The sequence below is a fragment of the Rosa rugosa genome, chromosome 5 (assembly GCF_958449725.1).
Source record: "Rosa rugosa chromosome 5, drRosRugo1.1, whole genome shotgun sequence".
Classification (NCBI taxonomy): Eukaryota; Viridiplantae; Streptophyta; class Magnoliopsida; order Rosales; family Rosaceae; genus Rosa; species Rosa rugosa.
Genome location: NC_084824.1, coordinates 3,456,226 through 3,566,958, shown reverse-complemented (window position 1 = coordinate 3,566,958; position 110,733 = coordinate 3,456,226). Strand labels below are relative to the sequence as shown.

Genomic DNA, 110,733 nt, shown 5'->3' with positions numbered 1-110,733 from the left:
GCTCTATTATTTTAGGACTTCTTCTGACGAAACTATGATTATGTATCCCTTTTCAAAAAAGAGAAAAAAAAAACTATTATGTACCCAATAATTTGATTTCAGTAAATCCCTCATAAACTTGGGTTAGTCTAAAGATGAAAATGGGGGTATCAATAAATAATCCCTCTCACAAAATAACATATTGATATCGATCCAGCAGCCTAGACCTTCGCTCTGCCTTCTCTCTAGAATCTAGAGAGAGAAAGTAGATCTGAAACCTCTTCTCCCCCTTCTCTCTTGCTGGGAGCTAGATCCATCCGGGTCCAGATCTCCGGTTTGAGGGACGGGGGAGCGCACTCTCTGTCGGGCTTCTAGTCCCAGTGCCCATTGTCTTTGCTTTGAGGCTTGTTTTTCCCATCCCTTCCACAGATTCATCTCCATACCCATGTCGTCTGTTGCCAAAGTTCTCCTCTCTGTCCTCCTCCCATCCCTTCTTTTCTATTTTTTCCTCAACCCATCTCACCTCAATCCAAAAACCCTTCTCTCCTCTGCTAATTGCAGCAAGCTCCACCCCTTCGATGCCGCTAGAAAAACGTCCCCGGGACCGGATCCGTCCTCGAGATTCCACCTTGGGTGCCGGAGTGAAGATTTGCAGCTTCATGGCAGCGAGCATAGGAGAGAAAACGGTGGCGGAACCACTACAACACCCTTCGACGGAGGCGCTGTTCCTTATGGAAATGGCGATGAATTTGTGATCGGTGTTCACCGATTTGGGCTGGGCTCCCTGTTTAGGTTACTGTTTGTTGGGTCTCATGTTTTGGGCCCATCGTTTTATGTAATGTGTTTTATTAAGTTTGTTCCCCTTGTTGTTTTGTCGGTAATAACCTCCAACCGTGTTCTGGTTGGAGGCAGTGGCCTGTGTGCCAGTGGCCTGTGTGCCAGTCATTGCACCTTGTGTGCCTGTTTTGCTCTAGGTAGGCGGCGAGTTCCTTGCACTTGCAAATGGTCGCTGCCTCTTAGTAGCAGAGGGAAATTAAGTGTCACTGGATGTAGTGTCCAGTGGCATTATGATGGGAAAGCTATGCGTATGGTAATTATGCTTTGCTGCAGTCGGGTTGCAGATCAAGTTATCTTTCCGTTGTATCACCGCTGCGTTAATGCAGTTAAAGCAAATAGAGTCGTCAGTAGAGCGCTCTTTGCTAGTTGGTGCTTTGTTGAGTACAAGCATTTAGTAGAGACTCAGGATAGTATTTTAGGATGTTCTACTTATTGTAATCAGGGGTTTAGGCTCAATGTCCCCCCCTTGTATTCGACAGTTTCTTTAATTAAGGCTATCAAGGCTTGAGGGCTGCCGCACCGCCCTTTTCTCAAAAAAAAAATAATAATAATAACATATTGATGTCTCAGTTTGATTTGGTACAGCGGTATGGGGTTTCAGTGTTCTGTGTTCTGTGTTCTGAGTTGCAGTTCAGTGAGGAGTAAGAGCATTTTCTTGTTCTTCCATGGGATCTTCCGGACTTGGTCTTTTGGTTCTTTCATAGTTGGAAAAGGACACGGAACACTGAAATGATAGGAGCATTTTAATGTGGTATTTTAATAGTTAATTCCTCACATTTTGCTTAGTTAATTCCTTAACGAATCGATTTTTAACTCAATTTCTATTTTCTTAGGTACATTGGAGTAAATGATGGTGAAATGAGCATTAGGTCCACACTTACCTATAAATGGTGGAGAAAAATGGAAATGTACTAAAATGTCAATTTTACACATTTTCCTACTCCGGCTAGGAGAAACCAAGCCAAGCAAGGAAGAAGGAGCGGCCGCCGGACCAAATGAACTTCAAATGAGCTGAAACTTTTCAGATCCATTCTAGACAGCCCAAGGATCATTTCTTATGAAGAGTGCAAGAACTTTTGTTGAGTGGAAGGCCTTCAAACAATCAGCCCAATTTTCTACAGAAGCAAAACTGGAAAACTGGACCTGTAAGAGGTCCAGCAGCATTTTCGGCCCAACCACATGGAATAAAAATCTGAAATTTTACCAGGGTGATCTACACTCATAATGGAACATTTTTTATGAAGAGGTCATAGTGAAATTGGGAATGCTTATTGGAGAAATAATTGAAGGAATAAAGGGGCAGAAACTGATCTAAAAAACAGCTCAACATCACATGTTCATGTTTCCTACCCACATGAAGAAAGCTAGATGCTTTTCTCTTTTTCCTTGGATATATTTTTCTGCTCCAATAGATCATCATCACTTCCATACTTCTGCACATTCATGCCTTGCTTTCATTTCATCATTACTCCATCTTTTCCATATTTTACAAACCACTTTCATTATTTTTCTTCCATTTATCATTTCACTCTTCTTTTTCTTCCCTATATAAACACCTTCTCCTCTCACTCTAAATACATTCCTTCATCCATTTCATCTTCTTTGTCTCTCCATTTCCATTCCATTTTTCTCTCCATTCTCTAGTTGCAAAATTCTGCGTTTTCAAGTAAGAAGAAGAAGAAGAAGAAGGAGCCGGGAATATCATATCCTCCATCGTCCACCTTGAAGGCTTGCTTCCAAGATTCAAGATTTCAACGTTTCAAGCACTCCATCTCCATCTCCAACTCACGGTGTAATTCATTCTTTTTCCTTATTTAATTTCGTAGGAATTTGTTTCTAGTCAACAATAACATTAAGGGCAAAGTTTAAGCCCAATTTCTATGTTTGAATAAAAATTGTGATTTCTTTATGTTGATTTTTATGTTGCTTATGTGAGATTGCTTAATTGATTTTGGATTATGGAAAACTTTTATATGTATGTGTTCTTTGATGGCCAACTTAGGATATATGCATGTAATTGGTGCTAGATTTAAGTAGTAAAGGCTTTGGACAAAAGTCGAAATCAATTAAGGAGGATTGCAAATAGATGGACTTTTTCATACTAGGTTGTGCACTTTGGTTGACATCCTTTCTTTGTTCTTCATGCATTGAATGTGTTCTTGATTAGCTAGTTTTCTAGACTATGATTGCATGTTCAATAGGTTTAATTTAGGTGCTTTCACTTAGATTAAATATTCAAGGAAAGTAAAATATGGGAAATCATTTGCTTCGAATGTTTCACATGGTCAACTTATTTCTCATGACATAGATAATCAACTATAGGAATTGTAATTGGATTTCATTCATATGATTGTAGTTTTGATCTTTGTTTCTTGTGTTCCACCCTTGTATATGTGTTTTTACACTTTCTTTATTTCATTTAATTTTAATTCCAATTCTATAATCTCAAAACCCCCCTTTTTATATTAACTTGTATATATTTTTATTCTTTATTTTATTTTTGTACATAATACTTTTTACTTTATTATTTTAATTCTTTATTTGTTTTTGACAATGACAGGTGTACCCTCAATCCCCGGAATAGAACGATCCCTATTTGCTTATACTACTAACGATGTTTTCAGGGTTAAATTATGCGCTTGCTTTGAGCGTATCAATTTTTGGCGCCGTTGCCGGGGATTGAAAAATCACTTGTTTTTGTTTATAATTGTTGTATATAAACTGTTTGATACTTAGTTTAAATTAACTAGGTTGTTTTTTTTTTTGTTTTTTTTTATTGTTGAATACGAGTTTAATTGTGAGTTGTAAATTAAAGAAGGAATAGGTGAAGTCGTGTTTATTAATATTGGCCTAAACCCCTTATTGGTACCTAGTTCAGGTCCCTTAAGGTTGAGGGCGGCCTTTATTAACATTCATTGAACTGTCTAACACACTTAGGACCTTTTACATCCTAGTAAGAATATCCTATGTGAGATGGTGTCTAGGAAGGGGACAACGTTCATGACGGGTTTTTGAATCCAGAAGTGCTTATAAATGGGCTTAGCTCATGCCAAAATGGATTTTTCCTCTCGTGTTCACCCTCCCCTACCTGGCCATTTCAGTAAGGTTGCCCAACGGATGTAGGAGGGACTTTGTGTCTAGACGACTATACTTGGGCCGCACGTCCACTTGATTTACCGCTTGGAATTAGATTTGATATCAATAATGTTTATAACAAAAGAAATACTTGTGCATACTCTTTACGTGTAAATTATTTTGTTGTTTCACACTTTATACTTGTAAAAATACTTTTTACGTTTTATACTCACTTGTATACTTAACTTGTGTCTTATGTACAAAATACTTGTTAATTATACTTGTAGTTTGTAATTCATAGTTACTTGTTTATTTTTTTTTGTATTTCTTTGTTAATATTAAGTTACTAACTTTATTTAATGTAGGTACCGTCTGGCTGCAAGACGTAAAATACAAGCGCTGCTTGGGAGGCAACCCAATTCAGAATATAATCAGATTTGCTTTCTCTTCCCCTTTTACTCCTCCATTTTCTTTTTGTTTTAGTAGTTATTTTCGTAAATTTCATCCCTATATGCTTACTTATTTCATTGCATGCTTTTAATTGATTACATTGAGGATAATGCAATATTTAAGTGTGGGGGAAGGGATTTATATTTTTGCCTTTCATTTTGAATCCTATAAATATTTTTGTCTTTCATTTTGAGTCCTATATTTTTTTAAAAAAAAAATAATAATAATTAAAAAAAAAAATAAATAAAAAAATAAAAATAAAAATAAAATAAAATGCATTCATTCAGTCTTATTAAATTCAGTTTTTTTACAAAAAAAAAAAAAAAAAAAATAATAATAATAATAATAAAAAATAAAAAAAAATAATAAAAAAAAAATAAATAAAAAAAATGCATTCATTCAGTCTTATTAAATTCAGCTATTTACAAAAAAAAAAAAAATAATAATAATAATAATAATAATACTCTATACTAAGCCATGTCTGCATCTCTGTAGGAGTTGAGGCTGAGCTCAAGGGAAATGTGAGAGCCACCGCCATAACCGCTACCTCCCTCGGAAGTAGTCTTCATGATGCCCAAGATGTCCTCACCATGCATGGGGAACAATGGAAGGGTTTCAATCTCCTGGTGATCTCCTCCTCGTTGTTGCAGGGATGTTTGTCCTCCTGTTGTGCCAAAAGAGTTGTACTGGTATTAGTGTTGAAGTGTGAGGAAGAATATGAAACAAAATTTAAATCAAGAAATCCTTCATTACCAGTAGAATCGGTGGAACCAAAGTTGAGATTAATGGATCTACCATCATCAGTAGAACTAGTGGACCCAAAATTGATGTCAATGGATCCACCAGCTGGCCCAAAATTGATGTCGATGGATCCACCAGCACCAGTAGAACCAGTGGACCCAAAATTGAGATCAATGGATCCACCAGTACCAGGAGAACTAGTTCCCATGGGCACTTGAGCAGCCTGATTGCACCTCTTCATCTGCTTCTCTCGAGCCCTGACATTCTGGAACCAAAAATAAATGTTCTTGCCCTCAACATGTCCATACTGGTTCAGCTGGAGACAGATCTCGTGAATATGCTCTGTAGTTGGGCGCTTAACTCCCTTGTCGTAGTAAAGATCCTTGAGGATCCTTATTTGATCTGGAGTAGGAACCCACCTGGCACGGCTTCGCCAGAAATCTGTGTTGGCACTACTCCCGGCTACTTGGTTGTTTCCTCCATCCTCGATTTGTTGCTGGGTTTGTAGCTCCATCAGTTGCAGAGTTCGTGGTTCCATGGTGATGGGTTGAGGGGATGTGAAGATCGAAGAGTAAAGTTGTCAAGTGTTTGAAGGAGTTGTTGTTAAAGGGATTAAGGATGATGATGGTGTGTTGGAGATCTGAAAGTTCAGAGGAAAGATGGGATTGAATCAACTAGATGGGAGAGAAGATCAGAAGAGAAGGATTGAATCGAAGAAGAAATATTTTGAGTTTTGAAAGAAGAGGAAAAGCTGAAGAGTTGGGAGAGAGGGGCTGGAACTCAGGAGAGATTTTCGTTCCTTTGGAGTGAACAGTTGCGCCCTCAGAATGCACCTATTTATAGAGCGAGGTGAGCAGATCTCCACCGTTGGATGGACGATTCCTGTGATTCATTCTACGCGTTGGATTAAAGTCGCCCTGAAACCCGGAAAAGTTGTTGGCGCGTGGAGAGCGTGTAAGGGGACCGAGGGAATCTCGAGGCGCTGTGGCAGACAGCTGTAGCCGAAAGCAGATTTGACTGCCGTAAATCACGGAAGGGATAAGCCGTGACACAAGTGGGCCGTACTTGGGCCTGTCTCGGATCAAGGCATCACTGTAGCTGTGGGTGGAGGCCTGATGGGCCGAGTTTCAGAAACAGTTTTGGACCTGATGGGCTGAGTTTCAGAAACAGTTTTGGACATGATGGGCCGAGTTTCTGAAACAGTTTTGGATGAGTTGGGCTGGGTTTCTGCAACAGTCTTGGATGTTTTGTGCCGAATTGTTGAAACAGTTGAAACAGTTGGTTTAAATAAAAGGATTGGTATGGATAATAACGTGAGCAGCCGTGCTCGAGTGGTTGAGTGTAAAGTTCGTGTACAAGAGGTCTGAGGTTCGAACCTCGCCTCTCGTTTATTTTTATTATGTTCGTTTATGACATAATAAGTATAAAATTTGTACACATTATATTAAGCACAGCTTGTGCTCCAGTGGTTGGGGACAAAGGTTTCGTGTAGCAGGTTAAGGTTTCGAACCTTGCCTCCCCCGTTTTTTTTTATTTATGTCACTCCATCAGAACCCTCCTCCGAAGGCTGAAACCAGCAAGAAGGCTGCCACTCGCCCGCATACCGCTCCTCCAAAGGAGTAAATGGAGGTACAAGTCTAGGCTGAAAGACTTTAAACATTAAGCGCTGCATGGGAGGCAACCCATCTCAACCGTAGCTGTGGAGGAGCCATCAACGCAGATTTGCTCTCTTAAACTCTATCTCCTCTATTACTATTTTCTGATTGTATCTTTGTTATTTGCGTTTTTAGTTTTTGTTTTTAGGTTTTCTTGAGTTAATCATTCCATTCACATGATAATTGTTCATTGCATGCTCTAACTTGTTTAACATTGAGGACAATGTATGATTTAAGTGTGGGGGGAAGGATTAATGCTTGTAGTTAGTTTTTGTCATAAAAAGAAAACAAAACAAAAAAATCGAAAAATGTCAGAAATATAAAAAATTTCGTTGCTTTTGTTTTTGTTTTGAGTCTTAGGATGCCTTTCAACTGTCTGGGATGATTCTATATCTCTGAAATCATGACTAAAAGAGGATCACAACATTGAGATGATTTTAAACATGGTATTCTTTGGTTAATTGAGATATATGAAAAATGTGTGCCTTGTAGTGGATATGGATTGCATGACCTTGGTACAGAATATGAGCATGTTAAGATGAGTTGTGATTCATAAAGCCATGTGAGATAATTGAACCATGTCCCTTTTTCTTGGAGTGAAATGAAAAATATATTCTTAATTTCTTGGCGATGTTTTGATGATCTCATTATTCTTTCATCTTGATTGACTGCTTGCCATAGATTAAGTTTAATGGACTAGAGAATGCTAGAATTCGCTCTTGTGCTTGTTGAGACGTGATATCAATACATGGCCCTGATTCTGGAAGGGATAGAGGTTCTCTAGGAATTACCACCATTGCCAAATAAACTTGTGTCCCCATTTGTGCCCGTCGTGGGACCCCCCTAGATAAGCCCCTTTGAGCCTACTTTGAGCCTTTTCGTTCATCACCCTTAAAATCCTTAACCATGAAGCTTAGTATAGTTACAACCCTACCCTTTGTTCTAAGGACTTAGTGGAGCTATCTTTTGAGACATACTACATGGGTTTGGTGCTAAGGATGAAGATTGAGAAGAGGTGAAAGTTCAAGTGTGGGGATAGACTTGTCCATAAAGAAAAAGATATGTTGAAGCCGTGAAAAATGAAAAGAAAAGAGAAAAATTGTGTACGGCTAAAAAGAAAAAGAAAAAAAAAATATATATATGTTTATGGACTTTCATCCCCCATACTTAGTGATTTTGGAGTTTGCTTTGAATTGAAGGCCCACTACAGAAAAATTTGGCCTTTGTCCATTTCACTAGAGTTCAAGGGAAGTTTATATTGAAGATTGGGCCCAACATGAAGACATTTGGCCCTCTTATATTACCTCTATGGGGAAGTGACGTTTTTGCAATGCCTTGGTGAAATATTTCGAGATCTCTACATTCATATGAGCTCTACTAGGTTTTTAGGACACTTTGATAATCCTTACCTTTCATTTCTTTAAACCTTGAGCCTTAGCCCCATTACAACCTTTGAGAGGACCTTCTTGATCCTTAAGATGGGACAGCCTTTGATGTGGAGATGAGTTACAAGAGTTGAACCTATGGCTTGGGTCCATTCGTGCAAGTAGTTGATATCCTTCATGAGATCTTTTGAAAAAAAAAAAATTATATTCACAAAGTGCTTTTCGTTTCTTATATATGTGAGCTATTTGACTGCCTTAAAATATGTTCTCTCACATATAAATGAGTGATTATAAGCTTTTAAGCATTGCCTTGATCTGAGAGAAGAAAAAGTGGATATACCTTGTGAGGATATGAATCATACTTGTCTGAAGCATGCTAAGCTAAACCCCAATCACCATTATTACAACCAAGTCCTACTTGTGTATGTGTGGATCATATGTTTTAATTAACTCTCGAATGCTTAACATTGATTCTTGGTTGAGTGCTAATCTTGGTGTTGTGAAAGTAAGAGATTTCTGAGACAATATGTTAAAGGGCAATAGAGGTCTTTGTGATGTCAACATCTTGGTCTTTGTCTTTGAATTTACTCTTTTATGTGTGACGTTTTTTTTTTTTCTTTGTGTTTTGCTTTGTGTTTTACGTTTTTGGTTTCTTTGAGTCTTTGTGTTTTTGTTTCCATACTTAGTCATTTTTTTCGTTGGTTTCTTTGTTTTGTGTCATAGTCTTTTTGGTTTGTTAGTTTTTGATTTTGCTAAGGGACTAGCAAAAGCTAAGTGTGGGGGAATTTGATAGGAGCATTTTAATGTGGTATTTTAATAGTTAATTCCTCACATTTTGCTTAGTTAATTCCTTAACGAATCGATTTTTAACTCAATTTCTATTTTCTTAGGTACATTGGAGTAAATGATGGTGAAATGAGCATTAGGTCCACACTTACCTATAAATGGTGGAGAAAAATGGAAATGTACTAAAATGTCAATTTTACACATTTTCCTACTCCGGCTAGGAGAAACCAAGCCAAGCAAGGAAGAAGGAGCGGCCGCCGGACCAAATGAACTTCAAATGAGCTGAAACTTTTCAGATCCATTCTAGACAGCCCAAGGATCATTTCTTATGAAGAGTGCAAGAACTTTTGTTGAGTGGAAGGCCTTCAAACAATCAGCCCAATTTTCTACAGAAGCAAAACTGGAAAACTGGACCTGTAAGAGGTCCAGCAGCATTTTCGGCCCAACCACATGGAATAAAAATCTGAAATTTTACCAGGGTGATCTACACTCATAATGGAACATTTTTTATGAAGAGGTCATAGTGAAATTGGGAATGCTTATTGGAGAAATAATTGAAGGAATAAAGGGGCAGAAACTGATCTAAAAAACAGCTCAACATCACATGTTCATGTTTCCTACCCACATGAAGAAAGCTAGATGCTTTTCTCTTTTTCCTTGGATATATTTTTCTGCTCCAATAGATCATCATCACTTCCATACTTCTGCACATTCATGCCTTGCTTTCATTTCATCATTACTCCATCTTTTCCATATTTTACAAACCACTTTCATTATTTTTCTTCCATTTATCATTTCACTCTTCTTTTTCTTCCCTATATAAACACCTTCTCCTCTCACTCTAAATACATTCCTTCATCCATTTCATCTTCTTTGTCTCTCCATTTCCATTCCATTTTTCTCTCCATTCTCTAGTTGCAAAATTCTGCGTTTTCAAGTAAGAAGAAGAAGAAGAAGAAGGAGCCGGGAATATCATATCCTCCATCGTCCACCTTGAAGGCTTGCTTCCAAGATTCAAGATTTCAACGTTTCAAGCACTCCATCTCCATCTCCAACTCACGGTGTAATTCATTCTTTTTCCTTATTTAATTTCGTAGGAATTTGTTTCTAGTCAACAATAACATTAAGGGCAAAGTTTAAGCCCAATTTCTATGTTTGAATAAAAATTGTGATTTCTTTATGTTGATTTTTATGTTGCTTATGTGAGATTGCTTAATTGATTTTGGATTATGGAAAACTTTTATATGTATGTGTTCTTTGATGGCCAACTTAGGATATATGCATGTAATTGGTGCTAGATTTAAGTAGTAAAGGCTTTGGACAAAAGTCGAAATCAATTAAGGAGGATTGCAAATAGATGGACTTTTTCATACTAGGTTGTGCACTTTGGTTGACATCCTTTCTTTGTTCTTCATGCATTGAATGTGTTCTTGATTAGCTAGTTTTCTAGACTATGATTGCATGTTCAATAGGTTTAATTTAGGTGCTTTCACTTAGATTAAATATTCAAGGAAAGTAAAATATGGGAAATCATTTGCTTCGAATGTTTCACATGGTCAACTTATTTCTCATGACATAGATAATCAACTATAGGAATTGTAATTGGATTTCATTCATATGATTGTAGTTTTGATCTTTGTTTCTTGTGTTCCACCCTTGTATATGTGTTTTTACACTTTCTTTATTTCATTTAATTTTAATTCCAATTCTATAATCTCAAAACCCCCCTTTTTATATTAACTTGTATATATTTTTATTCTTTATTTTATTTTTGTACATAATACTTTTTACTTTATTATTTTAATTCTTTATTTGTTTTTGACAATGACAGGTGTACCCTCAATCCCCGGAATAGAACGATCCCTATTTGCTTATACTACTAACGATGTTTTCAGGGTTAAATTATGCGCTTGCTTTGAGCGTATCATGAAACCCAAAGTGTTTGAGGAAAGGAACACAGAGAACATCTTGATCAATTTGAGGAAAAGAAGATTTCTCCAAAGTGTATCAGACAGATACGAATAAAAAGAGGAAATGGTTGAAATGTGAAAACCAAGTGTAAAATGTAAAAATGGATAGGAGGAGGACATTCTTTCATCTAAAAAATCCAGCAAACCAACTTCGTATTCCAGGGTTTCTGCACAATATCTGCCCCTGTATTCTACAGTTTTATACTTTTATTATTGGTCAAGGGTTGAGACTTGAGAGCAGCACCCTTGAATTCAAAAAAAGAAAAGAAAAAAAAAGCAAACTAACTTTGTTTTTGTAATCACTAATCAGGGATTAGAGGGGGTTAATAATATTTCCTTAAGTCCACGCGGAACGGTTTAACTGGTTTTCAGTTCTGTATATAAGGGACGTAGCGTAACCCAATCCCACATACAAAAATGAAAAAGGCTGACTTCTGTTCTGGACTCGTAGAGGAAAGTTCGTTTTGTCTTAAAAGAGCCTTCGTTTCTTTATCTTCCAGCTGCAAATTAAAACCTCGAGAATCTTACAGACCAAAACTTGTTTGAGACAGTATGAATAAAGAAGAAGCAAAGCATACATCTTTTACTATTCCAATTTCAACGTGATCGTAAGCCATCCTGGGTTCAAACCCAGTTTGAACTTTGAAGCAAGTATCTCTTCTTCTTCTTCATATGATTCCTTAGCTATATTGAGTTAACTTCCATTCTTGTATTAAATAATTTGATGAAAATTATACTCCATTGAGTCTTAGCTAGTAAGTTACAAATAAAATGAAATGGTTTTGGGTTCTTGATGCTGTTACTTTGAACCACTTTGCTTGTTGGTTTTGGCTTGAAGATTACTGTACGATGCTTCTTAATATTCCATTTTCGATTTGTACCTTAAACCTTTTACGAATGAATGTTCTTTTTTGCGATAGATTAACTCTGAAGCTTTTCTCTGATACCGGGTTTTAGTTTTTGACCATTTGAACTTGTTAGTACTTACTATATTGGTTCTGTACAGTTATTTGATTTTTCCTGCCTTCTGATTCTGGAAAATATATCCTGCTCTTTCTTCTTTGTATATACCTGCTCATCTTCGCTGACCTGAACGTAGAGCCCTGTGACTCGACTGATCAGATAATGAAATTAGTAGAGAAATTTTAAGTAACTCATGAGTTTCTTAACAGGATCATCGAGCCATTCGTGGCATCCAATCATGACTACGGATACTACTGTTCTAAGATATTGGTGGAACTGGAGGTTCTTGATCAGTGCAATATTTATATTGTCTAGTATGGTTCTAGCCGCAGTTCTTATATGGAAATATGAAGGCTGCAAAAAATCCAGAAGGGGAAGAAGAGAAAATCAGCGCGAAACAATAGGATCTCTATATGAGGATGAAGCCTGGAGGACATCTTTCAAAGTAATTCATCCCACTTGGCTTCTTGCTTACAGAGTTGTTGTTTTCGTTTTGCTTCTGTCCTTGATAGTTACCAATTTTGTTCTTGATGGAGCTGGCATACTTTACTTCTATACTCAGTAAGATATCTATCTCTGTGTCTTCAAATTTTCTTGAACATGGAAACCTCTTTGACGGGTGGATTATCAGATATATGAAGCTCATTGCATTAATTGTGTTTTTACAAATCTTTATGTGCTGATTGTAGTTTTATTTCTCTTTTGCTCTCAACAGGTGGACATTTTGTTTGGTCACAATCTATTTTGGGGTATGCTTTTCAACTCGTTGCTCTTGAACAGTTGACATTGGCCTAATTGTTACTGTAGTAATGTGTGATTGAATGAAACTGGAATGATTTTTTCTGTTGTGCTTTCAACTACTCAATCAAATGTTAGCGTTAGAAAATGCTTAATAAGATTAATTGGCAGCTAAACAGCTGAAAACACAGAAAAGCCACATATATATATTGATTCAGTGATGAAGTATGACAGTCAATTATAATCCTAACACGCTTATGTTCTGAACTTCATCTTGCAGCTTGGATCTTCACTCTCCATTTATGGATGCTACAAATACCGCAATAGAGTTGGTGAGGATGCAGCTGATCGTGTGAGACATGAAGAACAAGGTAGTACTTATGTTGCTCCAACACTTGGCAAAAATGCAGATACATCCAACTCATCTAAAAGTTTCACTGACGAAGAATGTCCCTCCCACCAAGGCGCTGGTCTAATTGTTTATATCTTTCAAGTCATTTATCAGGTAAGTTTCAGCTGCAGTTCTGAAATATTAAACTAGGACTTTGATTCTTTATAAGTTATGTAGTTTCTGTTGTGATGTGCAGTTCAGTTATTTTAATCTTCATTTTGTCCCCTTTGTTTCGGTGTATAGATGTGTGGGGGCGCTGTGGTGCTCACTGATGTGGTATTTTGGCTCATTCTGTATCCATTTCTAACAAGCAAAGATTACAAACTGGACTTTGTAAGTTTTACTGCCCTTTCAATGGACCTGAATATTCTATACAGCCAAATGTTATGTTCTTGTACCTAGGGTGGAGTTGTTGTTTTGATTGCTAATACTGTATTTGATGAGGCTGCTCACTTTTCAACTGCAGATGATGGCCAGTATGCACTCATTCAATCTTGTTTTCCTCCTTGGTGAGACAACTTTGAATAGCTTGGTAAGTTTGGTTCCTTCTTCATTTTAATGACATTTTCTCTCCAAATGTCCTGATTATTGACTTACATAAGTTTAGTTTTCTCCTCCTTCCAGCGGTTTCCATTGTTTCGAATCTCATATTTTGTGCTATGGACTGGAGTATTCGTGATTTTCCAATGGATAATCCACGCTTGTAAAAACATGTGGTAAAAGTTCATTTGAATTTGTTACATTTCTTTTGGAGATTGAATGTATTCAGCTATTGCTCACAATAACTTCATTTCAGGTGGCCTTATCCATTTCTCGACTTGTCATCCTCATATGCACCCTTATGGTATGTTGTTTACCTCAATCAGTCTGTAATTCTACAAATTGAACTAACACTTTGACAAACAGATAATTGAAAGAATGATTGCCTCAATAGTAAGACTTGTAATGAAGTGCTAGACTTGAACTAGCACTCTAATGTGTTCATGTTTTTCTGCTGCATTTTTTTCATAGCTGTTAGTTTTAGCAATTACAGATGACATGAAAGTAACACCATGACAGAAACTACTTGTTAGGATTTTATTCAGCTCTGTCACCACTCACCATAATACATCATGAACTTTGCAGGTATCTTGGGGTTGGAGTGATGCATATCCCATGCTATGGAATCTTCGCTTTAATTATTTGGATGAAGCAGTGTGGTTCTCAAGATCATTCCCGGAGTCTTTTCAGGGTGAGAGGTGACACGCTGTGTTCATTGAATCACAAGACTTCATACTGTGCCACCAACCCGGCACAATCATTAGATATAAAAGAACCATTAGTGATATCATTTTTTGGCCTAGACATAGGAGAAAAATAATTTGTTTAGGATCCCTATCATTATTAACTGTACATGCATGATCAGTATTCTTTGGAGGCTATAGCATCCCCAGTTACAGATCAATATTCTTCGAAACAAGGTCAACCGTGTTTGTTTGCTTAGAACTTGTAATGAAGCTAACTCGAGGCTCAATCTTAAAACGAGGAAGGGAAAGAAAGCAGTATAACTTAGGACCAAACAGGGTTCCACAATAGTAGACATTCACACAGCTAAAACTAACTTGAACAACCTTTAGTTGATACACATCAAGTTCCTACATACATCCTTTGCCAAATCAACCAGATCGACCTGCACAGCCAGCAACTCGCTGCCTAATTTGAGACCTGGACAGTTATGGTTAAGTTCCTCTAACTATCCGACAAACCATGCCATAATGCAGGCTCATGGCCTTATGCTCTAATCAAGAGCAAGCCCAGACGACTAGGCCATCCTTACAGTAAAAAATCAAAGAGAAGATAGTATAGAATCGAAGAATAATCAAATTTAAACCCCAACACTCAAACGTAGAAACACTGTGGAACCATTACCACGTAACTGGACACTTGGACAGTCTCATCTACTTCTGAACTTCAGTTAGCCGCGGAATTCCAAAGCTAGTGACTTTCTTTGAGTGAACTACGTGACTACGACGTATCATAAAATTTATAAAATAATCTTTCTGGGTAACTTTAGAGCAATGTACTATACCTAACGCGTTGGGGACATGTACAAGACAAGCTTGTCTTTTGAGTACGTTGGGAGTGTTGGCTTCAAGGAATTTTTTTTCAATATCGAGTGTCTGCCATACACTCATTTTGTTAAATATTTTGGATTACTGGATTAGTAATATATTCAATGGTCCAAAATATTTAAAATTTGGTAACATGTTTAGCCCTTAGCCAATTTTTGAATTAAGGGTAATTCCATTGATAAAACTTTTGTCAAGAATGCCATTACATATCCACCCTCTGCCTCACAATGGACAAAATAAGACTTTGTGGTGAAATCACAGTGATTCATAGGATACACCAACTATATTCGAACTTATTGCTTACTTAAAAGCGAGGCTATAAGCTATGAAAAAAAAAAAACATAGCGGAAAGACAAGCAAAACTACACTAATTAGGGCTCATTAAGTAACCTAAACTAACAAGCATAGAGCCCTAAAAAAATAGGGAATTATTTAGCTAAAACAAAAACTAAAAACTAAATATAGAGGCCACAGCCCAAGAGCCCACAGTTTGCCCTAGCCCGAGCCTAACAGCAAGCAGCCAATCGAACGCATGTCGCACTGTGCCAAGCCGCCAACAGTCTAAGATAGCAGCCCCGCCGCTGCCATGAGGAACACCACCACCATCATTACCCGATGCGGTCAACCGGAGCCCTCAGCGAAACCCAATAGGAGAAGACCTGACCTACCAGGATCGATCTCTACCGCACCAACTCACCACCAAACAACTCCGCTGCCTACGCCTCCATCAAAGCTATCACATGTGCGTTGCCCCTCGACCCACCATGTCGTCGTCGATCCCACATGCCACAATGCCCAATAAACCAAGATCCGACAGCGATGTCGTCAAACTCCAAGCAAAGAGACAAACTGAGAACAACTATCAGCAAGCCTTTGACGCCCGTCTGGCAGCAGCCCTAACATCACGCAACCAAGGCTGACATAGATGCCAGGCCACCACCGGACGAGCGTCGTTTGAGTACGCAGGAAGACGCACTAGGGTTTTGGGAGAAAACTTTGAAGAGAGAGAGACAATCAAATGGATATGTATATTCATGGAATTAGTATTAGTTAAATAGTCTTTATTACTAATTAATTATAGCATTAGTAGTTTCTTTAACCAAATATAATTCTTTTTACATGCATTTTACGACAACCACAACATTCTTTTTACATGCATTTTATGACAACCACAACAATTAATGTAAAAATAGATAATCTTTGTTTTAGATGTAGTAACTACTTCATGTACAACTTTTTTTTTTTTTTTTTGACTTTGTCAAGGGGAACCCAAAGGCTTCCTAGGCCCAAGATAAACTCCTTCGGCGCATGTGAAATGCTCCAACTGTGCATTGCAGCACAGTGCCTGCATAGTTGGAGCATTTCACGTACAACTTGTTATTACTTCTTTTTGAACTAATTTACAAATGTTACCACAATGTGTTATCATATAGGTAGACCGTAGACCATTATATTTTGACTAAAAGCACGTATGTCCTCATTGGTGTAATAAAGTTCTCCCTCGCATAATTTAAGTAATATATTGTGTAATTTCCATCATCGAAGTTGTAATTACTTTCAATAGACGTAGGTTACCACAAACTACAACAACTGATGTAAAAACGATAATTTTTATTCTAATTGTAGTAATTACTCCACATACAACCTATGTACTAGTTTATGGACAATTTAACAAGTGTGACATCCAAGTTGTTGTCAGAGTGGTAAATCTTTATGTTTTTATCATTAATAAAATGATTACTTCAATGACCATGCATTTTACCACAATCCACGGCAATTGATGTAAAAAGGGTCATTTTTGTTCTATTTATAGTAATTACTCTACCTAAACTAATGTACTAGTTTATGGACAATTTAACAAGTGTGACAACAAATTGTTACAGTGGTAAATCTTTATGTTTTATCATTAATGAAATGATTACTACAATAACTACACATTTTACCACATGCAACCCACAACAATTGATGTAAAAACGGTAACTTTTGTTATATTTGTAGTAATTACTTCAAAAACTACATCATTTACAAGATTATTAACTATTTTACAATTCCGACAACATTTGTGTTGTGAACATGGTAAAATTAATATTAGACTAAAAGATATGTAAGTACTCAGTATTGTAAGGAGGTTCTCCATTTGATAAAAGTTGTCTAACTATGATATTTACATCTTTGACCACTCAATTATAATAACCACATAAGTGTGGTCATAAATCGTAATTTTAGTTCTACTAGATATAATTTATTATTTTGACAATATTTGTTACATGTTTCTAAACAATATTACATATCAAGAAAGAATGTGTTGTTTGTTATAAAGTAGAGAGAATATGGAGAGAGAATAGTTTGGAGGAAGTAGAAGTATTCTCATTCAGTCTCATTAGCCTCCTTTATATAGAGGTAGGGTTTACATCAAAGTACACAACTAATGAGTATTTACGTGGACAGCCATATAGATAATAATATTTACAACACTCCCCCTTGGATGTCCACCAATGAATGATGATATTGGACGCGCTTATTGTTGCCTCGTTAAAAACCTTGCCAGGTAACAAAAACCCAGTGGGACAAAAATAACCCTGGTCGAAGGACAAAAAGAGCACAACGCGCATATGTCCTAGGTAGCATGCTTCTGGATGCTCCCCCTGATTGTTGCAAGCCTTAAATATGTATGCGATAAGCTACATGTACCATGTATAGTGGTTTGATGTGTCTATCACTGAAGTGAGACCATGTGTGCTTTGCATATAGGGACTCATCTCAAATTTTCATACCTGCAAAGGTTAAGCAATACCAACAAAGCTAGACGATTTTCAATAAGCCTTACCTCATATGATCAGGTTAGAAACAATCTCATATGCTCAAATTCATACACAAAGTAATAGCTAAACAATAGAAAGAAATTGACACATTTAACTTTGTATAGTTTAAAACATTGAAAAATCATCATGGCATACCTAGCCATACACATCAATATCTTTGTGTATTGATATGTCCCATACAGGCTCTTCAAGAGCTCTAAGTAATTCATAACTTCACGAAGTTAAAATATGTTGCAACACAATAATCATAATTCGAATTCGATAGTAGTCTCGTCATAGTACTCATTAAGGCAATTTAGATCTCGTTGACTAGTACGAAATGAGTACATATGAGCTAGCTGTAGACTCTTTGATTCCATGAGTGAGCTTCAAGCTCTTTCAACCTTTCATGGACTTGCATTTGAATCATTCATGTATTTGAATTCCTTGAGGATTGATAAGCAATACGCTTATAATGACACTTTACTTTTGAGATTTTGCTTTTAGCAATGTGTCTTTAAGATCTTCATAATATACGATGACAACGTGCCATAAATCTCTCGTCAATATAACAGCTATATGTAACACTGTATTTATAGAAAATTGTCATTCGTATAAGGGAAGATGTTCACAATCTCATGTCTCTATAAATAGACATTGTGTCATAGTGATTTATCTTCACTTTGTAAATACCCTTTTGTAACTTGTAGGGTTAAAGGTCTAAGTATTTCATCACGTTTCAAATATTCAATTTCATTGGAATTGCCTCTTTCCAATTTGGCCAATAATATACTTTGTCGACATTCATAATGAAACGTGGTATAGCATCAATACAGCCCTTAATGATTTTTGGTAGCTACCAAATGTAAATTATCATCGATGATCAACAATCATAGATCCCACACATTCTTATATGCATGCATTAGCTATAATAAGCTTATTGATATTGGATACCCATGCCACTTCTGGGGCATATATTGTCACTTCTAGGACAATCATCTCTCATAGATGAATTATGTAAAGAATGTGGATCTTGTTACTTATAATCTCCTGTAGAGCGTTATAGGGCTTGTATGAACTTCCCTCTTTGGAAGCTTATAACTTTAGACCTGGTGGATACATTCCACACAAATTCACGCCGTTACTTAAATGACAGTAGTCTTTCCTCCCCCTAACGGCGGAAAGACTGTCTTATTTTGACCATGCTCAAAAGATGTGTTCAAAAATCTATCACTTTCTTTGGAGTGAAGATGCTCATTGGTTGGTGGCGAGCCCAAACCAAGATTTAGGTCAAAACATGCTTTATTCATTAGCATCAACCATATTGATTTATTATTGTATCACTAAGACATCATTTCCTAATGGCATACCTACACCCTCTATATGTGTAGCCATATTAGGAGTTGTGATATTGTTTAATGACATTCTCTTCAGGAGAACCATGTCAATTGGATACACGTGCATCCCACAAATCAAATAGAGTCTACATTGTTTGTATTAATATGGTCGGTCTCAAGGACTTTAACCCAAGCAGATGCATTTGCATTTAGCATATAATTTTGTCACTTTCTTTTATCAATTCACTAGTTTAGATATTTCTCGAAGTCAAAATGAGACGATGGAGATATCTCACACCAATTCATATCGTTCTTCAGGAACAATCTTTCTCCCCCTCATTGCAGGAGGATTGTCTCATTAAAGTGACAACTCGCAAATATGCGGTAAATAAACAATTTGCTTGTGAGTAAGGTTAGCAATCATCAAAACTTGTAAGTGATTCCTCGTGACATGGTAGACAAAAGATGACGCAATCGATCATGCCAAATTGTGTATTTGGTTCAATGAACTTCTGGTTCATGACATTACATATATGCCTCAATTTACTGTGAAAATTCAATACAGTATATATCCAATGGCATAAAGTCTTCTCCAACCATATAGGAAGCAATTAATGCAACAATATTTCAAATTCGGTAACATGATAGTAGCTCATTTAGAGCCATAAATCAAGATCCACAACTCATGATATGAGTGTTACCTTAGCTTGAGTAAACATCAATTGTGAAATATTGACAATTGGAATGGACCAAATTCATTTTGAACTGCTGGCCAGAATGATATACTCAAAATTTCGAGTTAAAGACTATAATCCATAATAATAGAGTAACTTTATCACGTGGAGAACCTCAAGTTCTGCGTCACATATAAATCTGTAGTCATAAAGAGGAGGGACTTCAGGCCCTCATATAATTGGAGATCCAAGAAACTTGAGGTTTCAAATTTTCAATTTATAACAACCTCTTAAGGAACATCAAGTTCCTAGATAATCGGATTCAGAAACATTTAGTTTCAATAAAAACTCAAGAGGTTACAATAAATCTGAGGAATAACACAATAGTGCTTTCAAGTTGCTTATTGTAAGCAAAAGACGTCAGGCATGTGAGATGAATCTCAATGTTCTTATTAGTCAATGCAATTTAATTTGACTAGTGCCATTTTGAAAATGGCTTGATAAAGACTCATATAGTGTGCAATAGACACACGCCCAATTTGTAATTTCCTCATATGTGTGGATGTTAGGACAATATTTATATTGACTCCTGATTTCTCTCTTGCCATGATCCACTTCTGGTGGCATTTCATGGTGTAGCCATGTCAATCGGCTTTCTTGCTATACAATGAGATCCATGAGACGGAGAGGTTATACATTTCTGGTAATATTGGAGGCATAGGATGCAAGAGACAATAATATGTGCTCTTCTGGAGCCATCAATCAGATATGTAAGATCTGAGATGATTGTTATATTATCTTCATGACCATAGCTTAGAAATGAGGGACTTTATATTGTCATCTAGTGAGTATGATCATTGAGGAACTTCAAGTCCTCATGTAATTAAGGATCAAGGAACTACAGGTTCTGATCTCTTTTAATTACAAAATCCACGATCACAAATTTGGGGTATACTCATACTCATTCGTCATAAACCAACGGTTAAATATCTGCTTACTTTTAAATTGGTGTCAAAATAATCCCCTCAAAGCTTCAGGTTTGAGGTTGACCCAGATTAAAATTTTATGATAAATTGTCTATATATTCACTTGAGACTTATGGCTCGAGTCTGCACAATTAGAACTCCAAGTTCTAAGGTGGAGTGAACTTCTTGTACACTTATAAGATAACAATAAGAAAGTTTTAGGTAAGCATAAAAAGAAACGTATCAATTGACATACGAAAATTCACTCGAAACTTCTGGTTCGAATTTTTTATTATTATTAGAACTGCAGGTTCTAATATTTCGTATGCTCAACTTCAAGTTCAAATAAATTTGATGCTCGAAACTTCAGGCTCGAGGTAATTAAAGTGAAGTTTTGATTTCACTTTTTAACTAATTTTCATTTTGTACTCGAAGCTTCAAGTTCGAGTTTTTACTGTTAGAACTTCGGGTTCTACTATGTGGTACTTTGAACTTCTGGTTCAAATAATGTACACTCGAAATTTGGAGGTTCGAGATATCAGACTGTTGGTCCGTATAAAAAAAAAATTACTTTAATGAAAGAAAAGAAATTAATAGAATGCGAGCAAATAAATAAAATAATAATGGAAACTTCTGGTTCCATTAATGAAGAGAATACACAGAACTTCTGGTCTGGTTCATGATAATCTTCTATCTCTCTTCAAATTGCACAAGAACGTAGTATTGTCTTCTGGACAAATTCTCTTTATAAAAAAAAATGTATAGTCAAGAGGCTTCTGGCATTGACTTGGTGTCCATCCTCGAACTACAGCTTCTGGAGGTGGTTTGAACCCCATTATCGAAAAAAAAATTAGAGGAACTTCAGGCCCTCTTATAATTGGGGATTAAGATGAGTTTATATATTCGATTGTATAGCTCTGAGGATCTTATGGCCCTCGTAATTGTATAAACTCTGAAGAGCTTCATGTCACAATTTTCCAATTTACATTTCATATATGACCCTAGAGGAACTTCAGGTCCCCATATGATCAGGGATCAAGCAACGTGCGATTTTGATCATTGTATAATTCTGAGGAACTTCTGGCCCTCGTTAAGCTTTGAGAAATTTCATGTCACAATTTTCTATTATGTAACTCTTGAGGAACTTCAGGCCCTCTGTAATCGAATCAAGAAATAGAGATTTCGATCACTTTTGATTACAAAATTCAGATATATATATTTAATCAATCATAACACAACTGTGAAAATAAAACATACCTGAATTCAATTGACTTACTCTTGCATGTACTGGGGTGATAAAAATAATGCATCAAAGCTTTGTTACCAAAGCTGAGTATACAACATGTAAATATAAAGAGAATCGAAAGCATGACCAATTAACTAGTTACTGGGCATACACATCTTGTCTAGTTGATTAATATATAAAACCCAGTAAACTATAGCTAACAAAATTAGAAGATGGACCCTCAAAATGTTGAAACGTGCACACCCCAGATTCAATAATTAATCGATCGAAGTGGTCTGTGCAACAGTGCAATAAAAAATATTCTATTATGTCAAGAACAAAAATTGGGAGATCAAATAGTGCGACGGCTCTAGAACTGTGAGGGTCACAGTAGATATAGCAATCCAGCAATGGCGACGAGTGAGGAGAAAAAACAATAATACTAAAAAAAACAACCTACTGGGCTCGCCGACCTTCAAGGAGATCGATAATCGGTAATCATGCAGTTTGGGTCTCATCGATTCCACTGGATCAAATTTAAATACCTGCATGTGTTAATCAATAGATAACAACAAATAAGAGAATCCAGTAGCTGAGGAAGCTAGATAGGTAAGAGCAAACGATAAATTGTTTGATTCTATCAATAATCAATTTACTTAAAAAAAAAAGGATTGGATTATAGGGCTGATGATAAATAACAATAAAACAAAACTCATAGATCAAGAGTTATAGTCAAGCAACAACATTGCACCATATGACTCATGGATCATCATAGAGTTAAAAAGGAAAAAAGAAAATATAGAGCAAATCGTGCTGATAACGTGTTATAAAGTAGAGAGAATATGGAGAGAGAATAGTTTGGAGGAAGTAGAAGTATTCTCATTCAGTCTCATTAGCCTCCTTTATATAGAGGTAGGGTTTACATCAAAGTACACAACTAATGAGTATTTACGTGGACAGCCATATAGATAATAATATTTACAACATTGTTAATATAGTAAACTTTATTTTTAAAATGACACATGTCAACATTTAAGTGGGTAATCTGTTAACCAGTTCAATAGATTTCCATTACATTAATTTATTAAAAATAAAAAAAATAAGGGTATGACATACATCAAGGTACCCTAGACGACCCCCCAATTCAAACTGACTTCTTGGGTAGAAGATGTTCTTGAGAATGAAAGTTTCACTGCAACTTGTACTAGTCTACTGCTATTGCCAACGCATTTGTTTGGAATTGGGAGAAAACTACTTGTATGTTAATTAAGCATGGAAAAAATATTTTCCATTCTTTGGATGGATTCAAATTTGCTAAGCACTACTCTTTAAGTGGTGATACCACCACCCAATAAGAAACTGCCATGTCTGATAAATCATACTCATAACTGACCATGGTTAACTTAATTATTAGAAAGAAAAAAAAATTCTTGTTTAATACTTTAATTATTCACTAAATCAACTAATAATAAAAGACAGTAAAATAAAAGATATTATGGCACGTTTACTTACTTGGAATGGAAAATAATCATGAATCGGAGACAACTGGAATGGGAGAAGAAAGGAATCAGTATTGATTCCAAAGGAGTTGATTCTCAACCCATCTCCCCCCTTCGTAATCAAATTCCTGAGTATTCAAGAATCGATTCTTTATAAGGAGCTGAGACCTACACCCATTTCGATTCCTTCATGTGTTAGTAAACGCAGGAATACTTTTATCCGGAATCATTCTGATTCCTTTATGTGTTAGTAAACGTAGGAATAGTTTTACCCCGTAATCATTCCCTCCCATTCCAAGTAAGTAAACGTGTCCTTAATTCTCTCAACTTCTTCATCTGACACTAGCCCAGCAAAGCTGCAAAACCTACAAATTTGGTGAGAAGCCCCGTAATAGAGAATTCCATGCTAATAATTGGTTCCTAGCAGCCTCTTTGGATTCATGCATTCATGGCCATAATAGAGAATTCCATGCTACTAATTGGTCCTCGATCTACAATAATTGCAGATCTTGGCATACAATTAATTGCACTAGTTAGTAGCCTATGATGCATTAATATATACCAGAACAAATGGTTATTCTATATATAAGAAAATTTCTCCACAACAATTAACCAGCTAGTATCAAGAAAAATTCCCCATATTTTGATTTATTTATTGTTAGTAGGTAACTGTCCATCGAATTTATGAATGGCTCTCATTTTTGCGTGATAGCAAATATGTCGAAGCCCCATTTGAGTTTTCAATTTTCAAGCAGTGGGGACCTTGAACTGAGCTGAGCTAGCTAGCTTTGATAACTGAACTCACTTACAGGCACATGGATGAGAGTAAATTAGAGAAGAGGAAGGAGCTAGTAGTTGAATAGGTGATTGTGAATGCTTGAGAGACATTAGGAGGAAGAACAAGTTCAAAAGGCAAAAGTGGAAGCTTCTGATGTGCAATTGGGTTTCCCTGATTGAGGAAAGACCGAAAGAGACAAATTCTAAGATGCCTCTTTTCCTGCTCCAAACACCGTTCTAGAAACATCCGCTTTATTACAGATGGTAAAACTTGCTGCACTTTCACTTTCATGGTCATAGAGATATGAGCAGGGTCAATTAACTGAAGAGAAAACAACACATGAAACCAAATGAGCCTCTACCTAGTCAGTTTTACTTTGCTGCCACTGATTGAACTTAAACATCAGAAGTGGAAGTTCGGGCACAGAAATAATATAGTAATGTAAGAGATTCTGGCTCAGGGGTGTAACTAGCTGTAATTTTGGCTGAATTAATTAGTCTTGGGTAGACTACCCAAGAATTCAAACATTCTGGAACATATACCAGTGAAAGTTAGCACTAGTTTGTTTCCTTAAACAGCAAGGATGAAAGTACCTTTCTTGCTTCACCATATAGCTAAGTAATCATCATCAAATAAAGTTAAATTATATCATTAATCTTCATGACTTAATGACTATCCTCTAGCTTCTATAAATACTCCCTTGTGTAACAGAAGACCACCTATCCTTTGTTCTGCTCTTTCTCTTTCACATTCCTAGTATCACACAAATTCTGAAGTTCAAAGTACTGAAAATGACGACGCTGAACCGTCTCTTTGATCTCCCTGAGCAGATTTGCTATGTCCAGTGTGGTTTCTGCGCCACCATATTACTGGTTATACTCAATATTATTGCTCGACTACTTCTTTACATATTATTTGCATTACAACCGGTTCTTGTGGTCTATGTTTCTTATCCTTAGTATAATTTACTGGCTGATCTATTTGTATATGAAAATGAATGTAGGTGAGTGTGCCATGCAGCAGTTTGTCAAGATTGGTCACAGTCAGATGTGGTCACTGCAGTTGCCTCCTATCAGTCAACATGTTAAAAGCTTCCTTTCTCCCTTTTCATCACTTAGCTTCACTTGGCCAAGACGTCGATCAGGTATACCGTATATATGGTGGCTTATTACTCATTGCTTGATTATCTTTCAATGAAAACCAGCTGGCTACTGCATGATATCAAGTGTTTAATTGTGATCGAGTGCTGGCAGGAAAAAGATCAAGAAATCTGTGTGGAAGAAGTGAAGTATCCCGGGTTGGGCGATTTGCGCAGCCCATCCATGGCGGTTTCTAATAATTCTGAAAATGAAGAGTACACAAACACAATCACACTGAATCACATTGTTAACAAACGTAAGTTAATGAATTAGCTATCTACCTTTAACTGATTCAGTGCAATTAATATTAATATTCAAAGTGACTGGACTAACCAAGGCCTTAATTTATTTTTCGTTCCAAAATAATTGTATTATGTAGCTCCAGAGAAGAGACAACGAGCTCCATCCGCTTATAACCGTTTTATCAAGTAAGATTCAGTCTAAGCTCATAGCTTAATCAATTGGGGAGCATGCAGCTTATATATAGCACATGAGTGTTAATGTGAGTTTATTCATTAATTTTTACAGAGAAGAGATCCAGAGGCTTAAAGCTGAAAATCCAAGCATGACTCACAAGGAAGCCTTCAGTACAGCTGCAAAGAATGTAGGTGTTCCTTTTAGTTTACTCAATCATTTAACTATTTTGATTAGTAAACATAGGAACCGCTGATCTGTATATATCCTCATGTTTTTGATTATGTGATGATCTAGTGGGCACAGTTCCCTCCAGTTCAGTACAAAATAGATGGTCCAGATCATGGAGAGAGCTCTAGCCAACTGATTAGAGAGGATCAAAATGTTACATGGAACTCTGATGTCACTGATCAGGTAACCGCTAAACCCTAGATTATTCAACTTTTTCTTACAAGAATTAGTTAACTTTAAGCTAAATTTATGATAATTAAGGATAGGTTATATACAGAATTACGTGATTATCTGAAAGCGGTGACCAGAGTACCCAACTGGAGATCGATCATGGCCTACAAGAACCCATTTAGCTCATATAAATCTAATTAGTATCTAATGATTGTGAGAACATATGGAAATTTTGAATAGAGATCGATCATGGCCTACAAGAACCCATTTAGCTCATATAAATCTAATTAGTAGCTAATGATTGTGAGAACATATGGAAATTTTGAATATCCCATTAAAGGTTGTCACTTTCTCAATTTGTAGCTCAACTACTAAATTCCAACAATTAATTTTCTGAAATCAGAGTCAATCGATCAGTAGTAGCTAGGCCTAAATGCCTAATTGTAATAATTAATTTAATCCACATCTCATGGTTTTTGGTGTGAAAATTTTCAGGTTCAGGAAGATGGCGGAGTTTTTCGTGAGAGAAAAGCCCCAAGGCAGTCCATATGGGCAAGGACACCAATCGAGTGAAGGCATGCATGACTTGCTTGACCTAATCTGCTATAACAAGAAAGAAAGCTGTCTGTTTCAGTTTTATTGGGGTTGTTTAAGGGTTTGCTATTTTAAGGTTTAGATTCTCTAGGGAATGAGGGTTTTAGTTGCAGATCTACTATAAGTCTCTCTGACTGAAAGAAAAAGACTATCTATCTATATATCAAGAGTGAATGTGTTAATTTTCAAATCAGAACTTTTTTCTAGTTCAACTCTAGCTATTTTCAAGTGAGTGAGATTTTCTCGAGTTCTCCATTTTCCATAGTTGTGACAGATATGGAATATTGCCTCGAGAAGGTGATCGAGTAAATTGGTCACATGCTAGCTAGCACTCTTGTTACAGACATTAATCAATGTGACATTTCAAATTTGGAATGGATTTCTTTAATTTGTCATGGTTCATCTTTACTAAGCTCAACTTATATAATTGCCATTATATCTCAATGATTATTTTGAATGATGCATGTGGTTCAACAAACTCATGAATTAATTAGGGAAATGTGAATCCGGCCAGATTCTAAACACTCGATCTCAGCTGTCTGCCAGGTAAATACAAATGACTCTACTGTCCACGAACTGACGAAAGCAAAAATACTAACTACTACGTACGTTCTTCAGTGGAATTTTACCCACTTTCTCCCTCTAAGGTAAACCATGGACCTTATTTTCAGCTGTAACATATGGTACGTAATCTCTAGCTAGTATTCTAGTTAAATTTCAAAATTAAAGCACCCACGTTCACACACCAAGCACAACGCCTAAATTTTTTAGATTTGTAGCAAAAATTCACTTCCAGTATTTCCTTCCTGAAAATCTTGGCGCATTTTGAATATGGCTTCCTGAAAATCAAAATGTGATTCTCATTAGGCAACAGTGCTACAGTGCTATATATATGTATGGAACTTCGACATTAATTGATCAATGGAACCTGACGTAGTGAAAATCGATTCACATGCATAGCTAAGCTAGGTCAGGATGTTGTACGATAAAAAATTTAATTTCCATTAGATGCATGTGGACGTTAGTATTCAGAGAGAGCTATATATATATACACATGAAGTAAATGAAAATATGTTGGAGTTGGTGTTGGGGTTAGATACACTACATCTAAGAAGTAAATGATATGAGAATCGTATATAATATAGATGATAGAGATGATCGATCAGCTAGCCTAGCTGGCTATGAAGTAGCTAGGGTCTTACTCATTAAAGGCCTGGTGGGAGAAATAGAGTGGAAATATGCTTGAAAGAAGTGCCTATTCTCTTTCTGTAGCTCTCTCCACACTGCGATCACAGACGCACAATTTAAAACGTACGTACTAGTGTAAAGCAATAAGTAATTAAACACAAGGCACAAGAGCTTGTATATACGGAGAGGTAGAAAGAGCAAGCCAGGGAGAGCGAGATTAAAACTGTACCTGTAAGTGTGATGAGTGGGGTAATATTTGCATGCTGTGCTAATGCCTTTATGCATTGGTCACGACTCATGTGAAAGAGTAAGCATTTCTCAATAAGATGTTGAACCTGAATCAATCAATTCATGCGTTAGTAAGCAGTAAAATTAACTATATTTCATTTATATTCAAAGCATGTTTGCAGTTTGCTGTATGTAATATGAGAGAGAGAGAGAGAGAGAGACCAACCATCCTAATGTAGCTGTGGGGGTGGCAATGCAAGCATGGACGCCCCAGGAGATGGTTATGCTGATGCATTTCTCTTGAGATCGAGTACTATTCTAGCTTTGAGTTGATAGGTTCAGACAAAACAAACGAAAGGCATATATATGGATTATAGAAATGACTGGGAAAGAAGAAGAAGAATATTGGGTGGAGAAAAAGGAGAGCAAGAAAACAAAGAACACCCAAAAGTGCAGTATGAGGGAAAGATATTTAGAGGGCTTATATATATAAGGACTGTTATATGTATAAATATGTAATACGACGATGGATCCAGCTTTAGTTGGCAAGATTAGTAAGTATGAATCAATCATGTATTGTTTTGTTATCCACAGATATCCAAGCGAAAGGCCAAAAGTGCACAACAAATCCAAAATGATAGATTCACCTCATCCCCAAAGAGATAAGAGAACCACACCTGAGTACATTTTTATGATGATGATGATGACACATACGAACCCAGCGGTTAAGTTATTCGGTCTTGAATCACCACCACTGAATCTGACCAGGGCCCTATCAAATTAAGCCGGCGGCCATTTGGGTTTCAATTGCTACCTGTTTTTCTGCTTCCCGGTCCTACATTCTTTAGTATGATGGTGAGTCAAATCAGTGTTTATTCTGTAGCTAGCTAAGTGATAGTGGTCCTTGTGATTAAGCAGTAAGCACCATGGTGTACAAAGGCAGACCTCTTGATTAATGCAGAGAGACCCTCGTCTACATTCTCGATGAAATAGACAATATATCATTAGGATGATGGAAATCCTTAGCCATACATAATCATCGCCAACGTCCATTGGGGGTACTTGACACCTTCAAGGGCATAAATTTGTTTAGTGGGCATAAACATCTGCGGTCGAACGATATCTTGGAAAGAATGGTCCATTTGTAAATTGAACAAGAAATTTGTTTAGGCGGAGAACTCAAATTATTTGTTGATTTATAAGAAAATCTACACTATTATTTGAGCACCTTTTTTAAATTGTATGTACTATCACACATGCATACGAGTCTCGTTGATGCTTAAGTAACACTCTGGACGATGATCATATTACTTTTATCAAACGGGACTTCCACCGTCGAGGTCCTTCAATAATCAAATCAACCAAAAGTATATTTCCCTGGTCTAAATATTATGTTAGGGTGTGGTTTCCAATTATGGGTTTGGCTATTCTAGGTGCGTAGCCTTGTGGGCATCAACACTTCAACGCCAGCCCCTCATTGTATTCCACTCAAACTTCCATTTGTTACACAACACAAATAAAATGTCATGGAGAATTGGAGATGCATTTCCGATGTCGATACGGATCAACAAGTCAATCCATTCACATAAAGCCAAAAACTTTCATTAAATATGTAATGAAATGATTAATCAAGATTAACTTGAGCAAACAACCAAAAACAGAAACATCGTCATTGAGTAGAACCATTCCACCTTCATGATTTATTGCCTAATAAACGGCTAAAGCAACCGGCCATGGGTTATCAACAACAAACAAGCATTCTATAACTTGCACATAAAAATACCATTACATATTATTCTATTCATAACAACTGGTCAATACTCATGTTTTGCTTGAAAATCAGCTAAGCTCTGCTTTCTGGGTCACTATTAGCTAGTTGGTGACATTGCTTATGAGTCAGGCCAATGAAGAAAGAATCAAATAACGGTTGAGAAGATTTCACCAAAATATATAACTTATAGCACAAAACATGATGGAAGGCAACACAAAACGCCAGAACTCATGTTAGGTATTCTTACTCCATTCAACTTTATTGAACGATAATGGAGAATGAGTTGAAGAGACATCTTGGCAGGTAAGCTAGAGAAGTTTTAGCCAAGAGTAGCAATGATCCAACTCCAACTACATGCATCAGTTTCAAACTGACTTCACTCCAATCACTAATATTCATCCAACTCCAACTAATCTCTACCATTCCACCCATTTACTCAATGGTTAATACTACCCAGATACTAATAATCATCCATCTCCAACTAATGTCTACCATTCCACACAGCTTTTTTTTTTTTTGAAAAGATACTATTCCACACAGTTGCTTAATAGTTAATACTAACCAGTAGGATTGATAGTTCAACCAAATATAAACAATAACACACGTACGAAGCAAAGCAGAGCTTTACAATAGCAACACACAAGCATTCAGTCTTTCATTCTAATTAAGATGGTCATACATATTCCAACAACATCAACCTGAAGTAGAGTAGGAACCTACATACCACAAGCATATTCTATGAGTATCTCCATCAACCCGAAACATCCTATTAGACCTAATCCAAGCATGACACTAAAGAAGAATACAGCTCCAGTCCAAACAGGACAAAGCATGTACTCACACACTCGGAAAGAAAGTAATAAAACCAACTTCCAGCAGCTTAAGCTAAGCTTCCTCAATTGTTTTCCGACTTCTCCAGAGCTGTAACAAAGGTGCAGTGTCAGTTCCAATAAACCCATCAACCACACTCGGCACAGATTGCAGGTGCGGTATCTGTGTGCGTGGTGTGTGAGGGAAAGAGATAGGACTTACTATTGTAGTTGAGAAGCTTCTCAATGAGATCAACATGAGTCATAAGCATGCGCCTGCAGCAATAACGAACCAACCCCAATGCATCAAGTGCATCTCTGCATTCCAAGGAATTAGAATCAGTAACTAACACCCTCCTTTACAACCAAGTTAAAAACTTTATTCAAAACAAAAGCCTCTACTACTAAAGATTAAACTCCCAAAAAGCGCAAGGTTGTGTGCAGCGTTTAAGAATCAAACAACATTTACACTTGTGCATACAATCATATTGCAATCGACATAACAATACGCCACTTAACAATCTATTCACAACATGACTTGTCTGTCAAAATTAAACACTGAAAAGAAAATCTCTCATCCTAATGTCAATGTAAAGCTCACCCATGTAAGTAAAAGAAAATTACTTTTTGACCTTATTGTGCAATCTAATCTACAACAAAGAATAAGGCAAACACTGCAATAATCAAAAACCCTATTGAATATTAACAAATTGGCTTAAACATCGAGCAACTTACCCTTCTGGGTAATCTGCTTGCAGAAGGTCAAGATAAGTGTCCCATTTGTTTCCAATCACCTAAAATCAAACACAAACAAGTAGCAATTTACTGAAAGATTCGATCTTTTTCGAAGTTATATGCATCCGAATCAGCCCAAAATGTAACAAAATCAGGGTTAGGTTAAGCACCTTTCCGCAGGTGAAGCAACGCACTGGAATTATCATCTTCTTCTTCTTTTGCTGCTGCACAGAGATCAAAGAGTCTTTTTTTTTTTTTTTTTTTTTTTTTGAAAGGAGGTCAAAGAGTCTTTGGGAAGTGGAAAGTGAGGGTTTAGATATGAGGGTTTTGGTTTATATATTGGAGGCCCCGGGTCGGGTTGAAGCTTGTGTGGGCTTGGACCCTTTTTTTCCAGCAGGCCTGTAACTATCAACCAGCGGTCGAATTGGTAAGTTGGAACTAGTTAATTGGTACCTCCGTCCAAATTTTTGTTAAATGTGAATCATGCGTTGATGTATTTTTAAGTATTGTGTGGTTGTTTATTAGGGTTGTGATAGTTGAAGATTGTCAATGGATTTGTTGATCCTTGCAACGGTATACATGAGACTGGTTGGGTTGTTTCCTCTTCAATTGGTACCCAAGGAACTTTTGCATAAGCGCGTGAAATATAGTATGAAGTTTTTTTCTGCTTTGGTGAGTACGTATAACGTTGTAGGACTTTATGGGTTTTTTTTTTTTGGTTACAAAAAGTTCAGGTAAGAGGGAGGCTTCCCTACACTATCAGGATCAGGGTAAACCTACGACCTTAACCCAACTGGCCAGTGTCCCAGCTCAGCCCATTGATATGGAATTTTCTAGATTATCCACCAACAAAGAATAGTTGGCTCTAGCGAGATTCGAACTTGGATGGGGGCTCCAACACAAGACCGTCCTTACCAACTGAACCAACCTTTGTTGGCGACGTTATGAGTTTTGAGTTTGATAACTTTTTATCGTCGTATGTGTTACGATTTGTATTTTTTTCTTTTACAATGATATCAACAGTATGAAAACTAACATATGGCCTAGTCATGACTAGTTTGTCACAACCAACCAATTCCGAGAAACAACTTTAATGGAGCATCAATTCGATACCGAGAGATTGTGGAGATCCGAGAGGGTGCTCCACCCCTCTGTCTTGTGAAGGGACTCAGGTAATTCTAGCTAGTTTTAGGGACTAATTGATGGAGGCCATAAACCCTAGTATGGACACACATGAAATTACTCCTTGATTTTTTCTTATCGTTTTCTTCACAATCAAATAAAAAGCAAGAACCAAATGAATAGAATCACATGTTTTCCGTTTTTAAACAAAATCAAGTTAATTTACACCTAAACATATATAACAACCCTACGTTTCATACCCATCTCTTTTCACCGGAAATACGCCATCAAAAATCGTGTGCGTAATGTTGGGGACGAAAATGAAGGAGTCAAGGTCTCGCGTCGCCGACTCGTGCTTTGTTTTTGAAGAAAAATCAAAGTGGCAATTGCAGGCCAAAGCTAATTAGCTTGCTGGCTTTACTACTCAATGACGTGTTGAACACGTGTGAACTCCATCCAAACACACCTTTTGACGACTCCCACTATATTTGATTATTTGTATAGCGACCTAAGCTACATAATTACTCCAATGCATTATTATCTTAACAAATCATGGGTGAAAGAAACTTCCAGATAAGGAAGAAGAAGAATTCAAATTCAGATATGGCATGCTAGCTAGCTAGGTGTACCTGCCAAACTAATTTACTTTGCAACCAAAGCAATAACTATGGTGTCTGTTGTTTGGCCACCTTGATTTAACTTATTCAATGCTTGTTCTTACGGTATATTTGAAGATGAAATTGTTTTGATTGTTAGGGAGCCGAAAGTTACTGCTAGGAACAAAAGAGGAGAGAGTATCTTTTGAATGCTATAGGGCAGCCGATTTGTTTAGTTTACGTTGGTCATTTGGTGTTTGTCATACACACGCTCTATGCCTACATGAATCAAATTTGGATGACCGTCAATAATCGGTATCCGAATATATTGAATCACACTCATGAGTCGTTTAGTTAAATTTTAGTGGAATATATCTTTGATATTAGGAACATTCTATATACAATGTGAAAGTAATTAACTTTAAATATGTGTATATCACTGATAAAACTCTCCACTCCATACCATCAATATCAATTTCTCATTAACTTTAGTCATCAATTGAGCCAATTAATAGAGAAACGGTGAAGACTATAACTCTCACAAATTAAAAGAAAAAAACATTAATCGAGATAGTGTTACACTGTTCTCTTGGTAGTCTTCTTCTTCTTCTTGGTAGTCTTCTTCTTCGTAAGTTTATTGTTACATTTTTTTGAAATAAGCCTATTGTTACATTATATGAACCCGGTTTGGTTGCTCATATCTCCATTACTCAATGTTTTTAGTTTTTGCACACAACCCTCTTCCAACTCAATTGATCACACAAACCAAAATACACCGTAATCCTGTACGGCGTTGTTGATCCGTTATGTCTCCAATTCCGTGAATGACGGGGTTTGATGGCTCCATCCCCCCTCCTCCTGTCCGTTCCGTTCAGCTCTCACCCGCCAAAAAAAATTACCCGCCAACAAACACTGCGGGTGCGGGGCGGGGCCTACCCGCAGAGAGTGGGGACCCCACAAGGGGATCAGCCATGAGTCATGAAGAGAGGAAGCTCTGAGACTCCACCCCATATTTCCCGCTTTTATATTTAATTCTGACTAATGGGCCTCCGTCTCGCCACCCACTACCCACCCACACCACCACGGCACCACTACTATAATTATTCCCCCACCAAATAATTATTAATCCCAAAACCCAAAAAATAAAAAAACCAAATGCTTGTGACACCAAACCAACGATGGATGTTGTGCTTCGCCGCATGAAATTCTCATGGACGGTTATCTCAACTATATGTATGAAATTTAAAAAGTACAAATTATAATAATTTAAAACTGTACTCTTATTTTTAGCTATCAAATATCTATCACAATCCTTTAAAAACTGTTATTTGAGTGAATCTGCCTCTATGGATGTCTACATAGCGTTCTCTCATTGATTGGTCAGGCGACCTTACAGAAGACCTTGCCCTTGGCTATTAAGTCATGAAAATGACGTTTTGGTAAGTTAGCCTGCATATTGCAAACATTGGGAAATCAAAAAAAAAAAAAAAACATTAAATTGTTAATTGTTGTTATCGTTATTTCCAATCTCAATTAATTGTGGCAATTAAAATTTAGGAATGGCTGTTAGTGAGGACTGGCCTGTTCAGCAGTAGGAAAAAAGGGTAGGTAATTAAGTCTAGTAAATAAGGTAGTAATTTGTGGTGGTACTGGTAGGGAAAGTAAAACAAGGAGGGGGTTTAGGGTAACTGGTAGAAGTCTGTAGAACAGCTCAAACACAAACGTTGAAGCCATTTCAATTTTTTTTTCACCTCCGGTGAAAAAACGAAGAGAAAATGGTTTGCGTAACTACAAGAACTGATGCTTTTCTGCGATGATATGTATTTCTCTCTCTCTCTCTCTCTCTCTCTCTCTCTGTGAAAATGGATGAATAATAATTTTGGGGTTTGGGGCACTCTTCCCTTCCCACTCTCCATTAATAAAAAGCTTCACTCTTTTCTTCTTGGGCTACCCATTTTCCCAGATCGCTCTCTTTCTCTTCTTCTCTCCCAAAGATTGCTTCTTTCTCATCTTTCTTTCCGCTCTGTTATTGGGTCTGCAGCTTGCATATTTCAGTGGTGTTGTTAGATCATTTCGTCAACGATCGGTCTACTGTTCTGATCTAAAAAGCAGTACATTTCGTCAAGGAAAAAGCTTGTTTCTTTGGGTTTTCTGGGTCTGATTTGAGTTGGCGTGGGATTGCAGGATCTGGATTAGCTCCTCGAAACTCAATCGGAGGGGTTTGGGATATTGAGGTAACTTGCTCAATTTGCTATGCTGCACTTGGTTTTGTTCGAAAGTTTTTTTTCCTTTTTTTTCATTGGAAGTTGAATTCATATGGTAAAAGATCTAAAGCTTCGGTTTTTTTTTTGTCTTTGTTGAGATGCTGCATATATTTCTTGTGATCCTGATTTTCGGTATTCAATTATCTCTAAATATGGAAAAAAAAAATGTGTAGTACTTTTTTTTAATGATTACGCAACTTGACATAGCAGCTCTGATTATGAGTTGAGCTTCCTTATATGAATCGATCATAGGCTCTAATTCTGGTATGCGGTGTATCTATTATTGCAGTTCTTGTTGGTAAATGCCATTGATTGATCTGGGGTCTGTGTTTTTTTTTTTTTTTTTTTTGCTGAACTTGGTTCTTCCGATCATGTCTGGAATATTGGTTTGCTTTCCTAATTCCTAAAACATGTATCAGGAGGCCTCAAGCTTGATTCCATGGCCTCCTGGCATGTGTTGTTGATGGCGATGATGATATGGTAGTTACAGATTTTAGATATAGGACGGTATGTGCAGATTATTTCAGATTTATAGGGTATGCAGTGTATTTTCGGTTTACAGCTGAACTGAACTATTGAGACTTGAACGCTTGTGGTGCATATCGGTGATGCTTGTTTTGATCATCAAGAGTTTGAATTTTGGATGCAATTGATGTAGGATTACATGTTGAGCATTCTTATCTTCTTGCAAACTTCTGCACGTGCATTCTAGCATTCTTTTGCAGCGTTTGTTTAGGGTCATATAGTAGACGACAATAAATACCGTTCTGTTCCATTATGGGCAGTTGATCGTAACTTAATGCGTAATTCAACCTGTCAAATTCTTTATGCGTAATTGAAGTTTTGTCTAAATATAAGGAGAGTTATTGTTTTGCTTTGTTTTCTTGTATGATATATTTCGTAAATTATATTGTTTGTGCTTATTCAAAATTAACATGCATTTGACTGGCTGTAGTTTATAACTTTATGATTATCGATATTCCTTGTTCAGGGTTAATCCTGCCCTTGTTATTTTCTACAGTCCTGCATGAAAGCTATGGGTTTCTGAAATGAATCCAGAAGACCTATTGAAGTATTTGTTTAAGCTAGCTTTTTATGTCGTTTCTTGCTTCCGCCTACCCAATTACCACCTCATGTATGTAACGATTTTCAAAAGCATGTCCCACGTTCTGTTTTGACTTGTGAGATTCATTTTTTCATGGTACTTGCTCAAAGATACCAAAAATACTTGAATTCACGTGTGTTGTATGTAACGGTTTTCAAAGGCATATCCCACATTCTGTTTTTGACTTGTGAGATTCATTTTCTCATGGAATGTGCTCAAAGATACTGAAAATACTTGAATTCACATGTGTTGTAAGTAACGATTTTCAAAAGCATATCCCACGTTCTGTTTTGACTTGTGAGAGTCATTTTCTTGTGGTACTTGCTCAAAGATACCGAAAATACTTGAATTCACGTGTGTTGTATGTAACGATTTTCAAAAGCATATCCCACGTTCTGTTTTGACTTGTGAGATTCATTTTCTCGTGGTACTTGCTCAATGATACCAAAAATACATGAATTCACGTGTGTCCTTTTACCTTGGACTAGAAATTTAATTGTAAAAAGCCCTCTTATGGTAAGGGTTGGCCTTACATGCCTTTTAGTAGATTATTTCCTGAATTGGTAAATACCTTACATGCCTTTTAGTAGATTATTTCCTGAATTGGTAAATACTTTTGGTTATTTTTTCAAAAGCGTAAGGTTTTCCACCATTGCCAGCTTGTCTTGATACAGGATTTAAATTTTCCTCTTTGTCCTTTTCAGGGGGAGTCTTGCTTATTTTACCAATACTTGTTCAAAACATAATCCTCGAGGTAGATTAACTTTTCATATAAGATGTTGGGGGGCAACAATGCTAATTCCATGCTACCTGTTTTCGTGGATGAAAATCGCTTCCCCTATCCAACAAATGCCACAAATCAGCTGCAGTTGTTTGGTAATGGTATGGTCCCCTTCCGATGTTGGTGTTACACTGTAATCAAATTTTTTTCTTTTCGGCATCAAAGTTGTCATTCCTAGAAAACTTATTAGTTGGGCTTGTGTCTAAGAAGAATGAGTTCATTCATGTTGCAGTACCAGCTGGATGTAATGTTGATCCTGTAAATTATTTTGGAACTGAGCATATCACTCCCATGCTTCGGCCTAATAAACGAACCAGGGAAATTGAAGATATCTCAAGACAGCAGAAGCTTCAAATTTCTTTGAACTACAATGTCTGTCAAGATGAAGCTGATCGCTCAGCTAGCATTCCAAACCCGAACCATGTATCGACAGGTTTAAGGCTATCGTATGATGATGATGAGCGCAACTCATCTGTTACATCTGCTAGTGGAAGCATGCCAGCAGCACCGTCAATGATTTTATCCCTAGGGGACAATATTAGGACTGAGCTTGATCGGCAGAAGGAAGAATTTGATCAGTACATCAAAATTCAGGTATTTATTCAAAATATTCATAGTTATTAATTTCCCATCTATTGTCTTGTACTCTTGTTTCTTTGTCTCAAACAAGCGAAATCAATAAATGTTTGAATAATCATGCACCAATGTTTTGTGACGGATTTATATGTTAATACAAATAAGGATTTGTCGTTGTCTCTGAAACCTAAAATAATTCCAGTGCAATGTAGAAAATAGAACTCCAAAATCGCCACTTCTCTTCACTATGGAGCATACAATTTGGAAGTTGAATCATCTCACTGCACATTGATAATAAATTTTGACTATATCTGCTGATATGATAATCACATCATTCATTGTCTACAAGTCTACACCTAGTTTAATCATTTGTTACTCAGGTGTGTAGATACCCATTTGAATACTAAACAGTCTAGTCCAATGATTTCCTTATGGTCTTTGAAGGAAGGTAGTGGGTAGTTTATTTCAACTTGTCAAGGCTTTGTGCTGACCTCATAATATAATTCTATTGAGCATTACAATTGAGATTGAATTGTAGTCTGATGTTATGGTGCTGTTATTTGCTTGCTCATCAACAGGAGGAACACTTGGCAAAGGGGGTAAGAGACATGAAGCAGAGACATATGGCTTCTTTCCTTACCGCTATAGAGAAAGGTGTAGGCAAAAAGCTAAGGGAGAAAGACTTGGAAATTGAGACCATGAACCGCAAGAACCGAGAATTGGTCGATAAAATAAGACAGGTAGCTGTCGAAGCCCAGAATTGGCATTACAGAGCAAAGTACAATGAGTCAGTTGTGAATGTGCTGAAGAGCAACCTCCAGCAAGCAATTTCACAGGGTGCTGACCTAGGGAAGGAGGGTTTTGGAGACAGTGAAGTTGATGACGCTGCCTCATACATTGATCCGACTAACTACCTGGCCATTCAAGGTGGGCCTGCAAAGTCCGTATCCAAAAATTACCTAGGGTTGAAGGAGCAAATGGATTGCAGAGCATGCAAAGCATGCCGAGCAAAGGAGGTGTCTATCTTGTTGATGCCTTGTAGGCACCTGTGTTTATGTAAGGACTGTGATGAGTTCATCAGTGTTTGCCCCGTATGCGAGTCAATGAAAACGGCTAGTTTCCAAGTATACTTGTCGTAAATTATTGAAGCTAGCAACTAAAAATGAAAATCATTGGCACTGTTGATATATAACGTGTGTGATTTTGTACTGTTTACTTGAAATCAAAAAATTGTATCCGGTGTATCCTAGTTGTCTTCTTGAAATGAGCTTATGAACAGTTACTTTATTTCCAGTGTGGAGACTTTATCCATATCTTGACTTCTCTGTTCTTCTAACTTATAACACCAATAAGTAAGTAACTTCTGAAACTGCACTAACATTTCACTAGTGCTGCAATTGAAACAAGGCAATGACTTAAAAGCTAGAGTAAAATCTCAAAAATCAAAACAAGTTCCTGCTGCATTTTGTTCTATAGCTTCTGCATAATCTCGTTCACCTCAAGATCTCAGTAGCCATATGATCATCAAGTTTCTTCACTTTTTTTGTTTTGTTTTGAAAGGCAAGTTTCTTCACTTTAATAATGCAAGTATGGACACTCCTCATGGCTCGTAGCAGAAGGTTTCATGTGAAGATGAATAAAGTTGATTTTGTTGTTGGCTTGGATAAAGGAGAACGTCAGAAAGTTGAGTGGTCGAGGCCTTCTTCTTCTCCATATATAATTATATTAGCTGCTGCTGCTGCTGCTGCACATGTCACATGGTTATTATTCTTCAAAACAGAGGCATGCACATTGAGAACAGATCCAGATTCTCACATGGAGATGGTCGATGTGATTACTTGTTTCTTACCACCTGGTGAATCCAATTTAATTCTGATAAAATCAAAATCTGTAAGAGCAAACCAACAAGGAAAGCCCAACAAGCTTCTGTTCAGTAGTGTACATGTAATTCTGATTTGTTGTCTAACATATTAAGCAAGAATTGGGGTCTCAGACTCTCAGCCATACTCCCTTATGTAGGTGGCCCAAAGCTTATGGGGCTTAAGAGAACTCAACTGAATTGAGCTGATTGTATTATTCATCCAGATTTTCAGTTCCCACTTCCCAACCCATCAAATTTCCCTAGTATTACAATTTCTTCATCAATCTCTTCTGGCCACAAGGCACTGGAAGAAATTATGGAGGGGTTGCTAATTATCTAGTACATAGTCGGATAAAGGATCGAAAGAAGCACAGTATTCACAACTGACAACTTCAAGTGAATAATATCACAAGGAACTCAAAAACATAATTTGGATAAATGAAGCAGCACAGTATTCGGTCTTTATCTAGTACCAAACTATTGATTAAACATAATTTTTAGGACTTGTTTTAAGTGACGCAACAGCAACTCAAAAATATAAAACTTTTTTTTATACGATTATTTCAATTTTTCAACTTTGAAAAATCAAAAATCATAGGAAAAAAAAAAATCAAATGCACACACACACACACATATATATAGTGGAATGACTGGCTAGTTCATAACTTCATATTGATATGGATCGAGATTGATAAAGGAGTCGAGGAGTAGTTGGTCAATGATGGTCGAACATGTACTTGTTCGAGTACTTACCAAGTAGGCTAGTACTGCGCACTTGGTGTATGATGCTTCATCAGACATTTGCAGCTAGCTTGTAACCTCTCCGATCATTAGTAAGCAATGTTAAGTAACTGAGTGATCCGCAGCCAAATCAAAGTCTTAATAAGCACTATGCCTGCAGATGAACCACTCCAAAGAGTAGCACACATTTCATAGACAACTTTGCATTAGAAATTCTTCATAAGCTTCCAAGGCTCCAAATATAGGAATCCGAAGATCCATATTACCCAATTAATATTGGTTTAGTTTTCATAGTAAATGTAAAAGTTTCGATGAAAACAGAACTGAGAATGTCTATTAATAAATAGAGGGGTAAAGTCAAAGAATGCAAGATGTAGACTCTCTATTAATGATTTAATGTAACTAGTTATGTGAGCATGGAAAAAATGCACATAAAACCAAGAAATCATATATTTCAATTTCTATTCACACTCACTTTCCCTCTCACACACGCATTGAAATAGATTTGATTATATTAACCAAAGAAAACAGATTGATTATGACTGCGTTTTACTAGTATAAAATCCAATTACCAAGCTTCCTTTAATTACTAATCAGTTTCTAAAGCCTGGTTGTGAATTTGTGATCTTGTTCATCTATTCCAAGTTCCCAAGCCATAAACTTATTTCTGAAAACATCAAAATTAACAGTTTTAACCAGAGTATGTACTAGTTAGCAGGAGTGAAAAGCCAAAGCAAATTCATGTGATACAGAAGCAGCAGCAGTTCCCTATTTCATTTCATATAGTGGAAGACAAATGCAGAACATTTAAGTCAAACGAGGCCAGCCAACCCTATATATAAACAAACTGTATTTGCATCCACCATCATCTTCTTCTTCTTTTTCTTGGGTACTTAAAGGCCACCTTTAATCTGGGATCAAGCTAGTCAAGATTCAGCAGTGTCCACCCATGACAATATTTATTGGATCTCCTATTATATATATTTAAATGCGCACACCAACAAGAAAGTGACTTGCACAAACGATCAAACCCCTCACGTTTAATTTACCTACAAAATTAGATAAACTAGTTTCATTTCCCCTCTTGCCTTGGTTCAATCATTCGATGAAATGTGTGTGAAAGAAATGTTATTCTTTACGTGCTTAAAGTCTGATTCTGATGTGATCATTTTTATACTACAAATATGTGCATGAATATGATCAACACAGATGCATTGTGACTAAACTGATCGAGTCAACTAGAGAGAGCTGCTGTACAGTGTTGACCAAGTGCTAACCTTTGACTCTTACTGGGTTGGTAAGAGCACGTCACAGATACAATACATGTCTGTCTCTTACTGGTGTAGTTGCCCATTTCATATATCTCAAAGATAGAGTCGATCTATTATTGAATTTATGAACACATATTATCCCAAATTAATCCCACACATCCCTTCCAGCCTTGTGTGGCAAATCACATAGCTCATATCGCCAAGTAGCCCTCTGGTTTTGACAAACAAGAAACATGAATATGCAACAACTAAAAGAATCCTACACAGAAGTCATCAAGCATTTAATAAATGATCTTAACACATTTGTTGAAACTCTTATAGCTAAAGTTTTTTTTTTTTGATGACATAGCTAAAGTTATTTTATTAGGATCTTATGATATTGAAGATGTTTTGATTTGAAATGAATTGTACATGGTTATATATTTTCTCATTGGCAAAGATGAATAACAAAATATAAAGTTAAAAACGCCACAACACAAAATCTAATAATTTGAGATGAGTTTAAATGATATGACATAATAAAATTTTCACTTTAAATCTGATTTCTAAAATTTTTTATTCGATACACACACACGATCAGACATCTGTTATTTTTAAACTAGTTGAGTTTATATCATATTCCTCCATCAAGAGATTATATCATATTCCACATAAACGCATATCCATGAAAAAAACAAAACAACCACACTCACTTTCTAATGAGTGAGGAAAATAATAGTCACAATGTGTTTTTGTATTATAAAACGACAAGAGTCCGCATCACTCTCAGTTGCCGTTTTTGGACTCCACAAAGAGGAGACTTGATGATCACAACAACAAGTAGAAAAGATAGACGGCGATGCAGACTGGAAGAGCATCAAGTAGTGGTAGTACGCAAATCACAGGATCCCATCCCGCACCAGAAACCTACAAAACAAGGCTGTGGTTGAATCCCTCTGGTCCAAATTGGTAGGTTGCGCATGTGTTTGTTAGTGTGCTTGTTGCCGCTAAAAATAATCAAAGGGTTTTTGCCCCCACCAACCAAACCCTGTAAATAAAATTCAGAAAAAAATAAAATGGCGTTCTCGTTGTGAAGCTATATATAGACGCGACCCTTGCTGGCTCCAAAGAAATCAGTTAGAATTGCATCTTCCTACCTAACTCCCACAAACCCAACACCAAAACCCAACTCTTCTTTTAAGGTAAGGTTGCATCAAACACTTGAGAATTGAATAAAGTTGGTCTCTTTTGGTAGATTGGTTTTGATTTTGTGGTGCAAATCATAGCAGGTGAGAAATGGCACGCAAGAAGATCCGAGAGTACGACTCCAAGAGGTTGTTGAAGGAACACTTCAAGAGGATCGCTGGCCGTGAATTGCCTCTCAAATCTGCCCAGGTCAGTCTTTGATTCAGATTTTGCTCAAGCATTTTGGATCTTAAAGATTCAAGCTTTGAAAGATTTATGATACATTTGAAGAAATCATGTGGTTAAGTTATTGTGTAAATGGTGGTTACAGAGTACAATGGTTAAAGTAGTTAGATCTAATTTGAGCTCAATAGATTGAGGAGAGTTTTTAGATTGTTAAAGATCAAATCTTTAGCCAATTGTTAGATCACATTTACCCTTATCTGGATTGTTAAAGATCAATGCTTTAGCCAATTGTTAGATCACATATGCGCTTAACTAGGTTGTTAAAGATTTAAGCAATCTGTTTGTGTGATCCCTGTCTAGAAGAAGTATATTTGATGTGTTGCTGAACATGAATTTTTTTGCAAGTTGTAGCTTATTGATTTTTTCCTTTTTCTTTTTTGGTTCGATCTTTAGATTACCGAATCAACTGATTTCAATGAGCTACTTGAGAAGGAGACTTGGCTCTCTACTTCCAAGTTGGTTGTCAAGCCTGACATGTTGTTTGGAAAGCGTGGGAAGAGTGGTTTGGTTGCCTTGAACCTGGATTTCGCTCAAGTCGCCACCTTTGTGAAGGAGCGCCTAGGCAAAGAGGTACTTTAAGTTTCCTATGGCTTCATACATATCGCTCCTTTTGACAATTGGGAGAGTTCCGCTTACATGTTTAATTTCCGATTTACAGGTTGAGATGGGTGGCTGCAAAGGACCCATCACAACATTCATTGTTGAGCCCTTCATTCCCCACAATGAAGAGTTTTACATTAACATCGTCTCAGATAGACTTGGGAATAGCATAAGCTTCTCAGAGTGTGGAGGAATTGACATTGAGGAGAACTGGGATAAGGTATGTTTCGGATGTCATTTTGTTACTGAATATATCTGAAATCCTATAATGCATCTTTATTTGTTCTATTAATAATCTAAAGAACCTGGAAGAGATTTGTAGGAAAGACTTGAAGCTTCTTATTTATAAAAAACTTATACTTTGTACAGGTCAAGACCATATTTGTCCCAACGGGAGCTTCCCTTACACCAGATGTATCTGCTCCACTTGTTGCAACCCTTCCCTTGGAGGTAATACCTTTGTGCTCAATGATATGGTATATTAGTTTTTGTTTATGTCTTTGCAGGAAGTCACTTTTCATGTTTTACACTATAGGTTTCCATCTTTTAATACATCAATGCCCAGTTTACTTCTGACTAGAAAAAAAAAAGTTATTTGATTATGCTTAATTTATTAGTGGCTGGGTGCAATAATATGTTATTCTGTTGATTTCATGTTCATTTGGGCTCATATTGGTAATCATTAACAAATTGTATTCTTAAATCCAGATTAAGAGCGAAATTGAGGAGTTTATCAAGTCCGTATTTGCTCTATTTCAAGGTGTGTTAGAAAGTCTTTGACAATTCCATTTCATGGTACATTTGTAAGAAGAACCTTATTTACAATTAGTATGTTCCAGATCTCGACTTCACTTTTCTGGAGATGAATCCTTTTGCATTGGTTGATGGAAAGCCATATCCTTTGGATATGAGAGGCGAGCTGGATGACACTGCTGCTTTCAAGAACTTCAAAAAGTACAGTTCATTTTCTTTTGTTATATTATTACCTTCCCAGCTCTGTTATTTGGCCAAAGCTATTTAATGCAATCTGATGGCTCTTCTGTTTTAGCGTACCACTTTCAACACCACCTTACATGATATAATTGTTTCAGGTGGGGCAATATTGAATTTCCAATGCCATTTGGAAGAGTTATGAGTTCGACAGAAAAGTTTATTCACGGGCTAGATGAAAAGGTACAAACAGATGCCTTAACTGATAATGATAGTTTCCATGGAAGATTTGAGTTGCATGCATTTTGAAAGAAAGTCATAAGGAAATATCCTTCATATTTCTACACTTCCTTAGTCCATGGTTGTTGTATACAACTTGTGGTCCTGTGATTACCGACTCTCTCCATTAAAGTTTTTACAGAGTCAGTTGATTCCTCTCTTAACTGTAATGTCACGATGGTAACACTGTCACATTTCATTTGATATTATCCATTTAGTATCCCAGCTTTAATCAGGTTCATTTATCATTTGCTTGCAGACAAGTGCATCTTTGAAATTTACAGTTCTGAACCCTAAGGGACGAATTTGGACTATGGTTGCTGGAGGAGGTGCAAGTGTTATTTACGCAGACACGGTGCGGTCATTTAAGATTCAGAAATTTAACTGGATTTGAACCCTGTAACTTATGAACCTTTGGTTTTCCTTGGCATTGATTGCTCACACCCAAAATATCATTCCTTGGTCAGGTTGGTGATCTTGGCTTTGCTAATGAGCTCGGAAACTATGCTGAATATAGTGGAGCACCAAATGAAGAGGAGGTATTGCAGTATGCCAGAGTTGTGATTGATGTAAGAACTCTTCATTTTCACTCTTAGCATTATATTACTATGTCCATGACTCCATGGTAGATTAAAAGGCTGCATTCATATTTGCCACATCTCTATTTTTCGTTGAAGTACAAGAAACATGATTATGCACCTCATACTTTTTGTTCTGTATAAGTAATCTCATTATTTCTACAGTGTGCAACTTCTGATCCTGATGGCCGTAAGAGAGCCCTTGTAATTGGAGGGGGAATTGCTAACTTCACTGATGTAGCTGCAACATTCAATGGCATCATTAGAGCCTTGAAGGAGAAGGTGAGCTAAATCTACCATGCTAAACCCAAAATTTGTATTTGTTTTGTTACTATCTTTTCTAAGTGTGAAAACTGACAATGCCATATTTTGATTAATCAGGAATCAAAGCTTAAAGCTGCTAGGATGCATCTTTATGTCAGGAGAGGAGGTCCCAACTACCAGAGGGGACTTGCAAAAATGAGGGCACTTGCAGAGGAAATTGGCCTCCCTATTGAGGTAACCAATCTTTGAAATCATTACTGAATAAGATTAAGGAAAAGCAAATATGTCGCTGATATATGAAGAGCCTCTGCTGAGAAATATCTGACATCATTTCTTCTGTTTCTTTGTTCTCTTATAGGTCTATGGTCCTGAAGCAACAATGACTGGTATTTGCAAGCAGGCAATTCAGTGCATCAGTGCTGCTGCATGATAATATTGTCTGAAGATTGCTGCTCTCTCTTCTTGCCTATCTCATCTTTTTTTTTTCTGCGGCAAGTGTCAGCTCCATACCTTGTACCAATTTCTTTTGTTAAGCTCTTTGTACCAATTTCATTCTATCAAAAACCTCAGCAAAGTTGATGTAGTTGTATGTGCCAATGAGTAATATGATAGTGGGATGGTACTGTGTGACCTTATTACCATAATAAAAAGTTTAAATTGGTATTCATTTCTCTGGATATCAGGTTCCTTGTTAATACCAGAACCTCCGCAAATTTGAAATGCATAACAGTCCTGAGGAAAAGATCATTATGCCCACACCTTCCGTATACATGAGGTCCTGAATTCGAATCTCTCTCCCCAGTGTCTTTTTCACAAGGGAAAAGGAAAATGCTAATGGCCGATGATAATGGTGAGCTACATATATGCAGCACATCAACCTCCATTGCCCCTTGAATCGTCTTTTATGGATACAGAACCCAAAACAGTGGACAAAGAGTAATCAAGCGAAGTGATCACTTTCGAGATAACTAGTGTATGGCATCAATCCCTGAAAAAGTCTTGAAAGCATGAAGTAACTCAGTTAGACTCTACTCACTCTAGGGCCCTTTTTGTTGGTTTGCTTGGTAGTTTGGTATGAGGCTATGAGCTCTTAGCGGTTGAGACGTTCCATCTTTTATGTGCTTTCTGAAAATTAGATGCTGCAGTATTAGCTGTGGTGGTTGATGAGTTCTCAAAATTACGTCTCTGGTTTTTGTTTTCTTTCAAGGACTGGTTCTTTTTAGTACTGCAAATCTGAGATTGTAAAATATTCCCCTGATTCTAGTAGGAGTTTTTCTGTTTCTTTTTCCAGTCAGTTGGAGGTTTTGAATTATATCATTATATGTATACATAATTGATGAGACATTATACGTACGGAATATGAAACTAAAATTACGACATGGATCGAGGTGGAGGTCATCTCTATTGATCTGGATCTGATCAAGTTATTGTAACTCAGTTTGTATTATTGTGTAACTAATAATTTAGAGAAAATATTTTCGTGTTCGTTGTTAATGACCGAATAGTTTTATAGATGCCCTTCTTTTCCAACAAATGATACCATAACCCGGTGCTCATTGTCCGTGGCATCATGGCGGAGTTGTCATCATCGTCAACACCAATGGTTAAATTGACTTCCTCAAATCATTTGAAAGTCCATAATAAAAGACATCTTTCGTTATTATTACCTTCTCGGCCTTTTAGATTCTCTACTCTCTAATGTTTTATGTTACCGTTGATATAATTGTTTCAGGTGGGGTAATATTGAATTTCCCATGCCATTTGGAAGAGTTATGAGTGTCCTGCAGAAACGATTATTCATGGGCAAGATGAAAAGGTACAAAGAGATTCCTTATCTCATCAATGACAGTTTCCATGGAAGATTTTAGTCGCATGCATTTTATACACTTTCAATAGTCATAACCCTTCATATTTATACAAGCAAAACACCTCCTCTGTCAAAAAGCCTTCCTCTGTTTTTAAATCATAGCTCTGTCCATGACCTACTAGTAATAATCTAGTACAATTTCAATATATATTGGGACGTCGTCGCCGGTCGGGTGATCTTGGTCAAGGATGTGGCTATAGTGGGCACAGCTGGCGGGATGGCTTCCAGTCGATGGTGGCTGTTGCTTCAAAGCTTGTCAATGGCGACGGCGGCAGAGCAGGCGGCACGCCTGCATCGACGGTGTTCAAGACTGTGGTGATTGGGCTGTATCCTCTAGGCCAGGTCCTTGGGCCTTGTTGGGTTGACTTTTATTTTTCTAGTTTTATTTCCTAGTTTTAGCCCCATTTTCTAGTGGTTCTACTGGGTTTTGTCCCCTTCCTAGTTTTTTCGCCTGCATCCAATTGTCGGTTTAATTCTTAGTTTCTCTAATTGTACACTAATTGAGGTCTCTAGGCCACTAAATTTATTATTAAGGAGAGTTAGGTTGTGAGGGTTTGGGTCTTTTTGTTTGCAATGAGGGTTACCTGTCAATTTGCTTGGCTGCTTATGCCAAATATGATTTTGGGTATGAGACAATATTTGATGTACATGTCTTTTGGCCATGAATAAATAATGAAATTTTCTAAAAAAATAAAAAATTGTTCAAGTAAATCCAGAATATGTGTCTGGCTCAAACTCTAGGTTACTTGACCTAGTTGTAATAGGGTTTAGAATTAGAGTTATTCTCGGAAATATTCATAGATATCCGATTAATTGTACGATTATCTTTCCTTGTACAACTCTTATTCTATGTCTTGTAATCCTCTATAGGATTATCAATGAAAGCACGACTCAATTCTCTCCTAATTTTGGTTTTCCTTAAACACGTTATCAGCACGAAGTCCTAACCTTAAAATTCCAAAACCCAAAAACCCTAGCCACCGCCGACGCCTCTGTTGCCCGTAGCCCATGCTAGCCTCGCCACCGCCCGTGCACCCTCGCCACCGCCCGGTAACCAAGATTAAAGTTCGACTGCACGTAACCAAGATTGAAGTTCTACTGCATGTAATCATGATTGAAGCAGCTTCTGCAATCCCGACCAAGGATCGAAAGCTCGTCTGCAATCCTACAACAAGGATCAAAGGCACACTGCAACCCTAAGAGGTATGTTTTACTAAAAGTTCCAGTTTTTGAGTTTTTTCAATTTCTCTTCTTTTCTCGGAGACTTGCAAACGCCCTTCTTCTACCCCCCTTTTCTTCCTCATAGGGGAGACCTAATTAAGCCGAACTGTGGGGGTTCGTGCCCACTCCAAACTTAGAGCTTGTTGAGATCTCCAAACTTAGAGTTTGTAGAGAATTTATGATCGACCACTTACGTCGTTGTTTCGATCTAATCCAATACCTCTTGGAATTGAATTTTTTAGAAGCGATTACGCTCAGAAATTCTTAATTTCTTGAAAGCGACTACACTCAGAACTTTTATATTTTTCGTGGTAGCTTTTCCCGCTCTGAAACTAACCTTTTTTCTTGTTTTCTTTCAGGATAAGTAACTTGAACAAATTGGATTTTGCTCCATTGGGAACAACTGGCTCTGGATATCACAGGTGGGTTAGTGATGTCCGCCAACATCTCAAGACCAATGGAATCCTGGATACGATTCTCGAGTCTAGCCAAGACGTGCTAACTATTGAGTAAGCTCAAGCTTTGGAAGCAAATAGAGCAGCCTTAGAGGCAAATAAGGTGAAAGCCATCATCATAATGACTCGTCATATGGATGATTCGCTCCAGTACGAGTGTATGAATGAAGAAGACCCCAGAAGGCTGTGGGTCTCACTCGAAGAAAGATTTGGCAATGTCCGTGACTCCCTGCTTCCTAACCTAGAAGTGAGATGGCATAGCCTCCGCTTATGTGATTTCAAGTCAGTTCTTGACTACAACTCGGAAGCACTTCGCATTAAATCCTTAATGGAATTCTGTGGTAAAGAGATCACAGATGCGCTGTTGATTGAGAAGACTCTCTCTACCTTCCCCGTCTCTGCATTTATGGTTGCTAAGAACTATCGAATAGATGTTACTACAGGACGAATCACAAGGTTTCATAAGCTTGTTGGAGCTATGAATGTCGCTGAAAAGCATGACAACATACTTGTGAAGAACTATAATTCGAGATCTGTGGAAACAGAGCATATTCCAGAATCCAATTATAGTCGCGCCACTAAGAGGGGGTGCCAAGAGTGAAACCCTAATCTTAGGGATACTACTGGACGTTCTGGTCCATATAATGGCTCTACCTGGGAAGGTAACCGCCAAAATAGGCGAACACGGAACCGAAGAGGTCAACATGGAAAGAGAGAGGGAGGCAACACCTCTGGCCATATTGGTGGCGCCACCAACACTAGGAGCCATCTAAATGACGCTTTCAAAGCGCCTCAATCAATGGAGTCTGAGCGAAGAGATGTATGTTCTCGATGTGGAGTATCCATTCTCTCGAGCGAAACGAAGCATGAATCAAAAGTTGATTCCTGGACTATGTCCATGGTTGATTAAAATGATGCTTTCATATTTGCCGCCCCTCCATTTCCATTTAGTACAAGCAGCCTCAGAAAACACATTCTTATGACTTTTGTTCTATATAAATAGTCTGATTCTTACTACAGTGCGCAACTTCTGATCCTGATGGCCGTAAGAGAGGCCTTGTAATTTGAGGGGGAATTGCTAATTGTACTGATGTAGCGCGCAGCAACAGTGGATCAGTCAATGGCAAAGTAGAGCCTTGACGGAGAGGCCGGATGAGCTGAATCAACTAGGCTAGGCTAAACTCCAAGTTTCTAATCCCCGAAGAAGTCTTGAAGGGTCCAACTTGGGCCTAACGATTTGATCAACTACTTTATTTGAATAACGATATGTACTTCATCACATTGTGTTTGAACTCAAAATAAACTTTTTTGCTCGACAACGGGGCTCGAAGAAATTCGGGTCAATATCCGTGGTCCAAGCTATATATTTCCGACAAGTTCGGAATATGTTTAGAGGCTAAATAAAGCATACTTAGAGGCCAAACAATCTTGAAGCAAATCTGGATATTCATTGATTTACTATTAATTATCAAATATTTGATAATTAAATATGGTGATTTGCTTGATTACCAAGTATTGTGCAAGAGGGAAGATGGCAGCTACATATATGGAGTAGGTTACGTGGCCTAGCCATGCAAGCAATTATGGTTTCCCATGCAATTAAGGTGGAACAAGGGTAGGAATCAATCACTTGATTGCAATCCTCAAGGAATATATATAATCTAGTTATATATATAATTGCTCATGCATGGGTCAATTGAGGTGAATCTCCTTTGTTGCATGAAAAATGCCAACACGTGGCTACCATACTCACATACATATTTGCATGGCAGAAGATCAATTAAGGAAACTATCATCCTTAATTGCATGGAGATATGAATATATTTGCAAGACGTGTATAGCAAACAGTTTGCATCCAAGAAAATTACGTCCAGGTTTCCCAGAAGGTAATTAACCTTGCCTAGAAGATTGCTACGACAGAGTTAATCTATTATTGCCCACGGTAGTTATCAAGACTATTAAGTGTTTTGATTTGATTTAAGGTCAATAACTGTGGCCTAAAATATAGTATTGCATTCCTATTAGGAAGGAGAATCTACAGCAAGCAGCATATATATAGAGGTTAAAGACGATATAGAAGAAAAAAAAACAACTCTCCAATCAATCTCAACGATTATCAAATTAAGCCTCTCCGGAGCAAACCTACTTTCAACCTAGTTGAAAACCAGCGAAGCAAGGGTAACGCCCTCGCAACCCAGTGAAGCTAAAGTCACACTTTAGCAAAACCTGTGCTTTCTCCTACTTCCCGGTGATTGCTCTGCTTAACCTACAACGTTAAGTATCGACTCGGTGACGCAAGAGATCACACCACAAGCCCTTATATATCCGTAAGGCAAGAAGTCCTTTTCCGAAAGGCATAGAAAAGAACCTGGTGACGAGGTTGGTGCTCTCCTCGTCCACAGCGTTTGATTCAAAAGTCAGGTCAAGGGACGCCCCGACGACTGCACCCCACGGTGCTGGCACGCCCGCGCACTCAAAAGAGACTGTTTGCAACCAGACTGGTTTTGGAGCCAAACACATTGTACACAAAGCTTGATGTAATACATTAAGGTCTCGTTTGCTTCGCAAAATTGAGAATTCAGGAAAGGAAAGTCATTATTTTCCTTTATTTGGTAACCACAAACTTCGGAAATAATTTCCTGACAGAGGGGAAAGTAGGGGTGGGGGGAAATCATTCCACTTAGACCCCATGAGATTGATTTTCCCTTCCCATTTCCCAGCATTTATTACAAAAGTTTTGGACAACAATGCCCTCTCTTGCATAAAAAATTGGTGTATTTTTGAATTTTTATGATGTTCTTATTTTAAAATACAAGGGTATTATTGAAACATTAATATATTTTTACTTTCCTTTCCTGCACTAATCAAACACTGGAAAAGAAATCAAATGGTCTTTCATGAATACTTTCCCTGCTTTACCAAACAGATGAAATGAAACCTGATAGAAACTTTAGTTTCCCTTCCCCATGAAAAAGACAAGGGAATTGATTTCCCTTTCGTGAAACAAACGAGGCCTAAGCGTTAACCCATTTACATAAGGCTTTCTTCCCCAAAAATCCGTCGGTGCATGTAAATCACTCACTTATTTTGATGTAGAACTGTGTTCAGGAACATGACACCTTATTGTACCATAATTCTGTACTTGGATAAACTAGCGTCGTAATATATCTTCTCAAGAAGCTAGAAGTTTTTTCTTAGAAATAAGTGAACTTAGCCAGTCGTTAATTAGTAATTAACAAATATGCTTAGAGTTATGACACCAGTATTATCATTTCTTGATAGTTGCTCAATGAAATAATTTTACGATTTCAGGACTAAATGTAACAAACACATTAATTTTGACATGTACATGCAGAACAAAATATGATTCTCCTCAGAATAAGAGAGTCACGGAACCATGCACCTCATTAATTTTAACTAGTACATATATATATAGGGTAAAGCTATGGTATGTTAACATTTCTCATACATCAACTATTTTTACCACTTTAAGGACTCATGTTACCACTTTGAGGACTAATATTACTATTTTGAGGACTCATACGGTAAACTAAGAAAATTTACCACTTTAAGGACTCATGTTACCACTTTGAGGACCAATATTATTATTTTGAGGACTCATGTGGTAACTAAAAAAATTTATTACTTTAAGGACTCATGTTACCACTTTGAGGACTAATATTACTATTTTGATGACTCATTTTACCACTTTTAAGATAATTGTATGCATGTCTTACGTTAATATATCATACCATTATATTTTGGTAGGAAAAAAAAAAAAAAAAAAAACCTCTTTCGTTTGACAATTTGCCTATCATTCTATCAAGGCCGACCTTAATTGTGTTTCCTGATCGAGCAACATGAGCAAATTAACAAAATATATCTGCAGAGCGATGAAAAACTAATTATCGTTATTAATTGTTCGACACAAAAGCAAAAGCACGGAGGATTAATTCTCTACCGGTTTTCTTTGGCGACCTTACTCGATCATGAGAAACAAGGTGGGGTGGATCATGCACTATGATCAAAGATCAACAGCCTCTTATTATATATATTATCGGTTCAACTTGTACAAGTTATACATGCATGATCTATCAGCATCACTCATGCTTGTGATGCCATGCATTTCAATTAATATTATAGAGAGGATTTTGGTAAATGGAGTCGTTGTAATACGGTTGGTGGGCTTTCTGGGTTGATAAACGATAATGCGGGTTTCACCTTTTCCAATCTATTATATGTAATTGTCAAAAAAAAAAAAAAATCTATTATATGTAATTATGTAGACAGGCAACCCCAACTAACTTCTCCATTCAGTTGTAAGTTGTAACTTGTAACTTGTAACGTACAATACAATCAAGAACACTAACAAATAGTTCTCATATATATTTGAAAATATCAATCAGTGGGTGTGACTGTTTATCCTTTAAAGTCTTAACATGGCCGACCAGCAGACCCCATTGCCTACCCAGCTTGAAAAGCCATTAGCGTGGCTACCCACATTCAACAATTCCTTAAGATATTGAAATTTCAAAAGTCGAGCTCATTTAACTTATGCTTAATTTACTATATATGAGCTTCTGCTTAAGAACAGAGCTTGTGATTGTTTAGAAATTAGGCCTTTTCTTTTTACTGCCACAAATTTATTGGCATATTGAAGCAGGTTATCGTAGTGCAGTAATATTATGCACTTAGTATAGTACTTGAGGTATGGTCAATTAGACACTTTAGTACTTAATCTTCAAAAGAGGACAATTTGATATCTAAATTTAGGCTCCGTTTGATAGTTTGGTACTTCTGTTAATTTTTTCAGTTAAATGTAAAGATGAAATTGACATTTATAATATATATTATAAAAATACAAAAACAAAAAAAAAACATGAGTTTGTGGGTCTTCGTCATTTTTTGGGTCATTTGGGAGAAAATGAAATGAATTAATGGTTTTGGGTTATGTTAAAGATGACATAATTGAATTTTATGTTTAAAAAAATTTAGTTGTCGTGATTTGAACACTCACGAGACTACTTTAAGGAGATTAGACATTGTTCGATGGAGTAATCTCGTGGGTGTTTAAATCGTGATTACTATATTTCTTAAACATAAAATTCAATTATTTCACCTTCAACATAACCCATAAGCATTAATTCATACCCATAAAATGATGAAGAACAGCCATCAACCCACAAAACTCGTGTTTTTTATTTTATTTTTATACATATATACTAAATGTCAATTTTATTCTTATATTTAACAGAAAAATTAACAGATCGAAGTACCAAAGTTTCAAACGGAGCCTAAGTTCAGGTATCAAATTGTCCTCTTTTGAAGACTAGGTACCAAAGCGTCCAATTGGACATACCTCAAACACCATAGAAGGAATTTATCCATTTTATTACCAACAAACAAGATTGATATTTTTAATATGTTACGTATAGTTATATATAAAAAAAGTAAAATAAAAAAATTAGTGAATCTCTATTTTCATGCAGTAACATTTTCTACAAAGGATTTGGTGTTGATTGGCAAATGATTGTTGTGCAAGTGTTGATGAAAATCTCTACATTTTTTTTTTTGAAACGGAAAATCTCTACATTTTATTTTGACAAAGTTGTTCTCCATTCTATTCCACATGAAACAGAATCGGTATCTGTTATTTTCGGGTAATTAATCAGGCTCTACCAATCATAAATAACAGATGAAGAATGCTACAATTTGATCCATATGAAGTTGGGAATTAATAGAGTCGAATTAATATGGGGAAGATATCATACAACTATGTGAGGCTGAAATATATGGATGCTTGTCTCACTTGGATCTTATCCTGTTATGAATATTTGATACCCTACCAGTTCCCAATTAACTAGCTAGCCAACCCAACATTAAGACACACATGGATCACAAATAATGCATCTAACTCGATCGATCAGTTACTTGACAGGATATATTTGCTACATAACTTTGTGTTTCAACTATACTTTAGGTGGGTAATAGGTTAATTGGCCACATGGATATATAATGCATTTTCTCCTTAATACACTTGGTTGAACTACTTCTTACCATAGTTTATTCCCATTCAACATTTTATCATACCATACGTTGCTCGATCATCTTTAATGAGTTTTATTTTTTAGAATTTTTCTCTTTATTAATTGTATACATACATATTTGTTTATTATTTAAAAAATATACATATTCTACGTCCAAAAACAAGAAAAGAGTTACACATATCAACCAAATTAAACAGAAAGAAAAGAACACGTACTCGTGATCATTTAGATTGCATTGTTAGACTAGCTAATTAGTAGGTGATTTGGGTTACCTTAGTTGAAGAGTACAGATGGAGGACTGAATTAATCATATACGTTGAAATTGTCCAAAATATACAGAATATTAATCAACAGAACTGGCAGCTCATTGATGTCCAAAACGGCTGCTTGTATTTTAAAACCAGCGCATGCCTGGAAAACACACTTAATAAACACTATTTGAAACGCCCTAATGTCCAAGGCACCCAATCCCACATAGTCGTCTAGCTAGTCAAGGATCGGCCAGGATTTCTTTCTCTTGACTGACTTCAGATCATCGTCTACTCATCATTCCATACCCAATGCATTATAAGATCGACCTATGCCGGGTCTTATACTTCGATTACCCAAAACAAGAAAAACTTCCAAATTTGTAATTTTTTTCAAGCTCGCTATAATACCTAGCTAAGCAGGGTTTAGAGGGGACTTCCGTGATTGCTGCTTTCAATTTTGACAAGTTTTAGTTCAAACTCTTATAATTTTTTTCCCAGTATTAAAAAATGGCTAGTGTATTATAAATGGAAGAAACAGATATCACTGTCAAAGAGATGAAGATCACCTACCGGTTGGTTAATACAAATTAAATATTTCAAATGCAGTTATTTTAACCAAATCTTTTACCAGTTGCATACCCACATCATCATTCATCAATGGATTTCTTTAGAACACAAAAACAAAAATAGAAATTAAATCTCAAAATAAAAAAAGGGGGGGCATGACCGGGATCCCAAAAATCCCATTCACTCCATATCTAATTTCTCCCTGCATAGTCCCTATAAAACCCTCCCGCCACTCACAACCTTATTTCCAACTCAAAACTATCAGACTCTTCTATCTCTCGATCTCTATCTCTCTCTGTTGTTACAGTAATGGCAGTAACGGCGAACCCTAAGCAGAACCAGACCAAGGCGGCGGTTGAAGAAGAAGCACCGCTCTACGGAGACGTCTTGGAGTCCGTGCTATCCAAATTACACCTCATCCATCTCCTATCGGCGTGTCACGTCTCAAAGTCTTGGAACCGCGCCGTTTCGTCTACCCTCCGTTTCTCTAACCGAGTTAAACCCTGGCTCGTCGTCCACAGTCAGACCACCAGGTTCCCCTACGTCGTCTCGGCACGTGCTTACGACCCGGCCTCGCACGTGTGGGTCGACGTCGATCGGAGTCTTCATCATCCTCCGGTCAAGTCCATCTCCACCCTACGCTCCTCTCATTCGACTCTTCTCTACATGCTTTCCCCTTCCAAATTCGCTTTCTCCCTTGACGCGTTGCATCTGGAGTGGAGTCACGCAAACACGCCTCCGCTCGTGTGGCGAACTGACCCGATTGTTGCCGTGGTGGGCCATCGCGTAGTCGTCGCAGGCGGCGCGTGCGACTACGAGGACGACCCGCTGGCCGTGGAAATGTACGATGTCAAAGTTGGCACGTGGGACACGTGCGAGTCCATGCCCGCCATTTTCAAAGACTCTTCGGCGTCCACGTGGCTGTCTGTGGCCGCGGACGAGAGGAGAATGTACGTGACGGAGAAGTGCTCGGCCGTCACGTACTCGTTTGATCCGGAGTCCAAGAAGTGGTTTGGGCCGTACGATCTGTGTCCGAATCCGACGGTGTTTAGCTCCGTGATTGGATTCGTTAACGGCCGTTTGGTTTTGGCGGGAGTTGTGGGAGAGGCGGAGGACGTGAAGGGAGTGAAGTTGTGGGAAGTGGAAGTCAGCGACGACGAGTCGTTGGAGTTGAAAGAGATGATCGGTGACATGCCGGAGACAATGGTGGAGAAGTTGAAGGGCGAGAGCGACTGTAAGCCGTCGTTTTCGATGAGCTATATGGGAGGTCTGGTGTGTTTTCACAACGGTTCCGACCCGAGCGACTTGATCCTCTGCGAGCTTGAGAATGGGGGGTGCAGGTGGACGAGCATAAGGAATGATGCCGTGAACGACGGGACCCGAATGCAGAGGATGGTGGTGACGTATGCCAATCTGGGGTTGCCGGAGTTGCAGAAAGCCGTACAAGTCGGAGCACTGAAAATTCTATGAGCCACTTATCGTGTAGTCCACTTCAGGTGGATTCAATTATCAAGTTCTTAGTGGTTTTTTACTTAATTATGGGATTAATGATGGGTTTTGTGACTGTGACGGGGCATTGTTAAACGTTAATGAAGTGTGTTAAACACTAGATGTGGCCATTTTTTTATTCTATTGCTATTTTGTGCATTACACAGACGTAAATGTGTTGGTGATGGATAAAGACACTGCGAAATTAATTTAACGCAAACTTAATTGAGTGTGATTAACGAATAAATACAAAATGGGGCGGTTAACTGTCGTATTACTATTTGTCCCCTATAAGAATGATCAATGTACTAGATTTTCAAACCAAAGTAGTACAATGTGATATCATTGTACCTCTTTGGATGTTTGTCTCTTTAAGAAGACAGGAATTCAAAACCAGCTAGCTGGTACGTTGGTTGATGAACTTAGCTCATATGGTCGATCTTGATTAGTTTAGGATAAGAAGATATAGAACTAGGGACCCATGTCATTTGAAACTTGAAATGAGGGTTATGTTAGGTTCACAAATCGCAATATGGTATTATGTGGGTGGTCCATCGGCCTCTTAATTATTTCATTTCTTTGGGGGAAACATACCAATGAAGGAGTTTGGCTTATTCCTAAGTGAAAATTAAGTGATTTTACCCTCACTCCTAACTCAGAAAATTTCACTTACAAAGTAAGTACTAAGGTCGCTAAACTAAATTATACAAGTTAAAATTTTATAAAATTATCTTTTTCTATTTGCCTCCAACTTTTATAGAGAAAGAGAAAATAAAATCATCTTGATAGCGCTATTTGGTCTCGACTCATTTCTCGACCTCCCTCGACACTTTGGAATAATTCCAAGTGCATGTATGATAAAGAATTATCTAAGACTCAATTACTTCTGGTGTTAGGAGACTGACTTTGATGGTCTTTAACACTCATTAGTTTTTCTATAACTAGCTAGGTAGGTCGTAGGTGAAGGGAATATAAATATGACATGAGGTGCTCTGAAGTAGACACTCCTTCAATATAAGCCCAATGGGCTCATGGATCGTTAAAAAAACTGAGTGCTTCAGGGGGGGGGGGGGGGGAGATATACAATGGAGTCATAGACATGTGGTGATCATCTTCATGCAATTATGGTAGGGATTGTTCTGAGACCCCAACCATCATTATCGACACATATTGTATTGTCGCGACAAACATCCCTAGATTAGTTGGAAGTTCACATCACAAACTACACGCAAATAAACTAATTATGTAATCGCACAAATTTTATATGTTGTGCAGTATTGAAATTTCAGAATCATGTGTCTTGAGACTAATTACTATTTGATGTATGCTCCACTTAATGAACTAATTTAATAATTCTCGGCCTTAAAAATTTAATACTTGAGAGAACTATGCAACACTTCAAAATAACCGATGGTGAAATTGAGTACGTAGCTTAATTCATTGAGTTTGACAGATGATCCACCGGTGGTCCATTCGTATGTGACTTATCCGAATGTTCTACTGCTCTCAATTATGGACCCAGAACAAAAATCACTTTCATCTCTTTCTCCTTGGTTTACAGATAGGGGTAGGTGGTTGAAGATGCTACTACCTAGCTAGTAGTCTATTACTATTGCATGCCCAAATTCTTTGATCTATCTCATCAGGGATGTGATTGGATTCTTAGTTAATTAAGCAAGTGCATGTTAGGTTAATTAGGACTTTGCTATTTGTTACTGGTCTAGGCATTACCTGCTTCGAGACCACTAGCTAGAAAGTAGAAACTCCACCAAGAAAAATGGATCAGAAATGGAAAAAATCTGGTTATCTACTGGGACTGACTTGGTATCATAATTCAAAGTCTCCTTTTTCTTTCTCTGTTGAAAGCTGAAAACAAAAAAGTTTCAAAAGACATTAAATGATGCTTGTGTGAAATGCCCGGTCAAACTGTTGTTCAAACGATTCCACTCAATACCCTATTTTCAAATCGATTTGCACATTAATTTTCAAGCCCAGAGGGTTTGGTGGAGACCCAAAGAAGGTTTTACGTCTATGTATACATAATAAAGTAAAAACGACTGCATTCACTTATAAGTCATCCGTGTATCAACATTATCCGAAACATTCAGCAGTTAACAGTCTTATTTGAGTCAATCTCTTTCAATCATATTTATATGAAGGTAAATTTTGTTGTAGATGCGCTAGCAAGTTTGGAGAATGACGTAGTTGGACTAACTCCGTTCTTAGTGAGGTCTATAGAGCTCTTTTATTTGATAATGTAAACTTTGATTGTCCAAGAGGCTTCCACATTTAATTTAGTTGTTTTATATATAAAAAAAAAAAAAAATCATTTGTGTATGAAAACGTATACATACCCCTGATTATGTGTCGGGCGTGATCTAACTAATTGGAAATGGAAAACTAGTCAAAACTAATATTATGCTTTGTTCAAGGAAATCATAGATGCAGTGGGTTGGTAAAGTTTTGCCTTAACTTAAAGGGTAAATTTATATAGGTTAATGGGGTAATAAAGTGAGGAATTCATGTTCCCAAAGCGACCAAAATACCCTTGTTGAATTCCAAAGCATGGTCACAAATTATGTTATGAATGACATAGGGAGTGTTAGGTGCATCACTAATAATAGATTAGGGGAATATTCAGTTTTCCCAATGCGACAAAAATGCTCTTGGGTTTAGGGTTATAAAATCAAAACTCACATAGAAAGCTACACCACCTCACGGCATCATCTTTGTTTTATAATAGGGCTCCCATTCTGGGAATCTACATGCTCTTGCTCAATATTTTATCCTACTTTTTCATTATTTAACTATCAGATTGTATGTCCTTTAGATTAACAGTTCTTAAAACAAACATAACTTATGCTGGGTAATAAATCAAGGTCTTCTTGTTGTTGATAAATTAGTTGGCGTTTATTGTGGATATAAGATTATAAGTTATTGATTCTTAATTTATAATTAATAGTATTACCGGGTTACCAATTACCTCGGACTTTTAACTCTTTATCTTTCAATATTTAATTTATTGCTACCCTTAAAAAAAAAAAATTGGACCTGCTCATGAGTTACATTCGTTACATGCAGTTGTTGCGTATTATCTGATAAATTGATGTTTTTAATCTACGCAATCTATAATGATCACATACTAAGCATAATTTAATGTAGCGATTTTTGATTGATACCTGATACCTGGCCCTGAACATCACTTTCAAGCAATACCAACTTGAGACACACATTCCCTTTTATTTTAGGTCCTTTCAAATCTGAAATTAATGCACATTTTAGTATATATTTTAGTCATAAATGTGTGCTTTACAACAATGTTAGACAAACTTCAATATGACACTAAAAACTTTAATAAAAGCCAATCGCATCTCAATCTTATTATAGACATTTTACTAAGCTCGAAAAGAATAACGAAAGCGGACAATTAGACAAATGTATTACAAATTTGATAACTTAAAATCTTCTCTAACGTCTCAAAATAAGAATGTTTTTGTTGTCAATGTATTAATCAACCATTCTTACATGTGGTGTGATATTTTTAGAACATGATGCGATAAAGTGTGTAGTTAATATTTTATGTTGTCTATTATTGTCTACAAAGATTTATCATAACTTTTGAGAATATTCGTCGGGTGGAAATCAAGTGGCACTTCCGGAAATGCCCATGCCAAACCAGAGAAGCAGGATCCGTGGAGTGGGGGTTTTTTGGAGAGATTCCCATGTACACAATACCCAACGAAGAATAAGAGGAGGGAGGGAGGCGGTTTGGTACAAACAACAAACACTTCACATGCCTTTCTCTATCTTCAATATTTCTCTCTATTGGCTGCTGTAGCTGCTTAGCGTGTGAATCTGTAATAACCAAGCCATGCCTATCTCGACTAATCATATCCGTTGATGGGACCATCTCATATTCTCATCATGCTGTTGAGGACTGTTCTATCTCTCAGTCTTTTCATGGCCTCCTGTCCCCAGTTTCATCTTTATTAGCTTTATACCAGAAACATTTCACAATCTCTGCAGCCCTTTTTTTCGTTGGTACTTGTTATTTTCTTTGCTCAGGAAATGAGTGCTGCTACACTACCCTGTTCTTTCATAATAATAAGATTGAACCTCCATAGTTGAAAATCTTGTAAAATTTTGGAACATGAGAGTATCTTACGTCTTATACACTGAGTTAATCTAATGATTAAATTTTGAAGAACTATAAAACACCACCTTCGAAAATTGTGATTCATAAGTTTAGTTCACAGTAGATTTATGTGGTGCATTCCCATTAGTCTGTAGTCTGTACTATAAAAGATTCTCAGTTGTTTGAACTTTGAACTTCAAGTGAAATTTCTTTTGCCTCATTAGGTTAATAACGTTAATGCTTTGAACATATTCTTGCATCACCATACACATTTCTGGCCAAAGTTAAACTCGTTTCCTGTTCCAAGTAGTAGTTTTATCAAGCCAGTGACTCAAAAATGGAATATTACATCTCAACACAATTGAATATTGGTTACATTGCATAAATTCATGAACTTTTCTAATTAAAAAAGGAAGATTTTCCAGTGTTTATATTCAATCCTCTTGGAAGAGTCCAAATATGAGCACAAGTTTTCATATTGGTTAATTTGTTGGATAATACAATAGAGCTACTAGCCTAAACATGAAGCATGATTCTGGAGTATGGATCATGCCCCCCCCCTGCAAAAACTTTTAACAGAATGTGACTATTTTAATTTTGTGTTTGGTTAAAAAAATATGAAAATTCCAGTACAATCCAAGCACGTGACCGCTGCCCCTGTGCAAAGACATCCCATTGTTCTCTCTGATCAGTTCTTTCAGTCCAATCACCCATTTGCTCATACCAAAGCTTCAACCTTTACTCTCTGTTTTTCTTTTTCTTTTTACCCCTCTCAAACAAAACAGAGTTTAAAAATTTAAAAAGACCTGTAATTTTTTACAGGGTGCTGCCTCTCTTGCATCTGTAACTGTGTCCCTCTTTGGCCTTTTGCATTGGCACTTTTCGCGTGTAATTTGGTTCTTTCTGCGTGTGTGTGTCTTTCACTGACCATTTTGCTACTACTTGAATATCAGAGACCATAGTTGGATAATGGTTTGAGTTGAAGAACAACAGCAACTGAGCTCAAACTAGTAACCAACATCATACCCACATGGAATTTGTGGGGATCGCCCAAGACATATAGAAATCTCCCACCCACTGTTTTCAGATCTCTAGGATCTTAGAAATCCGGGGTTTGTTTTCTCGAGGAAATTCTCATCTCTTTGCTACTTGGCTCGGCTCATATACTCCCCATTACTCCCAGTTTTGTTCAAATCATAAGTGGGACTCCGATTTTAGTATCCGGGTATTTGTTTCTGCCTCAAGTTTGTTCAGAAAGTCTCTGACTTTTGTTGGAAGTAATAGCAGAGTTGTTTTGACTCTAAGTCTGAGGCTGCAGTTGTGTCTGGATAAGGCAATATACATTCATGTGGAAGAGAATGGATAGTTGGTTGTGGTGGTTTTGAGTAGTGGCTGCTGGTTTTGATTTTAATGAACAGAGAGAAAAGAGTTTTTATCAATATGGGAACAATCAGTGGTTTCTTGATGTTGTTGTGTAAGGTGGGTTTACTTGTTTTGGTATTGGCAGAGGCTTCTTCTGCAACTCTCTCTCCTACTGGTGTAAATTATGAAGGTGAGTTTCTCTCATGAAATATCAAATACTTGTTCTTTTTTTTTTTTATGTTCTTTTTTTGGTTTCTGAGGAATTTCCTTGTTTGCCTCCTCAATTTGTTGAGTTAATGCTTTCAGAACTACCCACATTATAGCTTTGTCTGTCTTAATTGGGTGCACTGAGGGGCTGAAGCTTTATTTCCCCTTCTCTCTCTTTCTGTTTTAGAATCTGTCAGAGACTAAACTTCATCTTGTTTCTGGAAATGTTCACAGTTGAAGCTTTGGTGGCCATAAAAAGCGATCTAATTGACCCACACAATGTTTTGGAGAACTGGGATAGTAACTCTGTAGATCCTTGTAGCTGGAGGATGGTTACTTGCACACCTGATGGCTATGTATCTGCTCTGTAAGTTCTGCTTTCTATTTTTCTCATAACAAATCTTTCTGGAAGAAAAAACAGAGTAGTTCATTTGTATATGTAAAGAATTCATTTCTAATTGAAGTATTGCTCTTTTCTTTGTATCAGTGGATTGCCTAGCCAGAGTTTGTCTGGTATCTTATCTCCTGCGATTGGAAACCTCAGTAACTTGCAATCTGTGTACGTTACGCTTCCTTTACATTTCTATCTGAATTCTCTTTCAACGCCTTATTGGTCAATCTCGGCATAACTTTGCCTAGGTTTTTTTTTTTTTTTTTTTTTTTTTTTGTGTTATGTGTTCTGTATGTCTTGGGCAAGTCCTGAATTTGAAGGTGATTTCTTGTTGTGCAATGTGTTTCAGTTAATCAATATGTCTGTTTTGCTTTTGTAGGCTGCTTCAAAATAATGCCATTTCAGGTCCCATTCCCGCTTCAATTGGGAATTTGGAAAAGCTTCAGACACTTGATCTCTCCAATAACATTTTCATTGGTGGCATACCAGATTCTTTGGGCAACCTAAAGAACCTGAACTATTTGTGAGTCTCAAGAACTTGATACCAGTTCTGAATGTACAGAACTATTGCACTCAAACTTATTGCTGATTCTTACACATTTCTGTTCTTATTGACCAAGATAGGCGGTTAAATAACAACAGCCTTACAGGATCATGCCCTGAGACTCTGTCCTCGGTTGAAGGTCTCACTCTTGTGTACGTCTTTGCACCCTTGCCCAATGTGTTTTTCTTCTAATGCATACTATATAGGCAAATGTAGGACTAAAACTTAACGTAGTTATTCATCATTTTACGTCAACATTTCTGTAGGGACCTTTCTTTCAACAATCTCAGTGGCTCCTTGCCAAAAGTATCTGCAAGAACTTTCAAGTGAGTTAACTGTCATTTGATGCATCTAGTGCTTATTTCTGTGTATAATTTTGTTGGGTTCCTAACTTTATTTTTTCTTTTCACTTCAGAATTGTTGGTAACCCTTTGATTTGTGGCCTGAAGGCTGCGAACAACTGTTCTGCTGTCTTGCCGGAGCCATTATCTTTCCCACCTGATGCTCTAAACGGTATATATGCATTTTTTTTTTTTTTGTGTCTAGCGGTCTTCTCCATTACACTCTGATGACAAGAGTGTATTGATGTATTTTTGGTTTTCTTCCTAGCTCAATCAGACTCTGGGACGCAACGCCACCACTTGACTGTAGTCTTTGCTGCAAGCTTTGGTGCTGCCTTTGCTGTCATAATAATAATTGGGTTACTTGTTTGGTTAAGATATAGACACAACCAGCAGATATTCTTCGACGTCAATGGTAACATTTCTTATACTTCATATTTCTGTTTATTGTGTCTTCTAATGTCAGTAATTTAGTATCAATTAGTTTTAACAGCTTTTTCAAGGGTGCTTTATTACTGAAGAGTGCAGTTTTGGTAATCTCTAAAATGGAGCAAATTTGAGTGTTTTTGCAACGCCTTTCACCTGGGGAGTTTTTGTGGAGTGTGGTGACTTTAGTTGTTGTAAATGATAATTCAGAAACTTCCAAATCCCTGTGGCCCTATTGATATTACATTATCCAAAATATATCAAAAGCTTTTGCATTATAAACAGTAGGAAATAATTTACAGAAAAAAATTTGTAAGCAGGGGATGGCAAGATGAGGCAATGTGAGATGAGTAATTTATAAATACAATCTGAATCATGAATTAACTATTATTTTTCCCTCTGAAAACATCTGAAGTCATGAAAGTAACTCCTTTGGTAAAAACCTTAATTAGGATTTCAAATTGTAATAGGAGAATGTATTGAATATCTTTTCATGTAAGTAATGATATTATTTTTCCCGACTTATTATTATCCCTGCATTATTAATTTGATGGGTTTTGTTGGCAGATCAATATGACCCTGAAGTATGCTTGGGTCATTTGAAAAGGTATACATTTAAGGAGCTTCGGACAGCAACAGACCATTTTAACTCTAAGAACATTCTTGGAAGAGGTGGCTTTGGGATTGTATTCAAGGGATGTTTGAATGATGGGACTCTGGTGGCGGTTAAGAGGCTGAAGGATTACAACACTGCTGGTGGTGAAATTCAGTTTCAGACAGAAGTTGAGATGATAAGTTTGGCAGTCCATCGGAATCTTCTGAGGCTTTGTGGGTTTTGTTCAACTGAGAATGAAAGACTTCTTGTTTACCCTTATATGCCTAATGGAAGCGTAGCATCTCGACTAAGAGGTTTGATTTTTTCATATAGTTACATCTTAATTGGTTGCTCATTACTTTTTGCTACATCTGATGTTTTGATGCTAATTTGTTTGTATCACTACCTTTAAAAGATGATTACCACTTTGATCATGGGACTGGCGAATGACCACACCAGAAACACTACCCACCTTTACCACTTCTATACTTCTACACACTGTTACTTTACCATTACTAAAAATCACTGATAAATGTTGCGTAGCCACTCCCATAATCTCCTCTCCTTTCCACTTTCCAGCCCTGTACCATATGTTTACCCATGACCATGGGGATCCTTACCTCTAGCAATAAGCAAGCTGCACAGCCATATACCTTTGTTATTCGTTCACACATTGTGATTATAATTCAACTAAAAAAAATCTGGTTATAAGTTATAACTATTAGTGTACTTGTTTGTCTAATTGATTACTAAATCCACTTATCAAAAAAATCCAATAATGGTTAGTTGGTTACTAAAACAAAAGGCTTTTGAACAGTCAATAAGTTCATCACTGGAAAATATGTCTTATGTTGATTTGTTGGGCATCCCATCCACTGATTCCCTATCATTTGCATTCCTGTTATCTGTTCAAGTCAAAAGGAATCTTGTTGCTAACTTGGTAATGTTCAAGCTCTCAGTTATTTGTAATCCTATGAGTAATTCTGTATTCTTCTGCATTTTCTTTATCAGATCATATTCATGGTCGGCCAGCTATAGACTGGGCAAGGAGAAAAAGAATAGCCTTAGGTACCGCCAGGGGGTTGGTTTATTTGCACGAGCAGTGTGACCCCAAAATTATCCACCGTGATGTTAAAGCAGCCAACATTTTGCTAGATGAAGACTTTGAAGCAGTTGTTGGAGATTTTGGGTTAGCAAAGCTTTTGGATCACAGAGAATCACATGTAACCACAGCTGTGCGTGGCACTGTTGGCCATATCGCTCCAGAGTACTTGTCAACTGGTCAATCATCAGAAAAGACGGATGTTTTTGGGTTTGGAATCTTGCTCCTGGAGCTAATAACAGGTCAAAAGGCTTTGGATTTTGGAAGAGTTGCAAACCAGAAGGGTGTAATGCTTGATTGGGTGGGTCTCTCTCTCTCTCTCTCTCTCTCACACACACACACACACACACACACACACAGTATGCATGCACACAATTGAACACATATCCATGTATGTTATTGCAATGATCAATTGATTATCATCTCAATGTAAGATACGCAAGTTGAAAAGCAAATGTTAATATTGCCAGCAGACTGCCACCTTTGACTCCATGTTAATCCATTAACAACACGACTGCTGGCATTCTTTTCATGTTGGTGCATTTCTCGGATGTTCAAAAACTTGATTGCTTACATGAAACTTGAACACCTTAATTGCACTATGCCAGAGAAATTTATACAATAGTGGTAGATATGTGAGAAAATATTTGTCCTAATGAGAAAAAATATATTTCTACTTACATGGTGCGGCGTAATACACTTGCAGGTTAAGAAGCTCCATCAGGAGGGAAAGCTAAATCTGATGGTAGATAAAGATCTAAAGGGCAATTTCGACAGGATTGAGCTTGAAGAGATGGTTCAAGTTGCCTTGTTATGTACTCAATTTAATCCTTTGCACCGCCCAAAAATGTCTGAAGTACTAAAGATGTTAGAAGGGGATGGTTTGGCCGAGAAATGGGAAGCCTCACAGAGGGTTGAGACACCAAGGTTCCGGTCATGTGAACACCCTCATCAAAGATATTCAGATTTTATAGATGAATCTTCACTTGTGGTAGAAGCTATGGAGCTTTCTGGTCCTAGGTGAGTAGGTGACAAGTAGTTTTTGTTTACCTGTATACCTCTTTCTTCGCTAAGTTGCTTAAGTTTGAAATGAGAAGAAATATCCGATTGTTGATAGCTGTTGAATGCATGTACTTAAATCTGTAAAAATGAGAAAGGAAAGTGATGTAAAATTATCTTCTTCTTTGTTGGAAACTCGATTGCTTTGATTGAGCTTCTCAGAGAAACTTTGGCTTTGCATTAGAAAATTCTGTGGTTGCTCGACTCGCTTCTATATAGTTCTCGTGAATGATCCCATCTTAATACAAAAAAAAATATATATATATATATATATATATATATATATATATATATATATAAAAAAGGAATGACATTGTCAACTTATCGTAAAAGTTAATGTAAATGGCTAAAAAGTTACCCTCGACTAACTGAAAAATTACTAATTCATTTTTGAATCACTTTTTGATGGCAAACTGGTGCATAAGCGATTTTTTTATAAATATTTTATTTTTATTTTTTAAATAAGTGACTTTATGAAGGATAAATTTTGAATATATATGGTACCTTAATTTGTTAACTAATTAATTTTTTAAAATGATTAATCTCTCAAATATCATTCGATATTCTCATTGATTTTACTTAATTTTTTTTATCGAGGGTGTGGTAGTAAGTCACATCGGTTGCGTTAGTGAGTTAGTAACACACCTATTCAATTAGTATTTGAATTGAGGTCCACCAAGGTATTCATTGGTGGGACTGTGGGAGTTGGAACTCGAACGCTAGACATGAAGATTCCATGCTAGGTCGCTCGACTAACGTTTACCACACTAGATAGTTCTCATTGACTCTACTTTGCCTTTAGTTTATGGACCTTTTCTGCTTAGCAAAATTCTTTAAATTTTTGTGTTTGGACTCATTAATTCTTCAAGAAACAAGAAACTTGGCACATTGTTTCAAATCTCCAAATTCAGTCATCATGAATCATACTCACTTGTTGATCAGTATTAATAACAAAGATTCACTCCTCAATTGCAGATTTGGTGGTCTATGTTTCTTCAAAAGAAAAGTCAGTAAATTTAGTCATTCAATTCGATCCATAATTTTAGTGATTCACCAACTACTTCCTTTTACAGATACAAATTCATTACAATTTGTCTTTTTTATTCTCAGTAAATGAGGAAAAAGTGACAGAGAACAGTATACTTAGCTCCCTTAAGTTATTTACAATTTGACTTGTATTCATAACAAATTTACAATTCCTTTTAGACAATAGATTACAATCTGTCATTTAGGTCTAATCTATTAATCAAGCTTTAATTGACAGCCAGAACTCTTACATAGTAGTTCTAGGTTTCAACGCTTGTTCATCATTCTCTGTCCTAACTTCCACTCCAAGAAAATCCACTTTGTAATCGTCTCCCTTGTAAGAGCCTACTAACACATGCTTCAAACTTTTCCAACTACGATCAATGCGTATTTAACGATTTTGACTATCCTTCAACGACATTCTATACAGTACTTTAAAGTAATGAAATTTCAAAATCGTAAAGGTTTGCACGGAGAGATTCTAGACTTGGAGTAAAGCAGAGAGCAGAAGATGAAGGTGAGTTTCGTGTTTCATGGGCAGCGTGTTCGAACCACCTGGAACTCATCACAGTAACAAATTGTATTACAGACACCTCCACGCGTCAAGGCCCTAATGGATAACGTCATCGGCCATCACTAGGTCCAGGAGGTTAAGGGCCGGCCACGTGTCCGGCTATGTGTCGGCGGGAACCCAATTCGTATTTGTGTCGCTCTTCGGTTCCGGACAGTTAATAAAGAAGGAGACGAAAGCCTCACCAATCTGATCAACGTACCCTTCACAAAAGCAAAAGGTAGTTCACAGTTCTGTGCTAGAAAAGCACAAGCAAACTGGCATAATCGAACTTTCACAGTCCCTCTATGAAAGTAGAAACTCTTTTGTTTTCCAGCACTCTGTTTCTTCTCTGCTCCTCCACTCTGTTTTCTTTTGGTTTTCACAAAAAAAATGAAAGGACGACATTTCTCGCTTCAAACACAATCCAGTAATCCACATTTGAATTGATTGATCTCCATCTCACATTTTTCTGCTTTTTTCTTTTGCATGCATTGTGTTTCAGCCATGGATTCCAAGAAGCTAGAGCAGTTTTTCTCACCCAGAAGAAAAGTGGTTTCTGGGTTTAGTTTGGGAATTGGTGCCTCTCTGTTTGTAATCGCCGTACTATTTGTCTCTTACTCCTTAAAGAGTCCTACTGTGGAGCAAGGTTTCTATACTGTAAATTCCTCTTTTGTTTCATGGCCTTTCTCGTTTTCAAGCACTGCAAATTCTGTTACTTCAGAAATGCAAGACTCTGCGGACTTGAACAAGACCCAATTGGGGAATTTCACAGAGGAAGTTAAAGATGGAAGCTCTGGGGTTGAAGGAGGAAGGGTGGAGCATAAAGATGGTGAGTTTGGTTCAAATGAGGGAGGGGGTGTTTTGGGGATTTTCCATTTGGGGAATTCCTCTGAGATTTTGAATAACGGAAGCTTGCATGTTGAAGGTGGAGGTGGGAAAGAGACAGTTTTGGAGAAGTCCCAGATGGGGAATTTTACAGAGGCAGTTAAAGATGGAAGCTTTGTGGTTGAGGAAGGAAGAGTTCAACAGAAAGATAATAACTCAGATTCAAGAAATTCCTCTGAGATTTTGAAATTTGAGAGCTTGCATGGTGAAGGTGGGAAGGGAATTGGGAATTTAAGCCTTTCTGGGAAAGAAGATGTGCATGCAGAGAAAACAGTTGAAGGTAGTTTTTCAAAGAATTCTAGTAATGGGGATGGTAAGGTAACAGAAGATCATCAAGGAAATTCAACACAGAAAAATGAAATCATTGAACTTGATTCTCAAACTTGGGAAATGCCTAGTGACTCTGATAAAAAATGTGATATTTTTGATGGTAAATGGGTGAGAGATGATTCAAAGCCGTACTATCCTGGAGGTTCTTGTCCACACGTTGATAAGGTTTGGAATTGCCACTCCAATCGAAGGCCAGACAGTGCTTTCCTAAAATGGAAATGGCAGCCAAATGGGTGTGATATCCCAAGGTACAATGCATTTTCAATTCTTGATGATTTTGGTTATGTTGAGCTGAAAATAATTTCGAGTTATCTAATGGTTTAGTATATGATTGCTTTGTACTTGTGTGATGTAATCGACATAGTTTGAGGTCTCACTTTCAACGTAGGAGTCTTTGAAGTACTCTCATATAACTAAGTCCTTCCCCTAAACTTATATTTGTTACTTTCTGATTCCCAGTTTGAATGCAACTGATTTTCTGGAGAGGTTGAGAGGAAAGAGGTTGGTTTTTGTGGGGGATTCACTGAATAGGAACATGTGGGAGTCTCTTGTGTGCATTCTCCGTCACAGCGTTCCGCACAAGAAAAAGGTATATGAGATTTCGGGAAAGAAGGAATTTAAGAAGAAGGGGATATATGCATTCAGATTTGAGGTGAGTACATGTATTGTTTTTCAAATTTTGCTATAAAATCATTCTTTTGAAGGAAAATCTCTAACTGTCCATGTATTGCTGCACTTGTAGGAGTACAATTGTTCCCTGGATTTTGTGGTTGCTCCATTCCTTGTTAGGGAGTCAACATTCACAGGCAAAAACGGTTCGTTTGAGACATTGAGGTTGGATTTGATGGACCGGACTACAACAACGTATCGTGATGCTGATGTTATAGTTTTTAATACTGGTCATTGGTGGACTCATGATAAAACTTCTAGAGGGTAAGTGTTCATAGTTGCTTTGTTATATTGCTTGCCACCTTGTTGTTCCTAGAGTTTCTGATTTGGTAAGATTAGTTGCATTCTACCAATCAAACAATTAGGCCACTCACTGTAAATCATGTCATTTTTGGTGGTCTGACAGAGAAGACTATTACCAAGAAGGCAACTATGTGCATCCAAGGCTCAAGGCTCTTGAAGCATACAAGAGAGCTCTCACCACTTGGGCGAGATGGGTGGACAGATACATCAATGCCAACAGGACTCGGGTTTTCTTCAGAGGATATTCAGTCACCCATTTCAGGTATAAACAACGTGTTATCTTTACTTTGCCTCACAACTCAGTTTTTTGGCTCTCAAATGTGATGTGTGGTAGTTGGAGGTATCTAGTAGTACCATTTTAGTAAACTTATGTTTTTATCTTTAGATTTTTGGTTTTCCTCTTACCATAAAAGAATTGGAAGAACAAGTTTGTGAAAACTGTTTTTGATGTAATTGTAGTGGAGGGCAATGGAACTCAGGTGGACAGTGCCACAAAGAAACAGAACCAATCTTTAATGAGACTTATCTAACGCATTACCCTTCAAAAATGAGAGCTCTAGAGAGTGTGCTTAAAGAAATGAAAACTCCAGTGACATATCTTAACATTAGTAGGCTTACGGATTATAGAAAAGACGGACACCCTTCCATTTACAGAACGATATACAAGACAAAGGAAGAACAAATTACAGCTGAACAATCTCAGGATTGCAGTCATTGGTGCTTGCCTGGGGTTCCGGATACTTGGAATGAATTGTTATACGCTTTGCTGCTGCAGACCGGATGGGGATCAGGGCAAAAATGAGAGGAACTTTTCTCTTTTTTTAGGTAGCTTACATGCTGATTCAGATGATGTATGTAGGGTGCTAGTTATGCAGAGTGAACACGTATGTAAATTTATGGTTCCAAAGATATCAAAAATACATTGTCATTCAGTTTTACTTGCATTTTTGAATTGATATTATTGATTGATCCTGATCAGAGTAGCAGAGATTTCAGTTTTCAATTTTATTCTAAATCCATATTCTACTCCAGCATAAACCAATTAATGAAGAATACAAGGGACATAACCGACTCATAAAACACACTACACACAACAAAGAAAAACACACAAAAGACTTGAAACAGAACACATGGATGACAGTGTCATGCCAGGACTAGACTAGAATAACATTACAGAAGAGTAAAGACTCATCACAGAGTGTGAGTCCATGCCGATTTGTGACTTGCCGGTTTGCTAAGCACTAGCCAACCCTCTGCTACCTCTGGATATGAAGTTGCTGTAGTTAGCAGCAGCCAGTGACTGAGCTCAGACGAACTGTTAAAGTGAGGTTGAGGTATAACCTCACTCCATTGCCAATGCTTTTAATGCCCATGGATGTGTTCTTCCCAATCTGCCTCCATACCTATCAGATTGGAGAAACTGATCATAGCTCTATGAATCCATTGGGGCCTTAAAGAGTCAGTGGAGGGATTACTCTCTGGCTAGTGGCCTTAAATAGCTGATGAATATGAGAATTAGTGAATTGATCTGTAGCAGAGAGCTTGACAACTCATCTACTCCACTATAATATTTAAAACAATCTTTTCTTACACCAGCAAAAATAGCCCCAGACATGATAACACAAACTTGTTCCCATTACATGACTATCTTACCCCTTCTCACTTAATTCATAGGTTTATTCTCTTCAAAGTTATGAAACCATAGAAGGAGATTAGTGTCAATGTAGTTAAATGAAAACTTGGAAGAAACCTAAACTACTTTTTGTTAGTGTCAATACCTTTAATTGCTGGAGTTCTTTACTTTATCTTGCATCAGTGGATCCACCAACTCATGCTTATCTACTGCTTTTTCCAACTAATTAGTAATTACCACTTATCTCTTGGTTTTGGGCAGCTAATAAGCCAACCCGACTTTATTTTGAGTCGGATCGATCAATAACTAATTCCACGCTCCTAACATTACAATCTCCACCACAGCTTCATTCACAATCATTAATCTTTGTGGGGATGTTCTTGAGGGACACACTGCGCATTATTGACAGTCTTTTTAAATTGGGAAGTGGCAGTTCATGCGTTCTCTTTTGATTCTATATATATTTATACATATGATAGCGGGCTAACCTTGATGACACTATTTAATGAGTTTTATGCAAAAATCAGTGGTGTTCTCCTCAGAAGTGCACCAATTACAACAGTTAAAGAGCAATACCCTCCACTGATCAGGCTTTGTTTTACTGCCTTTTCTTTTTCTTTATGCAAAACCAATATATACAGAAGCTATCACTTTAAGTTTTCTAATAGATTCTTCCCTTGATGATATCTGTTAACTACTTCATTTCATCTGCTCACACTGTATAGTAATAGTAGTACACTGTGTACACTGTATGAACATTATGAGTGATAGTCATTATGATCATTTATTTATTTAAATAACAGTTGTAGTGCATTAGGTGCGGACATGCATGGAACTTAAAGTGTACGTGTCTTGTGTTGAGAGTATGAATGCTACATGAAAAAATAAGGACCTTGCATATGTGTTTATAAAGATTTGAGTAAACTTCATTCATTGTTAATGTCTTGATGAAATTGTCTAAACAACAATTACTAGACACAAAAGAAAGATAACATGCAAACTTCTTTATCTCGTTTTTAAGAAGAAAAGTTTCTCTCGATCTCCTTTCACTAACTATATATATAGTACATGTAAGAATTGCAATGTGAAATAAAGGCAGTGAATGCATTGCACGGTCCTAATTCCTAAAGGCGAGTCTCCCTAAAGAACAAAATAATTCCTTCATTTTGATTTCATTTGGTTGCATTAGTTTTTATTTGATTTTTGGCAATTCTGTTTTATTTGAGGGTTTGGTTTACATGTCCCTCCTCTCTTTTGTTATTTTTTTTTCTATTTTTTTTTAATAAATTCCTCGCTTTTCTGAGGCTTGCCAACAAAACAAAAAATGTTTAAGTATATTGGTATTGAGAGAGATTGATGAGAGAGATGTGTGTATTATTATTGAGAATAGGACCCCTATATATAGGGATTACAAAGTACTAGTTCTAATGTTACAAGGAATACCAATCCGTGTAGGATTGGGAAATCTAGAACCTTCTCTCCTATTGCTACTCCTAGTTTGATAAGGCACACTAAATCGATATTCCTTCAACACTCCCCCTTGTGCCGCTTCAAACTTGGTGGTGACGCTTCATCCGTTGCCTCGTTAAAAACCTTGCCAGGTAACAAAAACCCTGTGGGATAAAAATAACCTTGGTCGAAGGACAAAAAGAGCACAACACGTCATTCACTCTTCGAGATCGAACATGTAGACATCATAACTCCCCCTGATGTCGATATCTCCCCCTGATTGCTACAATCGTGGGTGTTCAGATAACTTTCTCAATCCGATACTCTTCACATGTTTCTCGAAGGTGGATTTAGGTAACGACTTGGTGAATAAGTCCGCTACATTATCCTCTGATCGGATTTGATTCACTTCAATCTTTAGAAGTGATTGTTGTTGCTGATTATAAAAGAACTTAGGCGATATATGCTTGGTGTTGTTGCCTTGATGAAACCTAACTTCATTTGTTCAATACAAGCTGCATTATCCTCATAAATGCATGTAGGTTCATCTGTGGTAGACTTCAAACCACAACTTCCTTGAATATGTCGAATCACAGACCTTAGCCATATACATTCACGAACTGCTTCATGTAGAGCAATAATCTCTGCATGATTCGAGGAAGTAGCAACAAGGGTCTGTTTCGTAGACCTCCAAGATATCGCAGTGCTTCCCATGGTAAAGACATAACCAGTTTGGGAGCGACCTTTGTGAGGGTCAGAGAGGTACCCTGCATCAGCAAATCCCATCATTGTCGTTTTGATGGAGGGGAGTAGGGTGAGGCCGGCCACCCTTGGTGTTGGTGGCGGCGTTGGCGGCAATATGGCTGGCCACTTTGTCATGGTGGACAGTGGCTCCATGCCTAATGGGGTCCGATCTCATTCTTCCGTTTTTCTCTCTGTAGGGATAGAATAGGCCCATATCAATCGTACCTCTTAGGTATCGAAAGATGGTCTTTACACCAATCCAATGGCGGCGTGTTGGTGCAGAGCTATGTCGAGCTAACAAGTTCACTGCGAATGAGATATCCGGTCTTGTGCATTGAGCTAAGTACAATAATGCGCCTATTGCACTCAAATAGGGCACTTTGGCCTCTAATGGTTCTTCGTCCTTATCCCTTGGACGAAACGGAACTTTTCCGGGCTCAAGACTACGACCAATTATGGGAGTACTCACAGGCTTTGCTTTATCTTCATTAAAGCGCCTTAGGATTTTCTGAGTATATGCAGACTGATGGATCAAAATCCCATCACTACGGTGCTCGAGTTCTAAACCGAGACAAAACCGTGTTTTCCCAAGATCTTTCATCTCAAATTCGGATTTCAAGTATTTAGCAGTTTCCTTCAACTCATCTAGAGTTCCAATTAGGTTCATGTCATCGACATAAACTGCTACGATTGCAAATCCGGAACTTGTTTTTTTAATGAACACGCATGGGCATATTTTATTGTTAATATATCCATTCCCAATCAAGTAGTCACTTAGACGGTTATACCACATCCGTCCGGATTGTTTTAATCCATATAGTGAGCGTTTTAATCTTATTGAAAACGCGCTCCGTGGTTTAGAGCCACTTGATTTGGGTAATTGAAGTCCATCTGGAACCTTCATATATATCTCTGAATCTAGATCCCCATAGAGATATGCTGTAACCACATCCATAAGCTGCATGTCAAGTTTTTCGGAAACTACCAAACTGACAAGGTAGCGGAACGTTATAACGTCCATTACGGGAGAATATGTCTCCTCGTAGTCGATTCCAGGGCGTTGTGAGAAACCTTGCGCCACAAGGCGGGCTTTATATCTTACCACCTCATTTTTCTCATTACGCTTTCTAACAAAGACCCATTTATGGCCAACAGGCTTTACACTTGGGGGTGTCTGCGTTACAGGCCCAAATACCTGTCTCTTTGTTAGTGAATCCAATTCAACCTGGATCGCATCTTTCCATTTAGGCCAATCTGCTCTTCGTTGACATTCTTCAACAGAGCGAGGTTCGATATCATCATATTCTATAATTCCTTTTGCAATATGATATGCAAATGCATCATCAATCGCCATAGAATTTCTATCCATCATCTCATGTACACTAGTGTAATTTATGGAGATCTCTCTATTCTCTGGAGTTGGTTCTGACATTGGAGCGTCCCCCAATGATGTCTCTTGGACATAACCATAATCCGGAATATTCTCATGAGATGGATTATTCACATCGATGATTAATGGATTATTTTGTGCCAAACTCGCTTTCTTTCTTGGGCGAGAATCCATCGAACCTATGGGCCTCCCGCGCTTCCTGGCAGGAGCCATGGGCCTAGCCAAAACGTCACCATCACTGTGAGAGGGGACGTTGGCGCCATGCTCATATCCTCTTGAGTTGGCGTCATGTCCTCTAGTTTTAGGGACATCAATCCTTGCAGGCACGTTTGCAGCAGGTATGTGTGATCTCGTCACTTTAGCGATATCAGAAAACGCATCAGGCATCGATTCTGCTACGTTATGAAGATCGAGAATTCTCCGCACTTTAATTTCGGACTGTGCGGTTCGGGGATCAAGATGAGACAGAGTGGGGACAGACCACGACAATTCCTGTCGTTCCTGTTGAACATTGACGTTCGTATCTCCCCCTAACGACGGGAAGACTGTCTCATCGAAGTGACAATCAGCAAATCTAGCGGTAAAGAGATCGCCTGTCAAGGGTTCTATGTAGCGGATAATCGTTGGAGAATCATATCCAACATAAATGCCTAATCGTCTTTGAGGACCCATTTTGGTGCGCTGTGGAGGCGCAATAGGCACATAAACTGCACACCCAAATATGCGTAAGTGTGAGACATCAGGCTCATACCCAGTAACCATCTGGGACGCAGAGAAGGGTTGAGTGACAGTGGGCCTCAGACGAATAAGCACAGTTGCATGCAATATTGCATAGCCCCAAGCAGAAATAGGAAGATTGGTGCGCATCACCAATGCTCGAGCAACCATTTGTAGTCGTTTAATGGCGGCTTCTGCGAGACCATTTTGGGTGTGAACATGAGGAACTGGATGTTCAACATCAATCCCAATGGACATGCAATATTCATCAAAAGTTTTTGATGTAAACTCCCCAGCATTGTCTAATCTTATAGACTTAATAGGATGATCAGGGTGGTGAGCCCGTAACTTAATTATATGTGCTAGGAGTTTAGCAAATGCAGCGTTCCTTGTGGACAATAGCATGACATGTGACCAGCGTGTCGATGCATAAACCAATACCATAAAATATCGAAATGGTCCGCATGATGGTTGAATAGGTCCACAAATATCACCTTGGATTCTTTGCAAGAATGGTATATTTTCTTTGATGTCATTTGCATAGGATGGTCTCAATCCTAACTTTGCTAAAGAGCAGGCTTTGCAGAACGAATGATGGGCTTTAGAAGCAACCAATGAGGATTTTGGTTGAGCCACAAAATCACAAGTGACTTTAGAAGTAAAAGTTGGAGACAAAGGAGCCTTGGTGGCGTCAATGCCACCCTGAGGCCGCAGGGGGAAGGCGGCGCCGGCCAAGGATGGCCGGATTTGGGGGTGAATGGCGCAGCAAGGCGCAGGGGCTCCTTCGGTGTCCAAAAACTGAGTTTTACTTCTTTTCGTTCTGAAAAAGGGATGTCCGTGTGAAGTCTTTAATATACGGATCATCATGTCACGACCTGGGTGTCCCAAACGGTCGTGCCAAAGCCTATATGTGTCGGAATCCAATAAATCATCTCTCATGACATGGTTGGATTCAATGACTCGAATAGTGGTTGCATACAACCCACTAGAGCGACACATAAGTTTCTCTAAGACTCGTTTATGTCCGTAGTCATTAGAGGTGATGCAAAGGAACTCTTGTCCATTCTCACAATGTGTTTCCACATGAAAACCATTGGCTCTTATATCTTTGAAGTAATAAAGTTCGAAAAAAAAAAAAATCGATACTTTATTAATAATAGCCAATGATTACATCAAAGTTTCTTGACCAAAATCTAATCCAATATAAAAATCAAACCGTAGACAAATCGTAGTCACTCAATCCGTTCGGTAATTTCAATTTAGTTGTGACCAGGTAAGGTAATGAGAGATTTTGGTGGAGCGTTGCTCACTTTTAAAACCGTTCTCTCAGATCAAACCTTGCCTAGACATCACAATTACTCTTGAGTACGCCTAGAGGGAAAGAGTTAATACAATAAGTCATTTTATTGATTTAAGGCATAATTGCCATTACATGATTCTTGGAAATAATAAAGACTATAAAAATCTGCGGCATTTTGTCTTCATCGCCAGAGTTAAAGTCTTTGTGAACTCGATGTCTTGATCACCCTGATGCGACTACCTTCGTAGGTACATTGCAAATTCAGATCCATTAATCAGACGTTCCATATCAGAAATAGACACCATAAAGAGGATTCTCCCTTGATTGAGGCGCATTGGCGCAATATGCATAGTCCCTAGGACTGGTGGCGTTGGAAAGTGGTGCCCATGGCCAACGTTGGCTCCATGGTTTCCGACCCTATGTCCCTCAAAATCACGCCTCCTACGGTCGTGGGATTGTCGCCTTGAGCGATTACCTTCTTGAGCATTTCGATTGTATGGATCATGACGTCGATGGCGACTTTCTCTAGCCATAGGACGATGCTCTTGATAGTTATCTTGAAGCCTATCAAATCTTCTTTGCACAAGTTCATTGCCACGTCTTTCAGTAGTGGCCATAGCTTCAATAAGCTATTGAAAACTTGTGATCCGTCTTGCATTTACATGAGTCCGGAGTAAGTTAGAGGACCTCATAGCATAGACGGGGAAGGTATTGAGGGTTTTCTCAATCAACTGGTCTTCTGTGATTGTTTTTCCACAAAGACGCATCATTGCTCTGATGCTGAGAGCTTCCGAATAAAATTGCATGACAGTGTCAAATTCAAAGAAGCGAAGATCTTTCCATTCTGCTTCTGTATTCGGAAGTATGGAGTCACGAACATTGCCATATCATCCGCGAAGCGCATGCCAAAGCTTTATGGCACTATCCTCATTTATGAACTCAAACTGTAGGTCACTATCCATGTGACGTTTCATGAAGGCAAGTGCCTTGGAATTATCTTTCTCAGTTTGAGGGTCTGGAGCTGTTTCTATAGGACAAAGCTCTTGGATTGTATGCAATAAATCACGGGCAATAAGGTGGATCTCGACATCAGTGACCTAAATTAAGTACCTTTTGCCTGCATAATCCAATGGAACAAAATCGAGTTTGTTCATGTTTGACATCCTGAAAGATGAAACAGGGACAAGTTAGTTTCGGAGTCAATGCTTCCACGAAAACTAATAAGATTTCCGAGCTATGCTACCAAGAAATCGATTTCCAAGAATGATTGGATTAGACCGAAACAATGATGTTTGTATGGTCGTAAATCGATGCTTACGGACGCTCTTAGTCCGAAGTCTTACGAACGCTCTTAGTTCGTTAATTGCGTGAATCCCCACGATTCCGCTTTTCAATGATCGAACCCACGTTATAAGAAAGGTGGGATGTAGAAGAAGGGAGGTTTTCAAGTCCCCGAGAAAAGAAGAAGAAATATAAATTCCGAATTATAGGAACTTCAAAACTTACTCTTTTGAATACTTACATGTATTTGGATCACGCGCGTGTCGATGCAGGTGTGATGGAGCGAAGCAATCCGAGTAGAGGCGTGCAGCGAATGTTTATAAGGTCAAGCTTGTTGAAATTCGGAGCAAATTCTCTTCTGAACAGTTTTCACTTTGATTGTTGTACTGGTCTCAAAATAACTCCGATAAGGCTGAAATTCGGAGGTCAGATGGAAGAGACAGAGATGAAAAACTTTGATGAAGAAAAGATTTTGATCCGAGGTTCCGAACTAGATGTTTCGGAGCCTGCAAACAGACGGACATGCACAGGAAAGGGGAAAGGTGCAGTCGGTGTGCGTTGGTGCTGCAGGGGCAGTAGGGATGCGTGCGCAGGGGCGCGTAGGTGCTGCAGGAACAGCAGATGTGCGGCAGAGCTGCAGGAGCAGCAGTGCAGCGACGCGGGGCTGCAGACGCACGGGCGCGTAGGCGGGCAGCACGGAGCGCAGGGGCGCGTAGCGCTGGGCGCGCAAGGAGCAGGCTGCAGCGAAGGCTTGGCTAGCTCGGGCTAGGGGCTGCTGGGGCAGTAGGCACGCAGGTAGGCAGAATAGTTGGTTTCGATTTTTGTGGCTAGAGTCGTGCTGATAACGTGTTTAAGTATATTGGTATTGAGAGAGATGTGTGTATTATTATTGAGAATAGGAGCCCTATATATAGGGATTACAAAGTACTAGTTCTAATGTTACAAGGAATACCAATCCGTGTAGGATTGGGAAATCTAGAACCTTCTCTCCTATTGCTACTCCTAGTTTGATAATGCACACTAAATCGATATTCCTTCAACAAAAAACAAATAATGAGGGTGGTTTAGGGCTTAAGCAGCTTGTGCTCTTGAATCATTCCTTATTATTAAAGCGCTGCTCGAAGGTTTTTTCTTCTCAATCTGAAGGTTGTTCATTCATTTGGAAGCGGTTTGTTCGGCGTCGTTCTTATGCTTCTTCTTCTATATGGCCTGGTAATCGTCATTTTTGGGTTGTTGTTCAAGATAATGCTCAATGGTTAATTAGTTCGCTCGATGGTTAATTAGTTCAGGAGATAAGATTTCTTTTTGGAGAGATAACTTCTTGGGCAAACTCATTAGTGATTTCTTCGGTGTCCGTGTTGCATTACGAGACAATCTTCCAAATATGGTTTCGAGTTTTATTAGTAATGGTTCATGGGACTTGCCTCAGCTTCTACACTTCTATTTTCCAGCCTTATGTGATTGGATTAGTCAAGTTCCAATTGCCACAGATCCTTCGGCAGAAGACAAACTCGTTTGGACCGCTTCCTCTTTTGGTGAGTTAACTGCAAAGCATGCTTACATATTTTTGCGGCAACCTTCTCCTTCAGTAGCATGGGGCAAATCATTATGGTCTAAATTAATCTTGCCTCGAATGTCTCTGCTAGCTTGGAAGGTTTTAAGAGGTAAAATAATTTCTGATGATTTTTTACAATGAAGGGGAGTAGCTTTGGTCTCTCATTGTGATCTTTGTGGTATCAATTTTGAATCTCTTGATCACATTTTTCTTAATTGCTCTTTTATGGCTGCAATATGGAGTCATTTTACTTCTCTCTTTGAGTTGGGTGGAATTCCTCCCTCAATTTTAGAGGGTTTACAAGTGGATATGGCTGTAGGAAGAAGTTCCTGGCCAGCTCAAAAACTTATGGTTGATTTGTTTCACTTCAATATTGTGGTTTGTGTGGAATGCTAGAAATAAAATGAGACATGAGGGCAAGGTGTTTTCAGTTGCTACTATTTGTGGACTTATCTCTTGTCATATTCAAGTAGTTAGTCGTTTGGCAACAGGTACCATGCACAATTCCATCCAAGATCTTTGTATTTTGAAAGCCTTTGGGGCCCAATGCAGATTGTGTCGTGCCCCTAGAGTGATAGAGGTGAATTGGCATCCCCCATTGATTGGTTGGGTTAAGATTAGTTCTGATGGAGCTTGGAAAAATGATGAGGGGATTGGAGGTTATGGAGCTGTGTTTAGGGATCATATGGGGCGTTGATGTGCTCATATTATCCTATATTTCTATGCCTCTTAATCTTGGTTTTTATGTTTAGTTCTCCTTATTTATGATTCATTTACATGTTTTAGTGTTTTTGTAGGTTTGTTTCATAGAAAGAAGAAAAGAAGCTAGAATGAGCTAAGTAGGATTGAAAGGCGATTGCAATACCACATTCCAGAATCTGTCTGTGCAGAACACCCAACTTCGCCAAATTACTGGGAAATTCTCAGATCGAATCAGACAATAAGCCTTATATACATGGAAAGCTACGGATGTCTACTTTCTGTAGAATTTTACGGATCTCGATTTCGATACTTCAGGAGAAAGTTATGATTATTTGAGTGAAGATAGGTCGGACAGGAAATCTGCTTGAGAATTTACAACCACTCGTGGAGAACTCAAGTTCCGTGGCACAAGATCGTCAATCCTAATGTTTCAAGGAAGTTAATTCAGATGAGGATTAAATGATGAACTTATTCCTACTTCTACAAGAGATATTTCAAAGTTTTCCCATTCCAAATGAAGAAAGGAATCTAAACCCAAGTTTTACAAGGAAACATGAAGCCAAAGATGAGCAGAAATCTTCCCTATATAAGGGAGCAAAAATTTACATGAGAGGAAGAGTCTCGGGAGCACATTGAAGATGCCTAAGGAGCGGAGATGACTCATCCATCTTCCCTTTCTTTTCCTTTCCATTCCTTTTATGTTTTTCCTATGTTTTACTTAGTTATCTTTTGTTAAACCTTTTCTAGGGTTAGGATGATGCCCTCTCATGATTGTTTATGTACTTTGATGTTTTATTGATGGATTTATAGTTTCTTTATGATAAATGCTTAATCACTATTTGAATTGATGCTTTATGTTTAAGTTCTTTAATTGATCACCTTAGGGCTTTGCATATAGTAATTGGAAGACAAATTTGAAGCAGAGATGCAATATAATTTGATTAGCTTCTTGTGATTAAGTGTGGTAAATTAAAATTACATTATTACTTGAGAAAGACTAATGGTTTGCTTGATTCTCTTGTTTTCTAAAGCGTAATGAGTCTTGCATGTTAAATTTATACCTGAGAAGGATAAACTGCATTCCCGAGAGGGAGAGCATCATACACTTAAGGAAAACTATGGTCTAGAGTACCTGAGAATGACTTAGATACGGGAATTATCATCTAGAGAAACAAAAGAATCTGTTAATTGCATTGAAACATAAATAGGATTGTTTGTGGTTGATTATGAAACCCTAGGTTTTATCATTATTTGTTTCTTTCTTTCTTTCTTTAATTTTCACATTATTTGTTTAGTCGAAAACCTCAAAACCATATCTTCTTTAGTTTGATTGTTTATGTGTTTTTGTGTTTGGATTAATTAGGTAAGGATTTAAATTGATTATCAATCCTCAGTTTGAACGACCTCGTACTTGCACACTATACTAACGACGATTCGTGCTCTTGCGAGTTTTAATTAAAATTTCACAACAGGCATTTTCTTGGAGCTTTTGCTTCTAATCTTGAGATTCCTAGTTTCATTGCGGCAGGGGTGATGGCTATGATTAAGGCAATTGAGCTGGCATGAGCTCGTGATTGGAAGCACATATGGCTAGAAATTGACTCTTCTCTTATTCTAGATTTTATTAAGTCTCCTTTGTTGGTCCCCTGGCACCTTCGTATTAGCTGGCTCAATTTGCTTGTACAAGATTTCTCAAATGACTTTTCGTGCATCACATATTTTTCGTGAAGGTAATAAGGTAGCTGATGCTTTGGCGAATTATGGTACGACTTCTCCTAATATGGTGTGGTGGGATGCTCCTCCATCTTTTTTTTTATCGCATTGTCAGAGTGACCAATTGGGTATTCCTCAATTTCAGTTACGATAGCTTGTTTCTTTTTCGTTGCTTTTGTAGGGAGGTTTGATTCGGTCCCCCTCTTAAGTTCTTACTTTTCTTCTTACTTTTTCAATAAATTCACGCCCCTTATTTGCTTCAGCTAATAATAATAATAATAATAACAATAATAATAATTCCTTTATTTCTCAACTTTGCCACTTAATTTCATGCTTTCATATGTCACGAAGAACGGCTATGATTTGTTGTTTACGAAGGAAATTGATATGTAATTTGGATGACACGCGCTGAGAAGAAAAATACACGCTGAACAAATTTTAGGGTTTTCTGGTGGCAGCAGCGGCGCCTCCGCGGTTCTGACCGCCATGGGTGAATCTCAGGTGGTCTGCCCTTGGGCTTTCTTAGGCCCTTTGTCTGACAAGGAGTCTGAATGCATTGCTCCTGCACCAAAACCTCAAAAGCCAAAAACCTTTGCGTCAATTGTTGCAGGGTGTGATGAAACTCATATTCCAATTAATACGCTTGCTGCACCGACCATCCGTGGAGAAACAGTGTACGTCAAGATTAATGAGCAGATTTATCAAGAGCAGTTGAGGGCTTGCCGTACTAATCTCATTGGTCGTCTTCTTTTGCGTAAGGGATCACCACCGATGAAGACTGAAACTTTAAAGCTTTCTTTACAATCGCTTTGGCAGCCAGTAGGACCATGGCGTTTGGTCCCCATCGGCAAAGGGTACTTCGACATTCATTTCAACTCTGAGGTTGATATGCACAAGGCATGGGGCGGTGGGACATGTACACTTGAGTCGGGGATATGTCACAGTGGAAACCAGATTTCAAGCCAGGGGAGGTTCTCCCTCAAACTCATGCACAAATCTGGATTCGTATCTCGGGTCTAAGTCAAGAGTATTGGCATCACCATCATATTCTTGAAATTGCTCATGGGGTTGGTACTCCATTACAATTAGGTGCAGCGACGAAGGAGCAGCGTTTTGGGTACTATGCAAGGGTTTTGGTGGATGTCGATCTTTTGGGTACCCTCCCAAATTCCATTACGGTGGAAAGAGAAAACCATTGCTTCCCTGTTGGTATTGAGTATGAAAACCTTCCTCCACAATGCAATCATTGTGGCCTCATCGGTCATGAGCGACGGGTTTGCCGACAATTGAGGCCAACTGGGAATCCGATTAAAAAGATGGTGCATCAACGTAAAGAAGTTCGTCACGAATACAGAGTTAAGAGCAAAGAGACTGTGACTGTGCCAGTTGTGCAGCAAGCTAATGAAGCTCTGGAGAGTGGGCTTCAACACAAGGATTTGAATGTCCCTGGCCATCCCACTCAACAAATGGTGGTCCACGAGACTGAACAAAGTGGACAGCGGAACCTTGATATTGAACAAGCTCCAATGGTTCCGGTATTCATCCTAATGAACCTAATGTTGAGAAGAGTAACACTAGTATTCATGAGGTTCATATTGAGCAGTCATCCCAAGCTGAGGACGATTTAGCTATTATAGACTGTGTGAATAATATTGTGGAAGGTGCAGCTTCTAAATATATTGACCATATTGCTGATCAGGTGATGATGGAGAATGACAACCCTATTGACGGAGTGGTGGAGGATGTTCAGTCAGATGATTGTGGTGATGATTTTAATGGCAGAAATACTCCTAACCGATCTTGGAATGAGATTTTGGATGAAGAATGTGAGGCTAATACTGTTGCTCCTTTAAGCCCGCCCCCGGGCTTTGGTCCACAGGATTCTAGAGCAGCATTAGAAGTGGATGCAGTGGCTCGGTTTGTTAATGGAGCAGATGTTGACGGTTTTATTCCTGTTTTGATAAAGTCACAGCAAAAAGCTCAGGCAAAGCAGTTGAAGAAAATGACTTTGGCTTCTAGTACTAGAACTACTCCTTACCCTTCCCGGGTTCGTCATAAGCCTCAAAAGCTCCGATGAAGCTTCTTTATTGGAATATAAGGGGAATTGGTAATTCTGATTCCCGTAATGAACTTTCAAATATATGTGGTCAGTATCATCCCGATTTGGTGTGTATTTCAGAACCGATGATTTCTTTTGACATGATTCCCACTTCTTATTGGGATTCTTTAAATTTACGGCTTATTTCTATGAATGTACGGGGCAATCTTATTCCTAATATCTGGCTCCTGGGAACATCACATATTTCTACTTCTTCAATAATTCTCTCTTCTGAGCAACAGATTACTATTCAAGTCAACATGGAGGGGGTACTGTCTCAGTTTTCCTTTATTTATGCTGCTACTACGGCTCTGAAGCGTAAAAGCCTTTGGTCAGATTTATTGCATCTTCGGCAGAATACATCTGTTCCTTGGATGGTGATTGGGGACTTTAACGCAATTTTAGGTGCCCATGAATGCTTGGGTGGGCAGCCTCCTATTCGTTCATCTTGTGAGAATTTCATAAGTGTCACTGAGCTTTGTGATTTTTCTCATATGGATACTTCAGGGGCTTTCTTTACGTGGGCTAGGGGTCGTGGGCGAAGTCATATTGAACGCCGCCTTGATCGTGCTTTATGTGATACTTGCTGGAATGAGTCCTAGCAGTTAACAAGTTGCATTGCACTTCCACGAGTGGTTTCAGATCATAATGCTCTTTTGTTCTCAGCTAATAGGAATTTTATTGGGGGACCAAAACCCTTCAAATTTCAATCAATGTGGCTTCTTCATCCTTCTTTTCAGGACCTTGTAGCGAATTGTTGGAGAAATACTACTCCTGCTGGTTGCCCAATGTACGTCACTCTGCAAAAGCTTAAAGCTTTGAAGCTATGCCTCATGCATTGGAATTACAGTGTCTTTGGGAATGTTCATAGATTTTTGGAAGAAGCTCGAGCCAAGCTAGCTGATATTCAACAAACTATTTCTTCAAATGGGTTTTCTGAACATCTTTTTGCAGCTGAAGTCGAGGCCAAAACAGCGGTGCTTGATGCAACTCGGCGTCAAGAAGCATTTTGGAGGGATAGGGCCAAGGTTAAGTGGCTTACAGATGGGGACAAATGCACCTCTTTCTTTCATGCCTATGCTAGAAACAAGACCGCCAGAGCTCACATAAATTGTCTTCATGATGGTCATTCTCTTCTAACTGACTTGGAAGACATATCCAATCATGTTGTAACCTTTTACCAATCATTATATGGCCCAGGTACGCCTCCTAGCTAGGGGAATTGATGAGATATGTAATATTATTCCTAACTTAATTACAGGTGAAGAAAATGCTATGCTTACAGCTATGCCGTCTCCAGAAGAGATTAAACGTACTGTTTTCTCCATGAATCCCTCCAGTTCCCCAGGTCCTGATGGGTTTCCAGGTGCTTTCTATCATAATTGTTGGGATATTGTTGGAGCAGATGTTGTAGCTTTTGTGCAATATTTCTTTCAGCATAACTGGTTGTACCCTAATGCTAATTCTAATTTTATTGTGCTTCTTCCAAAAGTTGAAGGTGCAAACTTAATTTCCCAATTTCGGCCAATTGCCTTGGCGAATTTTCTTTTCAAGATTATACCAAAAATTTTGGCTGATCGTCTGGGCCCTATTGCCTCACGTATTATCTCAGCTAATCAATCTGCATTTCTGCCGGGACGTCGTATTTCTGATTGTATTGGCCTGGTCTCTGAGGGTTTCAATTTATTGGACAGGAAAACTAGAGGTGGTAATGTGGGTATAAAGGTTGATATTGCTAAAGCTTTTGATATCCTAAATTGGCAGTTCTTATTTCAGGTTCTCCATCAATTTGGTTTTTCGCCAGACTTCATGAATTATGTCAATACCATCCTTAATTCAGCAAGATTGTCAGTTATGATTAATGGTTCTCCAAAAGGTTATTTCCCTTGTGCTAGAGGAGTAAGGCAAGGGGACCCTTTATCCCCACTTTTATTCTGTATTGCTGAGGAGGCGTTGAGCAGAGGACTTTCCTCTCTGTTTGCTTCTCGGCATGTGAAACCTATATCCCTTCCGCGAGGTTGCTCCCTCACTCATGTCTTATATGCAGATGACCTATTTATATTTTGCCGCGGGGATATCTCTTCTCTCACTTGTCTGCAATCTTTTTTAGAGAGTTATGGTCAGGCTTCTGGGCAGCTAGTAAATAAAGAAAAGAGTACTTTTCATTTGGGAGATTCCTATGCTCATCGACGTAAGCCAATACACCGTATATTGGGCTTTAAATGTGGAAGTGCCCCATTCACTTATTTGGGTGTCCCAATTTTCAAAGGTAAGCCTTGTCGGTTACATCTTCAAGCTCTGGCAGATAAAGCAAAAGCTCGCCTTGTGGGTTGGACTGGGAAACTTCTATCTATGGTTGGGCGTGTTCAATTAGTTCATGATGTTTTTCAAAGTATGCTTCTTCATAGTTTCTCTACTTATCTCTGGCCGTCATCACTCATTAAATACTTATCAACTTGTGCTCGCAATTTCATATGGTCTGGGAACATAGCCATTAAAAAGCTTGTCACTGTTTCCTGGAATCAAATTTGTGCACCAAAGAAAGAAGTTGGGGTTGGTCTTCGACATCTGAAAACTCTTAACTCTGCAACGCTTCTTACTATGGGGTGGCGTGTTCTAACAGTTAATTCCGCATGGAGTATTTTTGCCCGTCGCCGATTCTCGATCTTCCATCATATGAAGATTAGATATTTTGGTTCTTCAATTTGGCATGGGTTAAAAGTTTCTCTTTCCCTATTGTTTCAAAATTCAAAATGGCTCATTGGGGATGGACGATTAGTTCGATTTTGGACTGAAAAATGGCTTGATATACCCATTGTTGATAAGCTTCATGCTACGACTTATTCTGCTCATTTGACATCTACTATTGCTTCCTTTATCTCAAATCAAAGATGGGCTTTGCCGGCTCGATTTTGTCAAGCCTTCCCAGATTTGGCTAAAGAGATCATGCTAGTCCCCCTCCCTTTGGAACCTATTAGTGATTCTCTTGTTTGGGAGCATTCTAGTAATGGGACTCTTTCTTTTTCATTTGCCTATGAACAGTTACGACCAAAATTTTTATCGCCGACATGGGTTTCTTCAGTGTGGCGTAACTATATTCCTCCACGCTATTCTTTGCTAGCTTGGCGCTTATTTCATCATAAATTGCCTACGGATGATCAACTTCAAAAGAGAGGTATTCCTATGGTGTCTGTTTGTCAGCTTTGTAATTTTGGTTTTACAGAGGATCAGACTCATCTCTTTTTCAATTGCTCTTTTGCTCAACATGTTTGGCAATGGTTGGCTTGCTGCTTTGGTTGTTCTTTGCCATCCAGTGGCTCTTTGCTAGATCTTTGGAATGCTTTCACTCACAAGGCCTTCTCTACTCAATTGAAAAATCTTTGGCTTGCAGGAGGCTTGTATGTAATTATGGCTATTTGGAAGTCTCGTAATAAGTTACGGTTTGAGAACAAAAAACCGTCTCTTATGCGTGTCTTCCGATCTATTAAAGCTTGGCTTCAATTTGTTGCTCCTCATATGCCTGGTGACACCAATGGAGTCTTAGATGCCCAATTGCTTCTTGCATTGGGTGTGACACCAACCGCTAAAACCCGAAAAGAAAATAGGCTTGTTCTGTGGCACCCTCCTATTTCTCCGTGGATTAAGCTCAATACTGATGGTCTTGCTAAAGGAAATCCAGGTCCTGCAGCTTGTGGGGGTGTTTTTCGGGATTGTCAAGGTCGTTTCATTGGAGGTTTTAGCACGAGCCTTGGACATCATAATGCTTTCTTTTCAGAGCTCATGGCGGTAATTATTGGGGTTGAATTGGCTTTTCAGCTAGGTTGGCATTGTGTGTGGCTTGAATGTGACTCTACTAGTGTGGTTGAATGTTTCTCTAAACCATCTTTTGTCCCCCCGTGGCAGTTGCGCATCCCGTGGCTTAATTGTGTGGCTAGAACTCGTGTAATGTCTTTCTTTTCTTCTCATGTTCTTCGAGAAGGGAACACTGTCGCTGATAGGCTTGCTAATCTGGGTTTGTCTTCACCATCTTTGGTTTGGCACACTTCCCCTCCTGTTGAAATTATTCCATTCCTACGTATGGACTCTCTGGGTTTTCCTTACTTTCGTCATGCTTAGCTGCTATTTGCTACAGACGAGATGCTCCAACCTGCAGCTCTTGGTTTTGATCAAACTGCACCTTTGTCATGTTGATGAGGATGCAGCAAATGCTGGTGCACAAAGGATGGCCATGCAGGTGGTTTCCATGATCATGTTCTCTCTAATTTATATGTTCTCCGTGCACTAGTTTTGGCTAGTTTTACTTTTTCCTTTTTGTTTTGCACCCTTTGACTATGGGTTTCTTTCTTCTTCTTTTTTATTTGCTCTTGGGAAGGTTTTGGTTTGGTCCCCCTTCCCCTATTTGTATTGTTTTTTCTTCTTTTTAATAAATCTAAATGGAGGGACGGGTGGTGGGTTCCCAGTTGTGATAGCCCCCTTTCCTTCGGGATTGTGGGTGGGCGCTTGACGCCCCAAATCGGCTTTCACAGAGGAGCTAATATCGCCTAATCCTCTATTTATTAAAAAAATTGAAAACGAGGAATAGCAAATTATATTAGGTTTACAATAGATGAAGTGTTATGATATACTCCATATATGTATTTGGTTATCTTACCTAAAATTCTAAATGGGTTATACATCCAACCATTTGCTTCCATAAATTCATGTAAGGGGAAGACCCCTTATTTGCTTCAGCAAAAATAATAATAATAATAATAATTTCTTTATTTCTATTTTGAAAACGAGGAATAGCAAATTATATTAGGTTTACAATAGATTAAGTGACAATTCTATTAGAAAGCATGATATACTCCATATATGTATTTGGTTATCTTACCTAAAATTCTAAATGGGTTGCGTTCGAATCCCAGCTCCATCCCGTGGCCAGCAGATTTGAGGGACCCTTTGGGTTCGTGCGTCTGCGGTGCAGTGGATTAGTCTGGCTTTGCCAGGCTTTCGCCGCAATGTCGGTGCAGGTGTCCTGGCGCTGGGATACCACTGCATGGGTGTGTGAGTTACTAACAACTAACCCGATCAAAAAAAAAAAAAAAAAATTCTAAATGGGTTATACATCCAACCATTTGCTTCCTAAAATAGTTGCAAGTACTCCTCGAAAGATGGCCTGCCACAGTATGTTTGTACGTTCTGGCATGGGGACCTAAACAAGGAGTCACCCCAAACTTAAGAGATCAGGACATGCTCATGAATACAAGCTTAAATACAATCCCAGATCTGGCTCTTAATTCTATTAATCACTTTTAAAATATTTATCTGACAAATTAATACCTTTTTTTCTAGTATTAATTTGTCTTCACTTAATAACCCAGTAGTTATCTATCCTTCCTGGCTTCCTGCACTTTGGATCCTCCCCCTTGAAACAAATTTCTCCTATTAATTTAGTTACCCTACTTCGCTAATTAACCCCAGTCTCCTAGAAAAGCCATGATACTTAGCAACTTAGCCATGGCTTGTCTTAGTTATGAAAGAACCAGAGCTTCACGCGTTCATTTGGTTTTGGTTGTGTTACTGTATTGCATTTCTTCGGAGATCAGTTCTAGTTTTGCAGAGCTTCAGAGGTTTGAACACGCACCGAAAGATGATGGCTCGATTAGATTTCTGGTGGTTGGAGATTGGGGCAGAAGAGGGTTCTATAACCAATCCAAAGTTGCTTGGCAGGTCAAGATTTTCAAAACTAAAAATCGGTACGTATGTTTCAGTACTTATTAATTCGCTACTGATAAGGTCTTCATGTTTCTTGGTATGCAAGACAGATGGGAAGGATTGGAGAAAAGTTGGATATAGATTTTGTGATATCGACGGGAGATAATTTCTATGGGGATGGATTAAAGGGTGTAAATGATCTTGCATTTTTGGATTCCTTTAAAAACATTTACACAGCTAAGAGCCTGCAAAAACAGTGGTATAGTGGTGAGTATGTGACTAGTAGTAATTAATTACTGAAAAACATTAAGAACATTAATCTCTTCCTCATTATCAGATTAAAGATTTCTTATATCTTTCTATGTTTATGGGTGCATGCAGTTTTAGGAAATCATGACTATAGGGGTAATACAGAGGCACAATTGAGCCCTGCCCTCCGAAATATTGATAGTCGATGGCTTTGCCTGAGATCTTTTATTGTCAATGCTGCAGGTAAATGCATATAGCTCATTGTAATTAACACCATGCATAGACCTTGTGTATCTATAAAGAAATATTTCTCAAGTTTCCTTACAAGTTAGAACGTACTCGTTCATCAAACAGTGATGATTAACGAATCTTTACCTTACACTTCCATAATGCAAAATTGTGCAGAAATTGCAGAATTTTTTTTCGTGGATACTACTCCATTTGCGATCAAATACGTAACTGACAAAAGGCATCAATATGATTGGAGCGGTGTGTCTCCCCATGGAGCTTACATTACCAACCTTCTAAAGGTGAATTATATCCGGCCATAGGCGGGGCAACTTTTTTGTTAATTTCTACCCTAAGATCATAAGATGTTTATGATTCCTATATATATTGCTTTTATATTCAAATACCCACACATAAAACTTCAAGGACAACATTATGCTAATATATACAACATTTGATTAACAAGGATTTAAATGTAGCATTGAGGAAGTCGAGTGCCAAGTGGAAGATAGTGATTGGTCACCATACAATCAGAAGTGCTGGACATCACGGCGAGACACAGGAGCTGGTGAGGCACCTCTTGCCAATACTCAAGGCTCATAATGTTGATATGTACATGAATGGACATGACCACTGCCTGCAGCACATTAGCAGCCTCAATAGGTACACTAACTATACCGAGAAACCTCAAAAAAGTAAACAACACTGTCAGTGTCTCTTAAGTATGATTAACATTTGGATCGATGGATGTAATTCTTGCAGTCCGATTCAGTATTTCACAAGCGGAGCGGGTTCGAAAGCATGGAGGGGTGATATTAAGGAATACAATAGTGAGGCCATGAAGTTCTTCCATGATGGTCAAGGTTTCATGTCTGTGAACTTGACCCGATCGGATGCTCTTATCGTGTTTTATGACGTTTTAGGCAGGGTTTTGCATACATGGAAGCTCAATAAGCAGCTTCACTCCGCTTTCTAATTAGAAAGAATGTACATGCCTAGACCCTCTTAACAATAGTGTACAGGTTTTTGTAAAAGAAATGGATATAATTGACTAGTTTCTGCTAGCTGATTTTTTTTTAATGAATAAAGTTTAGGTTATGGAAATACTGCTTCCTAACCAAGGTCCCGTTGAACCACCACCAATTATAAGGTCCGCGGTGTAAGAGTTCAACCTTCAATCCAACGACAGCTGACTACAGGCAAATTAATGGAAGTGAACAGACTCTCATATCTTAAGGTTTAAACCCCCACTGTGTGAAGCAAACCTAATGAATTTTGACCTGCTCTTAAATGCCTAGTATAATACATATATGATTTTGTTGCATTGATCACTGATTATCATTCTTTGATAGTCCAAATAAGCCTAAACTTCACTTGGGTATTTTTCGTGATCACTTGGGTAATTGTATGGGTTGTTTTGCTGGTTCCTTGGGTATTGCTACTGCCCTAGAAGCAGAGCTTCAAGCCATTATTCATGCAGTTTCAATAGCATCAGGAAATGGATGGACTTCTCTCTGGATTGAGTGTGATTCAGCGGTAGCAATTCACTTTCTTGCCAATAAAAATTACTCAGTCCCTTGGCGTCTAAGTGTTGATTGGGTCAATTGTTGTACCATTCTCTCTTCTATGCAGATTCAGTTTTCACATATTTATCGAGAAGGGAATCAAGTGGCTGATTGCTTAGCTAACTATGGGGTGGATCATGAGGGGCATTATTGGTGGGACTCTTGCCCTCCTTGTGCATCAGCTGCCTTTGTTCACAATCTGCAAGGGTTACCGAATTTCCGTATTAGCTAATTCTGAAGTGCTTGATTGATTTCATACAACGGTGGTTTCTGCTGCATGATTGCTCTATTCATTAGTTCGTAACTATTTTAGCTCAGTGCTCACTTTGAGTACTTTATTTCATTTTGTTTTCAGAGAGGTTTTGGTTCTTGTCCCCCTCTCTCTTCTTGTGTTTTCTTTTCCTTTTTTAATAAAATAAAATAGAGGGATGGGCGGTGGGTTCCCGGTTGCGATGGCCCCCTTTCTTTCGAGATTGTGGGTGGGTGCCAGTCACCCCATATCGGCTGTCGCAGAGGAACTAATATCGCCTAATCCTCTATTTAATTGCTAAAAAAAAAAAAAAAAAAAGCCTAAACTTCACTTGACATATCGATCAAATTAAGATTTTTATTTTTTTAATTTTTTTATGGCAATCAAATTAAGATTATCAATCGACAGGTTCAATGTTGGAATAAATAAATAATCATATCACATAACATCGCATACGATAGCGACATGCATGATATATACATGTATAGGTACCCACTGAGGCAGATAATAACTGGGGGTGGTAGCTTAGCTAGTCCGAACCAAATAATGCTGATGATATGTACTCCATCGATACCCATGCTAACCATGTCTTTCATATATTATATATAGTAAACAAACAAATACATGTGACAAAAAGTAGAATACATATAGTTTCTTAGTGTGTTTTTTTTTTGGAGTAGTATCTTTGGTTGAATAAAGTTAGATAGAGATAAGAAATCGAGAGCATCCGGCATGGAGAAGGCGTTTCAATCGAGTTCTATTGAGACTAGAGACAATGAGACCGATAATAATACTATAATAGTATGACCATTGTCTGAAGATTAATTATTGAATCATATGATTCACAAGTTCATTTCTCACAAGATTTTTTTTTTTTTTTTTGCTTTTTGACAAAGAACAGAGTACAGATGGAAAAAACGGACATGACTTTTTTACGTGTCCCAACTTTATTCTTTTATTCAATAAATCAGCTTTTCATTCATAATTATTAGTCCTTTATTAGCCACAACTACGTCAACAAGTAGCTTTATTTGCTTTTGATTCAAAACAGTGGTTGGCTAAGCTAAGAGAAACCGCGAGGTTACCAGAAATTTCTCTAAAAAGTGAATTAATCCACCTAAAAATTTGGCTAGTGGAAAACGTTACGCATATCACATCGATCATTTGCAGAAACTTGATAATATATACATACACGAATTATAGATAACAATTCATAGTTGAGTGGATGCTTGTATAATACATGCTGATACGCTAGCCATGGAAAATCAGAATTATTTGAACACACAAAATTTTGGATATCAATCATAAACCATATCCTGCATGTGAGCATAATATTATATATATGTATAACCATTTTGTTGTTTTTGAAGATTAAGTATGGATATGAATACTGTGGATGACACGAATTCTAAAGTAGAAGGATTCCATGCTCCATGTATTGTGGATGTCAGCCCCTCTGTCATTTTAATTAATTTGCATGCCCCATGCCTCCCTTGATCGTCTTCTTACTCACACATTAGTATCTCTCTACTTGTCATTTTGTAAAACAATAATAAATGGCATGATCGACATCATGGATATTTATCAAATTTTTCGTAAAATACTAGGATATTTGTTTGAACAATTTCACAGAAAATTTATTTTGGTCGCAAAGCAAGTGTCTATTGACTGAAAATTAATTCAAGTATTGTTTGTGAGCTTTAATGTCTTATCGATCACTTAAACGGAATTATTCTCAACTGACATTGAATGATTGAGATGAGACGGGACTGGAAAATGATCTAACCTTCTACTCAATCATTAAGTAAGAAAAATCCACGTACATTCCAGTGTCTGTAAGTTCCAGCTAGCTAGGCGTAATTAAGATTATTCATGGTAGAATATACATAAGAGAGAATCTTGCGTAGGGCACCCGCACGGGACACGTGGTGGGGAGGACCAATCATTGTCCAGCAGGGGGGTGTTTTGGATATTGCACTTTAGAAAGCAGGGACAGTTTCGAAAAATATGAAAAATTTACTTGCTTCTGATTGGATGTCCGTAAGGCCACGTGGTGGGGAAACCCGAAGTTCACAAACAACCAATATATAACGTCTACGATGAGCTTTAGCATGCGTGGCAAGATATGTAAGGCTCTATCTCTATGTTGGAGTGGGGCGGCATTGGATTATATATATTGGGCGTTAAAGCTAGCTAGCTTTTCTTTATACATAGAAAAGGAGGTGGAGATTTCTTGTCCACTTATGTATAATTAAGCGTAAATGTCATGTGTCTGAGCCTCACAAACCTCGTGCTAGCTCTATCATTATTTTGCAGTCCAACTCGATCGGGCACATATATAAAGAGGTTGTCTTTCTTTCTTTGCTTCGGAGCTACCCCAGCTTCTTCATCTCATTCTCTACATTTCTCTCTACTACTCTCTTCCCTGCCTAAACTTGTTCCTGGCTTAGCTAGCTATGGAAAACAAGTCGACTATGAATGCAAGCCTTCTGTTCTTCTCTGCTCTGTTTCTTGTACTTGTAAGCTGCTGCAGCTTATCCTCTTGTGCAGCAGATGCAGATCATGAGCTACGACGGCTGCAACACGCTTCCGCCAAAGCCGACGGATCTTTGAGCTTCTTGGTCGTTGGAGACTGGGGAAGAAGAGGAACTTACAATCAATCCCGAGTTGCTCTTCAGGTACGTACGTTACCAGCTTACCTAGTTAGCTACGTAACTATTTCATCAATCTATTAGTATACATACTTAATTTCTACATAACTATATGATCTAGTCTGTTCATGAATAAATATTTACTTCTCTTTTCGATCTTTTCTTTGTCCAACCAGTATTTGTATCCATCCCCCCATTTCCCAGCGAGTCGATACATCTCCTATACTCTTTTTTTTTTTCCTTTTTTTGTTTATGGAATAATTCCATGCAGATTCCTTATGCTCTCCCATATTATTCCAAGACAGTGATATTATTAACGCTTGAAGACAACTCTTTATGTGGAGCCACAATTGTCTAATAATTCATCTTGGCTAATTCTTCATTGGCTAACGTCCAAAATAATGAAACACTTTGGATTATTAGCACTCTTCAAATATTAATTCATCCACTGCTTAAAAAATAAATAAATTAATTAATTAATTAAAAATTAAAATCAACTTAGGGAGAGACATTTGATCGGATTGGCCGGAATGACCCACCAAAATTTGGTGGTTGTATCATGTATGGACTTAGGACCCAACCACAGGCCCACAGCTGGTCTGGTTGACTGCTTGTAATGTTGTGTATAGACAATTCTCAGGTCTCTTCCTCATCAAAGGTTTTGCTGGCTTGCACTATTCTAAAGCAACAATCATGTTTTCCACTGTATTACCTTCTGCTTTTTCAAGTTTTAACTCTTAACTATGTCTCACTAATAAATTTAGGTAATACTAATTCCCTGCAAATTAAAATTTGTTTGTAGATGGGAGTAGTTGGAGAGAAGTTGGATATCGATTTTGTAATATCCACCGGCGATAACTTTTACGATGATGGATTGACGGGCATCGACGATCCGGCCTTTGAAGAGTCGTTTTCCAAGATCTACACAGCTCCTAGCTTGCAAAAGCAATGGTACAATGGTATATCCGCATATCCCAAAATCTTGGTGATTAGACATATTGTAATTGGTGCACCTCATATGTACGTTGAGTCTGAGACGCATAAAGAGAGGAAAAAACAAATTTTTGGTGATTATTTAAAGTTAATCTAATTATCGTTTCTAATTTATTGTATTGTAGTTTTGGGTAATCATGATTATAGGGGTAATGTTCAGGCCCAATTAAGTCCTGTCCTGACTGGATTGGATGGCAGATGGCTTTCCATGAGATCCTTCATAGTTGATGCAGGTATAAATCCACACGTCTAGCTTATAATTAAACTAGCTAGTCCTGTACTAAACAGATAATTAATCTTGTTAATGAATTTTCTATGTATCTTTGGGGTGCAGAAATTGCAGAGTTTTTCTTCGTGGACACAACTCCCTTTGCAGACAAATACTTCACTGACCCAGAGGACCATGTCTACGACTGGAGTGGCATATTACCCAGAAATGAGTACCTCTCAAATATTCTCAAGGTAAATTTACATGGTAGTAGAGTACCCAAGATATGCACTTACTTTCTAGTTACTTAATTAACACATCTAGCTTAGTTATAATTTAGGGAGCAATTTATGTTTTGAAACTAACATTTGTTACAGGATGTGGATTCAGCGCTAAAAGAATCGAACACGAAGTGGAAGATCGTGGTCGGTCACCATGGAATTAGAAGTGCTGGACAACATGGTGACACTGCAGAGCTTGTATCACAGCTTCTCCCAATTCTTGAGGCCAACGATGTTGATCTTTACATCAATGGGCACGACCATTGCTTACAACACATTAGTACTCCCAACAGGTATACTATACTTCATTTGATTGTTATTAATTAAACTAATTAAACAAACTATGCATGGAATTAATTTGAAACATTTCTTGTTGCAGCCCGATTCAATTTCTAACGAGTGGTGGTGGATCGAAGGCATGGAGGGGCGTTGTAATGCCGTACGATCCAAGTGAAATAAAGCTGTATTACGACGGACAGGGTTTCATGTCGGTGCAAATCACTCCAAGCCAAGTAGATATTGCATTCTATGATGTTTTTGGTAATGTGTTGCACAAATGGGGCACATCAAAGGACCTTTACTCTACTACCATGTATATGTAGAGATGGAGGTCAAGCAAGTGAGCATTGTATATTCTAATAAGGATGGTAGAAGGATCGGAGGCCCCCATGGCAGGGATTGATTTCTATATATCCCGGAAAGTCTTAAATATCATTTTTAAGGGGCCAAGCTAGAAAATGTAATTTCTGATTCCAATTTCCATAATCTATATAATCTTCCCTACGAATTCTGCTCAATGCTAATTCTTTAGGTTCATATGCTATGATATGAATAAACCACATTTGTTACGTATGCATGATGAGATTCAATTGATCATCACCAAATGAAAATGAAGGCTTGGAATAAGATGATTCATGAATGTGATTCAAGCTTGCATGGGGAAATCTCTAATTTTAGTGTAAAGCTAGGTTGTGGCGTTGTGCATGTATTAATAAAGCATTTTACGTACTCTTGAAGTCATGACAGTGAACTCAACTCAAAAAAAAATTGGTACACGTACTCAACCGTGTTGATCGATGAAAATTTATCTTCAAGGTCTCGATATTATTAATAGAGAAACAGTCTCTAGATACGATCATTATGTCTTCTTTTGATATTGTACTTATATATATATTTACAATTATATCTTATATGAAGCTACATAACTGACAACTCAAACAATACGGTATACTACCAGAAAAGGGGTATACTACCGGCTTGTTGTTCTGTCTCTCACCATAGAACAATTCTCACCCAACCACAGATCCTCCAAACTCTCTATTCACTATATTGATCCAAGAAATGAAGAAACCTTAACTCTCAGCTGCTCATAACAATCAAAGCCAAACCCATGTCAGCAATTCTTGGAATTGGCCACACCCTCTTAATTAGCTATAACGAGGTTCCCAATAGCCCAGGCATAAACCACAAAACTTAAAACCCGAGAATCCAATCTGAGTTTGCTCTAATGTTGTTGTAATAGAAACATTGCTTGAAACCCATCAAAAGTTTGATCTGACAGCAACAAAATTTTCTCGAGACAGACAAAAAAGATGTAACATTTGTCAAAAAAAATTGGAATTGAACGTAATCGAATAGTGTAGTGGAAGATTGACAGAGGCGAATCGTATGAAAAGAAACCCAGATCGAGAATTGAAACATCAATTAGAGCTGAGGAATCGTGGAGACGCGTACTAAGTTTCCAATGATGAACATGGAAGTCGTTTCCACTTTCTCTATGAATCCAGTTGCAGATGAGAGAGAACAGATTATTCGGGTAGGAGAGAGCAGGGGAGAAGGGGGCTTCTGCATGCCCAGCCACATAAAGAGAGAAATTTTATGTGGTGCGTTGTGTTATCGAGAACGCACAAGGGCAAAATTGGAAATATTTCCATTGAAGAAATATGTTAATGTATTTTTTTTGGGCAATGAGTATTTGGGAGCGGGGAAGGCAGGACCCCCCGGTCCAGGAACTTTATGATTGGACCGTTTGCCCCGATTACTTGAGACAGGCCTTGACAGGAGCCCAACTAACATCTGGGTCCCGAACCGGTTACAATTGGGAGTAGACAGACCCCGCAACGTCCCAAAGCCCACACTACCACACTGTAGTGGTCAGGTGGTAGGACCCGCAGGTATCCGCAATCAAGCCTCGAGATGACTTAGACACCCGTGAATTTGGCACGTTTCACCAGCGTTCACATGGACCCCGCAAGACCCCGGCACTCAGCAACCTACCAGCAAGGGATAACTTGACAACTCTGGGGCTCGAACCTTGGATGGGGGTGCCAACCAAGGCAAGACCTTGCTTTTGCCAATCCTGCCAACCCTTGCTGGCAAATATGTTAATGTTTGTTGGTAGAGAGATTCTTGCATAGTGGCTGCCGCACCGCCACGTGGTGCGGCCCTCCAATTAAAAACCAGAAATTTTTCTCCCTTTCTCGAAACTGCCCCTGCTTTTTAAATGTACAATACCCAAAAGACTCCTCTGCTAGGCAGTGATTGGTCTGCCGCACCACGTGGGCGGTGTGGGTGCCCTACGCAAGTCTTTCTCTGGTTGGTAAATGCAAATACACGTGTAGTGTCCGATAGGAAAGTGAGTCTGGATTATCCAACCGCACCTATGGGTTGTACATAGCATTCCCAACCAGAAAATGATTTGCCTTCTAAGTAATTAATGTGAGTGAGAATGACAATAATAGTGAATTAGAGAATAAATAGTGTGAGATTTTGAAAAAAGAAAAAGAAAAAAGAGAGACAGGTTCATGCAGATTTAAAGTCTAGAAGATCTGATCTGATTTGATTTTGTAATTTGTATTGCTTTTAATAAATAAAGATTTACTTATAATTCTAGTAACCGGCTAATACTGCAGAGCAAGCTATACATGTTAGGCTAGGTAGCTCTTCAGCGAACTCCATCAAACTCATGGCTTCTTTGTACTCTTCGAATTCCAACAAAACCATGCAGCTTTTATCCTTCCGACGTCAGTTCATCATCCTCACGGCTTGTCTCTCACTTTGTTTGGTTGCTAAAGCTGAGTTTCAACGTTTGCAACAGCAAACAAACGACGAAGGGTCTCTGAAATTCTTCGTTGTTGGAGACTGGGGCAGACGAGGACTCTACAACCAATCTCAAGTTGCAGCCCAGGTACGTTCTACCTACTAGCTTGCTACCCAGATATCATTTTAATCACACTAGCTTCATATCTCTTTAAATTATATATGATGATGTAAAATTTATATTAGACTATCTTAGTGTCTCTCTATACATATAGATATACATGCCCTCCATCGTTTAACAACCCCCACATGATCGATCATATGCTTTCATTATCAATCTCTAACCATGCCCGTCAACCTCGTCTGATTTTGGGACTGGTTGTTTTGACTAGCTGGGCTATTAGCAAGTAGATATTTGTTCATATATGCAGTACTTGATGGTGATTTGGTTTATAAACTAATAATTGAAATTTCTCCAACTTTAGTTAATGCTTGATTAAATCATCAGTAAGTTTGAACTTACTTGTGCATGTATGATTGTAGATGGGATTAATCGCGAACAAAGAAAACATAGACATTGTTTTCTCCACCGGTGACAATTTCTACTACGATGGTTTGAAAGGCGTTGATGATCCAGCTTTTAAAGAATCATTCTCCAACATCTACAATGCCCAAAGCTTAAAGAAACCATATTGGTTCAGTGGTATTGATCGTAGCATATATTTAAATTATAATCCTATTTAACTAACCAGTAAAACATCATTAAGGATCTAGCTGACTGTAAATTATACTGCATGATTAACAATTTGTTGCAGTATTGGGTAACCATGACTATCGTGGTAACGTTCTAGCACAACTGAATCCACTCCGCAAACGCATTGACAGTAGATAGTTTTGCTATAGATCATTCCATATCGGCTATGCAGGTGAAATCCACTAATCGATCAGTAATCACGTAAATTTACACATTAATCATATTGTTCTTGATAGGTGGACCACATAAATGAAATTGTATATCTTGTACTGTTTCCTAGCAGATTTCGTAGAGATTTTCTCTGTGGACACAACCCCATTTGTAGATGAGTACTTCACGGATCCAAAGGGGCATGTCTATGACTGGAGAGGTGTGCTTCCTCGGGAGGATTACCTTTCAAATGTCTTGAAGGTAAGTGTGTAGTAGTAAATATCTTGAATTTTTTATCTTTTCAACAATTTCTACAAATTGCATGCCATTATTGTTCCTAATTTGGGGAATATATACTACAGGGTCTGGATCATGCACTGAAAAATTCCTCTGCAAAATGGAAAATTGCGATCGGTCACCATACAATTAGAAGTGCAGGACATCATGGTAACACCGCTGAGCTTGTAACCAAACTTCTCCCAATCCTTAAGGTTACCCCCAGATCAAACAAATGTTCCATCACCTAAGAGAATCTTGCAATGCAGTCTTGATCTAACTAATAATTAATTTCACTGTTTTCTACGTTCTTTCACCTTGTTTAGGCAAACAATATAGATTTTTATATAAACGGACATGACCATTGCTTGCAGCACATCAGTGATAATGACAGGTAATTAAATCAGTACCCAATTTTCTCATATCAAAATAGATGTATCTTCTGTTTACACGAATTGATGTGGGTTTGATTGTTACGTACTGCAGTAAAATTGAGTTTTTTACCAGTGGAGGTGGCTCCAAGGCTTGGAGAGGTGATATAAAGCCCTGGGATCGATGATTGAAGCTGTACTACGACGGCCCAGGTTTTTTGTCGGCCAAAATAACTAAAACCAATGCTGATATACAATTTTACGATGTCTCTGGCAATGTTTTGCACAATTGGAGCAAATCCAAGGTCCTAGACTCGGTCACGCATAGAAAGTTTATCTATATATGCTTAAAAGAAAAACAATGGTGTGTGAAGGAAGAGTACGTTATTGTGCTCATACGTCGTAGGTAACATTATTATATGAATAAGTAATTAAGTAGGGATTATAATTCTCCCATACATCATATGATGTACGAAGTTTCATCAAATGATTGATAATTATATGAATAAGTAATTAAGTACGGATTATAATTCCATACATTCATATGCATGAATGTACAAAGTTTTCATCAAATGATAGATTGATGTGCTTTGTTGATAAAGTAATATAAGATTTCCCATCCAAAATCAATTGGTAATGGATGAAGTGACTTAAATTCTTATAAACTCATTTCTAAGGTCCTCATTTTCCTATGTATTACTCTCAACCGTGATAAACTAATTTTGGCTTTACATCCAAAACCAATTAACGGTGGGTAGAGTGCCCTAAAGTCCCAAACCCTTATGATTAAACTCATAAACAATGTCTTCATTTTCTCATGTGAGATCTTTACTACTCTCAGAAAGTACATCAACATTCCAAATAATGTACATGCATGATAATATTGTCTCAAAGGGCAACAAATTAAGAAAAAGGTAAAGAGAAGATTTGATAGGGGAAAGAAAAAAAAAAGAGTTGGTACACAAGAGTAAACTCAATCTGATCGAGGTACGTAATTAAAATTAATTAATGAGGTTCATGCAAATTAGAGTCTGGAGAATCTGATCTGGATGTGATTTTTTATTGTTTTTAATAGATGAAGATTTTCCCATAATTTTAGTAGCTGCCTAATACTTCATACATATAGGCCTTTTCAATCAACACCCACACAATTCAGCAAACTCGATCAACCACAAGGCTTCTTCATAGTTTTTCTAATTCCAACAAAACCATGCAGCTTTTCTCCTTTCATCAGTTCTTAATCCTCACGGCTTGCCCGCCTCTCACTTTGTATGGTTGCTAATTCCAAAACTGACCTTCAACGTTTTCAACTGCTAAATGAAAAAGATAAGCCTCTGAGGCCTCTGATCATGAGTTTCTTGGTTGTTGGAGATTGGGGAAGACGAAGACTCTACAGCCAATCTCAAGTTGCTAGGTTCTACCTAGCTAGCTAGCTAGATATCAGTTTTAACCACTAGCTTTTATTTTTGTTTAAGACTTTAACCTCTAGTTGCATATAAAATGTAAACTTGACCTATATATTAAAAAAGTATGTATGTCTATTTTTTTTTCTTATGTAATTGGTTCATTCATACGAGTAAAAACCCTTTAGTGCAAATCTGACATGATAGATTATCATACCTCATCGATTTCATCGGTTCAAGCTCCTACTGAACTATAGCTAATTAGGAGTCCATGAAAACTTTTAAATTGATACTTGGATAACCTGTTGTATACATCTTGAAGAAATAATTAAAATTTAAAATACTCATCGATCCAATATTTAATTTGAAAGTTTTTTCATAGATTCCTCTTAATTTTAAAAGTCTTAACTAAAGACTCTTCTTTGAACTATAATCAATTACCACAAACAGACAAAAGCTTTCATTCACTCTGTTAGACATTACTTAACTAATTAATAACATTTTTAGCAGACTCTCTATTTTGGCTCCTTAGCTATTTTGGAGAGGATGTTTAACTTTTTATCTATTTTGGCAACTATACACCAAACTCCTAAATGGCTCTCCATTACAACTTTTAGCTATCTCGCTCTTAACTATAGAGAGCGAGATGAGACTCTCTATAATTTAAAACATTTCTTTTAAGTTATTTTATGTAATTTATAAATATATTTAAACTATTTAATCTTATTTAAAAAATTATATAAATTCAAAACTATCTAAAATAGAGAGCATTGATGCAGATGTATTTCTAAAGTGGCTAGCCAAAATAGCTAAAAACCAAAATGACTTTTTAGCTATTTTGACTAAAATTTGACTTTAAAATGACTAGCATTGCTAAAGATGCTCTAATTACGAGCTAGAGTAAGGTTTTACATGGTATTCTACATGATAACTCTCTTATTGTCGATCTTTAGAGGTGGCCGGGTTATTATTGTACTGCTTGCTGAAATGCATAATGGATGACATTTTCAAGTCAAAAAAAAATGTTATCAAATGAATATTGTAGATTTCATCATGTACTCGGGATATTCGTCTATTAATTAAACACAAAACAAAATGCATATCTACTATCACCAGCAATACCAAGCACAATAATATAGCTCAAAGCTAGTGAGAATCTTTAGTTAAACCCCATATATAAAAGGATCTGGATTCTCTACAGTGCAAAAGAACACACACGCTTTAACAATCAACAACAAAATAATTAACATAAACAACTCCAAATTGAACTGTAATCTAAACATTAATATCCCACAAGACCCCGGCCTCTTTTCTTCTTGTGGAAGAAAACTTGGGCAGTACCAGACCTCGCCTTGCTTGCATATGCATTGATCATCCTTACAATGGGTGATTAATGATGTGAATGAAGTATGCAGCTTCAATTTTCTTGATCGCCATCACTATTTTGTTTGCAGAATCCATGGCCTCCTTCAAAGTCCTTTCTACTTGCCCTTTAAGTTCAATGAAGAGCCTGAAAACAGATTCCTTCAAATTGAAAATTTTGTCGGTGAATTCATACTTTTTGTAGTTGTCATGTGATAGGAGCATAAAATGCGACAAATATAATGTGCAATCATTTACACTTCTCGTAGCTATTTCCTTTAAAAAGTCAGTTTTAACTCTGTTTTCTTTTTAGGTAGTTCGTGAAGTGATTCAAGAAAAATAAAAGTTTAAAGGTAGCAATGAAGCAATGGTTCATGAAGTACTGATGTAAAGGACCAAGTGTGATTAACCTTTTGGCCGGAAATTACAAGGGAAGTCCACAGAAAACTTTGTGCAAAACAGTAGCTGCAAAGCAGGAAGCTGCAGTTTCAGAATCAGTTTTTTGGGAATAGTTTTGGGGAGCGTTTCTTGCATTCTTCCAGCTGCACCTTAAGGGACAGTGATTCTTAAAGACATGATGTTGTACTTGAACAAGAGCTAAAGAACTGGTCAGAAGCATCAACGAGGCAGTAGAAAATCAAGCTCAAAGTAGGCTTCCCGATAAGGCAGAAACTGTCAGCTTTTCACGAAGCGTTTTTAGAGAACTTTTCCGGCGACTTACTTGGAGTTTTTCTAGATGGTTATTGATTATTCTAGAAGATATGATGTAATAGAACACATAAGGAGTCGAGAACCATCCAGAAAAGTGGCGAGAGGAAGTTGTTCCTTGTCCAAGAAGTAAGCTTCAGAGACAGAAATTGAGTCCCAGTCAAAACAAAGCAGTTTGGCCGAGAGTCTTCTTTGGACGGATTTCGTGTGCGTTTTGGAAGGTTATTGATGCTGAAAATATCAAGGAGAGTCCTAGAATAATTCCACAAGATTACCAAGGCTTGAAAATCATTTAATTGTGCACCAATCAAAGAAATCCTTAAGCAACTTGGGAAGGTCTTTAAAACAGAATTGGAGAAGGAAACTTAATTGGGCTGTGCTCCTCATAAATATAGAGCATCTGAACACGTGAAAGATCACCCATCTGCAGCGCCATCTTCTGCCCTAAAAACCTTAGTTCACAAAGTCAAAAATTCCTCAACTTCAAGAAGCAAAAACCGTACACACCATCATCCATCATCATCAAGCCTTGTTGTGTTCTTCATCTTGAAGGAGTTCTTGCGTCCAAGGCTGCTTAAAGTGAATTCGTGGCTCTCATCTTCTCTCCTTTACGGTTTTTACTTTCTTGTAATTCAAACTTATATGTGTTTGTTTGTTGAATTTAAGACAATGTGCTGCTAATTCACTTTTGTTAGGGGCGAGGTTTGAAGCCCCTCAGATATGTTTTTGACAATACTTTGATTCCTAGTTTCGTGATTGCTTTGTTGTGAAATTGTTTATTTGGTTTTGGTTTACAGATAACTCTCGCATGTTTATGTTTTATGAATGCGCACATAAAATATTATGATCATGTGAGTGGAGTTAGAAATAGGTATTTTAATCTCCTAAACGGTTAATATATTTCAATGGTAGAAAAACCTATAGGACAATAGGTGAAACCAAATAAAAAGTATTGCATGCTAGGTAGGCGTTCCACACTAGTTTTGCATACTTGTTTCGATCAAACTTCCACATGTGATTAATGCTTAGAATGAATTGTTGATAGGAAAGCGTTCTATACCTTGATTGTTTATTCTAAAGGCTTAGTAATGGTGCGTTCATCTTGCTTAAGTACTCTAAGGAAGTAATAAGAACTTATGCATGCGTTCATGGTTTTTTTTTTTTTTTTATAACTCAAATCCCACCATATATAAAATGAATTCAGTAAATTCATGGCCAATAAAATCTGTCAAACAGGGAATATCTCCCAAATATCCATACATGAAAACATTATAGAGCATTTGTTCATTCCATGCATCAAAACCAAGTCTCTTTTATCTAAGTCTCCTCTTCCTTCCTTTTTTGCTACTTGAAATCAGTAGTAATCATCAATGTCATCATCCTCAAACATTACCATCAATGTCATCATCCTCAGACTCATCCTCTTTGATATCTTGAAACCTTGATCCTCTTCCCCGTTGACCAAAATATGGCTTCATAGGTGCGGAGGCTGGCTGCTGTGGGGAGGCTGGCTGCTGTGGAGCAAGCCTCTCCAAGGCAGATACAACCCTATCGAAGTCCTCCATACCCGCCGTCACCTTCACGATCGTGTAGGTAGCAAGGAGAAACGATCCGACCATCTTCAACCCAGACTCATTGTCCTTGCAGCACTGGTTGAAGCAGCCCCACTTCTCCGAGGCACGGTTGAAACGGCGCCTTTAGTTCTCCCTCCAGGTCTGGCTTAAACATCCCCATTGGTTCTCCCTCCAGACCTGGCTCAAACGGCGGCATGCCTGTGACATCTTGTGAGTGAAGAGAAGGTTAGGGCGGCAGAGAGAATAGAGTGGACATGCATTCATGGTTTGTTCTTGATTGAAACCTTTTTCACGACTTAGTAATTGAAACTAGGATGATAAATTGGTCTCAAGCATGTTTTGGTGGTGGATTTCCGAGTTCCTAACATCTTCATCTATATATTTTTCAAAACCCAAAAATCTCGAATTGCTTTCTTTATTTTCTGTTTATTTTTCATTAAAAATCAAAAACCCCCAAATCAGTTCGTTTTAGGATTGCAACGCACTCTTCTATCCTCCTTTCTCTTCTGCCATTTTTCTTTCTCTTTTCTGTTGCTGACGTTTTTCTTTAGTATATTTCAGATTTTGTTATTTGTTTGGTGTGTTAGTTTTGTTTTGTTTTGTTTTCTTTTCTTTTATGTGATTAATATAGTTACCCTTGATCTCTGGCTTCGAACGATCCTTGCTTATCCTTTACTACTGACGACTACATTATTGCAGGGTTAAGTTGAGCGTCAATTTTGGGCGTATCAATTTTTGGAGCCGCGTCGCCAGGGATTGAAAAATACTTATTTTTCACAATTCTAATTTTTAGTTTGTTTAAAGTTTCGATTAGGGGTTGTAAATCATACTTGAATTGTTTTGGAATTCTTGTTTTTAACATTAACTCTATCTCTATTTCAACTAGGCGCATCTTATTACAACACGATGTCTAGGATTGGTCTGGATACGAGAAACGTTTTCAAGTGAGCTTTGTCTCCACCAAAATCTTTCCTTAGCTACATGGTCGTGTTGGAACCGAACGACTTAGAGAGAAAGTTTTTGTTAACGATTAGAATTCTATTTCTTTTCTAACTTGGTTTACGATTTCTAATTGAAATAAAATTTGTTTTGTTTTAGTCTTTAAAAATTTCGTACCCTATATATTTCATTGTATGTATTTTTTTTTTCTTTGATTTTGACAATATTTTGATTCCTAGTTTTGTGATTGCTTTGTTATGAAATTGTTTATTTGGTTTTGGTTTACAGATAACTCTCGCATCTTTATGTTTATGAATGTGCACATAAAATATTATGATCATGTGAGTGGGGCTAGAAATAGGTATTTTAATCTCCTAAAGGGTTAATAATGCTTATTTCAATGGTAGTAAAACACATAGGACAATAGGTGAAACCAAATAAAAAGGATTGCATGCTAGGTAGGCGTTCCACACTAGTTTTGCATACTTGTTTCGATCAAACTTCCACATGTGATTAATGCTTAGAATAAATTGTTGATAGGATAGCGTTATATACCTTGATTGTTTATTCTAAAGGCTTAGTAATGGTGTGTTCATCTTGCTTAAGTAATCTAGGGAAGTATAAGAACTTATGCATGCGTTCATGGTTTGTTCTTGATTGAAACCTTTTTCACAACATAGTAATTGAAACTAGGATGATAAATTGGTCTCAAGCATGTTTTGGTGGTGGATTTCCGAGTTCCTAACATCTTCATCCATATATTTTTCAAAACCCTAAAATCTCGAATTGCTTTCTTTATTTTTTGTTTATTTTTCGTTAAAAAACAAAAACCCCAAATCAGTTCGTTTTAGGATTGCAACGCACTCTTCTATCTTCCTTTCTCTTCTGCCATCTTTCTTTCTCTTTTCTGTTGCTGACGTTTTTCTTTAGTATAATTCAGATTTTATTATTTGTTTTGTGTGTTAGTTTTGTTTTGTTTTGTTTCGTTTTATGTGATTAATATAGTTACCCTCGATCTTTGGCTTTAAACGATCCTTGCTTATCATTTACTACTGACGACTACATTAAATTGAGCATCTATTTTGGGCGTATCAGTTTTTGAACAAGATCTACACCACTCACTAGTAGTATAATAAGCTTTTCCACTTCTTGCTTTGGAAGATGCACTACCCTGCCATGTTCTACTGCCTCTTCTATCAGTGGTTGTAAGCAATAGAGCGTGGATTTGAATGTGTTGAGGAGCCATTTAAGCATCATGTTCTTGACTTCTACTTGTATGACAACATCAACCAACTGTCGAAATGCTACTCCTAGACAAGGTTCTAAAAAACGCTAGGCGCTAGTCGGGCGGTGATCCGGGGACTAGCGCCCCCGCCTAGGCGGTTTTTATTTTTAATTTATTTTTAATTATTTTATGACATAAAATTAATAAATAATGAATTATTAATTACCTAATATTATGCGCGCATGCTTATTAATAATGCATAACTTATTCTAACCTATTAATTGATAATGATTTTCTCACAAAAAAAAAAAAAGATTAATTGATAATGATAGGCAACTATCACTACACGTCTACACCACTCTTTCTCAAAGAGAATTAAAAAAACC

At 37.7% G+C, this 110,733-nt stretch overlaps 11 protein-coding genes and 1 pseudogene across 14 annotated transcripts; 10 read left to right on the top strand and 2 right to left on the bottom strand.

Moving 5' to 3' along the window:
• The first annotated feature begins 11,568 nt into the window (after positions 1 to 11,568).
• Positions 11,569 to 14,429, top strand: LOC133710686 (uncharacterized). The gene is made up of 8 exons (XM_062136820.1): positions 11,569 to 12,402; positions 12,557 to 12,590; positions 12,860 to 13,084; positions 13,214 to 13,303; positions 13,437 to 13,502; positions 13,595 to 13,686; positions 13,767 to 13,814; positions 14,096 to 14,429. Exons 1-8 carry the CDS (start codon positions 12,035 to 12,037, stop codon positions 14,328 to 14,330), a joined length of 1,158 nt encoding a protein of 385 aa, XP_061992804.1. The 5' UTR covers positions 11,569 to 12,034; the 3' UTR covers positions 14,331 to 14,429.
• Positions 14,430 to 25,106: 10,677 nt separating this feature from the next.
• LOC133710687 (axial regulator YABBY 4) lies at positions 25,107 to 27,258 on the top strand. Its single transcript, XM_062136821.1, has 7 exons — positions 25,107 to 25,232; positions 25,364 to 25,504; positions 25,614 to 25,755; positions 25,879 to 25,927; positions 26,028 to 26,103; positions 26,211 to 26,327; positions 26,811 to 27,258. Exons 1-7 carry the CDS (start codon positions 25,152 to 25,154, stop codon positions 26,886 to 26,888), a joined length of 684 nt encoding a protein of 227 aa, XP_061992805.1. The 5' UTR covers positions 25,107 to 25,151; the 3' UTR covers positions 26,889 to 27,258.
• A 121-nt stretch (positions 27,259 to 27,379) lies between these two features.
• Positions 27,380 to 29,011, bottom strand: LOC133707785 (uncharacterized). The gene is made up of 4 exons (XM_062133271.1): positions 28,552 to 29,011; positions 28,327 to 28,432; positions 28,112 to 28,192; positions 27,380 to 27,748 (listed from the first exon to the last, which is right to left on the bottom strand). Exons 1-4 carry the CDS (start codon positions 28,618 to 28,620, stop codon positions 27,696 to 27,698), a joined length of 309 nt encoding a protein of 102 aa, XP_061989255.1. The 5' UTR covers positions 28,621 to 29,011; the 3' UTR covers positions 27,380 to 27,695.
• A 1,708-nt stretch (positions 29,012 to 30,719) lies between these two features.
• On the bottom strand, positions 30,720 to 31,956 carry LOC133707786 (DNA-directed RNA polymerase subunit 10-like protein). Its single transcript, XM_062133272.1, has 4 exons — positions 31,811 to 31,956; positions 31,641 to 31,699; positions 31,129 to 31,223; positions 30,720 to 31,017 (listed from the first exon to the last, which is right to left on the bottom strand). Exons 1-4 carry the CDS (start codon positions 31,844 to 31,846, stop codon positions 30,992 to 30,994), a joined length of 216 nt encoding a protein of 71 aa, XP_061989256.1. The 5' UTR covers positions 31,847 to 31,956; the 3' UTR covers positions 30,720 to 30,991.
• A 3,181-nt stretch (positions 31,957 to 35,137) lies between these two features.
• On the top strand, positions 35,138 to 39,377 carry LOC133710012 (BOI-related E3 ubiquitin-protein ligase 1). The gene is made up of 4 exons (XM_062135982.1): positions 35,138 to 35,592; positions 37,432 to 37,609; positions 37,741 to 38,102; positions 38,663 to 39,377. The coding sequence occupies exons 2-4, from the start codon at positions 37,504 to 37,506 to the stop codon at positions 39,221 to 39,223; spliced, it is 1,029 nt and encodes a 342-aa protein (XP_061991966.1). The 5' UTR covers positions 35,138 to 35,592; positions 37,432 to 37,503; the 3' UTR covers positions 39,224 to 39,377.
• Positions 39,378 to 42,977: 3,600 nt separating this feature from the next.
• LOC133709968 (ATP-citrate synthase alpha chain protein 1) lies at positions 42,978 to 46,685 on the top strand. 2 transcript variants are annotated; one of them, XM_062135930.1, is made up of 13 exons: positions 42,978 to 43,138; positions 43,223 to 43,331; positions 43,761 to 43,937; positions 44,026 to 44,187; positions 44,337 to 44,417; positions 44,676 to 44,727; positions 44,807 to 44,921; positions 45,059 to 45,140; positions 45,436 to 45,531; positions 45,644 to 45,745; positions 45,920 to 46,036; positions 46,136 to 46,252; positions 46,377 to 46,685. In XM_062135930.1, exons 2-13 carry the CDS (start codon positions 43,233 to 43,235, stop codon positions 46,446 to 46,448), a joined length of 1,272 nt encoding a protein of 423 aa, XP_061991914.1. In that variant the 5' UTR covers positions 42,978 to 43,138; positions 43,223 to 43,232; the 3' UTR covers positions 46,449 to 46,685. The 2 variants fall into 2 exon arrangements, with proteins under 2 accessions (XP_061991914.1, XP_061991913.1); XM_062135929.1 differs by having other exon boundaries at positions 42,981 to 43,138; positions 43,226 to 43,331.
• A 9,903-nt stretch (positions 46,686 to 56,588) lies between these two features.
• LOC133710589 (F-box/kelch-repeat protein At1g23390) lies at positions 56,589 to 58,039 on the top strand. The gene has a single exon (XM_062136699.1). It carries the CDS (start codon positions 56,736 to 56,738, stop codon positions 57,894 to 57,896), a length of 1,161 nt encoding a protein of 386 aa, XP_061992683.1. The 5' UTR covers positions 56,589 to 56,735; the 3' UTR covers positions 57,897 to 58,039.
• A 4,790-nt stretch (positions 58,040 to 62,829) lies between these two features.
• Positions 62,830 to 68,225, top strand: LOC133710359 (protein NSP-INTERACTING KINASE 3). Of its 2 annotated transcripts, none has more exons than XM_062136409.1 (11): positions 62,830 to 63,601; positions 63,853 to 63,985; positions 64,106 to 64,177; positions 64,389 to 64,532; positions 64,634 to 64,705; positions 64,820 to 64,879; positions 64,969 to 65,066; positions 65,172 to 65,309; positions 65,888 to 66,229; positions 66,927 to 67,318; positions 67,724 to 68,225. In XM_062136409.1, the coding sequence occupies exons 1-11, from the start codon at positions 63,460 to 63,462 to the stop codon at positions 68,039 to 68,041; spliced, it is 1,911 nt and encodes a 636-aa protein (XP_061992393.1). In that variant the 5' UTR covers positions 62,830 to 63,459; the 3' UTR covers positions 68,042 to 68,225. The 2 variants fall into 2 exon arrangements, with proteins under 2 accessions (XP_061992393.1, XP_061992392.1); XM_062136408.1 differs by having other exon boundaries at positions 62,832 to 63,601; positions 65,163 to 65,309.
• Positions 68,226 to 69,362: 1,137 nt separating this feature from the next.
• Positions 69,363 to 73,195, top strand: LOC133711985 (protein trichome birefringence-like 2). Of its 2 annotated transcripts, XM_062138058.1 has the most exons (6): positions 69,363 to 69,893; positions 70,158 to 71,118; positions 71,330 to 71,522; positions 71,613 to 71,803; positions 71,946 to 72,104; positions 72,302 to 73,195. In XM_062138058.1, exons 2-6 carry the CDS (start codon positions 70,160 to 70,162, stop codon positions 72,642 to 72,644), a joined length of 1,845 nt encoding a protein of 614 aa, XP_061994042.1. In that variant the 5' UTR covers positions 69,363 to 69,893; positions 70,158 to 70,159; the 3' UTR covers positions 72,645 to 73,195. The 2 variants fall into 2 exon arrangements, with proteins under 2 accessions (XP_061994042.1, XP_061994041.1); XM_062138057.1 differs by lacking the exon at positions 69,363 to 69,893 and having other exon boundaries at positions 69,926 to 71,118.
• Positions 73,196 to 91,701: 18,506 nt separating this feature from the next.
• LOC133708100 (purple acid phosphatase 3-like) lies at positions 91,702 to 93,842 on the top strand. Its single transcript, XM_062133552.1, has 6 exons — positions 91,702 to 92,136; positions 92,232 to 92,388; positions 92,503 to 92,613; positions 92,776 to 92,900; positions 93,065 to 93,261; positions 93,361 to 93,842. The coding sequence occupies exons 1-6, from the start codon at positions 91,903 to 91,905 to the stop codon at positions 93,572 to 93,574; spliced, it is 1,038 nt and encodes a 345-aa protein (XP_061989536.1). The 5' UTR covers positions 91,702 to 91,902; the 3' UTR covers positions 93,575 to 93,842.
• Positions 93,843 to 96,728: 2,886 nt separating this feature from the next.
• On the top strand, positions 96,729 to 99,343 carry LOC133711992 (purple acid phosphatase 4-like). The gene is made up of 6 exons (XM_062138070.1): positions 96,729 to 97,091; positions 97,867 to 98,023; positions 98,183 to 98,290; positions 98,392 to 98,519; positions 98,643 to 98,839; positions 98,926 to 99,343. Exons 1-6 carry the CDS (start codon positions 96,870 to 96,872, stop codon positions 99,146 to 99,148), a joined length of 1,035 nt encoding a protein of 344 aa, XP_061994054.1. The 5' UTR covers positions 96,729 to 96,869; the 3' UTR covers positions 99,149 to 99,343.
• Positions 99,344 to 101,332: 1,989 nt separating this feature from the next.
• LOC133712082 (purple acid phosphatase 8-like) lies at positions 101,333 to 103,562 on the top strand (annotated as a pseudogene).
• Positions 103,563 to 110,733: the final 7,171 nt, after the last annotated feature.

What these genes read in the sequence shown, in the direction of transcription:
- LOC133710686 (XM_062136820.1), top strand. Translation starts at nt 12,035, where the DNA reads ATGAGTTTCTTAACAGGATCATCGAGCCATTCGTGGCATCCAATCATG. An exon ending in TGGTCACAATCTATTTTGGG is followed by an intron (nt 12,591 to 12,859) that starts GTATGCTTTTCA and finishes TTCATCTTGCAG; the next exon opens with CTTGGATCTTCACTCTCCAT. An exon ending in TCTTTCAAGTCATTTATCAG is followed by an intron (nt 13,085 to 13,213) that starts GTAAGTTTCAGC and finishes TTCGGTGTATAG; the next exon opens with ATGTGTGGGGGCGCTGTGGT.
- LOC133710359 (XM_062136408.1), top strand. Translation starts at nt 63,460, where the DNA reads ATGAACAGAGAGAAAAGAGTTTTTATCAATATGGGAACAATCAGTGGT. An exon ending in CCCACCTGATGCTCTAAACG is followed by an intron (nt 65,067 to 65,162) that starts GTATATATGCAT and finishes TTTTCTTCCTAG; the next exon opens with CTCAATCAGACTCTGGGACG. An exon ending in GATATTCTTCGACGTCAATG is followed by an intron (nt 65,310 to 65,887) that starts GTAACATTTCTT and finishes TTTTGTTGGCAG; the next exon opens with ATCAATATGACCCTGAAGTA.
- LOC133711985 (XM_062138057.1), top strand. Translation starts at nt 70,142, where the DNA reads ATGCATTGTGTTTCAGCCATGGATTCCAAGAAGCTAGAGCAGTTTTTC. An exon ending in TATATGCATTCAGATTTGAG is followed by an intron (nt 71,523 to 71,612) that starts GTGAGTACATGT and finishes CTGCACTTGTAG; the next exon opens with GAGTACAATTGTTCCCTGGA. An exon ending in TATTCAGTCACCCATTTCAG is followed by an intron (nt 72,105 to 72,301) that starts GTATAAACAACG and finishes ATGTAATTGTAG; the next exon opens with TGGAGGGCAATGGAACTCAG.
- LOC133711992 (XM_062138070.1), top strand. Translation starts at nt 96,870, where the DNA reads ATGGAAAACAAGTCGACTATGAATGCAAGCCTTCTGTTCTTCTCTGCT. An exon ending in AATCCCGAGTTGCTCTTCAG is followed by an intron (nt 97,092 to 97,866) that starts GTACGTACGTTA and finishes ATTTGTTTGTAG; the next exon opens with ATGGGAGTAGTTGGAGAGAA. An exon ending in ACCTCTCAAATATTCTCAAG is followed by an intron (nt 98,520 to 98,642) that starts GTAAATTTACAT and finishes CATTTGTTACAG; the next exon opens with GATGTGGATTCAGCGCTAAA.
- LOC133707785 (XM_062133271.1), bottom strand. Translation starts at nt 28,620, where the DNA reads ATGCATCAGCATAACCATCTCCTGGGGCGTCCATGCTTGCATTGCCAC. An exon ending in CCCACTCATCACACTTACAG is followed by an intron (nt 28,193 to 28,326) that starts GTACAGTTTTAA and finishes CTGTGATCGCAG; the next exon opens with TGTGGAGAGAGCTACAGAAA. An exon ending in TCCCACCAGGCCTTTAATGA is followed by an intron (nt 27,749 to 28,111) that starts GTAAGACCCTAG and finishes TTTGATTTTCAG; the next exon opens with GAAGCCATATTCAAAATGCG.
- LOC133709968 (XM_062135930.1), top strand. Translation starts at nt 43,233, where the DNA reads ATGGCACGCAAGAAGATCCGAGAGTACGACTCCAAGAGGTTGTTGAAG. An exon ending in TTGCAACCCTTCCCTTGGAG is followed by an intron (nt 44,418 to 44,675) that starts GTAATACCTTTG and finishes TCTTAAATCCAG; the next exon opens with ATTAAGAGCGAAATTGAGGA. An exon ending in GCTTTCAAGAACTTCAAAAA is followed by an intron (nt 44,922 to 45,058) that starts GTACAGTTCATT and finishes TAATTGTTTCAG; the next exon opens with GTGGGGCAATATTGAATTTC.
- LOC133710589 (XM_062136699.1), top strand. Translation starts at nt 56,736, where the DNA reads ATGGCAGTAACGGCGAACCCTAAGCAGAACCAGACCAAGGCGGCGGTT.
- LOC133708100 (XM_062133552.1), top strand. Translation starts at nt 91,903, where the DNA reads ATGATACTTAGCAACTTAGCCATGGCTTGTCTTAGTTATGAAAGAACC. An exon ending in GCAAAAACAGTGGTATAGTG is followed by an intron (nt 92,389 to 92,502) that starts GTGAGTATGTGA and finishes GGGTGCATGCAG; the next exon opens with TTTTAGGAAATCATGACTAT. An exon ending in ACATTACCAACCTTCTAAAG is followed by an intron (nt 92,901 to 93,064) that starts GTGAATTATATC and finishes TTGATTAACAAG; the next exon opens with GATTTAAATGTAGCATTGAG.
- LOC133707786 (XM_062133272.1), bottom strand. Translation starts at nt 31,846, where the DNA reads ATGATAATTCCAGTGCGTTGCTTCACCTGCGGAAAG. An exon ending in GTTGCTTCACCTGCGGAAAG is followed by an intron (nt 31,700 to 31,810) that starts GTGCTTAACCTA and finishes GTTTGATTTTAG; the next exon opens with GTGATTGGAAACAAATGGGA. An exon ending in CAAGCAGATTACCCAGAAGG is followed by an intron (nt 31,224 to 31,640) that starts GTAAGTTGCTCG and finishes CTTGGAATGCAG; the next exon opens with AGATGCACTTGATGCATTGG.
- LOC133710012 (XM_062135982.1), top strand. Translation starts at nt 37,504, where the DNA reads ATGTTGGGGGGCAACAATGCTAATTCCATGCTACCTGTTTTCGTGGAT. An exon ending in GCTGCAGTTGTTTGGTAATG is followed by an intron (nt 37,610 to 37,740) that starts GTATGGTCCCCT and finishes TTCATGTTGCAG; the next exon opens with TACCAGCTGGATGTAATGTT. An exon ending in ATCAGTACATCAAAATTCAG is followed by an intron (nt 38,103 to 38,662) that starts GTATTTATTCAA and finishes GCTCATCAACAG; the next exon opens with GAGGAACACTTGGCAAAGGG.
- LOC133710687 (XM_062136821.1), top strand. Translation starts at nt 25,152, where the DNA reads ATGACGACGCTGAACCGTCTCTTTGATCTCCCTGAGCAGATTTGCTAT. An exon ending in GAATCACATTGTTAACAAAC is followed by an intron (nt 25,756 to 25,878) that starts GTAAGTTAATGA and finishes TGTATTATGTAG; the next exon opens with CTCCAGAGAAGAGACAACGA. An exon ending in GCTTATAACCGTTTTATCAA is followed by an intron (nt 25,928 to 26,027) that starts GTAAGATTCAGT and finishes TAATTTTTACAG; the next exon opens with AGAAGAGATCCAGAGGCTTA.